Source organism: Oryctolagus cuniculus, chromosome 14 (assembly GCF_051225735.1).
Source record: "Oryctolagus cuniculus isolate XC-2025 breed Fujian yellow rabbit chromosome 14, ASM5122573v1, whole genome shotgun sequence".
Lineage (NCBI taxonomy): Eukaryota > Metazoa > Chordata > Mammalia > Lagomorpha > Leporidae > Oryctolagus > Oryctolagus cuniculus.
In genome coordinates this window covers 47,437,476-47,581,654 of record NC_142880.1, presented here as the reverse complement: position 1 = coordinate 47,581,654, position 144,179 = coordinate 47,437,476, and the positions used below count along the sequence as shown (strand labels likewise).

At 37.0% G+C, this 144,179-nt stretch overlaps 2 long non-coding RNA genes across 6 annotated transcripts; one reads left to right on the top strand and one right to left on the bottom strand.

Annotated features, from left to right (window-relative positions):
- The first annotated feature begins 47,127 nt into the window (after positions 1-47,127).
- LOC149122321 (uncharacterized) lies at positions 47,128-68,525 on the top strand. Of its 2 annotated transcripts, none has more exons than XR_016220260.1 (4): positions 47,128-47,218; positions 47,875-48,012; positions 48,266-48,336; positions 68,440-68,525. It is a non-coding gene; the product is annotated as an uncharacterized LOC149122321 (long non-coding RNA). The 2 variants fall into 2 exon arrangements; XR_016220259.1 differs by lacking the exon at positions 68,440-68,525 and adding an exon at positions 53,930-54,244.
- Positions 68,526-87,597: 19,072 nt separating this feature from the next.
- LOC149122320 (uncharacterized) lies at positions 87,598-127,999 on the bottom strand. 4 transcript variants are annotated; one of them, XR_016220258.1, is made up of 5 exons: positions 127,861-127,999; positions 123,620-123,670; positions 119,084-119,154; positions 118,438-118,481; positions 87,598-88,804 (listed from the first exon to the last, which is right to left on the bottom strand). It is a non-coding gene; the product is annotated as an uncharacterized LOC149122320 (long non-coding RNA). The 4 variants fall into 4 exon arrangements; XR_016220256.1 differs by lacking the exon at positions 87,598-88,804 and adding an exon at positions 112,154-112,513 and having other exon boundaries at positions 119,084-119,150; XR_016220255.1 differs by lacking the exon at positions 87,598-88,804 and adding an exon at positions 112,156-112,513 and having other exon boundaries at positions 127,861-127,996.
- Between the last annotated feature and the right edge of the window lie 16,180 nt (positions 128,000-144,179).

The window sequence follows — 144,179 nt, the reverse complement described above, 5'->3', positions numbered from 1 at the left end:
AATGAATAAAGAAAACTTTAAAAAGGGAAAATAATAGCATTGTAAGTGTTCTGCTAATAATTATTTTTTCCATTGTTGTTCCTCAAGGATTTTGACTCCTAGTTATCTATTCTTTCTTTTTTTTAGAGATTTATTTATATTTATTTATTTATTTATTTATTTGAAAGACAGAGTCATAGAGAGACAGAGACAGAGACAGAGACAGAGACAGAGAAAGAGAGATTTTCCATCCGCTGGTTCACTACCCATATGGCAGCAATGGCTGGAGCTGGGCCAATCCAAAGCCAGGAACCAGGGGCTTCCTCCAGATCTTACCATGCCAGTACAGGTGCCCAAGGACTTAGGACTCCTTCCACTCCTTTCCCAGACCAAAGCAGAGAGCAGGCTAGGAAGTGGATCAGCTGGGTCTCAAACTCGTGCCCATATAGGATTTAGGCACTGCAGACAGGCGGCCACAGCACCACCCCTGGTAGTTCTTGAAGTATCTTTGCTTGGTTTTGGTATCAAGATAATGCTGGCCTCATATAATGAATTCAGAACTTTTCTTGCCTCTTCAATCCTTTGAAAATTTTTAAAAATAAGTCACATTAATTCTTGCAGTGTTTGGTAGAACTTAACAGTAAAGCAATAAGGTTGTTTTCTTAACTGGAAGCTTTTACACTATTGACTTAATCTCCTTACTAGTTTTGAGTATTTCAGATTTTCTATTTTTAATGATTCAGTCTTGGTAGATGTTATAGTCTCAGGTGTTTTGTCTCCCACCAAGTTCATATGTTGAAGTTGAGCTCCCAATTTTATAGTAACAGATGTTGAGGGGTTTGGCAGGTGGTAAGGTCATGAATAGAAACAGTGTCTTTGTAAAAACAGGATAGATTTTTCTTATCTCCTCCAAATTTCGAAATCATTGAGGCATTGGTAATCTGAGAAAGGGGCCCTTACCAGATGCAAATCTCTTAGCTCCTGGATTCCAGACTTTCTAATCTAGAGAACTGTGAGAAATAATTTTATGTTGTTTATAATACACCCATTTTATAATATAACAGTAACCATCACAGACTAAGAGGATATAAACATCTAGGACTGTATCCATGTCTTCTACATTTTCTAGTTTGTTGGTGTACCATGTCCTTGGTGATCCCTTATCATCCTTTGTCTTTCCGTGGCATCTGTTACCATGTCTCAGTTCATTCTGGATTTATTTTTTTGTTTAATTCTATAGATACTTCTACTAACACACAAATTCACAGTACAAGAAAGAAAAGAGTAAATGATGCCGTTTTCCATGTGTTCCTCCAGTGAGAAGGTACAGTGAAGAGTCCTGCCTGGCCCAAGCAGCTGGAAAGGAACAGTGTTCAGTATCAATGTTTTGCAATCTGCTATCAGGAGAGATTGAGGCAGATGCTGTTTCTGCAAGAGACAGCATAATGCATCAGCCTAGTGCTGTGAGCAGTATAGCACTAGGGATCCTGCTATGGGGTCTTGGTACTTGTGACAGCAAAGAGAGAATACTTTTTCAACAGATTTTTTTATGAGGTAAATTTGGGATAGTTACAGATTGGCCCAAAGTAATCTTGGGTTCAGACTACCAGTGTATAAATAACACATCTATGCATGTGAAACTCTGCTGTTACAAGCAAATCGAGAGTTTGAATTTGCATTTCAAGCATGTGTGCTTGCATTACAATGATACATTATAATCAAGGATGTCTGTTTACAATTAAAGCCCTAAGAGATTCATTTTATGTGATTTGTTGACAGAGAAACAGTGTTTTATAATGAAAAGAAAGGGAATGGTAGCTCACACATCCTAAAGGGGTTTTCCTGGGAAAAGTTTCAGTGTAGGTACTTGAATTAAAGTAGTAACTATTTCAATCTTACTTGATAAATTCTCAACTTATAACTATAGAAAACCTTTAAATTATATTATTCAGTAATTATATTTCATTACTTTATTTATGACCTTGAATAATTACGGTTATGCTGCTTGAAAACTGCATATATAATAAGATGCTTTCAAAGGATATTGTGCAAGCTCTTGAAATTCTTTAATTCAAACTTGAAATTCTTTAATATCAAAATTGTTTTGCTAGTGCTTCACAAAATGCTAAATAATTGCCAATACAAGAAAATAAACATTAAGATGATTTATTTTTATAGATATTTATGAAATTATACTGAAATGTGAATAAATACATATTTAAATAAATTAGTTTTGTCACCACTTTTTTGCTATAATTTTTGCTTTTTTGCATGTATAATTTACATGTTTCATATTTTGAGAGTTTAAAGTATTAATATGACTTTAAAATTGAATCTGAACACTTTAGATAGATATTATATTTTTATTAAACACTCTCTCCCATAATAAAGCAATTACAAGTAAATGCATTAAACATGTTATTTGTTTATATGTTTACATATGCACATGCTGATGTGTATATGTGTAAACAACATATGTGAATGTCTATGACCAAGACATTTAATATTATAATATTTGAGATCCTATATATAAAATATTTCATTCCTCAAGCAACTTTATTAATTTTAGTATCATTTCAATAGAAGTACAATTATGCTTCATAATAATGTTCACAAATACTGGTAATTCAAGTTATCAGTACTATGTTCTGCATGTTTAATGTGTCCATAATGTACTTAAACTTTGTCATAGAAACAGAATGCCAACATTAACTAAATCAAAACCAAAGACATAAAATGTTTAGTGTATTTTAAAAATCAAACGATAATTCAATATATTGTTTACCAACAATTTTACTCTGTTGCCAAAAAATCTAAATGTAAGCATAATTTTCTATCTGTTTTACATAAAAGTATAATACAACATTGATCCTAATAATCAATTTTTACCTAGGCTACCTTTAAATTCATAGCATAATTGTCCAAAGAAGCCTTATCCTGTAGCATGGCACTGCTGAGATGAACAGATCAAAACCTGGTGGCCACAGATTTTTGGATCTGTATTACAAGGTACCCAGGGCTGATTCATACATTGTCCATAAATGATTTCATCCCATGTAAAGTGAAAAAAAAATCCACAGCCAGACAAATGTGATAGTAGTTTGATAATACTGAAAATGTTGTCTGGTACAAGAGTTTTGCCAACAGCTCATACTGATTTCCCTTAGTGTGTGATATTTTCTTAGAAGCTTTAGAGCAACTGTAATATAACTTTCCCTCCCTAATCTGGGAATCCAACTTGCCATGATGTCTCAGTATTTATGTTCTCTTCTCTACATTTAGAAGCACAATTTATCAATTTTAAGCTTGCAAGTGTTATTTTCTGCTTATTCTATGTAGAGCTATGAGTTACTTTCTTAGATGGAGTGAACAGTGCTGTTTTGAAAATGATAGAAAGTTTAGTGGCTTCATGCCACCAAGTATATGGCTGTCAAGAAAAGACACTTGGACCTAGATCAAATGTGTCTCTAACTAAACTATACTCTGTTTTCCATATAATCACACTTCAATTCAGTTTTAATTTTATGATGATTTGGCAAATCTTTCTAGTCATCCACTCTGTTATCCATGCAGACCCTTAATCTTAAATCTTAATTCTTAAATCTTAAATCTTAATCTTAAATCTATTTTAATGTTTGTTTTGTATTAAAAGGTTTGTTTTCATCCCATCACTACTTTTATGCAATAGTGATGCATCACTGACTTCTGATCAACATTCTAGAGTTGAAATTTTGACCAGCATAAGAACAATAAAAAGGAACTCTAGCAAATATAAACAATGTAGGTTGAAGTCTAAAACTATCTTAGTGAGTTTGGACTGCTAAAACACAATACTGTGGGTTAGGGAGCTGAAACAATATTTATTTATCACAGCTCAAGAGTCTAGAAGACCAAGGTCCAGGTGACAGTTGATCAAGATTCCTGGTTTTCAAATGGCCTTTTTCTTGTTGTGTATTCATATGGTGGAGAGAAATGAGTGAGCTACAGAGAAGCTTTCTCACTGCTTTTTAATAAAGATCCCATCACTTCCCAAAGGCCCCATTTCCAAATCCTGTCATACTGAGGTGTTTGCTTCAACATATGAATATGAAGAACACAAACTCTCAGTTCAAAGTGATGACCAACAGTGCAGATACTATGGCAAGTGTAACCTCTCAGGATGTGATCTGGTTGCTAAAGGATTCCCATGAAAAGATTTATTTGAATTTCAATTAAAATGATGATTAATGATTAAATAAGTAAAATAGTTAAAAACAGATATTTCATTTCTTCACATTGACTTTAAAAGTGGCAAACAACCTCCATACAATATTACAGAGTATTAGATGCTACCAACAGGCCAAATACAATATTTTAAGATCAGCCTAAATAGGCTATTAACTCTTTGCCCATTGCATTGTATTGTGGAAATACAAAATAGTTAAAAAATTTGCTGCATTAATGATATTAAAACTGTTAATAAACTGGATGTTTAAATATATAAAGGAATAATAATACATTAGAAGTCCTAACAAGAGATTTTTATTTTAACCACAACAGCGAGTGAGTTTGTGTACTTCAATAAATGAAAATAATATAGTAGCTTCTAAAATGGCACAAAGTAAACCAAGATATCTATTCACAAGTTAGAACCTGTAGACCACCCAAATAATCAATGTTTACATTGTTGTTGTATTAGACATGAAGAGTAAGATAATTAACCAAAATTTTTAAAAATACCACATAAATTTATTCTTCATAACCCTGCTTACCCACACTGCAAATTTATATCTGAATTGAATACACTAAGTTGTCAATTAGATATGAAAATTTTTGTTTGTCCCTAAAGTGAACAGTCATGGCATTTGAAAGGTAGCTATATGCTAAGAAAAATTAGCAGTTCTTCAAAGCATCTGTTCCATTTTAGCAATGGTCTGAATATCAAATTTGATATTGCTTGTAATTACAGTTGATCTTATGTAATATGCATATATGATGTACCCTAATGTATAGGTATTTAATAAATATGTATAAATTACTCTATATATACAAATGTAACAAATATGTATAAATTACCCTAATATATACATATGCATTTCTTTTTTAGTGATGTCTTTCATATAATGTTCAGTACTGCTAAGTAATTTGCAAATTCTCTACTTATATACAGGATTCAACTCCTCTAGTTTTCATGTTCACGTGTATTAAATAAGTCATTAGAAAAATGATAGGACTTTTTTCAATGTGAAATTGGTCAAATAATGGTTTTTGTGACAGCTTCACAATCTCTCTACATACACAATCAAAATCACACACAAAAATAAGTTCTCTATTCAATTACACGTTTATGCTTTGGTTTACTTTATGAAAATTAGGCAATTATAAACTAGAAGATGAGTTCAAATATTATCACCAATATACCTATTCTTCACCTCTTAATGATAATTGTTTTGGAGTCTCAAGACTGACACAAAAGTACTCTCTAACATTCAAAAATGTTAAACTGCTCACTTTCATAATTATAGTTATTCTATATAGCTATTTTTAATAATTTCTAGAGATCAGAATACACCTGTTTATTATTATTGAACTGATGCCAAATAAAGATATTGAGAAATCCCATAATAAATTATTTTTTTACTTTAACTGTATCACTTTGCACATTTGAATTTACCTCACAGACTGCATTTTTTGCCGAATTGCATTTGTATCTTGCAAACTACGTCCAAAAATTAGTGCACTGACTTTAGAAGATATCATCTAACTCCCATTCAGCTATCAATAATCATTTAAGAAGGAAGTAGTTTTACTATGAGGTTGGTTTTGCAAAATTGTAATACTCAATTGATTATATATTTTATAGTATTGTAAAATTTCCTGTTTAAGGTATATTTGATAAGATAGCCTATATTAAGTAGCAGGTAATGAAAAACATATTTGTGACATTTGAGATGATGTTTAGATTTGGAGTAGGACTTTTAACCCTATCCTGCATTTCTCTGTGCATTACCCTTTCTTGACCCTGACATCAGATTTGGCTCTTTGGCAAATAATTATTCTTTTGTTAAGATATAATTGATACATCGCTAAGATTGATGGAGAAAGATAATCTAAACCTTGGGAAATATATAGATATGTGAACTGTATTGTCTGTCATAACACAAACACTGATATATTCAGCATGAAAAGAGATTTGGGCATATTTTACAAATCATGAATAGGTGTAGAGTGGGTGAAGCTCTGGAGATGAGTTGCATTGATACTTTGTTTTCTCTCCTAGAACATTTACTCTGACAAAAATGTTACTTTCTGCCCAGTGAATATCTCCAAGCTCCATAATCTATTGACTGAACATTGAGGCTCATTTACAAGTGGATCTTTAACAAAAAGCTGTAAACAACAAAAACTGGCAGAGAACTACCACTTGTGTTTGACTTCACTTTGGAAAGGTATTGGATGACAGTGGAAAAGATAAGTTCCCCAGGTATAGGAACTATTTTCCATTGTTACTGAGAGTAAGTGATGATCTGAAAAAAAAATTAGGCTCATCTGTTGAAAATCACTGAGGCCATAAACAAGAGTGTCAATTTGTTAAGTCAACAACAGGAGTCACTGTGCACTTACTACTCATGTAGGATCTCTGTCCTTAATGTGCTGTACATTGTGATTTAATGCTATAACTAGTACTCACACAGTATTTTTCACTTTGTGTTTCTATGTGGGTGCAAACTGTTGAAATCTTTACTTAATATATTCTAAACTGATCTTCTGTATGTAAAGATAATTGAAAATGAATCTTGATGTGAATGGAAGGGGAGAGGGAGAGGGAAAGAGGAGGGTTGCGGGTGGGAGGGAAGTTATGAGGGCGTGAAGCCATTGTAATCCATAAGCTGTGCTTTGGAAATTTATATTCATTAAATAAAAGTTAAAAAAAAAGAAAATCACTAAATAAGACAAATAATATACAAATAAATAATACTAAATAAATAAAACTAAAAAAGACATAATAATATACAAAAATGGATACAATTTTTGTCTAACATCATTTTGAATATTACCAAGTGTGATTTCAGGTACATCGGTCCCATGTTTGCCAAAAATGTCTCATGGTAGAAGAAGATATCTGTAAATCATTTGTAGATCCTCCTTCTTTAGTCAGCATAATGCTTACTTAATAGATTCATGTAAGACTGGACATAATGGTGGTAACATAGGATATGCATTTGCTAGACAAGATGCAATTTGCTTCACCAATATAACCAGTGACAGGATACCAAAAATAAAGACAGAACAAAGTGGTGGCTTGAGGGATTGAATCAGGTATTGATGGAACATCCTACCTTTCTATCATGGAAGGATCAATAGTTTTTAAGGTGGAGAACACATTCATTATGAATTTAGACTTTCTTTTTCTTTTTGTTTATTTATTGGAGAGAGAGGGATAGAGGCAGAGCTCATATCTGCTGCTTCACTCCTTTAGTAATTTTTACTGCCAGAGCTGGGAACACATTCCAGGTCTCCCACAAGGGTGGCAGGAGCTCAGTTACTTGAACCTTTACCGTTTCCTCCCTGGGCCTTCATTGGCAGGAAGTTGGAGTTAGGAGCTGGAGCCAGCAATCAAACCCAGACACTTCAATGTGGGAGTTGGGCATCTTAATCAACAGGCTAAATGCCAGCTCCTATATTTGCTCTCACTGTCTGCCTTAGAAAACATCATTATCTGCAGACTAGGAAAGTGTATTATATGTTGCCATGGCAATCATCTCTATAATTCTTCTGGTCTACAAATTATTTTACACAAAAATGTTTTAAAAGTAATGATAGATTATTATAGATAGATATGTAGAATTCTCTACATTAGTACATATTCATTACTCTGAGGCAACTAGTTATTTATAATTCTAGAATGTTCTATGCAACACATAGACATGGAGTGAATTTGAAGCCAGTAATTTTCAGTTTACAATTCTTTCCTGAAAGGGTAGTATATTTTCTGCACCAAAAATTGAAACACACAGCTTTCATTTTACCTATAACCAAAAAAAAAAAAAAAAGATTAGGAAATAAAGAGCAAAATCAGTTTGTCTCTGTCATGATTACACTTGACCAATTTCCCATGAATACTGTTTTTTACCTGTAAAAATTCTAACTCTATCTTTTAACTCTATAAAGTAAAATGCTTTGTAAATGGAAACATGTGTAGATATAAATTGAAAACCAACATTCTAGTCACAATTTGGGATATTCTTACTACTTTGGAAAACTTAGATAACAAGACCTATGGTAGTAACTGAATTTTCATTCCTAAAAAAAAGATGAGCTTCTTTTACATAATATAACAGAAAATACTTGGTATTTGGGGGCTTCATAAACTATCCCAAAACATGTATCCTGAAACATGACTGCCACCCTGGACAAGAATTTGTGTTTAAAATTCTGTAGCTATAAATGTTTGAGTCATTACAGTGGGTTGATTTCTAGCTGCCAAAAGGTGATATCTAACTCCTAATTCCAAGTATCTGTGAATTTGATATTATCTGAATATAGAGTCTGTGCAAATGTAATTAATTAAGGGATCTCAACACAAGACTGTACTGGATTATTGAGGTGGGCACCAAATCCAGTAGAGGAGAGGCCTAGGGAGGGTGATAAGACCATGTGAAGAGGTTTGGAAAAATTCACAGCAATGTACCACACGCCAGTGGTAAGGATTATAAGTAGTCACCAGGAACTAGTATAGCCTGACAGAACAGATTCTCTCAGAGACTCCAGGAAAGAATTATTCTGCCAACAACTGATTTCTGATTCCAAAACTATGAAAGGATAAATTTGCATTGTTTTATCCATGTTGTATAGCACACCTCAGAAACCAGTAAAATCATGGACATATAATTGCAGCAACCCCAAATACTGTGTTCACTTGAATAGATCATCCATCATAATATTGAAGAATAAAACAAATTAGTGTTAAATACTTCACAGCAACTTAGAGGAATCGAGCATGCTGATTAACTTTCTTCATCAGCTCTGCAACAAATACAGCCATTGACACACATTGTTTGAACACCCTTTCGCCTCCCACCACACTTCTCAGTATTACATATAAATATGTTCTCATGTAGCTAACATTGCATTTGATGCCATATTCTTTAAATATTTGAGTTAAAAATAATTAGAGAAAATAGATATCACAGAGCTATTTAGGCTCAGATTTGGATGTACTGATTTGCATAATTATAAAAATCTCTGGTGGATATCTAGATAAAATGTTAAAAATCACAAATTAAAACATTAAACACAAAGATTAGATACAAAATGTCATTAGAAAGAAGAGATACATTGCATTTAGAAAAACACAACAAAAATGACAGAAAATCCAATATTTACCATTTCACCTGGTTCTCACGGTGGTGATTCAAGAAAATTCTCTTACGACTTTTGCAAGGGGAAAGGGAAGTGTAGTCCTTATGCAATGCACCAAGGTGGGAATGTGGTTTGTGATAACACCCAAGTAAGAATCCTGGCAAGTATTTCAGCAGACTTCTTATAAGCAAAGTAAGCTCTAAGCAAAATATTTAATGTATCAAAAAAGAACAATGCGGCAATCTAGAACCATACTATTCAGCAATGTCCTTCTCAAAACTGAGAGAAAAACAAAGGCATTTTTTAAAAAGCAAAAACTGAGGAATTTCATCACCAACAACATTCCATGCAAAACGTGTGAAAAGACGTTCAGGCATCAGGGAAATGACACAGATCATAAATACGGAACTATACAGGTCAAGAACAAGCATTGGAGAAAGTAAATGAAGGAACATGACATATTTTTCTAACATTTTAATTCATGTAAAAAGTACTTATATAAGTAATGGTAACAGAAATAAATTATATAATGTATCAGAAAATAATAAGCAAATAAAAATGTCATCTTAAGTTGTAGGTGATGGTCACGCACACACTGGCACGCCCTTGACAGTGAGCCCTGTGTGTTCCCCAGGTGGTCGTGGGGCCAGCCCTGTGGCATAGCACGTAAAGCTGCTACCTCCAGTGCCAGCATTCGACATACGTGCCAGTTCGAGTTCAGGCTGCTCCACTTCTGAATCAGCTCTCTGCTATGGCCTGGAAAAGTAGTAGAAGATGGCCTTGGGCCCTGCACCTGTGTGGGAGACCTGGAAGTAGCTCCTGGTTCCTGGCTTCGAATCGGTGCAGCTCTGGCCCTTGCAACCAATTGGGGAGTGAACCAATGGATAGAATACCTCTCTCTCTCTCTCTCTCTCTCTCTCTCTCTCTCTGCCTCTCCTTCTCTCTCTGTGTAACTCTGACTTTCAAATAAAAAAAAGAAAGTTGTAAATGAAAGAAATTAGCAATATTCTGCTGTAATAAATCTATGGTATGCCACATCCAAAATGATGTAATATTACTTCCAGGGAATTTAAATTAGTTAAAAATACATATTAGAAACTCTAGGGAAATCACTAAGATGATTTAAAAGAAGTATAGTTTTATACTCAGAGAAGAGATTTAATCATATAAAATTCTGAACTCAAATCAGAGAAAGCAAACAAAAAAGACAGGGGAGAAGCAGGAAAAAGATACCAAAACCCCAAGTACCCAGAATAAAACACAGTTATAACTATAGTCAATATCAAATCGACTGTGACTATTTCACTTACCATCTCAAATGTGAGTATTATAAATTAAAATATCAATTAAGAGAAGGATTGGGAGAGAGAAGAAAGAAATGAATAAAGAAAGCAAGAAGGAAGGATTAAAGGGAAAGGGCAGGAGGAAGTCTTGCCATGCATATATCAAAACAATTATGTTTTGAAACAAGGATTTTAAGTACTTCTCATTAATATTTATGCAAAAACATGAAACAAAATCTTAGAAAACACAATGTATAAAACAAGTTTGCCATGTCCAGTATTTGAAATTCAATCATTTTTTAACATGTAAATACCACATGATGCAGAAAAAACATTTGAATAATCAAATATCTATTAATGATTAAAGCTCAGAATCAAGGAGAATGTCCTCAGCTCAACAGAGAGTACGCAGGGAAACCCGTGCACAACAGGGAAGAATTGCAGGCTCTTCGTTTAAGGGAGGAACAAAGAAAGATGTTGTCTTCTACCACTTTCCATCAATGCTATCCTGGAAGCCCTAATAGGACAGTAAGAAAAGAAAAGAAAAATAGACTGAAAAGATTTCTTTTGACACAAAAACTGTTTTTGTATCCATGCATAATTTGTTCATCATATGTATTTTCCATGAACTTCTGAAGGCCTCTCATATATAAAGATTCAAATTAAAGAAATGAAATCCTCTTTACTTAATAACATTATTACAATGTAGTAAATTTCTAAGATCAGACAGAAATGTCCTCAAATAATAAGTATACCAAACATTAAGCATAAATAACTATAAAAAGCAGTAAGTATACCAAAAAGGTGCAATTGTAAAATAAATATTCCTTAAGTTTATAATATATAAATAAATGAGTAAATAAATAAACAGGGGCTAAAGACAAAATTCTTGTGCAGAAGCATTACAAACAATTTATGTTGATACTACAGCCATAAGGAGATGGTGGATGGTGTTCAACCACCATATTTTTATTCTTGGCTATTTATAGCAACCTCCTTCTGCAGAGTTAAGTATGAACAGAAGCACAACAGAGTAACATTAGGATGCAGAAATCTGCATTAGGATGCACTAAGTGTGGTGATGAAGTGACGATTTGAACCACTGATAATATGATAGGGGAACTTAACTCTGTGGTCTTTCTCTTCAAAATCTATAGCCCCAATCTGGTAAAAAGTGTTGGACACATCCCTATCAGCAAAATATCAAATGGAGTGAAAACACAGTGATCCAAGCAGTCAAGATCATTGAGAACAAGATAAATCTGGAGTCTGTTAGTCAAGGGCAGCCAAGGGAAATATGAGGACTAAATGCACCATGATATCTTGCATCTGATCCTGGAAAAGACCTAAGGGAAACTGAATTTTGCATGAAATTTAATATGCTATGATTCATCGAATTGGATTGTAAACAATAACAGATATATTAACGAATGTTAGATTTTAATAACAGGGAAAATAAGTAGAAGGTATATGGAATGTTCTGTTCTACCTTAGAAATTTTTCTGAAAAAGAATTAATTACTATGCTCAAAACTTATTTACTTTACTGTATATACCATTTAACAATTCTAATTTTTAAAAAGGCATGATATGAAAACAATTACATTATCATTGCTCAAGAAATTCATGTGCTTACTTATTTTTATTTAATTCAGCAATTATGTGACTACACTTATTAAATTTACTTTTTGCATAATTAAATTATATGTTCCTATTTAGTGAAAATAATAATCCAAAAACCTTGTATATCTCTATATCTGCAGGAGCTACACCATTCTGGTCCTGATTACTCTGTACAGGCATTAACAAGTTAATATCACCTGGTGTACTTTTAGTTTTTTCTTCTATTGCTGTAATCATTCCAAATTCTTTGCTTTTTCTTCACCTTTCTTTACATGGTATATAACATCACAGATGAGCTGTTATCATTTATATTAGTGAAATTCCTAAAAAATATTAATAAAATCAACCTGCAGGCACTTCAAAAATTCCTGAAAATTAATTAGAAGGTAAGTTTGGGACCAGTGTTATGGCATAGGATGTTAAGCTGCCACCTGAAATGCTGGTATCCCAAATCAATGCCAATTCTAGCTGCCCCACTTCCCATGCAGTTCTCCACAAATGTGCATGGGAAAGCAGTGGAAGATGGCCTGAATCCTTGAGTCCCTGTACCCACATAGGAGACAAGGAAGAAGCTCCTAGCTCCTGAATTTGGCATAGTACAGCCCTGGCCATTTCAACCATTTGGGGAGTGAACTATTTGATGGAAACTCTTTCCTCTTTCTGTCTCTCTGTTTCTGTCTCTCTCTCTCTCCCATTCTCTCTGTTATGCCGCCTTTTAAAAAATGTATAAATCTTAATAAAAAATAAAAGATACATTTATTTTGCTGTAATTTTTTTTTCAAAGTCCATGACAGTTCTTCAAAAAGTACCTGCAGAGGCCAGCGCTGTGGCCTGGTAGGCTAAGCTCCATCTGTAGTGCCCATATCCCAAAAGGGCCTGGTTCATATCCCAGCTTCTCTGATCCAGCTCTCTGCTGTGGCCTAGGAAAGCAGTGGAAGATGGCCCACATGCTTGGGCCCCTGCACCCACGTTGGAGACCTAGAAAAAGCTACTGGCTTCAGATCAGCCCAGCTCTAGTCATTGAAACCATTCATGGAGTGAACCAGCAGATAGAAGATCTTTCTGTCCCTCTGCTTCTCTGTATGTAACTCCACCATTCAAATAAATAAATAAATTCTTTAAAAAAAAGTTCATGGGGCCAGTGCCCCAGCTCACTAGGCTAATCCTCTGCCTGTGGCGCCGGCACCCTGGGTCCTAGTCCCGGTTGGGGAGCCGGTTTTGTTCTGGTTACTCCCCTTTCAGTCCAGCCCTCTGCTGTGGCCCGGGAAGGCAATGGAGGATGGCCCAAGTGCTTGGGCCCTGCACCTGCATGGGAGACCAGGAGGAAGCACCTGGCTCCTGGCTTCAAATCGGCGCAGTGCACCGGCCGTAGTGGCCATTTGGGAGATGAACCAGCAGAAGGAAGACCTTTCTGTCTGTCTCTTTCTCTCACTGTCTAACTCTGCCTGTCAAAAAAAAAAAAAAGTTCATGGAAAATACACATTATGAAAAATATTATATATATGGACTTCAAAATTTTTATGCCAAAAAACTGATTTTCTAATTCAATTTTTCCAAAAATGTATTACATCTTTTTATGTTTTATAAATCTTATGAAAGATAGAGAAGCTGCCATGCTTAGAGGTATTAGATGTGCTACATACTTCTACATTTCTAGGTCTCTCCATTAGATGTATTACATGTCTCTCTCTATTTTCTCTTTTTGCACAACAGGAGGGGATTTGCTTTATTTCTATCATGTTCTCATAAAAAACAAAATATATTTTGAATAATTTTTCTGAGAAACAAAATATACATTTTTAGAAGTTCATATGGTGTGTTGTGACTTCCCCTATGCTTTTTATGTGACGTAAGATTTAATAGAACATCGTAAGTGGGTTTTAACATGTACAGAAAAGATGGTGAACACAATAAGTTTCATGAAAGTAGTATCAGTTGTTTTTTTTTTAATTTTTTTAAGATTTGTTTAATTATTTGGAAGGCATAGTTACAGAGAGACAGAGGCAGATTGAGAGAGCATCCCACGTATCCCTATCAGCAAAATATTGGATGGAGTACCTGACAAAACACTGATCCAAACTGTGGAATGCACTGCTATTTTAAGAATATATTGGTATAATGTTACAGTGTAGTTATTTGAAGGAGTTATATAATGAGTGAAAAACTTTCCTTATTTTATTTCTTAAAAATAAGAAAGGAAGGGGGGGAGGGTTGGAGTGAGGGAGGACAGGAGGGCATGGTAAGAAGTATCACTATGCTCTAAAATATGTATATATGATATACATAAATTTTGCTCTCTTTTTATAAATAAAAAATTAAAATATATTAATTTACAGGATCTTTTCTGGAACTATTGTAGCCTGTGTTGGGGATTAAAAAATGAGCAACAATGAGGTAGATAATGGAGGGGAAAAATACTCTAAGAGAAGAGTGCTACGGTCTGGACACTAACTTTAATGTTAACTGTCAGCCAAAGGCTGTATGTTAACCTTTTGATCCAGGGTGGTGCTACTGTGAGTAGGTAGAAACTTTCAGAAGTAGGGCCTAGTTGAAGACCCCTAGGTCATTGTGAACATTCCTTAGAAGGTAATTCTCATGTTATAAAAGCTGGAGTTTGGGTCAGAGTTCTCATTCTGCTTCCTGGCTTGTCATGTGATCCTTCCTCTGCATCCATGTCACCAGGTACCACATGACCTTTGCCAGAGCCTACTTCAAGCCAGTTAGACTTTCAATACCTGAAACCATGAGCTGAACAAGCATCTTTTCTTTATAGAGTTAAGTTGTCTCAGGTACTCTGTAATAGTCATGAGAAGCTGACTGATACAATTAGATTCATATGTCTATAAATGGGAAATGAGTTTGTGCCTTAACCAGAAAATCAAAATAGATTAGTAGGTGGTAGAGTGACGTGTGGTTAGTGAGTTCAGCCCGAAAGACTAGCAGAGGCTAAATGATATTGGGTTTTGTAAAACCATGTGAAGCATATACAGTGAGATTTACAAAGGCAAAGATTTTAAGCTGAGAGGGCAAAGAGAGCTCTCAAAGAGAGTTTTACAGAAATTTTGGTTAATCAATATGTAGGAAATTGTACAGAGTTAATTATAAAGTCTAATTGAAAATACTTGATGATTGACTATATATGAGATTGAGGAAAAGAGACAAACTGAGTAGATCAATATAAACTCCCAGATGTTTGGTCTAAATCATGGATCAGCTTATAATGTCATTTACTGAGATGAAAAATACAGGAAGAGGTGAGAGTTTTGGATAGGAAACAGAATGTGTATCTATGGACATGTAGTTCTGGGGATATTAGAGTAATTGAATAATCAGGGAAAATTCTTAAAATGTCAAAGTTCAAGTTGAATTGGAGGATTACACCCTTCTGGTGAGGATATGTGAAATCACCAGAGTAAGTGATAGTACCCATGGCTATACACAGAATGACAAAAGTAGAGACACACATGTGGCTTCTTAATGTCAACATTTATTTCCTTAACACGAAAGAAGATGTGGAGAAGCAAGCTGAGCCTGGTTTTAAATGAAAATCGGAGGCCAGTTCCATTTAACAGCATTTACTTGAGCAAAACTAAACAAAAAAATAAATAAGTAAATGTGTAGAACTGGGCAGCATTCCAGATGAAGCGGGTCCCTCTTACCTGCTCCTTGTTCAATGCGAGCGACTTTCATAACAAAAAAGATAACAACTGTCTCAGGGAGACTGCACATTTGGCTTGGCTTGGCATTTGCCTTTGTGCATAATTTGCCAGCAGTCAGCCTGGAATTGTCTGAGGGGTCAGCTGCTATGCCTGGCTAAGGCTCAGTCACTTAGTTGTAGAATACATTTAGATTAGATTGCTCATCAAGCTGGATTGTAGTTGCTATTTATGGAGACTTCTTCAGACCAACTCATTATTCAAACCTGGAGGCATGTTTCAGCCAAATTATTACACATAAACAAGGATGCTATAAGTGAGTAGAAGAAAAACTAGGAAGGTGACGTAGCATATATTGCAAATAAATTACTTTGATATAAGCAGTGCAAGCATGATAAGAATTGCCAGTATGGTAGGTAAACAAATAAGGAAAAAATATTCAAAAACACCTCTTAGATTTTACAAAAGAGCTCCATTGATATTGGCAAGAGAAATTTCCTTGAAATACTAAATTTGAATTTAGAATTGCAGGGTTTAGAAGTGAATTCAAGGAAGTCGAATTAGTAAAGACAGTAGAATACAGTGCTGTTTAAAGAATATGATTGGTATAATAATACCATGTAGTAATTTGAAGGAGCAATATAATGGGTGAAAAACTTTCTTTATGAGAAATACACAACCATAGTCATATATTTACATGCTGATTTCACAGTAGACGGGAAATAATCTAAGTGGTATCAACAGTGGAAAACAAATTCCAGATTAGTGGTTCTGTATGAAGTTATATAGAAAGTTGTTCCTTCTGATTTCTTAACATTTTGCTGAATTAAATTACAGTTTCTGGTTAACCCTACAGTGCTTGTCTCAGAACTGTAGGCTTACAGGTCCAAACATTCTTTATAGTATGATGCTGTCTCCTGCACTGTGGAGTGTCGAGCAAGATCCAGAATTCTACCGCTAATGCCCAATCTCACCATCCTCATTCATAATCACGAAAGTAATCTGTAGACATTGGGAAATATTTCCTAACAGAGCTAAAGTCACCCTCACTTGAGAAACACTGGTCTTAATTAAAAATACATTTCAAAACAAGAATTCTAACAATGTTGTCTATTTTTAAAATGCAATTTTGAATATGCATAACTTTCATTTTAATCAGTCTCTAAGTCTCTAAGTGGGAAAGAAAGAGTTTCCCATGCATTTCATTTAGGCATGCTTTAACATTTGCATTCCAATGAAGGGAAATATTTTTGAAAGTTTACAGGGTGCTTTTAGTTTGCTATAGATTGCAATTCATTTTTACCATTTGCAGTCTAGCAATCATAGCTATACTCTGAAACAGAACTTGGAGGTAATGTTCCATTTATACAATACAACTTATATTTAAAAAATGGTGTAGGGGAGCAGGCATTTGGCACAGCAGTTAAGACACAAGTTGGGATGATTGGAGTCCTACCTCAAAAATGCTGTTTTAGGAGAAATATGCAGTTCAAATAGAGCACACACATTTATAGTAATTAAAAGTGATATTTTACACAAAATATTTACCATGGATATGCCAATTGCTTAACAGCTCTTTTAAGAAAAGGGAAAAAAACATTTTATTTTGTTGGGGTCTTCTATTTCATTAAGTGGTGTTTTGTAATGTTCATTGTAGAAAGCTTTCAGATCTTTGGTTAAATTTGTCCTAAGATATTTATTTTTTGTTGCTGTTGTGAATGGGATTGTTCTTACAGGTTCTTTCCCAAACAGATATGGTATATAAGAGTGCTACTGATTTCTGTGTGTTGATTTTATACCCTGCAACTTTGCTGAATCCTTTAAATCACTTCTGATAGTTTCTTGGTGGAGACATTTGGTTCCCCTATAAAAAGAATCAGGTCATCTGCAAATGGATAATATGATGTCCTCACTTCTAGGTTGTATACCTTTCATTTATTTATTTTGACTAATGGTACTTGTTAAAATTTTCAGAATATAAAGAATAAAGTAGTGAGACAGGACGTTCTTGTATTGCCGACTCAATATGATGTTTGCTGTGGGCTTGTCCTAAAACCACCTTTATTGTGTTAAGGTTTGTTTCGGCTACACTGAAATTTTTATCATGAAAGAATATTGTTGTCTATCAAATACCTTGTCTTAGTCTCCTAAGAGAGTCCTGTGATTTTACCTCTCCTGTTGCTGTGCTGCCCTTGCTATGCATTCAATCTCTGTGTGACCCTGGTTGGACTGGCAGCTTTCTCTCCTTACGTGCTTAGGGACTATAAATAAGAAAGAATTCTGCCTTTTAGCTACTTATAAATTATTATGGTATGTCTCACACTGCAGAATATTCTGTAAAAATCAAAGTGAAAAGAGGCAATTTTTCTCCAAATAATTCTTAGTATAAAATTTAATTTAATTTTTGTAATTCCCATGCATTTTGTTAATGATTAAAAATGCCATGATAATGTGTGCCAAAAACATTATAAGCATTATCAAGGAGCGTATTTGGGGAGAGGAAAGTTAACTGTTTCAAGTATTCAGTGTAGATGAAATTGATGTACATTCGGAAAACACCGATAACAGAATGAATATAGCCAGAAATAAATTAAGGAAACATGCTACATATATAAACAATGGACTGGTAAGAAGCGAAAAGAAGAAAACCCTGTGAACCTGAAGAATAGTTTGCAAGTGGAATAAGCCAGATACAGAAAGACAAGTTGTGTAGATATTACTTGCAGGTGGAATCTAATACAAACTTGTAGAAAACAGAATAGTGGTTTCCAGGGACTAAGAAATAAGGGCAGTGGAGGAGAAATGTTAATTTATGGGGTGAGACTTTCAGTTATAAAATGAACAAGGTCTACAGATCTAATGTATAACAAGGAGACTATAGTTAATAAAATTGCATTTTTTGAAATTTAAGAGAAGGCATATTTGAAGTGTCTTCAGCTTTTACTGCCTCCCTCACACAGATAGTAACTGGGATGGTGACAAAGGTATTAATTCAACTGTGGGAATTGGTATACAACTTGTACCTACATGAAATAATCATGTGTCACTTGAATATATAGTTTTTATTTGTGAAATATTTTAAAAAACTAAGGGAAGTATATAAAGCAAGTGATAGACTAGGTTTTGTTGTCAAAAATCCTTAAAGAACTAGTTACAGAGATTTAGGGTGCTCTATGCCATATATATTTCACCTGATAGATAGGGTAGAGCAAGGTTGTGTTTAGAATATTTTCGTAGACCAAGCCTAACATTGGGCAAATCTCTTGCATCCATATTTCAATGGTAAATATTCAGTTACAAGGGTACTTTCTGTTGCTGGGGAGGAAGGGAAATACAATCTAACTGAATGTTCCAGGAAAAACAAATCAAACATTAGTGAAACAAAACCGTCATCTCTAAACAGGCTCTAGCACTCAATTTTTATTTATATTTGTTGATCGGGTTACATAAGAGGATATTTCTAATTTTCAGTTCCATTTGGTTTGTTTCATCATTCATGATTACTACACAGTTGATCTTAAATCATAATAAAATGTCCTGTTTAATATTTCTAATTTCAGAAACTGTCAAAGGTTTTATTTATGCTCTTGTATTGAATGACACTGAGAACTGTTATTGTAATGTGGGAAAAGAGGATGTGTTCAGTTTCACAGTTGAAAGTTCAATTATACGATATTGTTTTGATTTCACATTGAGGTTCTTGGCTATTCTTCCACTTCATTTGTCAATGTTATTACTATCCTTTCATAATAAAATATTATAGCACTGTCTAATTATCTTAATAGAAGACATTATATAACATATTCTAATGCAATGTTACTGTATATAACTTTATTCATGGTGGATTGTTCAAATATTACTCATATAACAAAAATAATTCATTTAACCTCATATTTAATGGATATGAATATGGATATGAATATGGATATATTCATATTCATATGAATCTGTGCTGCCCAGATTTATTGCTGAATACATTTGATGTTTTATTTATCATTTTTATTCTATATTTCACTTTTCAACATCTTTGTCACTGAATTTCTATGTGTGCTTCACCTAAACAGCAGATTAAATTAAGCCCATTATTAATCTTTCTCTTTTTATTAGAGCTATGTTATTATCATTTATTAGTCTCCAGTTTATTTTAGCTCATTTTCATTTAATTTTATAATTTTCCATTTCTACATTTCATTTTCTTATTTTTAACCAAACAGTCCACATTTTGTTTGAACTTATGTGTATTTTTATCTGATTTATCTATTTGAGAGGCAGAGTTTCAGAGAGAGGGAGACACAGAAGGAGACGTATTCCATCTGCTGGTTTACTCCCCAAATGGATGCAATGGCTAGAGCTGAGATGATCAGAAGCCCGGTGCCAGGAGCTTCTTCCAGGTCTCCCACGTGAATGCAGGGGCACAAGCACTTGGGCATCTTCCACTGCTTTCCCAGGTGCACTTGCAGGGAGCTGGGTTTGTTGTGGAGCTGCCGAGCCCTGACCCAGCATCCACATGGGATGCAGGTGCCACAGGCGAAGCTTAGGGTACTAAGCCAGAGCCTGTCCCTGAACTTATCTATACTTTTAAAATGCTAATGTTTTCTTCATTGTTATAATTTCCTCATTTTCATAAACAAAAACAAAATACTCTTTCATATACTAGGAATCCTCTGTGTTCTATTAATTCACCAATTTCCTACTGCCTAACTTTCTATTCTTGGTCAATTTACTTGAGTGAATTGAGCAATGCTCTGTATTGAATTTAGCAAAATTTATCTCCATCAGATATGATGAGTACATATTTTTCCATTTTGCGCCATTCTTTTATACCTAACACGGTCAATAAACACACTGAAATTCATAGCACCAGTTTTTATCAGTTCCAAATTTTACATTTAAAGTTAATTGTTTTGATTTATTTCTGAGTCAATTGGCCTGATTTGTATGCTTTTTTAACTTGCTGACAGTCATTAATTTAATTCTTTTTAAAGCACTAGTAAATGGCTTACCAAATGTCTCCATACAGCTTGCAAATGGCAGAGCCAGGTTTTGAATTCTGGCCACTGCCAAGGCTCCAGAGCTGTTCTCAGCACAGCTGAGCTGACTACCATGTTAACTGGCAATGCGACTAGGTGATTTTGTGATCTTTACATATGAACAACAACTTGCAGCCATAATAAAAGTTTAGTTGAAAATGAATTCAATACCATTCATGTTATGGAGCTTGTGTCAAAAGGACACTTGATTTTTTTAAAATTTAATTTTAGGGAACCGAAAGAAAACAAATTTTCTCTAGATAGCTTTAGGAGAAAATGACTTCTCAGAGTAATTCTCACAACTTTTCCATTCACATAGATTAATTATTAATTGCTATGTATTAATGATTTTTAAAAAAATACTTTCTTTTTTATCACATTTTTAACTGTTAATGTTGGACGTGCATTTGCCAATTGGCAGTGAAAGTGACATACTCTTTGTCCACTTACTGTCTTAGAGGCAGTCCACTGTCCCCCTCAGAAGGCCATCCTTTGGAAATCTTATTCTAAGCAGGCAAGCGTATTCATGAATATGTTTGATGATAGAATATTCTGCATCATACTACCTGATCTTTTGGCTTATTTAGAGTTCAAGTGAGCTAAATAATTTAGGATCCGATATATAATATAGCATTCCTGTTGCTCTGAATGTTAGCATGAACTATTTTCAGTCTGGGATTGTTATTTTTGTTTTTTTCTTAAATAACAATGTTTCCAGATTCCAATAATATACTAATTTCTCCTATTGTTGAAGACTTGGGGCTATCTGAATAGATGATAATAGAATAGGGCAGAATTTTGACTTTGAATATGGTCTCACAAATTTGCCTTGCCTGCTTTATTTATTTATGTATACCCCAAATTGTTAAGATCCCTTAGCACTACAGTTAAGTAAGAAAATCCGAGAGGAAAGTTAACCAAAGACATATTGCAGCTCACTGCACTGCGTTATTTTGGAAGCAAAACCTATGATGCATGGTTCCACAATATGCCACCTAATTAATCTCCATGAACACGGCAGCCAGAAAAAAAGGGCTGCCACTTGCCGCCAGCCCCCTTCAGATGCCTGTCCTTTTCACAAACACATCAAACACACAACACTGAAAACCACCTGACTCCTTTCTGGATTCTTGTTTATCCCTTCATTTCTTTAGATTTTGGTACTCTTGAACTCTTTCTACTTCTTCCCTATCACCATGCGTATTTTAACAGGGGGTAAGGGATGTCTCATAGCTTAGGCTCTAGAAATATAATACATATAATATGTGGAAATATTTTAGAGCTGATCTCTCAAGACAATTTATTAAGAATTTGAGATTCTGGCACATTCCAGTCATGTGATAAAGGAAGCCAACTTTTTTCTATGGTTAGGACTTAGTTCATTCCAGCTTGACTATTATAATATGATGTCTCTTATAGTGGCTTCAGAAATGTATAGATTCTTTTAATCTGGGCATTAACAAGATAGCTTAAACTGGGGTGGGGAGAGATAGAGGGAGACAGAGAGTGAGAGAGAGAGAGAGAAAACCTCTTTTATGGGAGTTAAGAATGGCAAAATTTCCCTGAGGAATCCAGGGAAGTTTATTTTTTGAGAAGACCTCTGAGTTTACTTCTGACAAATGGATTAAATTTGAATATTTGTAAGTTTCAAAAAGGCATTCCAATCTGATGGAGGGTTCACAGACATGGGAATACATTATTTCTTATATCTCATATTTTATCATTTCTTTCTATATTTTGTATGTTGCTAGATATGTATATATAAATTAGACTCAAAATCAATCTACCTGAGATTTTTTTAAAATGTGCATTTTCTCTTTGGGTGGATTTAAAATCCCTTCCTTTCGTCATGTTCTATTCTGTGATATACATAGTAATCACCTTTCATAATCAACAACTGATTTATCCCAGATAATCAATTATTGCCACTCCACAGAGTAAAGAAGCCTGATGTGTGCTTTTTCTTTAGTATTATTTCTTCTCTGTTTCTTATGAAAATTTATGCATAGGGAAATAAGGGTATCTATTCCATCTGTTTTGTTGTTAGTGTGAGCCTGTATCATATTTACTATATATAAAAATGTATATGGCAGTCCATTGTGATAATTTGAGGATTAATGTCAGTTACAAATATAACAAATGTAATTGTTTCTCAGAGTAATATAAAAATCATTAAGCCACTGTTGAAAACAAATGCTTGTAAATTCCATTTGAATAAGAAAATGTAAATGATCAAACTTCAGGGAAAACTAGACTTTTTCCATTGTAAGCAGTTCTATGGAAACAAATGTGAAATATGTATTCTTTGTTCTATTGAGACTTTGAATACCTTAACTGATTATTTCAGAAGAAGCCACCAGTGTGTTAAAAAAGAAACAAATGCATGGTAGAAGTCAGACTAATCAAGGGAAACGATACTAAGACATATGTTGTTTTCACTGTAGGAAAATCCAAATGGGAGTTTCCAATGACTGAGACTGAAATTAATTTTATAGGCATTAACACTTGTGGGTGTTTTCACATGCAAGAACAGAACATTTCCCTTGATGGTAAAACAAAGTGCAAGTAACAAGAGAGACATAAGTTGAAACTCACAGCACCTTACAATCAACTGATTTGTATACCAGTCATGGTTTGATTATTCTCATATAGTTTATACATTTCTCTCCACAAAATATTTTGCTTAAAACACGAATAGATATTTTTAAAGGAAATGAGGCTAAATAAATACTCAATATTTAATCGGAAGCACAGTGCTATGTGCACTACACCAATTTGCTTTTTATTCTCCTCAATATGTCTGTGTTTCCTGGAAAAGTAAAATATAACTCTCAACTCAAAATCATTTCCTAAAGTTTTGATGGTCATGCATAGTATATATTTATTCAAATGTCACACTGTACCCTATAAATATGTACAGTTATTGCTAATCAACATTTTTAAAACATGTTTAAAGAAATGAAAATTTTAGCTAACCTGACTTAATCTCCAGACAGTGAATGCATTTGTTGAAGTATTAGTAACATATACAAGCAAGCAAATGCATAGTCTAGTGATTAAGTTGCTTACATCCCATGTCAGAATATCTAGGTTTGATTCTGAACTGTGGTTCCTGATTTCAGCTTCCTCCAGTGTAAACCTTGGGAGGCACCAGTGATAGCTCAAGTAATTGGGTTCCTGCCACTCAAATGGGAGACTTGGATTGAGTTCCCAGCTCCCAGCTTCAGACTGGCCCAGGGCCTCTCAGACAAATAAATCGAAGTAAAAATTATAAAAAAAAATCTGAAAAATCCACCTGTTGGAAGTCTAGTATTAGCTGAATGAATTCCAGATTGCCACTGATTTTAATTGCTACGTTAACCTTATTAGTATAAAATGGATGGATACTCTGCATTAAAAATTACTTTCAGGATATGACTAAAATAAAATGTAATTTTAAAAAGAGGTTAAATATTTAGCCTGGAAAAATATTAAAGCTTAATTGCACAATTTAACTGTTTTAAAACGTTTTCTGTTATAATCAGTTTAAAAAGTTACAAAAGAAAATCTGTGCACTCATCATCTTGAGTATCATAATCTGATGATTTTGAATCAATGATCAGTGATTTGCATCTGTATTCAGAATTTTTGACTATTAAAAATATCACATTTATTTGTCAAATATTTTATATAAGCAATAGTATTGGAAATTAAAAGACTGTTCTTGTTCTCAATGGTATTAGCAACTAAAATTTACATGGTATAGCAATTGAAAAAATTATTTCTGATTATATTTCACCAAGGGTAGTCTCAAAATGACAATGCTATTTACATGTTCTAGTACATTTTGTACACTTGCATATAGTAATAATGGTGATAATATCTCTAATAAATTAATTCTGCATATTGAAATTTTAAAAGTACAGAACAGAAAAAACTAAGATCCTTAACATAAGTCACTTGACTAAATAAGTATAAAATATTTGATTAGATAACATATCCAGTTTTTTATATCTGAAAAGTCTAACATAAATTTCAATATTGCTTTTTTACCACATAAACTTAGTTTTAATTTATTTTCCATAAGCTTTTTAAAATCTCCTTATATATCTCTATTTTATAGATAATACACAATTCCAACTGGATTTTTGGTTTCAGTTTTTTTTTCAAAACAAGGTACTGTTTCTCTGTATTAATCTTTATTTCCATTATGCTGTGTATTCATAGAATTATTTTCTCTTGTTAAGCTTCTTATCCCAAAAAGGTAACATATTCACAGATTCCAGAAATTCGGTTATAGACATCTTTGGGTATGCCTTCTTGTTCCCAGAGATTCATATGCTACAGCTGCACCAGAGTATTCACCTTCTCTCAACCCATTACAATTTCAACTCAAAGCTCAATGTTTCATTTAATTTCCCATCAGCTCAAAATCCTCAATCTCCTTATCTAAATCAATTATGGGTGGGAATCTGATATGACTGATACTGGCATCAAATTCTACTTTATCTGTAGCCTGTGAAATTAGAAAATAAGTCATCCATCCCCAAAACACAATGATAAGATAAACATGGGATGCGAGTTACAGACACTCTGCTTTCAAAAGGGGCCATATCAACAGAAAAATGGAATAGCTCCTCAAACAAGTTTTAAATCAAGTTAGTTCAATCACGCTGAGTTTCAAACTACAATAAAAATTTTCTGAGGCTCTTTGTTGTATCTCCTGACTAATTGTTAAACCCTAGGTGTCATTGTCTGTTTTCAGATTATCAGTTATTTCTTTCAGTACTTTTATTCATCCGACTCTTTCCTGCATAATTTTGGGAATCTTACAGCTTTCTAAAACTATGAGTTATTTATGTCCTTTTTATTCCAAGCTGCTAATTATTTTGCTGATGTAATACAAGTACTGCTTGGATCTTTTATATATACAAAGAATTAACTCCATTGGATGACACAGCTTTTCCGTACTTGATTTCCAGATAATCCCATTCCTGGCCTCTGTTTTGGGGTGTCTGAGGGGGTTCATCATTCACTTGTTTAATTGGTTCAGACACTTTGTGACAGAAATTCTAACCTTTTGATCTTTCCAAGACCTTAACAAAAGGGCAACCACCTTCATATGCAGCTTTCTCTTCACAGCTCTTTCCTAACAATCTTGGCAGCATCTTTTACAATTTAGATCATCTGAGAATTTCCCAAATCTGAAGAAGTAAGTTGCCAGGAAATGTATATCTCAGAATGTGAATATTTTAAAAAGCTATCAAAACATGCCCTTTATAATATCTTTATAACCTCTCTCTTATTTAAAATTACCCATGTTACACCTTCAAATAAATCAAATGTGGATGCAGAGTTATATTTTAGCTTTCTTTTTCATTGAGGATATATAATTTGGTAGCCATGTCTGTGGGAGGTAGTTTCTATTAATCTACAGAATTTCTATGGACCCTACAGTTTGTTTCATGCCCCCTGCTTTCTGCAAAGCCACCAAAAAACAATTGTCTTATGATGAAAAATGACTTAAGTGTTCATGTTTTCCTGTGTCCTTGATCTCCTGTAGATCTTGGCCTCTGAGAAAGTTTGATTCAACATTTTACCAATGCATTTTGAAAAAAAATTAAAGGGCACACCCAACTGTTTATGAACTAAATTGTTGCTTCAACAATCATATGTGGAAGGCTAACTTCCAGCACCTTAGAATGTGCTTGTATTTGGGGAGAGGGTGCTTGGAGATGTTCATTAAGGATAAATGAGGCCGGCACCGCGGCTCACTAGGCTAATCCTCCACCTTGCGGTGCCGACACACCGGGTTCTAGTCCCGGTCGGGGCGCCGGATTCTGTCCCGGTTGCCCCTCTTCCAGGCCAGCTCTCTGCTATGGCCAGGGAGTGCAGTGGAGGATGGCCCAAGTGCTTGGGCCCTGCACCCCATGGAGACCAGGATAAGTACCTGGCTCCTGCCATCGGATCAGTGTGGTACACCGGCCACAGCGGGCCGGCCGCGGCGGCCATTGGAGGGTGAACTAATGGCAAAAGGAAGACCTTTCTCTCTGTCTCTCTCTCTCACTGTCCACTCTGCCTGTCAAAAATAAAAAAATTAAAAAAAATTAAAAAATAAATTAAAAAATAAAAAAGGATAAATGAGAGCACATGGATGGATCCATATCCAATATGCCTGATGCCCTTCCAGGAAGAGAAAAAGACACCAGGAAGGAGTGGCACAGAGAAAAAGGTCATATGAAGACATAGAGAGAGGGAGTCCATGTGCTTGTCAAGGAGAGAGGCCTTAGGAAAAATCAATACTGTTAACATCTTGGTCTGGCCTTCCAGCCTCCAGAACTGCGAGCAAGTGGATTTCTGTTGTTTGATCCACCCAATCTCTGAAAGTTTGCTACAGAAGCTCTAGCAAACTAGTGCACCATCAGTTTGGGTTGTTTTGAAGGAAAGGAGTAATTTGGTCCTGGACTGATATGAATATGTGAGGCCACAGTTTTAAAAATAATGGTTTACTATTAAGTCTTACGTTTTAATTGTGATGAGAAAGACGTTGATGGACTCTATCCAGGGTAAATCAGGAAGGAAGGGAACAATTACTCAACATGAAAACATGTGATGATTTCACTGACACATCAATACGCTTTAAGGCTATACTCATAGTGGTATATGAATACTCGTTAACTTTTCCCACAAGAGTCAGTGAGACGGTAATGACAGGTCTACCAGTTACCTATCACTAACCTATCTCTCTATAGATATATACAATATTTTTCTAACAGAGTCACATTATAAGACTTGAAGAAAAAGATAAATTTATTTTTATTTAGTTTTTATGGGCCTCTATATGTTTCTTATGTCTGCCACTCTATACCAGCTAATAGCATGTCTGTGACAGTTATAAATGGAAAGGGTAAATTCCAAGTCTATCACTGACTTCATTTTCCCTGAGGTGATAGGAATGCCTTAACAGTAAGAATAAACACATTTAAAAAAATACACATGCCTTCAAGAAAAAAATACATACAAGCACAACTATTGATTGTCAATCAAATGGCAATCAGAGGGTTGCCCCAAGAAAATCAAATCACTTTTAAACATTAGTTTCAGTTATGTTAATGAAGAGTATACCACGCATACACAGAAGCCTTCTATTTATTTTCTTTAAAAATGTATATCTTGAAGGTCAAATTTCCCCCGTTTGAGAACATATAAAGTAAAATTTTATTTTTTACATTGCAAAAGGTAAAAAAAATCACTATTCTTCCTTTGCTATACACTTAGGCTGTCAGATTATTTTCTCTTACCAAGATGTTGCCAGAGTTCTCACTGAATTTAGGATAGATAATAATTTAGGCAATTAAAAATAATATCACAGATTTTACTAATAGAAATCTAACCAAATGCATTTTTTTCTTTGACAGGCAGAGTGAGACAATGAGAGAGAGGTAGAGAGAAAGGTCTTCCTTTTTTCATTGGTTCACCCCCAAAGTGGCCACTACGGCCGGTGTGTTGTGGCCGGCATGCTGCGCTGATCCAAAGCCAGGAGCCAGGTGCTTCCTCCTGGTCTCCCATGCGGGCGCAGGGCCCAAGGACTTGGGCCATCCTCCACTGCCCTCCCGGGACACAACAGAGAGCTGGACTGAAAGAGGAGCAACCCCGACAGAATCTGGCGCCCCAACCAGGACTAGAACCAGGGGTGCCGGCGCCACAGGCAGAGGAATAGCCTAGTGAGCCACAGTGCCAGCTAACCACATGCATTTTTAGACATTAGCAAAACTATATTATCAACCAGTGAGAGAGTGATATACGAGAAAACATTAAATTTAAGCAATACATTTCTGAAGCACTTATGTCAAACAGGAAGAATCAAGGGAAAGAAATTAATTTTACTTAGTCAAATAAATATAAAAATAGAGCATATCAAATTTGTACATGAAGTTTAGCATTTAGATGCTCATAATACAGAAGGAATATATCAGAAAAGAAAAATCTAAATTTAATAACATAATTTCCACCTTGCTAATTTTTATGATCAAAGTAAACTTAAATCAAGCAAATGGAATGAATTAATAGCAGAGCAGAAATCAATGAAGTTAAAAACAAGAAAATAAAATAAGTGAAACAAAAATATTTTCCTTAGAAGATTAGCAAAATGGATGAAACTCCCAAGATTACCAAAATTATAAAGAGACAAACCTAAAATAGTGATTGCAGAACTGCAACAGTGACTTGACTAGCTTTTTAAAAAAGATTTACTGTATTTATTTGAAAGGCAGAGTTAGAGAGAGAGAGAGAAAGAGATTGAGAGAGAGAGAGAGATCTTTTAGCTGTTGGCTCACTCCCCAAATGGTCATATCAGTCATGGCTAGGTCAGGTGGAAACCAGGAGATAGGATCTTCATCTGGATCTCCAACATGAGTGTCAAGGACAATCTTCCACTGATTTCTCAGGTGCATTGATAGGGAGCTGGATCAGAAATGGAGCAACCAGGACACAAACCAGAACCCATATTAATACCACAGAAATTAAATAGGATAACTGCCGAAAGCTGCGGACAACTCTGTGCCCATGAGTTCACCAGTTTGGCTCATTTCTTTCGATGACTCAAGCTAATAATTGATAGAAAAGTGGTTAGTGGTTTCTAAGGGTTGAGGATGGGAAATACTTGACTATAACAATTGGAAAGCGAATGTAAGAGAAAGCAATTGTTTTGTGAATCTGGGATGGCAAATAAATGTGTTTATTTGTAGAAACACAAACTTACACTTAACAGATAGGGGATCTTAATTATGCAAACTCAGAAACAAAAAACAAATCACAGCCATGTATATAAAAACTTAGCCAGGATATGATGAAACACTAATCAAAGTTAAATGACTGTTGATGTAGATGCCACATACTTCCTGAGATGATGTACTGGGAGAATAGATAGCTGAGATTAGATAATTTGTGATTACCAGGATTTTATTTCCTCATTGTTATTGGGAAGTCCAAGATTAGACACCAGTGTCTGGCAAGTGTCTGCTTGCTATGTTATCACATGGTATGTGGCATCAAAAGGCAGAACAATAAAAAAAGAGATGGAAGTCCCACTCATCCTTTTAGAATTGCATTAATTTTACCCATGAGGGCAAAGCTGAAGATCTATATAATCTTTGACACCAGTCATTATACTTAGTTAAAGGCTGTTTAATGATCAGGATTTGTGCTTGGGAATGCATTGTTAGACAATTCTGTCATTGTCATTGTGTATACATCAAAAAGTTCATTTGCACAATTCTAGAATATATAGCACACCACACAACCATGCCATGTGGTCTAATCTGTCATATTTGTGGTACACTGGTGATCAAAACACGATTACATGTTAAATGGCTGTGTATTTCATTTCAAGAAGAAATGGCTGTATGATATAAAGTTTGGGGAAACTTGGAGAATGATTTCAAAAATACCAACCTGGTTTATATTCAATTCCATATAAATGCAACGTGAATTAAATATCTAAATCTAGAGAACAAATCATGGACAAGCTAGCTGAAAGTACCTATTTAAAATAGCTACCTAATTTGAATAAAAGCACATCCTAAACATGACTCTTAAGGATAGGAATCATAAAATACATCTAACAGTTGACAGCATAAAATGTTACATTTGTTATGAAATAAACACACCATATACTTATGTATAAAATGTTAAATGAAAGAAATAGAAGCAACTCGATTTAGAGAAATATTTTCACTGCTTTATACATCTGCAAAAGAGTAACACTGTGTATGAGAAAAAAGCTGTGATATTACTTTTTTTTTTTTTTTTTTTTTTGCCAGGCAGAGTTAGACAGTGAGAGAGAGACAGAGAGAAAGGTCTTCCTTTTCCAAAAGTTAGTTCACCCCTCAAATGGCCGCTGCGGCCGGCACGCTGCGCCGCTATCTGATCCGATCCCATCCAAAGCCAGGAGCCATTTATTCATTTCTTCCATGTGTATTATTTTGCTTCATAATTTTTGCTAAATGTTTGCATCTGTTTTCATTGAAAGTTATAATATTCTCAGAACAATATTTTACAAGGTAGCAGTAAATATAGTGAACGTATCTATACCATTTGGATAATAGTGTGTATTAATTTCCTGTGACAATCTTCTACATCAGGGTTCTTTCAGCCTGTATCCATCCAGTACCAATTCTAAATCCACCTCCACATTTTTAAGTATGTGTTCTAGCAGCACTCTGTTGTGTGTTTCCAAAATCTGTATGAATTTCCAGTGGCTGCTGTAACAAATCATTACTAACTTCCTATCTTAAAAACAACAGTTTATTCTCTCACATTTCTGGAGGCCAGACTGAAATTCAAGTTGTTGCATGGTAGTGCTTTTTCTGAAGTACCTGGCAAAGTCCCCACCCTGTGCTGCTTCTAACTCCTGGAGGCTCCCAGCCTACCTGGGTTTAGGATCATATCATTCCCCTGTGTGCCTGCATCTTCAAGTCTCTTTCATCCATGTAGTAATTATATCGAAACTTCCTCCACATTTTTTGTATTAGAGTATATACAATTGAGTTTAGAATCCACACTTTAATCCAAGATAAATATCTCCTCTTAAAATCCTTAACTTAATCTCATCTTTTCCCACAGAAGATGATGTTCACTCTTTTCCTGTATATGATAATATTTAGAAGCTCTGGGTATCATTATGCTGTTTTTTGGGGGGCCTCTATGTAGTTCATCATAATATGCACATGTTTACACAAAAGTAAATGACAACTAACGAATTAATTTTGAAAAATGAATCTACAATCCCTTTTTCTTTTTTCTTTATCTCATTTAAAAAGATTAATTCAACATCAAAAGTATACCTTTTGGTTGGAATTTTGATTAGTTGACATTGTGCCAATGTTAATGTTTTATTATCAATCTGGACAACTATCATGTCATTATGAAATCAATAAAGTTTCTCTAATCTTCAAGGAACTGAACATACTTGTGGCCATCATTTCTGTCACGTCCAGCAGTAATTCTCTTCTTCTTGCTTTGGTATTGCTACTGCCTACATCAACGACCTCTATCTTCTCCCCACCTGAAGCTTCTCTATGCAACATTCTGTTACATTCCAGGGGCACAGTGTGCACAATTTATTTTCCTTTGAAATACTCAATCTAAAGGAATCCAAAACTTGTCGCAAGTAAGAAGGCAAAGGGCAGAAAGATGCTTTAAAAGTGGGAGGTGAGCCAGGGGGCAACGCAGTGGTGTGAAAGAGCACAAGCTTTGAAGTCAGGCAGACCATTAGCTGGGCACCCATGGGCATTGCACAGAGCTGGCAGGCATCTCCTTTTCCACAGCTGTAAGACTGTTATAATTACCCAGACCATGCTCGTAGCTGTTATAAAGGTGACTTCTTCCACATAAATGTTAGTGCTGGTTATTTAATATTACTCAGCTGAGGCATATTGATACCCTAACGTAGTAACTGGCTAGCATGAGAAAATTTTACTTTTTTTTTAAGTAGCAGCTTTTATTTTCTTAACTATGAGACAGAATATTCTATCTCCAGTTGACGGGCTGCAGTAAAACTCCCAAATCTCAGGGGCATTGAAAAGTGAAAGTAATCTCTTTCCGTTGCTACAAAATCCAGGGCAGAGCATCATGGGGTTACCACTCCCAAGATTGCTCCGGACCTTGAAGGCCTTAGTTGGAAGCGAAGACTCAGTTTTTCCCACAAGGCATTGCAGCATTATAAGAGCATGAGTACCTATTCCCTCACTTTAAAATTTCCATCTTAACACCACACAGAGGTCCGTATCCCCAACCCTTTTTATTAACCAATGCCTAATTTCAAACAGATTCAGAGAGGACAATTTTATGTTTCCAAGAGTAAAACAAGGGTATTTGAATTATGCAATCATGAGTATTATCAAGAATGTGAATATAGGACCTTCTCAATTAGAGTCTGATTTATCGCTAATCAAATTCTAAATGTTAAAATAGGAAAATGTTAAAGTGTAACCAACACACTGGGATCCATTAGAATCTAGTGATAGTAACTTCATGCCTTTGGGGAGCAACACTAGTATCTTTCCCAATTTCATCTAAACCAGTCGGGAAGTCTGACCAGGAATATACACATAGCGACAAGGTATCAGGTTATAGACGATGCACAAAAAGCAATCTGAGAAATGAGTACCCGACAGTGTAACTGAGACACATTATAAAATGTTTATGGAAAAATTAATATACGCCAGAAATTGTCCTAGTGTCATATGGAGAGTACAGTGAATAAAACAGACATAGAATCTTCATGATTCCCACATTTGATATCCATTTATTACTGTAGGTTATTTGATATTAAAAGGAAAAGTCTATCTTGCTGAGTTATGTGAAAAGCATCACAAACTACTCCCTAGAGTTTTTCTCTTGGGAGTGAAGGATGGCACTGTTGAAAACTTTCATGTTCCTTGATTTTTCCACAGCCCCATGCCAGGCAGGGAATATGTATAGTATAGACTTTGTGCTAATGATGGAGAAACGATGCAGTGTGAGCCTATCAGGGTCTGGCATTAAGTCTACCTGGGATCAAGTGCTGACACAGCTGCTGAAAGCTTTGTGAACTTTGCTGAGTCATTGTTCTGATGTCTGCTTCAGTTTCCTCCACTGGCCATGGAACCTGCTAGTGATAGTGGTTAACTATTTCAAAATCCATTGTGAAGAAAACAATTATCTAGTAGATGTGAATAAAATACATGAAATCTATCTGAGTGATTTGGGGATAACAGGTGGATATGTCAAGTAAGAGGCCTTGGACAATCTACTTGGGGTAATGGACTCGTGATGATTTGCTGTTAATAGTCAATGTAAATTCAAAAATTCAAAAAAAGTTTAATATCAGACTGAAAATTTATTTTGAGCAGGAACACCAGGTACTAGCTCAGCCTCAGTAGATGACTTGATGACTGATTTACATTTTTTCTGCCAGATTTTGCATTATGTATTGGTTTATTACTTTATCATATGTCTTGCTCCTGCAACGTAATCCCATGAAGACACTGTCTTTGTCTTCTTCTCTTCTGTGCTGACACTGAGACATTGTGGGGAGCAATCCGGACTAGACTGAGTTACTGGAATTAAGACTTATTCTATGCATCTGCTCTCCCACAATATGGCGCTGGGAGAGAAGTAAACAGCTTCCGCACAGCTGCCTCCAGTTCAACCAATAAACTGTAGGACTTGCTCCTGATTGGAGAGCAGCGTACTCGGCGTGTGGGCAGCCGAGTTAGGATTGGCGGAGGAGGACTATAAAGGAGGAGAGAGACGGCATGCACCAGGAACATCTAAGGGGAACATCTAGCTGAAGGAACACCTGTGCAGCCCCGGAGAAGAGCCGGCCGGCGGTGTGCCGCTCCCCTGCGGAAGTGGGGAATGTGGCCAGGGGGAACTGCCCTTCCACGGAGGTGGAAGGGATAGTAGCCAACCCGGGAAGAACCAGCAGAAAACCCGGGGAGGGCCGAGCAGACGAAAGAACAGCGCAGGGTCCCGTGTCGTTCCTCCACGAAGAGGGGGAGCGACATAATGGTGCCGTGACTCGGATATGAAGCCTAGGCAGGGCTTAGTGTCGTTCCTCCACGAAGAGGGGGAGCGACAAGACATGTACAATATCAACACAAAATATGCCATCCAGGCCTCTGCACTAAGAAATGACCACACTCTAGCTGGATTTCTTCAACACAAGTTTGTATTTACAGGGTGACCTCAGCACCTCACCCCCCACTAAAATACCTTCCTTAGGAATGTTTGGCCTAAAGATTAAGATACTGCTTAGAAAATACTTCCCACAGCAGAGTGCCTGGGTTCGATACTTAGCTCCAGCTCCTAAGTCCACTTCCTGGTAATGTACATGCTAGGAGGCATCAGGATGGCTCCAGTAGAGCTGCTGCCACTGCCCGAGTGGGAGAACTGTGCTGGGTGTTGAGGTCCCAGCTCCCAGCTTCAGCCCTGACCCAGCCTCCTAGCCTCTACCGCTGTAGGCCTTTGGGGGAGTGAAACAGATGATACAGATGATGGGAGCTTTCACTCTCCCCCTGCCCCCGTTTCTTTCTCTCTCTCTTAAATTGAAAAAAAAAAAAAAAAAAAAAAGCCTCCCTGAGAAACATCAATGCTGCTAGAATCTATTGTTCATTCTAGGAAAACTCTGAGTTAGGCCTAGGTCTGCCTTCTTTAGAAGAAAGCCTTAAACACTTCAATGGTGAATACTAAAAACTACAATTATGGGTATTTCCTCTGTGTCTTTGAGATTTTTTATATCTGGAGAGTCTTTCCCAGCAACTTGAAAGCCATTCTTTCGAAATGTAATTAATCATCAGGAAGGAAAGGGCTGTGGTCTCCCGTCTCCCTGGGAAGATAGAATCCTAACTTCCTTAATTGCAGCTAGCAGACACAGCTGGCCTAACTGCCTTTCCACTGACCAACCCCAGGTCATTTTTCACTTCCCTGACTGCTTCAGTACCCCGGCCCCTCTCATTCATTCTCACTCCAAAATACTCTGTGACCTCTGCTCAAATGAGAATGCATTGCAGTTCTTTTCCCTACTGTCAGTATTCAGTGAATAAAATATGTTTTTCATTGATTTAACTAGTATCTGTTGTGTTCATCTTTGACAGCAGCTCCTAGAATAATGCCTGGCATTCATTTGCTAGTCAATAGTTTCAGATTAATGAATCAATAAGTGAACTGATCTTGACACTGAAGTCAGCCTTTTACAAGGAGTTTCTCCCCATAAATGTCCTACCCAGAAGAATTTGCTTGCTGTGGTAATTTCTGACAATTTTTCAGGTTGTCTAACTCTTAGGGATTATAACTTTTTTTTCTTCTGAAATGATGGATAGTCACCAATGCCTATTGCATTTTCTGAGGTTAAAAATCCGATTTACAGGTAATGTTTTTGGTTGAATTTCTTTAAAAAAAGTTTATTTTTTACCTGACATTAATTATTTCTCCAAAGGAAGATATGAATAGGGGCACATATGTTTTTCATTTAAATTACACCCATGACTGATATAATAAACAACAATTGAATTATATTATTTTAAATGTATAGTTTTGACAAATATGCACAGCTGTGTAGCCATCACTACAATCAAGATATACAATATGTCTTTTACCCCAAAAAGCAACACAATCCCTTTTGCCCCTTTGTAAATTAATCTCCTCCTTTCCAGAAACTCCACTGGTATGCTGGTAATGACTCACGTGGTGACAGTTCTTACAGTTTTGCCTTTCGGTGTGTCATATAAACGTAATTAAGCAGAACATAATATGCCAGTTACATTTCATTTCAATTATTTTTAAATTCTGCATCCTAAATAAATTCAGAATTTTCTGATTGGCTTTATTGGGATTGTATGTCTGTGTATACTAATAGATGTCTGTATACAGAGAAAAAGATTGAGAAGGAAACATTTATAAGCTTATGAAAATGCCACTTGTCCAAAGTTGTTTTAAATTCTTGCTGTGAGAATTGGCTTTTTGCCAATGAATAGCTGATCGTTTTGCTTATGGTTCAGTTGTATATGGGTCCTCAGGTTTAATCTAGTAATGCAGAACCAAAATATTTGAGGTTAACACATAACTTTGATAAATTAATGTATTTATTTGTTTTGTTGTCAATTAAAAACAAAACAAAACGCCAAGCAAACAATAACTGCATGACCTCTGGTGCCTCTCCTGGTTGCAGCCTGCTGCTCACTGTGACTTCCTGTCACAGGACAAGCCTTCTCCTCCTTCAGATGCTTCCTTTTTGATTAACATTAACATTTATCTTCTTGATTACCAATCATTTGCAATTTATTAAATATTTGCTTACACATTGTTTCTTTTGAGAAAAACTTCTTTACATTATAAAAGAAAGGTCTGCACTTACCAATTCTTTGTGTACAAACAAATCATTTCTTCTCAGAGAGGATAGCAAAGTAATAAAATGTGCTGCTTGGAATCATCCCGTTCCTATTTAATGAGGTTTCTGTGCAAATCAAATGATATCGTGAAAAAGAAATCACATGAAGAAATGTTATGCAATGATCAGATGTCATTTTACCCAAGACCATTCTTGCTCCCGCTTGATCTTCTGAAAGTTTCCCAAGGAGTTAATTCTTCTAATCTTCTTGTGCTCCAAATTCATCCCCTACTCAGCTCTTAGTTTTATCTTTTAAAAACACAGTTCTAATCCTATTATTGGCCTGCTAATTTCTTTGATTTCTCACCACTAACCTAACTAAACTCAGATTTCTTATCCATCCATTTAAATCTTGGGCAGAATGGTTCTAAAAAGTGTCCTTTTATTTTCATTCCTTCTCTATCCTTATACTCTCATTAGATTGCTTTTTTTGTGCTATGACTGAAACAGTCTCTAACTGATTTTACCTGTAGTTGCAAGTCTAGTCACATTTGTACTGCAAAGTGGATACCAGTTCCCTTCAGCTAAACAGGAAGGGGAGAAGACAGTATCAAATCTATAATGTTGAGACACTTTAGAGTCACAAAGCAGATAAATAATAATTGTACTATTATTATTACTATATTTTTTTCAGCTAGTATCAAATTGAGTCAGACTAAATTTAACTTTATTAATTGTGTCTTTTATGTCAGGAAGTCAGATTGGAGAATGATTAGGTTAACACAAACAATACTAATGGTATTTCAAATAACATTATGTAGGTTGAATGTAGATAATAACTATTCTAATAATGAATTGAAATAAAGGTATCTGTGACCATCAATGTTTTGAAATTGATTTACAAATTAAATGAAATTACTTATTTTTACAGATTTTTATGACATTTAAAAGATGAGGCCAGCGCCACGGCTCACTAGGCTAATCCTCCGCCTAGCGGCGCCGGCACACCGGGTTCTAGTCCCAGTTGGGGCGCCGGATTCTGTCCCGGTTGCCCATCTTCCAGGCCAGCCCTCTGCTGTGGCCAGGGAGTGCAGTGGAGGATGGCCCAGGTGCTTGGGCCCTGCACCCCATGGGAGACCAGGAAAAGCACCTGGCTCCTGGCTCCTGCCATCGGATCAGCACGGTGCCCCGGCCGCAGCACGCCGGCCGCGGCAGCCATTGGAGGGTGAACCAACGGCAAAGGAAGACCTTTCTCTCTGTCTCTCTCTCTCACTGTCCACTCTGCCTGTAAAAAAAAAAAAAAAAAAAAAAAAAAAAAAAGATGAAGCCTAAAACCTAAAATCTAGTTAAAACTATAATGGCACAGAATTTGCTACCAAAATTACTCTGCAATTAATTAGTTGAAATCTAGTGCATTTTTATAAACAGACCAGCATAAATGCAAAACACACATGTAAACTGTGCTCCTTGTATAAACAGACCAGCATAAATGCAAAACATACATGTAAACTGTGCAAATAGAATCAGTAAGTGAAAAGGTACATATTTAACTCAACTAACTATGAATTCATGAATTCTGATATACCTGTGAAGTAGTTTGTGAGGGCCTCAAACCAAATCTCCTGATGTGAAGATGTGAAGAAGGCCTCTCCAATAATTTACCATAGAGTGATGCGATTATTTGTTATAGCAAAACAAGTCTAGGGACTGGCATTGTGATGCCACAGGTTAAGTGCTGAAACTCAAGGCCTGGTTGTTCCAGTTCCAATCCAGCTTCCTGCTAATGTGCCTGGGAGGACATCAGATGAAGCCGCCTGCTACCCATATGAGAACTGAATAGAGTGTTTGGCTCTTGGCTTTGGCCTGACCCAGCTGTAGCTGTTGCAGCCATTTGAAGACTGAACAAGTAGATGAAAGATATCTCTCTCTATCTCTCTTACCGTCTCTTTCTCTCTCTCTCTCTCTCTCTCTCTCCCCTCCCTCCTCCTACTCCTCTCCCTCTGTCACTGTCTTTCAAATAAATAATTCTTTAAAAAACAAGCCTAGATATTATTCTGAAACTAAAGAATATGTGGACTATGAGCTAATTGTTCACAGATTGAAAGAATAAAAGGTTCTTTCAAGTGATTGAAGATATGTAATTTATAAAGAATGATGTCTTCCATGATCATTTGCATAACCCTAGTCAAATTACATGAAGATAGTTTTAACATATAAAGGGGAAAAGTATCAACATGTGTATAAGGTTAGGCCTTTTTGATTATGATCGATGATAAATCCCTCCAGTTTGTATTAATATTTTTCTCTAAATTACTTATTAAACATTTTATTGTTACATCTCTTTAATAAATATTAATGATACTACTCAAATGTTTATATGTATGCATATATGTCTACGTATATGCAGTCATATATTTGCACATGCATCCATGATTTCATAGTGGTTGTTAGCAACGTTTTAATATCTTTGATGTGATTAGTCTACTAAACACCAAAGAGGAGTGCATCTAAAATAAGGTATAATTGTATTTCACTACTGTATTTTTCTCATGACATGGTTAATCTGATATATCACGCTAATTCACCAGTCAAAACAGAATGACCTCTATAATCTACCTTAGGCTTCAATGTTGCATTAACTCACACTATTTAGAGACATTGATATAACACAGCCAAACTTTGGGAGTTGCATAGTAAAAGATGGTAATTAAAAGTACTTGTAGGGTTTGGCATTGTGGCATAATGTGCTAACTTGATGCCTGGAATGCTGGGTACAGCCCTGGCTACTCTACTTCAGATCCAGATCCCTGCTAGTATTCCTGGGAAAGCAGCAGAAGATGGCCCAAACCCTGGGGCTCCTGAACCCCTTGAGAGACTTAAATGAAGCTCCTGGCTCCTGGCTTTGGCCTACCCCAGTCCCAGCCATAGAGACCACCTGGGGAATGAACCAGTGGATAGAAGATCTGTCTCTGTCTCTCTATCTCTTCCACCTCTCTCTCTCTCTGCCTCTCAAATAAATATTTTTTTTTTCAAAAAACTTATTTGTAATGTTAAGCTGTGACTATGACTTTTTGAATATCAGAAACTATTATTTGTAAACCTGCAAAATAACAACACAAAAACAAAGCTTTTTTTTTTTTTTTCTGAAAGGTAGAGAAACACACATACACACACACAGAAAGAGAGAAAGAGAGAGAGAGAGAGAGAGAGAGAGATCCTCCAATTACTGATTCACTCCTCAAATGCCCACAATAACTGGGGCTCAGCTAGGCCAAAACCTGAGTCCAGAACTCAGTTCTGACTTTTCCATGCAAGTGGCAAGGACCCAAGCATTTAAGTCATCACCATCTGGCTCCTGGGTTGTGCATTAGCATAAAGGTAGAACAGAAGCAGAGTGAAGATTCAACCCAGGCTTTCCAACATGGGATGTAAGTGGGTGCCCCAAGTGGCATTTCAACCAGCATAGTAAATACCTGCCCCCAAACAAACATTTCTAACATCAATGCTATAAAGAAAGTATGACAAACTGGGTATGTTCCAGGAATGCCTTTAGACAAAAGCCTTGAAGTGAATCATCTCAGTTCTTCATTAGTCATAAAATAGTCCAAGGTCAATAGCTTATCCAGAATGAAATGCAGTAATTTCATGGTTAATGGAATATTCAGATTCACATGTGTTCAAGTTTGAAAAGCTTATTGGGAAACAAGAATCCAGAGCTCTGTCCTCAAATATTTCTTGTTGTTTCAATACATGTTAATCATCCATCAAATCCACAGTCTAATGATACTGTTGCTAAGCAATGCTTGCTTGGATTTATTTCCATGTAATCATCTTACTTATTACAATATTCTAGTGCAAACAGACATTCCTTGGAAGAAAATTGTCTGTGTATGGCTACAGTTCTTAATAAGCACTTTTATTCTCCCTTTTAAAATTCAAAGTCTTTTTATTTTTTTTACCTATAACAGATGAAGAAAAGTCTAAACCTTCTGGTTGTTTTCATTGTAATTGAAGTGAAAACTACTCACTAGCTCTATTATAATAACTTCTCTCATCACCCTTTCTTTCATCACCATGTCTTGACTAGTAACTAATGGTAGATTGGGAGTTGAACAAAATAAAGGATTCAGAGTACAATGATCTCAGAATAAAAATAATGACAGTGAAATCATTTGGTTATTGTCACAGTTCAAAAACAGGTATTTGTTGATTTCTGGATTTGTTTTCTACTATTGATTAACTAATCTTTGCAAATGTAGCAAAATATACTGCACAAATTAGTTATCAAGAATGTCCAGGAGTTAGAAGTCAGGGCAGTGATTACTTGAGTCTCCTGTTCATGAGTCAGAACTCAATGTATTAGTGAGGTCTGTGGTTTCAACTGAGCCTTAAGGTCTTTTCTCCAGTTCGTTAGATTATTTTGCTGAGTTTCATTCCTCGACAGATGCAGCACTAATGCCCTGTGTGTTTTTTTGTTTTTTGTTTTTTTTTTTGTTTGTTTGTTTGTTTTGTTTTTGTTTTTGTTTTTACAGGCAGAGTGGATAGTGAGAGAGAGACAGACAGAGAGAAAGGTCTTCCTTTTGCCTTTGGTTCACCCTCCAATGGCCGCCACGGCTGTCATGCTGCGGCCGGCACACCACGCTGATCCGAAGGCAGGAGCCAGGTGCTTCTCCTGGTCTCCCATGGGGTGCAGGGCCCAAGCACTTGGGCCATCCTCCACTGCCTTCCCAGGCCACAGCAGAGAGCTGGCCTGGAAGTGGGGCAACCTGGACAGAATCCGGCGGGACTAGAACCTGGTGTGCCGGCGCCGTTAGGTGGAGGATTAACCTAGTGAGCCGCGGCGCCAGCCCACTAATGCCCTGTTTTCTTGTGATATGTCAACCAGGGTTTGCTCCTAGAAGTTAAATAATTAAATTCACATCCTAATGACAAATATCCCTCAAAATGTGGCTGCCTGCTTCTTCAAAACTTGCTCGAGAATCTCATTTTCTGCCAACATTTTCATCCAATATGTGAAACTGAGGCTCATATAATCAAGAGAGCAAAAATCTCATTATCCACAAGGATTTTACCAACTCTTAAGGGTCAAAGGATACTTAGTGTGTACCAAGTACAGGTTTTTGGCAGCCATCATGGAAATTTGCCTATCTCAATGCAACAAATATCCCTACATATAAAGAATATTTCAGCAGTAAAGAGCTAAGTTAGTACTCTATTAATTACCTCATAATTGTAATTGTTGAACCAAACTGTTGCCTATTTGAATCCAACTTTAAGTGTCAGAATATAGTAAACCTTAGGCTCCTTTTTAGTCAATTAAATTGAAATATCTGATACTGTGGCCAGACTTTCAAGGTTTCTCAGATGATTCTTACATGCAAGAAGGGTAAAATTATTTCTTTCAACAGAAAAAGCACATGAAGTTCTGATTTATCATAGCTTACATTTTCTCATGCATTTCAGTCTACGTGAAATTTGTGATCTTTATTTTGCAGTGTGAGTCATTTTAGTAGAAAATTGGCACAATACTTGGAATACTTTAAGAAGGAAATATGTGTTTTTAGAAAAACGGCAAATAAATATTCCATAATTTTCTGGCATGTATGAGCAAGTGATACTAGCCAATGAATGGAATAGAAGGAATAGAAGATGGAAGGAAAAACAAGAGAGGGGAGCAAAGTTGTTTAAATGTATGTGTTTGTAATGGTGTGCTTGCAATATTGAGCACATCCAAGGTAATAGAAAATTTAAAGAGTTAAATACTTAATTGCTAGCTTCAACAGATGAGGACAATAAAATTCTATGAGATTCAACATTTCTGATTTCACAAATATTGAAGTATAGAGGGATTTCAAACAGGACTATGTTGTTGCAAGCCTGTGCTAAAAAAAAAAAAAAATTTTCCTTAACCCTCTCTGTTGTGGGAAATTATTTTCTGAACTCCCATGACTCTTAATATTTGTAGTTTATTCATTTTATCTGGTACTAGTTGTAATTTTATAGGGAAAAACCACAAATTTTATTCCTCTGTTGCAGGTGTTAGAGTATTAATGAAATAATGTGTTATAATGTGGATTTTTTTTTCAGGCAGAGTTAGTGAGAGAGAGAGAAAGACAGAGAGAAAGGTCTTCCCTTCCGTTGGTTCACCCCCAAAATAGCCGCTACCGCCGGAGCGCTGCACTGATCCGAAGCCAGGAGCCAGGTGCTTCCTCCTGGTCTCCCATGCAGGTGCAGGGACCAAGCACTTGGGCCATCCTCCACTGCACTCCCTGGCCACAGCAGAGAGCTGGCCTGGAAGAGGAGCAACAGGGACAGAATCTGGAGCCCCAACCGGGACTAGAACCTGGGGTGCCGGCACCGCAGGTGGAGGATTAGCCAAGTGAGCCGCAGCCTATAGTGTGGATTTTAAACAGTCTGAGTTTGTGAATGGAAAGCAGAAGAGATAATTTTTTAATGTTTCAACTATGTGGCATTTTATTTTTCAAAAAAATTTACTTTTATGTTTCAGGAAATATATCATTTTATATTTCAAAACAAATAATGGAGAAATGAAACTAACTATAAAACCATGAATAAGCTGATATGTGTGTTCCAGGAGAAAATATTGCAGAATTGTTAAGCCCAAATGTTACACAGCAAAATAAAGTGAAATCTCACTATGTGTGTGGAGGGAAAAGTGGTAATTATTTTTATATGTAAGTATTTTTTCCTGCCTCTAGCTGATTGGTACTTAGAAATAAATGTATCTCTCTACTGTATCCAGATGATTACATCCTTAAGGGTTGCTCTCTCTGAATAACGACTGCATAGCACATTGCATACTGGAGTTACCTGAGTCTGGGCAAAAATTCAAAAGTGACTTCCCCAGCATCCCCTACCTTTTAGTTTTTGATGCTTCAGAACTGAATGCTGAGTAATTAGTAGGAGGAGAGGGCTTCAAGTCAGGGGACAGTGTCTATAGGCAAAAACATTAAATACATTCATGTGCCTGATTTATACATTCCAAATAATATACAAAAGGTATCTACCAAAATAGTTGGAATAGAATAGCATTCCATCCTGTTGGTTCACTCCTCAGGTGGCCACTATGGCAGGGGTTGGGCCAGGATGAAGTTTCAAGCCAGGAAATTCTTTCAGGTCTCCCAAGTGTGTGGCAGGGGCCGTAATACTTGGGCCATTATTGGCTGCTTTTCCCAGGCCCTTAGCAGAGAGCTAGATCAGAAGTGGAGTAGTTGGGACACAAACTGGAACCCTTATGGTACCAAATTCAGCACAACACTGGTCCTAAAGTAATTTTTAAAATTAAAATATTCATATGTCATGGAATATTTCAAGATTTTCTAGATATTCAATTCAATTGACACATAATTTATGTATTATTTTGTAATATCAAGGATTAGTTGACATTGTGTTAAACTTATCAAGAAGTGTGAATATCTCTGGGAAATATGAAGAAGATATTATAATGTGAAATTTTCAATAATCCACTTGCTATTTTTCCTGAATTCACTAATATTTTGCACCATTGAGTAGCACCAAAAGAGTGCAGAGTACATTAAGCAGCGTTAGAGTATGGTGCTGCATGCATCCAGTTGTCTGTGTTCCTTCCATCATGCCCACTTCATCCATGAGCTCTATAACAAAAGTGTTCATTGCATGAGTCTATGTAATTCTTGTGCATTTTGTGCTTTTATTACTCATAATTCAACAATCTGAGGGGTTTCACCTGTTCTATACAGGAAAATGTTTGTATATGTCATAGTGCTTATTTATCAGGGAATTAACATATACTCTAAAGCTATTTACTTATACTTTTATTAGAATTGTTTATGTTTGTCAGTGATTTAGCTATAAACTCACATTTTTTGTTAGTGATTCTTCAATAAACTGCATTTATAATATAAACCTCATTCTTTTTAGCATGAATTATGCTAAATGCAACATTTACAGAAGCATATAGAATGCTTTCTAGTGGAAGAATTTATATTTACATTCCTATTGAGCATTGAATAAGATTATTATCTATTATAAAATACTTTATAATAGAAGAAATGGAAATAAGTAAACTAAATCTTTAAAAAAGAAAGAAATTACCTATTTCCATAATTCTCTATCACAAAATAATTAATTTAGATACAGTCAATGGTTTGCATAAAATGTGTAGTGAATTAGACATTTTATTAAATTAATGAAGGCAATTATAGAGTTGTGTGGTCAGCAATGAAGACAAAATAAATTATAATACAATCCAATCACTGTCTGACCTACTATGAAGGACAAGATAAAATGAAATGAACCAGCCTCTGTTAGCTATTACTGGTACACTGATACATGATATTATACTACAGGTTAGGTTTCCTTGGCATTCAGTAATACTACATATTCATAAAAATAGCCAACTCCTGTTTACTGAATGAAAAGCCATACTGTTGAACTTGCCACACCAAGGCCACTCTGTTTCCACATCCATTTTCCAAAACATCAGAAATGGAGAAAAGACTGAGAACAATAGATTATCTTGACTGGATTTTGAATGTCTTGTGTGCAATGGAAAGATCTGGGGAAATTCAGTCTGAATTATTTTCAAATTTCATTTACTTTGCATTTAAAAAGTGCCCTTTTGACTAATCACCTATTACTATCTGTTAAAAATCTGTGAATATGGAACAAACCCCTTGCCTTCTGTTAACTATTGGATTTTTACTTCAGCTTCCTTTTTCTTCTATGTAAAGACAACTAAGTTTTATCATTAGAAAATGAAGTTTATCTCCCTCTCTGTCTTCATACTAAACTACAGAGTAATTCTGTCCAACAATCAACTTTTTATATGTCATTGAATAGTGTGCAGGTATTTTATACTTGTAACCTCACTTTTCACAAACTCTTCTTAGTTGAAAGGTCAGAGAAGAATGCCCAAGTAGCTAAAGGGATAAGCCTTTGGATTAGGGAGAATTTAGCAGGCATGATTATATGAGAAACATGAGACCTGTATTCATGTTACTTAATTGTATCTCAGGGTACTGGCACTGCCTCAAATATATCATTTTAATCAGTTACTAAATATAGCTACTGATGTATTCTTTTATGGCTGATGGATAAGAAAATGCAAGGTTCATGATAGACAACTCACTTCAAATCACTATCGATTATTCTATATTGGTACATTTGGCCTTTCTATGACTCTATAACAAGCTAAAAAAAAGCTATAAAAAAGCATAGCTACTGCCAGAGTGATCTATGACTTTTTGAAATTTTCTTGAGTGGATTTTTTTCCAATATCAAAACAGTTCATAAAAGTAATTGATACCAACTGCTTTATGTCAAACAATGATGCCAAACCACCAAGATAATTTTAAAGAAGCAAACAAGTACAAACTGATTCTTGACATCCTAGCTAATAATTATCAGACATATGTTACAGAGTGAATACAAATGGTGGTAAGAATTACTTTGAAAATATTTGTAGTGTTCTTAATCCCCTCTCTGTCCTTTGTTCAATGAGTAAAAGTGAGACTTCTAGTCAATGAATGTTGCAGTTCTTCAACTGGTAGTTGGAAAATGAGGAAATAGTCTTGAAAAAAATTTAGGTTTCTAGTGGACTCAAGTTGTCATATGCTCAAATCAAAGCTACTTTTGACTTGAACTCCATAAACATATTCTAATCTTTTTAACAACACTATTTATTAGTGTGTACTAAGGGATTGGTTTCACTCATGCTTTTTCAACATCCATCGCCATAATACCCTGGTGTTTTCTACTTCCCTCAGTGAATTTTTGCACACCACGAATATCTTGTATGCATATCATCTTCTAAGTGAAATGTAGATGGAGGGTAGTTCCTGAAAAATTCCTAGTTCTCACTTCATGTAAGCAACTCTGGGAGTTGAAATGAGAATAAGTCATTGACACTATCAGGGCAATTCAGTCTGTGGTACAATGTTTACTTGCTAAACAGACCATGTGTTGTTATTTTTGTTTTTTAATGATCACCATATCTAAACTAGAAATTTAATCATCTATTACACACAACTCATGCCAGTAGTGATCAAGGCAAGTATGGACATCATGTGCACCTGCTTTGGAAAGTTAGCTTCTGTCATTAGCCTCAACAGTTCTACAGTCTCAGTTCTCTACTGAAAGCAGAAAGTCTGTCTTAACTACAACATGTTTTACCTACAAGAACAAAGCAGCACATTTCAAAGATGTCATCACTCCTGTTATCAATAAACGTGTCAATCTTAACGTTGGATCCAGTTAGGATATATTTAGGGATTAGGTAGCATTACTATTTTTTTAAGTCTCTATATTCCTTCTTCTCCTTTCAGAAAGTAATTTCCGTCTTTTGGTTTCATTTACAGGAGGTCATAGTTGAGTAGAGATTTCAGTTAATCAGCCAAGCAAACAATTAGAACATCTGTCTGTGTATTGAACCAGCAGATTGTAATCATAATCCCTGGTAAGTACACTTGTTTTAGGTCAGGTGCCTTAGAAACAGAGCCTAGATGGAGACTTATGTTTATTTGATTTATTAAAGGCATGTTCTAGGAAAAATCAATCATGAAATGAGATAAGTAGAGTAAGAAAAGAGGAGCTATAAAATTGTTGTTTCAAATATAATTTAGAATTATTATGATGTAATAAATTTGTTAACAAGTGTCTGTCTTGTAGTTCTCTGCAGTGGGTAGGTAACTGTTTCTTTATTTTCTGCTGTTGGCTCTAGAATTGAGCAGTGACATTGGTGGGAAGACGTCCATGCTTATAGGCATCAGCATCTACTGATTTCTTCCACCTCACTACTCTAATGCTCAATCTGCTGTCCCATCTGAAAAGTGGTTGAGAATGGGATTCATGAATATTGAGGGCATAGACTTCCTTTTCAAATGGCAACAGAACCCTGTATATTTGTACTAAATTGTGTGCCTTGTACCTTGCTGGAGATGCCACATAAAATGTAATGCTTTCCTGCTGTGGCTACTTCTACTACTTGGGAGAAGATAGTTTATACTGCCAAACTGTTATTTCTCTTGTACCTGCATTGAATCCTCCTTAAAACTACCAGACATCCAGTTACTGGATAAAAGAATCTGAGACTATATTGTCTCCAAATTGCAGGCATATATCACATGTCATGCTTGTACTTCGGTGTTAAGAAGTTGAATAAGCAGTACTTCTTTAGAGGAGATATACTGGCATGCCCAAGAGTCCTGGAATCCTACAATGTTCACTGACATAGCAAGCTTGTAAATCATGGTAAGTGTTATTTCTAACTTTCTAGAATGCATGTCCCACAGATGTATCCAGGGCCTTAAATTCTGATTAGCACAATGAAATAAATATAGATACGGAATATGCAATCTGACATTTTTGCAGAATCTTAAGATTTTAGATTTTTGTATTGTGTCAGAGAGCTGGAGACATAGCACAAACTATTGATAATGTATAAACCTATAATGCCATACAAATCAAGTGATTGTAAAATGCTTTCTTTCATCTTTCTTTTCAGCAGTGGCAGGAGTGCGAAGGCCAGCTAAAAAACCACACACCATATACCATGTGCTGTGGTAATGTGTTTAAGTAAGTAAAATGCTATACCTAAAATTACAACAGACAGTGCAGCACCTACTTTCTTAAATATTCAATAACCTACTGTTAAACTCAATTAACAATCTGATTTTTGCCAGAACCAGAATGCTATTTAAGATGAATCTCTGCCTCTGAAATCTTTGACTTTGGCAATTTTTCCTGATATTCCATATAGGATTTTGCAAAGCTTCTTATTTATTCTATCATGGACCAGCTCCAGCCTTTGAAGCCATTTTGGGGGTGAATAGGTTGCCTCAGGTGAGATGGGTTCAGCATTCTAAAGCTATGCAGAAATGGTTCCATCAAATAATTCAAAGGATCAACACACAAAATTGCTTTGGTTGACAATATATGGTCAGTAGGTTTTCTGGGTTTGAGTCTTATAAATCTTTTTTCATAATCACTTTACAACTTTCAAGTTTCTTTATTGATAAATAACTTCACATTAATATAGGAAACACAATAGGCCATGAATGAAGCTGGGTTAATTTGACAGCCCATAGAAGTAAACCATTTGTGTTAATTGTGGCCGTGCTGTATTTGAAAGAGACAAGAGGCTTTTGATAGAGAAATAATTCCTTTGCCTTTGAATTCTAAGCTGAAATCTCAGGACCTATTTTATGACTCTCTTTACCTTCCCGTATGTAGCAAAACAACCCAACTCTTCTCTTTTTATATTCCTTATCTTCTTGGCAATATCCTTCAATAATTGACCTCTTACTCCTAAAGTCTTGTCCTTATTTTGCACCCCATTCTAATGGATGTGATAATTTAACTGCTTAATTTTGCATAATATGAATCCAAAATATATTTTTTCTATGATACAATCATGACTTTCAATGTGACCACACCCAAGTGAGTCTAAAATTCATTGTTTTCTGATTTCTTTTTTTTTGGGGGGGTGTAGGTAGGGGAGTCTTTTCCTTGAAATACTTTTGTGCTATTTTTTAAAATATGTTCTTTATTACCAACATGAGAAAGGATTCTAAAAACAAGCAGATATTTTAAAAAATGTTTGCATTTTGTAAATATCTGGGTAATCTTGAGAATAAAAATTGGAAACTAGAGAATTAAAAGAACACATTCATAAAAACATGAGCTATTCCTGATGACATATTTCTTCTGCCAGAGAGTATGGACATTAAAGCTCAATCATTGACTCTATACTGTTAATATTGACACTAATATTGCTGCCAATGCTTAATCTGAAAATTGACTGTGTTTTCTGCTGTCCCATAATGACAGAATCATTATAGAGTCGAATTTTTCTGGTTTACTAATTTTTGAATTTTGTACCTCTAACTGGAATAGTCATGATAGAGGCTGGAAAAATAATTTTTATTTTCTAGTCTTGTAAAACCATGCACTCATAATTTACAAAGTTCCCAAATATCAGGAAAATATCCCAAATTGTTCACTGTCCATGCAGCATGCTACATAATCAATAGTGTGAAAAATATAATAAGCATTTGTAAGAACTTAAAGATGAATCTTTCTTAGGATATTGCCAACCAAATATTAATAGAATTCAAGAAAAAGCATTTATGATAAAAATTGAATATAAGAAGATAAAATAGGAAAGTGGATGAGAATGACAGGAATATAGATGTATAAACCTCCTATTTTGGCTGGGGAATTTGGAAAACGTTTCCAAGGACAAAGGTTAAAACTGGATGAACAATCAGTGACAAACCATGCAAAACTGTGTGAGCACTGTATAAGCAATGGACCTGAGCAACAGGAAATATCAAGAACTATGAGCTGTCTCAGATTTTACTCTATTTGCAAACTGCCACATTTTATATCTGCTATGGTTTCGTGGACGCTGTTAGAAAACACATTTTTTTTTCAGACTACAGGACAGTTTAATAGTCACAGAAATGACAATAAATAGTGTAATCAATATTTCTGTGCTGGTTCCCTGAGCTCAGATTCCCACTGAGCTATATGAACAGAGACAACTGACACCTGCCCCTGTGGTGTGTTAAACTATGGAGAAGAAGCACTGAGCTTAGGGGAGGAAAATGTTCTATGTTCAATGGTAAATGTCTCTGCTTTTGCTCACTAGGAAGATATTTCATTATTTTTCTAGAAAAAAAATGCCTGTCATTGCTCCAAAAGGAGATACAATCTCTTCCTACCAAAGTTGTTCCTTATACAATGATTTGATTCTGCAGAGTGCAAAAGAGAAGACAGTAGGTGCATCTCGTTGCAAGGCATGTAGAAATGTGAGAGTACAAAGGAGAACAATTGAATATTTCAGTGAAAAGATATTGGGCTTATAACCTTTCTTCTCTTTTGTCAAACTTCTCTAAATTTTCTATGGAATATGAAGGTGAGTTTAGTATATGTTCATTCAATGAAGTCAAGGGGAGTTTAGAAGTTCTAGAGAACATATTGAGAGGAAAAGAATCAATTGAATATAGGACTAAAAAAACAAAAAGTAAAAAAACTACATAGAAATGAAAATATGAGGAAAATGTTATGCCTAATATATATTGGAATACACTATTGCAGGTATAGTTAAATAAAATACTACCCATTTCTACATAAGGGAATTTTTTTTTCAAAAATATCTTAAAAGGTTGTTTGAGATTTGCCTCTTGACCTATATGTTATGTAGATGTGTTTGTTACTTAGATATGGGTTTAATTTCTAAATATTTTGGGTTTTATTAGGATTTCTATTCTTGATCTCCAGCTTCATCCCATTGTGAGAACAGACATTGTATAATTTTTATTCTTTAAAATTTGTTAAGGTATGTTTGATATCCCACAATGTAGTCTGTTTAGAGAATATTTCATGTGAACTTGAGAAGAGTATGTAATCAGATGCTGGTTGATAAAGTAGCCTATGCCACTTATATCTAGTTGATTGATGGTGCTGTTGTGTTCAACTATGTAAATACTGGTTTTCTGCATAGTGGATTTATCTATTTTGACAGATGAATGTTAAATTCTCCAACTATAATAATGGGTTCATCTCTTTCTCCTTACAGTTGGTTCAGCTTTTTTTTTCTTCTTTTTTTTTTATTTAGTAAATATAAATTTCCAAAGTACAGTTTATGCATTACATTGGCTCCCCCCCCCCCCATAATTTCCCTCCCACTCTCACCCCTCCCATCTCCCCCTCCCTCTCCCATTCCATTCACATCAAGATTCATTTTCAATTATCTTTATCATAAGGGAATATTTCAAAAAGTTCATGAATTAATCAATCAGTTTATTTTGGTGCAAAAATATTTAAATCCATGCATAGCTTTTCCATAATATGAAATTGTATTAGGGAAGGCTTCTTCATATATTTTACATGCACTTAAGATTAGCAATACTGCAAATACAAACTCCTCATTTTTCAGGTTAAAAAATAAAGAGCAGGGCCGGCACCGTGGTGTAGTGAGTAAAGCTGCCGCCTGCAGTGTTGGCATCCCATATGGGCGCCGGTTCAAGCACCGGTTGCTCCACTTCCTATCCAGCTCTCTGGTATGGCCTGGGAAAGCAATAGAAAATGGCCCAGGTCCTTGGGCCCCAGCGTCCACATGAGAGACCTGGAAAAAGCTCCTGGCTCATGGTTTCAGATTGGCGCAGCTCTGGCCTTTGCTGCCAATTGGAGAGTGAACCAGCGGATGGAAGACATCTCTCTCTCTGTCTCTCTCTCTCTCTCTCTCTCTCTCTGCCTCTCCTCTCTGTGTAACTCTTTCAAATAAATAAATCTTTAAAAAAAAGTAATGAACACACACACAACATAGGCATCGTAAATGCTAAAACCATACAATCTCATATATAGTTCATGAACATATACTTTACAATTTAAGCTTACATACATATGTACATGTATGCATATACATATATATATAAATACATTTATGTATTTTATAGGTAATATTTTTAAAATGTTGTAAAGGAGGGTGTTTGGCACAGTTATGATACCACTTGGGATGCCTGAACACCACACTGGATTCTGAATGTTAAGTCTCACTTCCTCCTCTTCTGGTCCTGCTTTCTGCTAATGCACTCCTTGGGAGGAAGCAGTGATAGTTCAAGTACTCACCTGGGAGATTCAGATTGAGTTTTGCATTCTTGGTAATAGCATGCGCGACTCCTGGCTGTGAAAGGCATTTGGGAAGTAACCAGTAGATGAATATAAGACCTCTCTTTGTCTTTGTCTCTGCCTTTCAAATAAAATGGACTAAACAACTAATTTTTAAGAAATTTGTGGAAACATGGAATTAGAAGATAAGCTTACTTTGCTGCAAGACATTTTTAAATCATTTAAATGAAGGGTTTTCAGGAAGTTCGTAGGAAATGTGCTTTATGGAAAAAAACTGTGCATGGATTTCAAAATAAACTTATCTTTAACTTAATCAGCCATGAACTTTTCTCCTATTTGTAAAGATTTGTATGTATAATATACATGTGTACATATTTGCATTTCTGTCTACAAAGTGAAAGTTGGCTTCAGATGGAAAATCTTATTTCCCTGCTATTGGATTAAGCACTATAGAAAAATACTTTAATTCATATTTAAGTGGAATTTGCAAGTGAATCAAGTATATTTTATACATCAAATATTTACAGGAAAAAAAAAATCAAGAATCCCAGATTGTAAACTCAGTCCTGCCCTCACCTCCCCATACTGCAGTGGTAAATAACTCCCAAGACCATTTATTTTATGGACTTGGAACAAGAGATAAATGAGATATGTCTTACCTAAATTTTTGAATTTAGTCAAAGTTTTGTCTTTCTGTAAAGAAACCACTGCTTTCTACAAACTGAGATCTGTTTTTTGGTGGTTTCTGAAATCGCAGCCTGAAGCTATGACTGTTACTGCTTCTGTGATACTGATCTCTGCTGGTCTGCTCACTTTCTCTGTATTGATTTTATTATCCGTGCTCTCCTTCTTCATAGGAATTTTATCTTCTGCATTAAAGTGTAAAAATATAAGTCTTTTTTTTTCAGGCAGAGAGGACAGTGAGAGAGGGAGAGAGACAGAGAGAAAGATCTTCCTTTGCCATTGGTACACCCTCCAAGGCTGCCGCGGCTGGTGCGGTGGCTGCGGCCGGCGCACCACGCTGATCCGATGGCAGGAGCCAGGTGCTTCTCCTGGTCTCCTATGCGGGTGCAGGGCCCAAGCACTTGGGCCATCCTCCACTGCACTCCTGGGCCACAGCAGAGAGCTGGCCTGGAAGGGGGGCAACCGGGACAGAATCCGGCTCCCCGACCGGGACTAGAACCCGGTGTGCCGGCACCACAAGGCGGAGGATTAGCCTACTGAGCTGCGGCGCTGGCCTAAAATATAAGTCTTTTTAGAGTTTCCCCAGACAAGCTATAAATGCAATAGTCACACATACATGAACATAAATTTTAGTTTTTCCATCTTTCTTCAAAATTTAGAAGCTCAAGAAGTACATACTTTTTTCCAACAAGATGTTTCATTGTTGTTTGGCTTCTCCCTTGTTTAATTTGCTAACAACAGATGTCTTAAAGTAAAATCATAGAGTTCTTCAACAGTGACCATTGTGTGTGCAAAGCCAACATGCAAGAATTATGCTTAAGTGTTTTCTATCTTCCTAATGCCACATCAGAATATTTACAAGCAAGAAGAGTTGCGGCTGGCGCTGTGGCATAGCAAGTAAAGTCACCGTCTGCAGTGCCGACATCCCATATGGGCACCATCTCTAGTCCTGGCTGCTTCACTTCTGATCCAGCTCTCTGCTATGGCCTGGGAAAGCAGTGGAAGATGGCCCAAGTCCTTGGGTCCCGGCACCTAAGTGGGAGACCTGAAAGAAGCTCCTGGCTCCTTGCTTTATCAGTGCAGCTCCAGCCATTGCTGCCAATTGGAGAGTGAATCAGCAGATGGATGACCTCTCTCTCTGCCTCTCCTTCTCTTTCTGTGTAACTCTGACTTTCGAATAAATAAATAAAAATAAATACTATTTAAAAAATAAGAAAAGTTTACCACTTTAGATTCCTTTTCTCATTATGTGTGCAATAGTGGGTAGAGTTAGATTCATTTTTTTTTTTTTTTTTGACAGGCAGAGTGGACAGTGAGAGAGAGAGAGACAGAGAGAAAGGTCTTCCTTTGCTGTTGGTTCACCCTCCAATGGCCGCTGCTGTCGGCACGTTGCGGCCGGCGCACCGCACTGATCCCATGGCAGGAGCCAGGTGCTTCTCCTGGTCTCCCATGCGGGTGCAGGGCCCAAGCACTTGGGCCATTCTCCACTGCACTCCTGGGCCATAGCAGAGAGCTGGCCTGGAAGGGGGGCAACCGGGACAGAATCTGGTGCCCCAACCGGGACAGAATCTGGTGCCCCGACCGGGACTAGAACCCGGTGTGCTGGCGCCGCAGGCGGAGGATTAGCCTATTAAGCCGCGGCACCAGCCTAAATTCTTTTTAACAATGGCTGGGACTTGACCAGCTGGAAGCCAGGAGTCAGGAGTTTTATTTGGGTTTCCCACTTGGGTGACAGGGACCCTTGAGCTTGTGCCTTCTTCCACTGCTTTCCCAAGCACATTAGCGGAGAGCTGGATAAAAGTGGAGCAGCCAGGACACAAACTGTGACCATTTGAGATGCTAGCATGACAGGCAGAGACTCCACCTGCTATACCACAACTCAGACTCCAGAATTAAATTCTTAATAAATTCAAAATGGTTCTAAATGTTATTCTTTTCCACAAATAAATAGCACAATTATCCTTAGTATTTTGACAATACAAATTGACTACATTTATCATTTATATGATAATTTTATTTTCATAGTTTGGTTTACTTTTACAACAATATGTTTTTCAAATGATATATTTCCAAAAAATGTGTTATTTATTATATGCTTGGTTTGTTGGCATTGTGAATAAGACTCTTAAAAACTGATATCCTTAGTGGTAATATTCAAATGAGATGAAATGCAGATGATCCTATAATTAATTTCTTGGGGCAAAGATATGACAAATTTGTACACATAAATTAGACTTCAAGAAAGTTTTATTTTAGAGTTTTACAAACTCTAATATATAAGCCTGAAGTACATTATTTAATTTAGAAATTGCTTTTTGAGAAAAGCTGAGGAAATATTTTTTTCTGGTCAAAAATATTTTCAGACTGTAACTCACTGTTATTGCCAATCTTCATAGCCTAGGCAGGAGAGAATATCTGAGTATAGCTATTTGCTGCAATCCCTGGAGTTAGTGAGGGTTACAAAGACTCAGAAGAAGGAATCACTAAGGGTAAATAGCCAGAAAAAATAACTGGGGATGACTGTACATAATAGAGTCCTCTTATTTGGAGCCAGTAACAGGTAACTTAACTCAAAAAGACATGCCAGATGTTTGAAACATTTTAGTTAAGCTTTAAACATATTAGGCTATATTCATTCACCAATCCATTTGACATTGAGTCAAATCCTTCTCTCTGCATCATACCATAAAATAATTAAATTAAGTACCTTTATGGAAAGATGCAATTGAAGTGAATAAATGTGAGAACAAGTTGACACTTGGTTAATACACAAGGAAGAGTACACAGATAATGTCAGAATGTGGACATCAGCCTCAAGTGTCCCTTATGCCATGAGAATTTATGAGTATTTTTCAAAGAGATAATGAGATGCCTTAGCCAATACTATTGCTTAAGAAAAAAAAAGCTTTCACTAAATTCATTAAAATGCATTATTCCAGGCCAAAACACCCATTTCAGCACTTATTCTATTAAAAATCCTGCACCACAGTGTTTCTGTCCATGTTTCTTCTGGAACTTCAAAATAAATTGAGTAGATGGAAACGATCACAAAAGAAACTACACTTTTCAAAGTTAAAATACTTACTCAAAGTGAGTTATTCTTGTTTATTCATTGCTCAAAATACGTGACAAAAGTAAAACTATTTTATGAAAGTGATTTGGGTCTGTAGAACCCCATTTTATTGTTGCTGTATCCATCTCAAGGCCGTAATTTGTATCATCCTCTGCCATTCCTGTCCTTTGGGTACAGCAGTTTCCAAGCTATTCCTCCCTTTGCCTTACTACTGGAAGTTAAACTGTATGACCTCAAAGGAGCTGCTTAACTAGTGCTATGAACAACATTTGATATACAATGGAAGAATCACCAATATTTCCTGAATGAATGAATAAAGGGTTGGATAGTTGGATAGATGATTGACAATTTTGACTACTGTAGACATAATTATAAATATATTTTAATATGTCTATATGGTTTTCTCTAATGTCCTTTATAGTTAAATTGTGCATATATAAATTAGAGATAATTATCATACTATTTAAAATATATGTGAGCTAATCAGGAATATTTCCTGTATAAAATTTCCAATAACCTTTTTATTTCTTGAAATTTTTTAATATAATTTGCTTAGTTTATTTTTCTAACATTTTTTAATTGAATAAGTCATTCAGCTTCCCAAGGATAAAAAGAGGAGGTAAAAGCTTGTTGTGGTCCACTATCTCAATAAACTTCACAGTAAGGAAATAATGAAGAAGAGGCAACCATACAATCAAATTCCATTTCTTTAGTGGTGGCTTTAGAAAACTTTCATTTAAAATTTATTTTTACCCCAAGCAATCTCAACTCATTAAAGGTTAAAATGAGGTTGAATGAGGACAAGATTAAGATTTCTGGTATTTCAGCAGTTTTCTTGGTAGCTACAAGTTAGCAGTACCAAAGACATGTAAGAGATGAGTTAGATTCATCCTCGCTGTCTACCAAGAAGGGTTTTTTGGACATGGGAGGAGACATTTGAGTATATAAACACAATTACCACACATTTGAAAAGGTACATCAGATTGCAGCAAGGAAGTTTAAGCAGCCAGAAAACATTTCCTACATTTAGACTACTTTCTCCTTCAGATTCTGTGGAGTGGCCAGAGTCTCACTGACAGTTATGAATCCTTTGGCAATGAGATTCTGCTAGTAATTTCGTGTCTCATGATTTTGGACACTTTCTGCAGACACTAAATGGTGCATAGACTGCTATTTACCACTGGTGCAGATCAGTCATCACGTGGAAGGATAGGATTGTCTCTTCCATATGGAGTGTGTATGTTACATAGGCTGCCTTATCTGAATCAGTGTTTCCCAAGTTGTGCACTTTCACTTATCATTATTTCATTTTAAAAGAACTTTTGACAAAGGTGATACTACATTGATGTATACAACTTGACAAAGTTCATGGTAACATGAAACTTGTTCAAAAACCCATCAATTCCAAGCTATTCTTCCTCCTGATCTCTTATTAATGAGTGTGTGTGTGATAAAAACATTTACCCTAAGATCTATGCCAGCTCTCCCTTGATACCCTGCATCTCTGCCCTCAAGATGCTTCCTCCTGGGCCAGCGCTGAGGCTCACTAGGCTAATCCTCCGCCTTGCAGTGCCGGTACTCCGGGTTCTAGTCCAGGTCGCGGCACCGGATTCTGTCCTGCTTGCCTCTCTTCCAGGCCAGCTCTTTGCTGTGGCCTGGGAGTGCAGTGGAGGATGGCCCAAGTGCTTGGGCCCTGCACCCCATGGGAGACCAGGAGAAGTACCTGGCTCCTGCCATCTGATCAGCACGGTGCACCGGCCGCAGCGTGCTGGCCGCGGCAGCCATTGGAGGGTGAACTAATGGCAAAAAGAAGACCTTTCTCTCTGTCTCTCTCTCTCTCTCTCACTGTCCACTCTGCCTGTCAATAAATAAATAAATAAATAAAAAGATGCTTCCTCCTACTTCTTATCAGCTGTACCAGTTGGAAATCCCATATTTTATCCCTTTACTAATAAGAAGCAAATTTAACTTCTCTTAGTTTTTATGTCTCCCAATTATGCTTCACTCAGTGGATTCCTCATAAAGTGTTTTTCTGAAAAAAAAAGTTGTTTACTTTGGAGCATTACTTTAAATTTTACGGTATTTTCCTCTTGAAGTTTGTATCTCAGGACACCAATGAAATAGTACTGACTTGGAGAATCATAGTGATAAATTACTGACTCATCAAAAGTACAGCTAACCCTCATTTAGAGACTATAACCAATTTTGACTACAGTTCCAAATTAAATAAAATGGCAAGTTGTTTAAAGAGAATAGAAGTATTTCACATTCAATGTTAATAAATGTTTATTAGAGTGGTTTAATTTCAGCAAACTCCTTAAAATGTTATATGATCCCTGTCATTGGAGGCTCTTGAATATACTCCCTGTCTATTCAAAGAGAACAAATGGAATAGCCCCTCTATTCATCAGTGACCTGATTAAATTGGCTCTAAAGTGCTTGCAATGATATTTAGAAAACACAAGGACTTTATCGTTAATGACATATAAGCTTTTCTACATAGTTACAACATTGGCTGCTCAAATATATTAGCAGTTAGAAAGCTACTGTTTAATATCACTGTCTGAGAGACAGGATTGTAGAAAAGTGGCACAGACTTTGTAGATGAGTATCTTTTAATACTCTAGTAAAGTGACTTTCACTTATTTGCCATTTCTTTCTTTCTTTCTCCTCTTTCCCTACCTAATCATCCTTTTATATAAAGTAGCATTTAGCTAACACAAGGAGACTAAAGATACAGCTTTGTTGCTATGAAAGAAAAAGGAAGGTGTATATTCTACTATTCAAGTTCTGTTCCAAAGTATTCATATACTTTGAGATAACAAAGGTGTAAAAATGCATTTCCATTCTTTTAAAATTCTAGTTTATGTTCCTTTTCTCTAATTCTATAAATCCTTTTAAAATATACCTAATATACACTATTTCAATTTATGCAACCAACTAAGAATAATTTAATCCACCAATAACATTTAATCAAAAAGGTAGTTTTTTTCATCGTGTGAAAATATCAGAAATAAAACCATTCGCCCCAAATCTTATTTTTTAAAAAATGAAATCATCAATAAACCCAGACAAAGCCTGTTTCACTTTCTACAGATCTTGCGAAAATTGTTATTATACTGGCGAGATAAACTCATTTGAAGTAGTAAGCCTTCAGCAAATGAAATATTTTCACTTGAGAACTATAGTTAGCATTCTAACTGCCTGTTTGTTTTGCCACAGTAAAATATTTCTTGTTACCACTAAATATCGAGCAGAATAAAAACATCTGAGAGCAGAGTTACCTATGGAAATTTTTATTGACTGTGGTCAGGGAAATGCTTCTGCCTGATAACAGAAGCATTGTTGTTTCTTAGTCCCACACTAATAACCCAGCCTGCTCTTTGCAGTTATCAACAGCTGCAGGCCTGCAGGTCAAGCTGTTCAGGCCCCTCTCTGGGGTTTCAACAATGACTGGGACAACAAGCTGCCCAAGTTTCAGGGTTCACACTTTGCTGCTGGCAAAGTGCACTGCTTCCCAGACTTACTTTGGCCTTAATTCATCACTTTCTGCAGATCTTTTACTTTTTAACTCTATCTCAATTTTGGCGAAGCCACCATAGTCACTTTGTAATTCTCAATAATTTCCTAACCATGTGTTGTATTTCATAGACACTCCACTGTTTATTGTTTTATGTAACCATGATTTTTCCAATTCAAAGCCAAGACAACACATATCTGAGATGTTACTCCTTTGATTAAAATCCATTCTCTTGGAACAAGTGTTTAGCCTGGTGATTATTACGATAGTTAACATGCCCATATCCCATACTGGAGTAACTGAGTTAAATTCTTGTTTGTGACTCCTGACATCAGCTTTCTGCTAATGTGGACCCTGGGAAGTAGTGTTGATGACTAAAGTTATTGGATTCTTGACACTCATGTAGGAGACCTGGATTAAGTTCCCAGCCCTTGGTTTCAGCTTAACACAATCCTGGCTGTTAAAGACATTTGGAGAATGAAACAGCTGATAGGAATTCTTTCTCATTCTTCTGCCTGTAAATAAAAAATAAACAAAATAAAATAAAATAATAAATCCTCCTATCTTGGATGCCTTTTTGTCTTTGCCGTCTCCTTTGTGCTGAATTCATTAGCTGGAGATTTCTGTTATGTTCACATTTGTGGAGATTTGTTTCATTGCACCCTTAGAGAGATTATTTAGCTGGACTGTTTCAAAATATTTTGTTGTTAATCTGAGATAATGATGGCTCACTTGCATTTCTCCACACTAGACAATCCCAAATTTAGTCTACACTGCTTTCTAACACCCAATTAAAATTGGCTCCCCATACTATCGCTTGTCTTCAGGAATTTGAATGTGGTGTCGCATGACATTGCATGAACTAACAGGGCAGGTTCTCACCTTGGTTCCAGCCCACATTTAATGAACCAGGATGTATCGACAAGGCTTACCCTCCAACTGAGGTGCTGAGCTTGCTCTGGTCACCACTGGCAGGTTAATGCTGCCCTGTTTTATGCTTTTTAAATAATCCATTTACTGAGATATAATTTACATACTATGGGAGTGTCACCTTTGGCACACCAAACAGAGCTCTCAGGCCACACCCATCTCAAGCCCTAAGGCTCCATCAAAAACAGATAGTCCACTTAATCTAGAGTCATAGTATAACAAGAAAAAGCACCACAGTGAAGAAACCAAATATCTCCAATATGCCAAATAACAAACGCAAAAACCGAGGTAATAAAAACAAGGAAGTCACCATGACACCCTCAAATGAAAAAGACACCCCAATTCAAGATTATGAAGATGATGACATAGAAGAAATGCAAGAAGCAGATCTCAAAAAATTGATAAGAACATTAAGAAGTTCTCAAAAACAAATTCTGGAACTACACAAATCCTTAATGGACAAGATAGAAAATCTCTCTCGTGAAAATGAAATATTAAGGAGGAATCAAAATGAAACGAAACAACTAGTACAGCAGGAAACTGTGATAGTGACTGAAGTGAAGAATTCAATAGATCAAATGAAAAACACAATAGAGAGCCTTACAAACAGAATGGGTGAAGCAGAAGAGAGAATATCGGACTTAGAAGACAGAGAACAGGAAAGGATACAGTCAGACCAAAGAAAAGAAGAGGAAATTAGAAATCTGAAACATATTGTCGGGAATCTTCAGGATACTATTAAAAAACCCAACATTCGGGTTCTAGGAGTTCCTGAAGGCATGGAGAGGGAGAAAGGATTAGAAGGCCTTTTTAGTGAGATATTAGCAGAAAATTTCCCAGGTTTGGAGAAGGACAGAGAAATCCTAGTACAGGAAGCCCACAGAACCCCTAATAAACACGACCAAAAGAGATCCTCACCACGACACGTTGTAATTAAACTCTCCACAGTGAAACATAAAGAAAAGATCCTAAAATGTGCAAGAGAGAAACGTCAGATTACTCTCAGAGGATCTCCAATCAGACTCACAGCTGACTTCTCATCAGAAACTCTACAAGCTAGGAGGGAATGGCGAGATATAGCCCAGGTACTAAGAGAGAACAACTGCCAGCCCAGAATATTATATCCTGCAAAGCTATCATTTGTGAATGAAGGTGAAATAAAGACTTTTCATTGCAAACAGAAATTGAAAGAATTTGTTGCCACTCGTCCAGCCCTGCAAAAGATGCTTAAAGATGTGTTACACACAGAAACACAGAAACACGGTCATCAATATGAAAGAAGGTAAAGGAAGGAAACCAAGGAAGGAAACCTCACAGCAAAAGATCACAGGGAATTCAAAGCATATATTAGAACTTGTCTTTGGCAAATGGCAGGGCAAAGTTACCACTTATCATTAGTCACTTTGAACGTGAATGGCCTGAACTGTCCAGTTAAAAGACACCGATTGGCTGATTGGGTTAAGGAACAAAACCCATCTATTTGCTGCTTACAAGAAACACATCTTTCCAACAAAGATCCATACAGACTGAAAGTGAAAGGCTGGAAAAAGATATACCATGCCAACAGAAATGAAAAAAGAGCGGGCGTAGCCATCTTAATATCGGACAACATAAACTTTACCACAAAAACTGTTAAGAGAGACAAAGAGGGACACTATATCATGATTAAGGGATCAATTCAACAGGAAGATATAACAATTATCAATGTATATGCACCTAACTACAGGGCACCAGTTTATCTAAAAGATTTATTAACGGACTTAAAGGGAGACTTAGACCCCAATACAGTAGTACTGGGGGACTTCAATACTCCACTCTCAGAAATAGACAGATCATCCGGTCAGAAGATCAACAAGGATACAGTAGATTTAAACGACACTATGGCCCAAATGGATCTAACAGATATATACAGAACTTTCAATCCTACAGCTAAAGATTTTACATTCTTCTCAGCAGTACATGGAAGCTTCTCTAGGATTGACCACATACTAGGCCATAAAGCGAGTCTCAGCAAATTCAAAAGAATTAGAATCATACCATGCAGCTTCTCAGACCATAAAGGAATGAAGTTGGAAATTACCAACTCAGGAATCCCTAGAGCATACGCAAACACATGGAGATTGAACAACATGCTCCTGAATGAACAATGGGTCATAGAAGAAATCAAAAGAGAAATCAAAAACTTTCTGGAAGTAAATGAGGATAACAGCACAACATACCAAAACTTATGGGACACAGCAAAAGCAGTGTTAAGAGGAAAGTTTATATCAATAGGTGCCTACATCAAGAAATTGGAAAGACACCAAATAGATGAGCTTTCAATTCACCTCAAGGATCTAGAAAACCTACAGCAAATCAGACCCAAATCTAGTAGGAGAAGAGAAATAATTAAAATCAGAGAAGAAATCAACAGGATTGAATCAAGAAAAACATTACAAAAAATCAGCCAAACGAGGAGCTGGTTTTTTGAAAAAATAAACAAAATTGACACCCCATTGGCCCAACTAACTAAAAAAAGAAGAGAAAAGACCCAAATCAATAAAATCAGAGATGAAAAAGGAAATGTAACAACAGACACCACAGAAATAAAAAGAATCATCAGAAATTACTACAAGGACTTGTATGCCAGCAAACAGGGAAACCTATCAGAAATGGATAGATTCCTGGACACATGCAACCTACCTAAATTGAACCAGGAAGACATCGAAAACCTAAACAGACCCATAACTGAGACAGAAATTGAAACAGTAATAAAGGCCCTCCCAACAAAGAAAAGCCCAGGACCAGATGGATTCACTGCTGAATTCTACCAGACGTTTAAAGAAGAACTAACTCCAATTCTTCTCAAACTATTCAGAACAATCGAAGAAGAGGGAGTCCTCCCAAATTCTTTCTATGAAGCCAGCATCACCTTAATTCCTAAGCCGGAAAAAGATGCAGCACTGAAAGAGAATTACAGACCAATATCCCTGATGAACATAGATGCAAAAATCCTCAATAAAATTCTCGCCAATAGAATGCAACAACACATCAGAAAGATCATCCACCCAGACCAAGTGGGATTTATCCCTGGTATGCAGGGATGGTTTAATGTGCGCAAGACAATCAATGTGATACACCACATTAACAGACTGCAGAAGAAAAACCATACGATTATCTCAATAGATGCCGAGAAAGCATTTGATAAAATACAACACCCGTTCATGATGAAAACTCTAAGCAAACTGGGTTTGGAAGGAACATTCCTCAATACAATCAAAGCAATCTATGAAAAACCCACAGCCAACATCCTATTGAATGGGGAAAAGTTGGAAGCATTTCCACTGAGATCTGGGACCAGACAGGGATGTCCACTCTCACCACTGCTATTCAATATAGTTCTGGAGGTTCTAGCCAGAGCTATTAGGCAAGAAAAATAAATTAAAGGGATACAAATTGGGAAGGAAGAACTCAAACTATCCCTCTTTGCAGATGACATGATTCTTTATTTAGGGGACCCAAAGAACTCTACTAAGAGACTATTGGAACTCATAGAAGAGTTTGGCAAAGTAGCAGGGTATAAAATCAATGCACAAAAATCAACAGCCTTTGTATACACAGACAATGCCATGGCTGAGGAAGAACTTCTAAGATCAATCCCATGCACAATAGCTATAAAAACAATCAAATACCTTGGAATAAACTTAACCAAGGACGTTAAAGATCTCTACGATGAAAATTACAAAACCTTAAAGAAAGAAATAGAAGAGGATACCAAGAAATGGAAAAATCTTCCATGCTCATGGATTGGAAGAATCAATATCATCAAAATGTCCATTCTCCCAAAAGCAATTTACAGATTCAATGCAATACCAATCAAGATACCGAAGACCTTCTTCTCAGATCTGGAAAAAATGGTGCTGAAATTTATATGGAGGCACAAGAGACCTCGAATAGCTAAAGCAATCTTGTACAACAAAAACAAAGCCGGAGGCATCACAATACCAGATTTCAGGACATACTACAGGGCAGTTGTAATTAAAACAGCATGGTACTGGTACAGAAACAGATGGATAGACCAATGGAACAGAATTGAAACACCAGAAATCAACCCAAACATCTACAGCCAACTTATATTTGATCAAGGATCTAAAACTAATTCCTGGAGCAAGGACAGTCTATTCAATAAATGGTGCTGGGAAAATTGGATTTCCACGTGCAGAATCATGAAGCAAGACCCCTACCTTACACCTTACACAAAAATCCACTCCACATGGATTAAAGACCTAAATCTACGACCTGACACCATCAAGTTACTAGAGAGCATTGGAGAAACCCTTCAAGATATTGGCACAGGCAAAGAATTTCTGGAAAAGACCCGGGAGGCACAGACAGTCAAAGCCAAAATCAACTATTGGGATTGCATCAAATTGAGAAGTTTCTGTACTGCAAAAGAAACAGTGAGGAGAGTGAAAAGACAACCGACAGAATGGGAAAAAATATTTGCAAACTATGCAACAGACAAAGGGTTAATAACCAGAATCTACAAAGAGATCAAGAAACTCCACAAAAACAAAACCAACAACCCACTTAAGAGATGGGCCAAGGACCTCAATAGACATTTTTCAAAAGAGGAAATCCAAATGGCCAACAGGCACATGAAAAAATGTTCAAGGTCATTAGCAATCAGGGAAATGCAAATCAAAACCACAATGAGGTTTCACCTCACCCCGGTTAGAATGGCTCACATGCAGAAATCTACCAACAACAGATGCTGGCGAGGATGTGGGAAAAAGGGACACTAACCCACTGTTGGTGGGAATGCAAACTGGTCAAGCCACTATGGAAGTCAGTCTGGAGATTCCTCAGAAACCTGAAGATAACCCTACCGTTCGACCCAGCCATCCCACTCCTTGGAATTTACCCAAAGGAATTTAAATTGGCAAACAAAAAAGAGGTCTGCACCCTAATGTTTATTGCAGCTCAATTCACAATAGCTAAGACCTGGAACCAACCTAAATGCCCATCAACGATAGACTGGATAAAGAAATTATGGGATATGTACTCTTTAGAATACTATACCGCAGTAAGAAACAACGAAATCCAGTCATTTGCAACAAAATGGAGGATTCTGGAACACATCATGCTGAGTGAAATAAGCCAGTCCCAAAGGGACAAATACCATATGTTCTCCCTGATCGGTGACGACTGACTGAACACCAAGAGGGAAACCTGTTGGAGTGAGGTGGACACTATGGGAAATGGTAGCTTGATCAGCATAGCCCTGACTGTTAATGAACAACTAAATACATTATCCCTCTTAGTAGTTTTTTTTATCTGTTCTACTTAATATGACTGGTTTAGATCTGTAATTGATGCACAGTTATTCTTAAGTGTTGAAAATTAACTGAAATGTGATCTCTGTTGAACATGGTGGTGGGAATGGGAGAGGGAAGAGATGTATAATTTGGGACATGCTCAGGCTGACTTGCCCCAAGTGGTGGAGTTGGAAGCATACCAGGGGATTCCAATTCAATCCCATCGAGGTGGCATGTACCAATGCCATCTCACTGTTCCAGGTGATCAGTTTCAGTTCACAGTTGGTCATGGTGAAGGGACTGGGAGTCAAAGGGAGCACATAGACAAGTCTAGTACCTGCTAACGCTAACTGATGGAGTAAATAAAGGGGAGAGTGATCCAACATGGGAAGTGAGAATCTCAGCAGACTCATAGAATGGCAGATGTCCTAAATAGCACTCTGGCCTCAGAATCAGCCCTAAAGGCATTCGGAGCTGGCTGAAAAGCTCATGAGAGTATTTCAGGCATGGAAAGCCAAGACACTCTGGCAAAAGATCTCTGCGAGTGAGATCCCAGTGGAAAGAACAGGTCTTCAAAGAAGGAGGTACCTTTCTCTGAAGGGAGGAGAGAACCTCCACTTTGACTATGACCTTGTCTAAACGAGATAAGAATCGGAGAACTCAGAGGGCTTCCATAGCCTTGGAAACTCATGACTGGAGCATAGGGAGATTACTGATGCCATAGACAGGAGTGTCAATTGGTAAAGTCAACAACAGGAGTCACTGTGCACTTACTCCTCATGTAGGATCTCTATCCTTAATGTGCTGTACATTGAGATTTAATGCTATAACGAGTACTCAAACAATATATTTCACTTTGTGTTTCTATGGGGGTGCAAACTGTTGAAATCCTTACTTAATGCATACTAAACTGATCCTCTATTAAAAAAAAAAAAAGAAATTATCAATTCCCAACTTGACTCTCACTGGGATTAAACATGACAATAGGTCTGCTCTGATTTCATCATCATTTTAAAAAATCATCTATTATTTTTCACTTTATGTTTCTGTGTGGGAGCAAACTGTTGAAATCCATACTTGATGTATACTAAGCTGATCTTCTGTATATTAAGATAATCGAAAATGAATCTTGATGTGAATGGAAGGGGAGAGGGAGTGGGAAAGGGGAGGGTTGTGGGTGGGAGGGACGGTATGGGGGGAAAGCCATTGTAATCCATAAGTCGTACTTTGGAAATTTATATGCATTAAATAAAAGTTTAAAAAAAAAAAAAAAAAGAAAATCCAAAAAAAAAAAAAAATTTACATACTATGCTACTATGAGGTTTGCTCATTGACATTGAATATCTTAATTTCTTATTTTTCAAGAAAACAAAATAACTCTATTCCCTACCTTGCATGATATATCGAGAGTAGCTCCTCTCTTCCTCTATGACTGATTTTGCTGAGTTAGTTGACCTGTATTGGTTACTATAAAATGACATGAAGAATCCACTTCCCCCGGGTGTTCTGCACATCACCAACCAACAGAAATTTTGAGGCATGTGCATGAAATCATCAGAAGCTGAATTTTCCCTGCATTTTTAAAGTGACTATTTTTTCAAAGACATATTATACAGTCTGTTACATGACCATGCTTTACCAACACTCATGATGAACTCTAGCACATGGTTGTTTGAACAACTATTCTTTGGTCTTATAGGTTCTGTTTCTTTCTCAAATTGAAGTAATAATATACAAAGTTTTATGGAAAGTAGATGCCTCCTCACCCAAAGCTAGATGGATACATTATTGATTGCCATTGCTGGGATCAACACTACAGTGTATGGAGGGATTATCCCCAAAATGTGACTTCATGTATTACCTGCTTTAATGACATAAATATCTCTCTCTCTCTCTCTCTCTCTCTCTCTCTCTCTATATATATATATATATATATATATATATATAGGACAGGCAGAGTGGACAGAGAGAGAGGGAGAGAGAGAGAAAAAGGTCTTCCATTTCCTTTGGTTCACCCCCCAGTGGCTGCTGTGGCTGGTGCGCTGAGGCCGGCCCACCACACTGATCTGAAGGCAGGAACCAGGTGCTTCTCCTGGTCTCCCATGCGGGTGCAGGGCCCAAGAACCTGAGCCATCCTCCACTGCACTCCCAGGCCACAGCAGAGAGCTGGACTGGAAGAGGGGCAACCGGGACAGAATCCAGTGCTGCAGTCGGGACTAGAACCCGGTGTGCCGGCCCCACAGGCAGAGAATTAGCCTGTTGAGCCATGGTGCCTGCATAAATCTATATTTTTAAAAAGCACCTTGCTTGTGTCTTCAGTCATGTTCCATAACACGGAGTACCTTGTATAATGGAACATTTCCTACCTCCTTCTACAATGTGTACCTTGGATAAATATTTCAATTTATGTGGGATTTTCTGAAAAAAAAAATTGACTTCTGAGGGAACGCATTGCAGCACAGCAGGTTAAGCTGCCTCTGTGATATTGGCGTCCATATATGAGCGTTTGTTCCAGTTCTTTCTTTCTGATTCCTTTCCAGCTTCCTGTTAATACACATGGGGATATAGCAGAGGATGGACACAGGGCCTGTGTAACACAGGAACTCAGCCCCTGGAAGATGAGGTACGTATTTGGACAGAGAAAAGAACTGAGGAGTTGATTGCAGGTTTACACTTAGATGAGCGAACACAAAAATCTGCACTTTATTCTTGGGGTGCCAAGCACGCATACTCAGAGGATTCTCACTCGTTTATACCACCAGGATCATATATGCAGACAGACAATAGCGCAAAGCACAGGGACTGATGGGGACCGATGCTGGTATAGATTAAGTACTGGTCCACTGTGAAGTGGCCTTGGAGAGCACACTGTCAGTTCAAGAACTCACAGACCCTCAGTTCTCTTTTAACTTAGCCCTTGATATGCTCACATTTAGAACTCCTTGTTGTTTCAGGTAGATTCTCCACATTGCCAGAGTGGACATTGTTGCTGTTCCACTGTGTGATTCCACTACCCAATCTCTTATCCAGTCAACAATGGGGTAAGAAGGGTGCACAGTGATGGAGACGGTGCCCATTATGCTTTCGGTAGCCATCACCATGCTGTACATCACAGTGAGGTGTTTTTCAAGCAAGAGCACTGAATCACTGCTCCTGTCCACAAATGAAACAGAAACCAAATGGGTTGTCTTAGACTTTTGTGCTGTTGTCAAAGGCCCCAGACAATCCCTTTTGAAGGAACATGTATGTCAAGTTCACATTGGCAGTCTGGACCAAACACATTAAGTTCCTGAGTGGCCTGTACATTTCACTTACTGTTGTGAAGGCCAGGTGCTCTTTCTCACCCCATTCACACCTGATGCCCTTCTTTACCAAATAATAAAAGAGCCTCAGAATTTGTGCCTGATGAAGGATCAACAGTTCAACAATTCTATGAGCTCCTGTAAATGCTTTATAGTCATCAGAGCAGAATAGGCACGGATTTTGTCTATAACTGCCTAAGGAATGAACTTTGTCTTATCTGACCAGACAACTCACAGTAATATGACATAGTCTTGGTCCCTGAACTGTGAACTTGTTGACTGCTCAGCAATCTGACTTCAAATGGCTCAGTAAATTGGGTACAGTTGTTCCCAAATCTGCAACAGTCACAAGTTAACATCACATTGTCTACATGATGGAACATAGGCACTGTCAGAGGTATTGGCCATAGAAATAAATCTATTGATTCCTAACCATGATACAAGGTGGTGCTTTGTAGATAGCCTTGTGGAAGAACAGACAAGGTCCATTGCCAGCCATCCCAAATGAAAATGAACAACTCTTGACTCTTGCAAGATATATAAATGGAGAAGACATTGGCCAAATCTAAAACATTATGATAAATTTCAAGTTCATGGCTGAGGCAGTCCATTGGATCACTCACCAAATGAAGTACTGCATATAAGGAAGGGCAGCATTATTAAGATCTTGATAATCTACCTTTGTCCACCATGTCTGATCTGGTTTTCTTACATTTTTCTGGTCCCCACCTATCCACACCAGGTGGCACATTGCTCCCCTCCAATCAAATTTAAATACCCAATGTCCAGTGGCTGTTTCTGCAGCTTTTCCTGCAAAGCCTCACTGTCAGCAAGAGCAGGGTAACAGTGTCCTTCCCACAAGGAACACTGGAGACAAGTTTCCATGAATATGTTTGACTTTACTCATAGCCACGTCTATTTTTAAAAGACAGGGACAAGGGGCGTAACTAACTCAGGGGAATGCTAACTGTAGGACAGAACTGACACTGGCACCAGTATGCCTCTCCAATCAGCTTGAATGTAGCTTTCCAGGTGGGCCTGGGTCACACCCAGGAGCAGTTTACCTAAATGGCAGAAGGCAGGGTTGGGGGAAATGTGCCTGAGCATTTCGCCACCTGCCAGCAGCCAGGTTAGCTGCTTGGATTGTGCATATGTTTCAGATGGCTCAGGGTCTCAGAAAATCTTACAACTGTACTGCTTGGTCCTCTGCTGCCAGCTTGGGTGTTTCACTTGAATTTGTCACTCCCCCTCTTCGTGGAGGAACGACACAGGACCCTGCGTTGCTCTTTCGTCTGCTCGGCCCTCCCCGGGTTTGCTGCTGGTTCTTCCCGGCTTGGCTACCGACCCTTCCACCTCTGTGGAAGGGCGGTTCCCCCTAGCCACTCTCCCCACTGCCGCGGGGGAGCGGCACACCGCCCACCGGCTCTCTTGGGGGCTGCACAGGTGTTCCTTCAGATAGATGTTCCCGGTGCATGTCGTCTCTCTCCTCCTTTATAGTCCTCTTCCGCCAATCCCAACTCGGCTGCCCACACGCCGAGTACGCTGCTCTCCTCCAATCAGGAGCAGGATCAGCTCCTGGAGGTCATCACTCAAGTTGGCAAGAGGCAGCTGCGTAGAAGCTGTTTTCTCCTCTCCCAGCGCCAGATTGTGGGAGAGCAGATGCATAGAATAAGTCTTAATTCCAGTAACTTAGTCTAGTCCGAGTTGCTCCCAGTTGCTCCCCACAGAATTGGATGTTTTTAATGGCTAGAACTCTTATTCTGGTTTTAACTGTTGCCCTAATTCTAGCAATATCTTATCAGCTTGCTCATTTAAGTTTTTCCTATCAGCCCCCATTGTCAGAAGGTTGACCCATGTCTGGTCCCTTGCCTTTTTTCCTTTCCCAAATTGTAGCCCACAACCCCTTTTGAGTGTTTGCTATTTTAGCTTCTGTCAAATCTGCAAAGCCATGAGCTTTATTACTGAAAACATAATCTACTTTGAGTTTAATCTCATAAATGTATTATACATACTTTTCATAAAAAGCAAACTACAAAAAGTAATATTTAAACTGATCTGTTCATAATGACCTGAACATTTTGATTTATTGACTTCTCTCAGGTTATTCAGACTGTGAACATTTGAATACGTTTATAAAACAGAGGGAAGTATTTCTTTCACTGACTACATGAAGTCACACTTTGATGGAAACCTTTGCCTTTCTTGATAGCTTATTTGATCTGTTTACCATCACAATTCACAGTTCAAATTATTTGGTTGCAGTCACACTTTGGCTTAGTGGTTATGACATGGGAAAGATTTGCCTGGTCCCACATTGGAGCAACTGGGTTTGATTCCTCACCCCAGGTCCTGACTACAGCTTCCTGCAAACATTTGCAGAGTTGACAAGCCTCTTTGGTTCTGCATGAAAGGCGTTGCTTTTCCTCTTTCCTTCATTGTTGGTCACTGCTGGCAGGATCACTTGCTTAAGTGGTAGGTATCACAACTTGAAAAAGGACTCTAAACTAGGTTTCTCCTTTTGCAACACTCACAGAAGAGCTCTGAGTGTATGGGTAAGACTACAGGAATCTTTCCTAATTATACTGAACAGACACTGGTTTCTAAAATTCCAAAAATCAAATGAAGGAACAATCGGAAAGAACTCTCAAGACTGTGACACAAAACTTTAGGGAAAATTGCTACCTCTTTCAGTTCGTGGGAGGTATCCAGCAGCTCTCATTATATTCTCTAGGGTATTTTTTTCTTTCAGATTCCAGAGTTATTTGTTATGTGTATTTTATAGTTTCTTTGTCTTATTGAAAAGGAAAAAAATAAGTATTGTCTTTTCTGTTTTTAATCGTTTTTGTGTGAGTGGAAGGGAATAAATTATTCCGGGTAAACTCATTTAAATTTTGAGATAAGCTTAATCGGTTACCATGAGGTTTTTTTTTTTGTTGTTTTTTTTTGTTTTTTTTTTTTTTTCTTCTACCTTCAGTTAAGGAAAGTAACATATAATGAGCTGTGAAATGGACAACAGTAAAGTTAGCAACAAAGAAAGAAGAGAAGCTGGCACTGATAACTAGTAAGATGGATAAGCAGCCACTTCTTTGTCAGTTAGAACACTGCTGGCTGCCACCTAAATTTTAGCCTTTTATTTCATTCAACTGAAGTATAGAATCTCTGAGGACTTTATAACAGTCCATATAAAACCTAACTTTAGCTCATCTTGTCTAAAGATTGAGAACAAAATATTTCAAATGGCCCTGAAACCCTTATTTATGCTTTCATGCAGAAAAAAGAGGCTAACCATAGAAATGAAACCTAATTGAAAAAGGAAAGAATATGTTAACAATGTGCTATGCTCTCTATCCACAGTGCTTTTTCTATTAAGCTGAACATGAATAGCAAGACTTTTTTTCTTAGTGATAGAATATCTAAGTCCACTTGTCAATCAGCTTAGCTGCTGTCTTGTAAGCTATATTTTATATTATTATTCTCTCTTTTTAAATTTTGACAGGCAGAGTTAGAAAGTGAGTGAGAGAGACAGAGAGAAAGGTCTTCCTTCCATTGGTTCACCTCTCAAATGGCTGCTAAGACCAGCATGCTGCACTGATCCGAAGCCAGGAGCCAGGTGCTTCCTCCTGGTCTCCCATGCGGGTGCAGGGCCCAAGCACTAGGGCCACAGCAGAGAGCTGGACTGGAAGAGGAGCAACCAGAACAGAATCCGGTGCCCCAACCGGGATTAGAACCCACAGTACTGGCGCTGCAGGCAGAGGATTAGCCTAGTGAGCAGCGATGCCGGCCTTATATTATTATTCTTATTTTGGAGCTAAATTATTTTTTATTTGTACCATATTATATAGTCCATAATTATAAAAATAAAACAAAGGTAAATGTTCCTAATACAATGACAATGGATGTGCAAAGCCATATATATGCTTCAGACATTTTTATTTTTAAGTGCATTTATTTTTATTTATTTAATAGATGGATTCAAAACATGCACACAAACATACATGTGCACACAGAATCTTCTGTCCCTTGGCTCCTTCCCCAAATGCCTGTATCCTCCAGGAAGGAAGAATTTCATTGGGTCTCCAATGTAGGTACCAGTATTGAGCTCTTACGTGCTACCTTTTCAAGGAGCACATTTCCAAGAAGCTGGACTGAATCCCAGGCATGCCAACATGGGATATGGGTGGCCCAAGGACCTACTTAACTTGCTGTACCACAATTCCTGCCTCTTTGAACTATTTTTTAAATACAAGGATATGGGGAACCCTTTAAAGACCACTCCAAAGGGACTTTTCTGAATCCTTTATGCACATTTTATATGTTTGCTATGTATCATTGTACTTTCAAATTATTTGTAGAATTATGTTTTCAAAATGAATCATAATGAAACTTCTCAATTTTACTAAATATTATTTTTCAAAGACTTTGTGTTCTTACATATAAAGGTAGTATATCTGCTTTAACTATTGTATAGTTAAAATCTATTTGAGAATGTATTCCAGTCCCATTAATGGAAATTTATATGTTTTTTACTGTCTAATATTATAAACACTATGCTTATGGGCATAATGATTTATGACCCTTTAGATTACATAGAATAGTTTCTTTAAAATGTATATCTTGAATTAAACTTTCAGATTTAGTAGAATATTCTACTCTTTTATATTAAATCACTTCACTGTTTGATTTTTTCCATATGAAATTTAGTTTTGTTTATACTGCAAAGTAGACTCTGAGTTTGTTTCTTTGAAATAGTAAAGTTAAGAGAGCTGTGCAATATTCTATTCAGAAATTCATACCTGAATAGAATTACAGTTGGCTAAAGGAGCATCTTTTATATGTCAGAATAATGTAAATATTACTGGCAAGAGTGGGCTATTTTCTTCTTCCAGGTATGATTTCAAAAGACAAAGTTTATGACAGTGTATGCCATTAGAGAACAAAGTATCAGGTCTTCTTTTTTTTAACCAAGAAACCTGACATTTAAGGTACACAAACTTCATTAACTTCCTTATATATGAATTTAGGAACATACTGTTTCTTCCCACTCTACCCTCCTTCCATCTGCATTCCCACACTTCATCTTCCTCCCTCTACTATTCCCATTCTTAATTTTTATAAAGAGTTATTTTCAGTTAAATTTATACTCATACAATTAACCATACCCTAAGGAAAAAGTTCAAAAATTGTATGAATAAAAACAAAACACTGTCCTCAACCATTGAGACAAAGGCTGTTCAGAGTCATTGCATCTCATAGTATCAATTTCACTTCTATAGATTACCTTTAAGTACTCTATCAGTTACCACAAATAAAAGGGAAAATATATTTCTTTTTGGGGGACTAACTTATTTCACTAAGTATAATGGTTTCCAGTTTTATCCATTTGGTTGCAAATGATAGGATTTCATTACTGTTTTTTAGTGCTGTGTAGTATTCCATAGTGTACATATACTGGAGTTTCTTTATCCAGTCCATTTTCATTCAAAGTTATTTTTAATAAGTGACAACTTGATCCTGCCATTTTTTCATAAATATTCCTATTGTTACTTTGGAGATCCTTTGTACTTTTACTAGATTTTCTGCCTTCACATTATTTCATAATGACGACTATGTTTCTGTGTGTAGCTGATATTTAAGCTTATTTTGTAAGGCTGGACAAGTGGTGACAAATTATTTCAAATTTTGTTTGTTATGAAATGTCTTTATTTCACACTGATTTATAAATGAGATCTTTGCATGGTACAGTATTCTGCATTGATAGTTTTTTCTCTGAAAGCTTGGACCAGGGGCCAGCACTGTGGCACAGCAGGTTAACCCCCTGGCCTGAAGGGCTGGAGTCCCATATGGGCGCCAGTTTGAGATCCAGCTGTTCCACTTCCTATCCCACTCTCTGCGATGACCCGGGAAAGCAGTAGAAGATAGCCCAAGTCCTTGGGCCCCTGAATCCATTTGGGAGACCCAGAAGAAGCTCCTGGCTGCTGGCTCCTGGCTTTAGGTCAGCACAGCTCCAGCCATTGCAGCCAATTGGCAAGTGAACCATTGGATGGAAGACCTCTCTCTCTCTCTCTGCCTCTCTTCTCTCTGTGTAACTCTGACTTTCAAATAAATAAATAAATCTTAAAAAAAAGATTTGGACTATATCTTTCCATTCTCTACTAGCCTGTAGGGTTTCTGAACAGAAGTCAGCTATGAGTCTAATTGGAGATCCTCTGAAACTAATTGAGTGTTTCTCTCATGCATATTGTAGAACCTTTTCTTTATGTTTTACTGTAGAAAATTTGACTACAATGTGTAATGGTGAAGATCTTTTTTGGTCATGTCATTTAGGAGTTCTATGCACTTCCTGTACTTGGACATCCTTTTCTTTCTGCAAGTTGGAAAAGTTTTCTGTAATTATTTCACTAAATAGGCTTTCTAATCCATTCTCTCCTTCCACGCCTTCAGGAACTCCTAAGACACATGTTGGGTCATTGGATAGTATCCCATAAATCAACATGGTTTTTTAAGTTTTTCCAATTTCTTCTTTTTATTGGCCTGACTGTAAAACTTTCAAAACTTTGTCTTCAGTTTGGATAATTTTTCTCCTGCCTCACCAAGTCTGTTGTTAAGACTTTCCACCACAGGTTTTTGATGTACTGAATTCTTTCTATATTTCATTTTGATTTCTCTTTAAAATCTCAATTCCATGGGAAAAATTTTCACTCATATCATGCATCAATTTCTTTAATTTGTCAATTTGCTTCAGATTGCTTTTGAGTAATCTTATAATTAATCTTTTGAATTCTGTTTCTGGAATTTCATCAATCTGTTTATCTTCACATTCTAATATTAAAATGTTGTTTTGTTCTTTTGGGTACATTATGTTGTTTTGCTCATTCTTGTTTCTTTAATTTCTGTAGATTTTTTTTTTTTTTTTTTTTTGCCTCAGGTGACTTTTATCTTTAGACAATGTCTTTGTGGCTTAGCGCAGTGTCTGCTGTAGCCCTGTAGGGTGGGGTGGGTATCCAGTGTGACACCTAAGTTGGGTATGATAGATCTCCTTTTTTTTTTTATCAGAGGGTAGGGTTTGATCAGCTCTGTTGGCATAGTGCCACCCTCAGATCATCTCATCCAGGTTGATCAATGCCTGGGTGTTAGCCTACAGTGGGTGCAGTACTCACCCATGCCTCTATAATGATTACACAAAGGATCTGTGCAGTCCTTAGTGTGAGCATTGATCCCATTACAGTGACCTACCCCAGGCAGTGAGGGAGCCATGAGCGTGTGGGGCTGCTCACAGTGATTGCCCAGAGACCCTGTTCCTTGCAACCTCTCATGCAGTCACAGTGTCCCCACTTTCTCAGCCCAAAAGACTACCACAGTCATAAGGTGCTGGAGATCTACCCTGCCCCACTAATCTTTCCTGGCAGAGGTACTCCCAGAGCCAGCTGCCCGTGGCTCCTCTGCCTAGGCAATTTGAGCCCCAGAGCCTGTGATGTGTTGGGAAGCTGAGGGTATCTCACAGTCCTACATGGGTGCTCAGCCCCCTATCAGTCCTCCCAGCAAGGCTCAGGTACCTCCTCTCAGATGGTTGCTGGGTACATGGACATGAGCAAGCACAGCTGCTGTGTATGTACAAAATGGTGCCCAACCCCTCTCTCAGCCAGTTGCCAAACATCATTGTTGGGATGTCAGAAGGGAGGGAGAAACATGCCCCTTCTTTCCCTCTAGGTGGGCAGTTACCCTGTCTTCCACAGGGCCCCAGACTGGACTCATGCCAGGCTCTTGATGCATCTATATTGCCAGTGGCTTGGGCTGCTGCAGTCTGGTCTCACCTCACTCTCCAAAACTGACGCTCAGACTCTTAGCCACTGGGGTCTCGTGCTGTGTCCATGCTCTTACTGCATGTCCACACCCTCCACATAGTTCCACAACACCCCTCTTCCTGTAGCCATTTTCTCCTTAATTTGTGCTTGAGATTGTAATCGCTCCACTTTTGTAAAAATATCTTCACATTGTTAGAGCAGTAAGCTCCCATCTATCCTGCCATCTTGAACTTAAAAAAAGGGAGCATCAGATTTTCAATGAATAGAAAATTGTCACTCAAAAAAAAAAAAAAGTTGTTTTTAGCAGTATATTATGGTCACACATCTTAAAGGAAATTTCTTTCCTACTTAATTTCCGGCTGGATTTACCTGAATATTTTGTGGCTGATATATATCTGCAGTTGTGCCAATTTTTACTTACCAAAATAATAGATAGTTTATATGACTTTTTGGAAAGTGATGAATGTTTGGAAAAAATGAAAAAAAAATTGATTGGAGTGATTGAAAAATATGGAGTTCTGGGTCTGGGTGAAACGTGCAGCATTTTAGGGTTGTCAGTGTGAACCCTCAGGGACAAAAAGATGATGCCTGAGCAAAGGCTTGAAGAATGTGAGTTATCAAAGGCTACCTCAGGGAAACCACATTTCAGGTGGAGGAATCAGCTAGGCATGCACCTCGTGTGCAAGACGCAGTAAAGAAATCAGTGTGTATGCAGCCAAGATGACTAAGTAGGGAAGTTGTAGCAGCAAGTATCAGAGAAATAAAAGGGCTTGCATGTTGGGTGTGAGGAAGGAGATCATGCAAAGTCTTATAGTGCATTACTCTCTGTATGAAACAAAGAATTCTTGAGGGTTTTGAGCAGAAAGGTAACAGAATTTTGATTTCTATTTTAAAAGTTGCCTGTGGCTGCTCTATTGAGATTCAGCTTAGTAAAGCAAGAAGCAAGCAGACTGGAAATGAGGCAACAGCCGTGAGCTCTGGATCCAATACCTAAATGCATTCAGAATAACAGAAGCTCACTCAAAGGGCGTTTTACAAAGACCCGAGAAAAATGAATGCATCACATAAATGGACTTGTTAAGCATGTTGCTATGTTAATATTTATATTGGAGAATTTATAAATCTGTTGTTCATCATTATTAACATGGGTGGCTATGTGAATGATCTTGTAAAAATTTAATACTTTTTAATAGAATTTAATAATCCTATTTAATAAATAAGGCAAGTTTTACATTATTTTAAGTCTAATCTATCTCTGAAGTATGACTTTGTGAATCTCCACTCTTGCAGATTCAAATCCAATCTGAGGTTGAGTAGTGTGTGGATATGTGATTTCCGACCTTTAGTGCTATATGATATAATGGCTTCATGTTACATTCCTGCCTCTCTCATATGTCTGCAGTGTTCTGGGATTACCAGCTTTGAGTATTTTAATACTCTTGAGGTAGCCTCATTTTCATTAAAATAGTGGCATATTGAAGTTGATTGTGGTTCAGATCCTTATCACATGAAATATCAAATCCAAAGAAATAACAGAATAAGGATGGCTACATTCCTCCTGGTACCGAGTTGAAGTGCTCTGCATTCTAATAAAATAGGAAAGAATGACAAGGGACCTGTCAGAGAATAGAACTCATTTTACAGAGTTTGCAAATGAAGCAGAAGAGTGTGAGAATGTACCTCATCAGCAAGTTAGCAGCCACTTTACTATTATCACCACTCTTCACATTTTAGTTGGATTTTTAAACCACAAATAGCATTAAATTCAACTGACTAGAAGTAAAATATCCAAATGCACATTCCCTAGAACATATTCTATTTCAGTGTTTTATTTGTATCCAGGCAGATTAGAATGGAAATGATGTGAGGCAATGAATTCATCACTCATTTCAGCTTTGGGAACTTAGGCATTTGTCCTGATTTTCACAATGACCCCCGTCTCCTTTCTGTTTCCTCCTCTGTGGTAATGTGGAGACAAGGAAAGCACCAATCCAGCTACACTGCAGCAGAATGCTCTAGTTTTTAACAAAGATTTTGTAAACTAATTCAAAGGACAGCATGGTGGCATATGTAAAGAAAAAGAACTTTTTTTTCTTACAAACACTTATGAAAACAAAATAGCAGCCTTGAATTTGAGGAAATACATAAAATCCAAGATAATCTTATAGTATACTAATGATAAAAGGAGGTGTGTTGAGTCAGGGAAGATAGTGAGATTATATTTATTTTGAGCACATTTCGATGTTTACAGCATTGGACAAGAAGCTAAAATGTACATTAAACTGAACAATAAACAGGAATGAAATTTGGTAATCTACACACATTTTATGTAAAACAATTTAACAATTGGTAGCGTTGTTTTTTTAAGAATTATACACGATTAAATCATCTGCCCCCAACACTGAAGTAAGAGAAAACTAATTGGTTATTAAGAAATGACCATCAGATAAAATTACATTAATTATCTCAAAGTATATAGTTTCATAATATTCTACTTACTTTTTCCTGTATCATCGTACAACAGTTGAGTCTCCCTCCTGATATGAGCACTCTGGATTCATGTACAAACAGGCATTTAAAGAAAATATAATACTAAAATTATGTGCAGAAAGTTAGCATGCATCGTAAATATAAGACCTAGAAGTGATTGCCAGAAAGGCTTCTTAAAAATCAATTTCAAGTTTGCATGTTGGGTTGAGCTGCCTAAATGAAGTGGCACCACAGAATCCCTCACAGTATTTAAAATCATCAAAAGGAGACCAGGGAAGTTCATCTTGCACAAGTCACACTAAGTTAAATTAAATGCATTAATAGACAAAGAGAAGCATGAATAATAGATACAGAGACAATTAAATGTGCAGATGTTGATGGCCACTATTAATTATGGAAAGAAGAAAATTTGCAAAATGGATTTAAAAATGCTAAGCTATGCAGCATGAAGGAACTGGGACTACTTGCCATTGCTTAGTTTTCCTTCAGAAGCAAAATCCTCATGGGAGGAGTTATACAGCTGGCCATTAGCTCTAACCCAAAAGCCAGAGTGTGAAGAAGAGAGAAACCAATAATAAGCTTCATTTGCATATATTATGAATGTCAAATATTTCTGCAGCTGATGACTATTTCTTCCCATTAGTTATCTGTCCTTTGGCTTCCTATGACAACTCCTTACAGAGTTTGTTCAGACACATAACTGTTCTATTAAGATCTTCAGTTTGGAAAAAGCCTGGAAAGGGCATTTGCTTCAGTCTCCTAGGTAATGCTGTCCACCATCCTCATCTGCTAGACAGTATGTATCAGCTCTTCAGGAAGAGGGATGGAAAACCGTAGGCTTTGCTACTAGCTCAACGTAGACTTTGTGTATGTGCTTTACCACTTTAACATTTTAATAGTTTTGTAACTCTCGGAAAGTACGCATTTCTTGCTTCATTTCTTCATCTGTAAAGTGGGATATTAGCTATCCTTTGCTCTCATGGGGTTACATACAAAAATGACCTATCTCATTATTACTTCTGATCACTTTTTTTTTTTTTTTTTTTGAATGTCAGCAAGAGTCTACCTCCTGGGTAAGCACCTGTGCACCTGTGTGTGATCTTGCAGGTTGACCACAGATGACTTCAGGGTTTTAACTGACAGGCCTCAACTCAAATGAGTGCCCCCCCATGGGATGCTGGCATCACAGGCAGCAGCTTACTTAAACTTCTATGCCACAGAATTGGTTCCACTTCTTGGTTTGTGAGTATGGCAAAAATTGTCAATCTAGTGTTCTTGTGATAAATTTTGGAATCATTGCCTATATCGATGCCTATATTCTAGTGATGGTTTGAGTTAAGGTTTTTTGATTTAGGCCAGGCATTGTGGGTAAAGCTGCTTCCTGAGACATTGGTATCCCATATGGGATGGTTTGAAAAACAGGTTCTTTTACTTTTCTTGTTTGGGTTTACTCTCAGGATTTTAATTTTTAAATTCTTTCTATAAAGCTTTGTTTTATCTGTTTATTTCATTAAATGCTAGGAGGTAATTTATTATGTTGAATGTTCTTTTACAGTGAATTTTGTGGATAATGTTCGCCATGACACAGTAAAACTCATGCTGAAAATTTAGTCGCTTCCTAATTTAAAATTTTAAAACTTTGAGTCAGTGTCAATCCTGAAAAAAATAAAATATACTATAATGGAAAACCTGCACTCGTTTTCAAAATGTAGTTAGACACTCCAAATATGCATTATTCTCTTGAGGGTGCTTCATGTATTTGCATCTTTAGGAATGCTTGTCAGAAATGTAATTTATTTACATGTTCTACTCCAAAATGACAGGTTCCAATTTGCTGTTTTATTAGGACATAAAGCTAAATTCCAGGTGTCACTTATTCTGTTTGCCATCAAGTTGTCAATTCATATTTTATGAAATAAAGTGATGGTAAGAGGAATTATTATAAGCCTAATTTAAGAGAATTTATTAAACATTACATTTAATGTCTCCAAATTTTACCCTTACTAAATAAATGTGTTAACTTTTTAATTACTATAACCAGAAGAAAAAATTAAGAGTAAAAAAAAGATGTTAATGCAAGAATGATTACATACAAGTCGATGTATTGCTGTTGTTTCTGTTTATATCTGGCAGATAGTCATCCACTAGAGGGAATTTTATGAAAATGTCATCTAAATGAAGAATGACATTCTGCTTTGATTCGCTAGCACCTATTATCTGACTGAAATGTTACTTCATTAGTGAATACATAAAACAAATTACAAAAATATAGTTTTCATTATTTTCAGCTATTGATCTCCAGATATTTATATTTTATGCCAAGTTATAAATGTACATGAGAAATATCTCAATAAAGATTCTTTTTAATGTTATTCCTGTTCTTCAAAAACTCCCCCGTTCATGTTACTCATACCAGACAACACATCAGCTTTTCTTAGGATGTTATTTTGGGAAGGAATAACAATCAATGTCATTTTGGAAATGTTTAGTGTTACTGATTACTTTATGTGATCTGTGAATAAAATAGCCTTATTTTAGGTTGTCTGTGAAAATAAATTATGTCCTGGAAAATTAAATTATAATTCTAAACAGTGTACAAGCAAAAAAAACATTTTTTGAAAAAGACAATCTTAACATTACAGACCCATTAATTTTGCCGAATAAATATATATTGTCATCCTAATTGAATTTTAATACTTGTTCAGAAACTAACCCTCCAAGTTATTACTGCTTCTATAAGATGGCTGGTATAAATTTCCTTACTGCTGATTATTAAAGTAATACTGCTTATTTGTGTTTTCTGTAGAAAAGTTGCTCATTGAAGAGACATACAATAAAGTAAAAGTAGATAGAGTTTATGAATTTGGGGTGGGGCGACTTATATAGAAGTGATTAAGGGTAAGTAGGGGCTGCGAAATAAATAACTTTAAGTTCATTAATCCGAGATTCCTTTGCAAACATATGAGACTAAGGCCTAACATTACTAACATTACTGCAACCACTGGCAATGATGGCTTCCAACTAGTTCTCCAAGAAGACATTGGAGGAGAAGTGAAAGCTGAGGGAAGCTATACATTCCTCACTGCAATGAATAAATAACATGTTAAACTGATTCTCACGAAATATTGGAACATTAAATTGTCACTAATCTTGTAGTTTATTTTATATTTATAATTGTTTCCGCAACTTAGACCAGAAAGATGAACACAAATATTTAAAGTATAAGATAGGAGAAAAATAGACTGACAATATAATTGAAGAGATATAAAATATTGAAGAATAAAATAAAAAATAATTTTCAGTCATAGCACAAAGAATGAAAAGTACTGCAGTGATATAAGTAGGACTTTTTAACACATGGAACTGCATATTGTATTTTTCAGTATCTCTTCCTATTGTTATGACCCCTACTATTTCTCTCATTATTAGTTTTTGTAATTACAAAATAACTTCAGATCCAGGTGGTCATTTTCCCAATCACAAAAGTGTATCTATTAGGAACAAGTAATTCAGTTACCAAGAAACCTATCCAGTAAACTATCCAGTAAACTTTGTTTTGCATTCTCCTAATTCACTCATTATTTAGTCAAATATGTACACGTACCTTTATGCATGTACACACAGACACACTTAGTTTTAAAAATCCTTGAATTAGATGTAGAAGGTAATTTTCATTACAAAAATAACAATCCCAGAAAATACGGTGCCACCCCAATAAACCATACAATTTCCCATATTGGTTATTTGCCAATAGCAAATGAATCCTAACCAGTATATATTAACCATGCAACTAACTTTTACTACCAGTGGTGTGAAATACTCATTATTTCTTAGTGTATTAGAAAGAAAAATAGGCATGAAAGATAACATAGAATATGTTATGCAGCTATTATTCTTAGGACAATAATAAATTCTTAGCACAATAACCATTTTGTCCATGTGATTCTATTTATTGACTTGTCATATATTTGTTTTTTTGTTTTGTTTTGCTTTGTTTCTTGTTTGTTTTTATTTGACAGATAGAGTTAGACAGTGAGAGAGAGAGACAGAGAGAAAGGTCTTCCCTCCATTAGTTCACCCCCAAATGGCTGTCATGTCCAGCACTATGCCAATCCAAAGCCAGGAGCCAGGTGCTTCTTCCTGGTCTCCCATGCGAGTGCACTTGGGCCATCCTCCACTGCCCTCCCAGGCCACAGCAGAGAGCTGGAATGGAAGAGGAGCAACCAGGACAAGAACCCAGCACCATACGTGATGCTGGCGCCGCAGGCGGAGGATTAATCAAGTGAGCCACAGTGCCAATCCCCTTGCCATGTATTTGTTAACTCATGAACTCCTTGAGTATAATATCCAACACATTGTTATGTACCACATACTTATATTAGTAGACTGTATGCATAAGCATGCACATACCCATATATGGATATACATATAATTACTTAACAATGTACTTCACAATTTTTGATTGCTTAGAGTAATGCAAAAGGTAAATAACAAGCCATGTTCAAGTAAGTAAAAATGCTTTCTGCAGTGATTTTGTAGGAATTTATAAAAAGAATTATTGGTCATTGAACTTCATACTAGCAGGTTGATGTATATGTATATATATATATATATATACACATATTTTTCTCCAGAAAATATAATCATTCACACAGCACACATTTTAAAAAGTGAAGTTGTTAAAATAATAATTTTGAATAATTTAGAAATTTATTATATTATTGCAAATAAAATATAATTTTCATCGAACAGGTTTATCATTGCAAGATGATTAATACTGCATCATCGCAGGGGAAAATGTTATTCAGTCATTGACTCATTTCATAATATCCCCCAACTTACGTTGTTTTGGCCTCTACTATCTTATTTGATGTACTCAGTACGCTCTTTGACTTTAAATGGGACATAATAAAGAATGGTTCATTTGCCTGTCCCTGTGTAATGGTTAAAAGCATTTTTTTTTCAAAAAAGGGTTTTCAAAATTTCCCAGTGCTGAAATACTGTACAAGAAATATGATAAATGTAGCTGTGAGTTGAAATGCCCAGGATAGGAATTAAAATCAAAGTCACCTCTAGAGGTGTGATGTACAAACAGCTGACTAAGGATTTCTTGAGATTCTGCTGTCTTTTTATCCATATAATGATCTTGGCACAGACATAAATCTATCATTGACATACTTGACCTGTCCTAAAAGTGAAATATTGCTTTTTATGATATAAAATGTCAATGTCACAGTTGAATGCGGAAACAGAGCCAAAAAGGAATCATCAGGGACAAATTCTACAAAAATTGAAATTTTAGGGTGAATTTCTACTGTTTTTCTATCTGTTTCATTTTCTGAATTATAAGATCCTTACATGATATGGAACCTTGCACTGAATGGTAACAATGTGTCACATATTAAGATAATTCAGCAGATTGATAAAAATAATTCCAGTAAATTAATTGACTCTACTTCACCTAAATGTACAACATTTCTATTATCCTTGCTTTTGACATTTTCAAGTCAAAAAAATGTTAAATTTTCAGTTCTTAGGTCATAACTTTTTGTTTTCAAGTCAATAAGATAAATATTACTGGCTACAATAGACTATACTTTAGCTCTTATTTTTCTTTGTGGAAGTTTCATATTCGCTATTCTTTTTTTTTTTTTTTTTTTTTTGATAGGCAGAGTTAGACAGTGAGAGAGAGAGACAGAGAGAAAGGTCTTCCTTCCGTTGTTTCACCCCCTAAATCAGCCGTTGCCACTCTGATCCGAAGCCAGGAGCCAGGTGCCTCCTCCAGGTCTCCCATGCAGGTGCAGGACCCAAGCACTAGGGCCATCCTCTACTGCCTTCCCGGGCCACAGCAGAGAGCTGGACTGGAAGAGGAGCAACAGGGACAGAATCCAGCGCCTCAACTGGGACTAGAACCTGGGGTGCTGGAGCCGAAGGCAGAGGATTAGCCTAGTGAGCCGTGTCGCTGGCCTATTACTTCTTAAAAGCTTTTATGTTGTCACAGCATATTTTTCATTGCAGTGCTTCCATGCCAACAGAGAGGTCGAATGTAAGCTGCCATTAAATGTGTTGTGTATTAAAAATGACTTTCAGGCAAATAAAAAAAGCAGGAGACTTTGATGCTTTGTATGCAAATGCATTTTCTGTATGCAGTTAATCAAAATAGTGAATAACTTTTTTTTCAAGAAATTCGATTGTGCATTTTGACTTTGAACGTGCAAAGTTCTGTCTCCTTTCTCCTTTTACTTTTTATAACACATTTATTAGGATATATTCCTACAGTAACCACAGAATAAACTATCACTATAGTACAAAAGAAATTTATTTTCTCACACTTCTGGAGGCTGGAAGTCGAAATCAAGGCCACATTCTGCCTGGAGTTTCCTGTAGAATATGCTCTCATGCTTTGTCCAGTTTCTTATGATATGTACCAACAACCAATTCATTCCTGCCATGCCAGCAACATCCTGGAGCCCAGAAAGCAATCTGAATGTTGCACACTACGTGGGCAATGTGCAACCAATAACTTGAGTCATCATTTGCCGACTCCCATGGTGTGCATTAGAAGGAAGTTGGATGATGAGTTGAACTGGGACTGGAGCCCAGGTACACTAATATCGGATGCAGACATCTCACATGGCTTCTTAACTGCTGTGTCAAACACCTGTCTCTAATTATTGTTATGGTTATGTGTATAGTGTGGATGTATATGTGTGCACATGCACACAATTTCCCCCTATCCATCTGAAAGCCTACTATTTCAAGAATAAGAAACTAATAATGTATAATTGGTGATGTGTGAATAAAAGGCAATATCTATTTTCATAAGGATGTGAATGAAAATAACAAAATGAGTTTTATGATCAAGAATATCTTTCTGTAGATGGCTAAATGTTTCCTGGTAAATGTTGAAATGTATATGAGCCATAAATGGGTTCAGTTCAGCAGTTTGTGTCTTCTAATTCTTCTACACACAATACATGCTGACTAATGATCATCATCGCCTAGGATTCAGTAATATAGAAAACCAGGTGAGAAATAAGGCTGTCATCTTTGATATTGCTAACTAAAATTGGAATATATAAACAAGTACTCTTAATTTAATAAAGCATTTAAACTTTAGAAAGTATTTTTCTACTATCATTAAATGTGTAGGCCGGCGCCGCGGCTCACTAGGCTAATCCTCCGCCTAGCGGCGCCGGCACACCGGGTTCTAGTCCCGGTCGGGGCGCCGGATTCTGTCCCGGTTGCCCCTCTTCCAGGCCAGCCCTCTGCTGTGGCCAGGGAGTGCAGTGGAGGTTGGCCCAGGTGCTTGGGCCCTGCACCCCATGGGAGACCAGGAAAAAGCACCTGGCTCCTGGCTCCTGCCATCGGATCAGCGCGGTGCGCCGGCCGCAGCGCGCCGGCCGCGGCGGCCATTGGAGGGTGAACCAACGGCAAAGGAAGACCTTTCTCTCTGTCTCTCTCTCTCACTGTCCACTCTGCCTGTCAAAAAAAAAAAAAAAATGTGTAAAGGTAGGTATTTTCATCATAATATTTGAAATTTAATTTATTTGAAATGTAAAGCAATTTTGTAATACGTCTAAAGCTATGAGGACAAGGACCAACATTGTGCATTAACAAGTCCTCCTAGGATTCAGATTCATAAAAATCATAGACAATCACTTCTTTATGACACTATTGTTTTTATTGTAATTTAGGAAACTATAATTGTATATATTTCACAGAGCATAAAGTGTTGTGATAACATACAAATACATTGTATAATAATTATATCAACCTAATTAATTTATCCATTGCCTCACATTCTTATTTTTTGTGGTGAGGATATTTGCAATTACTCAGCATTTTTGAAATGTCTAATGTGCCGTTGTTAATAATGTTCTCCACACTGTGCAATAGATCTCAAACAACAACAAAAACAAAACCCTTGGGACTGGTGTCTTCAGGAGAGACTTCAAAAAAGGAGTTACACATCTAATTTATCATTAGTCTCTCTAGGTTTTCTTTTCTCTTTTTGTTCCTTTCTTTTCATTTTCTTTGTCTTTTCTTTCCTCTAAAAAAAGATTTATTATTTATTTGAAAGTCAGAGTTACAGAGAGAGGTAGGGACACAGAGAGATGGAGTTTCCATCATTGTGTTCACATCTGAGGTGGCCCCAATGGCTAGGAGACAGGAGCTTCTTCTGGGTCTACCATGTGAGTGGCAGGAGCCCAAACACTTGGGCCATCTTTCACTGCTTGTCGCAGGTCATTGACAGGGAGCTGGATGGGAAGTGCAGCAGTCTGGAAGGCCATATGGGATACCACCATTACAAGTGGCGGCTATTACCCACTGCTCCACAAAGTTGGACCCATTTTTGATCTCCTCTAATTCATTCCTCAAGTGCTTGTAATGACAGGAGGAGGGGAGAACAAAGCCAAGAGAGCAAGGTAATCCAGGTCTCCAACATTAGTGGTGGGAAGCAAACACTGGAGCCATCACTGTTGCCTCCCAAGGTCAGCATTAGCATGAAGCCGGAGTCAGAACACAGAGTCGGGTCTGAAACACAGGCACTCTGATTTGGGGTGTCAATGTGGTAACTGGTGGCTTAACCAATAGGCCAAATACTCACCCCTCTAAGTTTTCTGACAAGATGCTACCTTTGCACAAGCCTGCTCCATAAAATTTTGGTGAAGCAGTTCAGTAGCCCAGGAGCAGCCCTGGAAAAAAAGATGTAGGATTAAGTTGTTGGAAGTGAGATTCACAGAACTTAAGGGATGAGTGTGCAGAACATGCAAATGAAGTCAATCAAGTCATGAAATATGGAAATACAGAGCTTTGAAATTATCAGTACTTCTCTAGATTGCTCTTTTTTAAGGACGTATGTATTTATTTGAAAACACAATGACATAAAGAGTGAGAGGGAAGGAGAGAGAAAGGGAAAGGTAGGCAGAGAGAGAGAGAGAGAGAGAGAGAGATCCATCTTCCATCTGCTGCTTCACTCCCCAAATGGCCCCAAGGGCCATACTGGGCCAGGCTGAAGCCAGGATCCAGGACCTTCTTCTGGTCTTCCACAAGGGTGCAGGTGCCCAACCATGAGGGTCATCTTTGGTGCACTCTCAGGTACCTTAACAGGAAGCTGGATCGGAAGTGGAGCAGGCAGGACTCGAATGGGATACCAGTACTGCAGGCAGGGGCTTAAGTCTTAGGTTTCATCATTTAAATGTTGAGAGCAGGACACAGTTCCATCCATATCATTGATTATATTGTCGATCAACAGAAGGAGCTCTAAGAAGTTTCATGGAGATACTTGAGTTCCCAAATCAGTTGACCTAAAAAAGTGAAGATTATATTTGATGGAAATGAACTCATCAGGAACTCTTAAAAGAGACAAGGTTTCTCTTGGAAAAAGAGCTTTAAAGTATGAGAGAGATTTGGATGCAAAATAAAATAATTCATAAAAGAAATAACTTTTTATATAAATATTTCCACCTAGAATATTCTAAAATGCATATTAAAGTATTTGAGTCAAATTTTTGGTAGAAATTTGTCATAAAATATAAAAAAATGCAAAATAGGAGAGAGGTAGGCATTTTGCACAGTGCCTATACTCTGCTTTGGATGTGTGTAGCCCTTATCAGAGGGCCTGGGTTAAAGTATCCGTTCTGTTCCCATTTTCAGTCTTTTGCAACTGAGCACTCTGGGAGGCAGCTTTTGACTGCTCAAGCTCTTGGGACCCTGCCACTCATATGAGAGAACAAACCAGGTTAAATTCTGAGCTCCTAGATTCAGACGGACCAAGTCCCAGCAGGTGCAGATATTTGGGAAGTAAACCAGAAGATAGAAGGCATGCCACTCCATCTCTCTTCCACCCATACCAAAAATTGAATTTTAATATAATAGCCAATAGAAAATTCATTTTTGTTATACTCAGATCATTATTCCCTAATTTATGGGGTTTTTATTTGCTATTTATTCCATTTTCCTCTTTTATTATTTTTCATTTCATGCTTCTTCTTGTGAATCACCTCTTTATAGATTTTGCATACATATATGTGATTTTTTTCCATTTTTCACATTGAGTCTGATATGTATATACATATTAAACCTATTTATTCCATTTTATGGATTATAAAATCTTATTTCCCAGATAGCAACTTATTTTGTTTTCTTTATTGTATATTTGTATAGTAAATATTTGAATTTTGATATCTTTAACCATCAGTTTTCCTGAAGTTTTGCCCTTTTTTCTTTCATTAAGAAAGTCTCTCCTACTGTGAAACCATATGGCATATTTGGGGTTAAAATTTCATGAATTATAATACATTCTGAAAATGAGCAAATTACAGTAAAGATAACAGCTTTTCAGGATGTGTAACACACCCACATGATTACAGCCTGAATAATTATGAGTAAGATTAACAGCAGTCAAGTGTATCTCCAATTCTTCTTTCTAGCTGTTATATATCCTAGTGAATGTTGTCCATTCTCTAACATAATAGATTTGTCCTTCCAGTTGCTGAATTTTACAAATTGAATCCTTTGTTGTTTCAAATTGTAAATCTGTGTTTTTCTACACTCTGATTTGCATCCTTAATGCTGCATAATTCCATTTCTTTTCTTAAGGGGTTTTATGGACCTAGAATGAGGCTGTATCATTAGACATCTTTCCAAATACAATTGTTTCTTTATTTTTATATTTTCATGATTCTAGTTCCAAGATTATGCACTGAAGTGTGTTGTAATTGTGACTTTCACATCTTTTGGCTCACAGACAGGATTCTTTTTTTTTTTTTTTATCTTTTATTTAATGAATATAAATTTCCAAAGTACGACTCATGTGTTACAATGGCTTCCCCCCCCATACCGTCCCTCCCACCCACAACCCTCCCCTTTCCCACTCCCTCTCCCCTTCCATTCACATCAAGATTCATTTTCGATTATCTTAATATACAGAAGATCAGCTTAGTATACCTTAAGTAAGGATTTCAACAGTTTGCTCCCACACAGAAACATAAAGTGAAAAATAATAGATGATTTTTTTTAAATGATGATGAAAACAGATCAGACCTATTGTCATGTTTAATCCCAGTGAGAGTCAAGTTGGGAATTGATAATTTCTTTTCTTTTTTTTTTTTTTTTTACAGAAGATCAGTTTAGTGTATATTAAGTAAAGATTTCAATCGCTTGCACCCCCATAGAAACACAAAGTGAAATATACTGTTTGAGTACTCGTTATAGCATTAAGCCTCAGTGTACAGCACGTTAAGGACAGAGATCCTACATGAGGAGTAAGTGCACAGTGACTCCTGTTGTTGACTTTACAAATTGACACTCTTGTTTATGGCATCAGTAATCTCCCTATGCACCAGTTATGAGTTTCCAAGGCTATGGAAGCCCCTTGAGTTCTCCGACTCTTATCTTATTTAGACAAGGTTGTAGTAAAGTGGAGGTTCTCTCCTCCCTTCAGAGAAAGGCACCTCCTTCTTTGAAGACCTGTTCTTTCCACTGGGATCTCACTCACAGAGATCTTTTTGCCAGAGTGTCTTGGCTTTCCATGCCTGAAATACTCTCATGGGCTTTTCAGCCAGATCCGAGTGCCTTTAGGGCTGATTCTGAGGCCAGAGTGCTATTTAGGACATCTGCCATTCTATGAGTCTGCTGAGGATCTCACTTCCCATGTTGGATCACTCTCCCCTTTATTTATTCTATCGGTTAGTGTTAGCAGGTACTAGACTTGTTTATGTGCTCCCTTTGACTCTTAGTCCTTTCATTATGATCAATTGTGAACTGAAATTGATCACTTGGAATAGCGAGATGGCATTGGCACATGCCACCTTGATGGGATTGAATTGGAATCCCCTGGTATGTTTCCAACTCTACCAATTGGGGCAAGTCAGCCCGAGCATGCCCCAAATTATACATCTCTTCCCTCTCTTATTCCCACTCTTATGTTTAACAGGGATCACATTTCAGTTAATTTTCAACACTTAAGAATAACTGTGTGATAATTACAGAATTAAACCAGTCATATTAAGTAGAACAGAAAAAAAATACTATGAGGGATAATGTATTAAGTTGTCCATTAGCAGTCAGGTCTATGCTGATCAAGTCACCATTTCTCATAGTGTCCATTTCACTTCAGGAGGTTTCTTTTTTGGTGTTCAGTCAGTTGTCACCGATCAGGGAGAACAGACAGGATTCTTAAAGATGCCCAAACAATAGATTGTGAAAGACAAATCCACAGATAATCTGATGCCTGCATGTTACACAATGAGTGTCCACCGATTGCACTTTTAAAACTGCATTCCATTTTGAGAATACTGAGGTAGTTTGACACATTCACATAAAACCTGGACAAAAATCATTTTAGGAACTTGATACTGGAGTTTCATGCAAGATTGTGTAACCAGGATTTAGTGAAGTGGGGGAAAGTAAAACAAAAATATATAGTTTTAAAGAGTATTTTAATTAATGTGCACATTCTTAACAATTGATATTCTTCAGAGTATTCCCTCCTTTCATTGGCATTACTACCATCAATGATGAGCACATAAATAAAAGTCAGTCACTAGTATCATCAGTTGCTTAAATTTCCAGAATTGAATGCTGGTCATGTCAGAATTTCTACTAAAAATTTCCAGCTCTCTGTTCATTATTTTTTAATTTTCCTTGTTAAAAAAATGCCAATCAATTTAGTGCTGAAATTATTTTGATGTGATTTTGTCCTACCACAAAGGAAAGTAATGAAGGAGACTGAAGGAAAATAAAATAAATAATAGGGAACTGAATGCTAAAACTTAGAATTATTCTAATTACATGTTTAAAAAAAACACAAAAACATAGGGGCCAGTGTTATGGCGTAGCAGGTAAAGCCACCACCTGTGATGCTGACATCCTATAGGGGCCCTGGTTGAGTCCTAGCTGCTCCACTATGTATACAGCTCCCTGTTGATGCTCCTGGAGAAGCAGTGGAGGATGGCCCCATTGCTTAGGCCCCTGCACTGCTGTGGGAGACTTAGAGGAAGCTCCTGGCTGCTAGCTTCAGAGCAGTCCAACTCTGGCTGTTGAGACCATGTAGGAAGTAGACCAGGGGATGGAAGGTCTCTGTCTCTAAATCTCTCTCTGTAACTCTGCCTTTTAAGTATAAATGAATCTTCAAATAATAACAGAAAATGGTAATGATGATAACATAATTTAGAAAGGCAATCCAATTGGTAAGCCTTATGAAGTATATGGCATCATCTGAACAACTTTAAATTTTATGTGGGAGATTATTAAAGGTAATCTAGGAATCAAGTTTTTTTTTTTTCTAAATTGAATTAAGTATACAAAGAAGAAGAAATACAAAATGTAGTGCATATCATTAAAATTTTGGAGAAATGTTTTGAGCTTTTTATGATTCTCATTTAGCCATTTAATATTCTCTCTCTCTCTCTCTCTCTCTCTCTCTATATATATATATATCCTTCTCTTTTTCTCTCGCCCTCTCTTTACCAAAATAAACTTTAAACATAACACATACTAGGGAACTGTACCTAAAGTAAGCAGAGTAGTCATCATGCTTACATATTCTTTATGTCACATTTAAGTCAATATGTTTTACTGATTATTTAATGTGGGTAGCACTTTGCTTAGGTTCACAATATTGAAAACCAAATATAAACATTAAAGGATCTTTAGAAACTAAAAACTTTATGAAGATATGAAACAACATATGTTGTTTTGAATGATTATATATTTATATGTATTTAATTTTATAGGTAAAAGATCAGAATATTGAGTGACTTGCGTCACAATTTGAAAATGAAAGAATATTCTGATAAGAACATTGAACTGTACATAATAATATGGTCACAGGAAAGAATATGTGTTCTATTTGCAGTTCATATGTCGTAATTATAATGAAGACTACAGTAATATGGCTTTATATTTTGTGTTTTCTTGTTTCATGAAATTTAATTTTCATTTTTCCCTATCAATATCTAAATCTTACTTAAGAGAAAGAAGCATTTTGGGAAGTAATAACAAGTTTATTAGACACAAAATCAAAGATCTCTATCTTCTCATATTGAAGAAAAAGGCAATTTTATATATCTCACCATCATTTTTGAGTTTCAGCATCTCCTGCCTTCAACTTTTAAAGGTATTATAAGATATATTTTACAAAAGTTTTTGGACAAAAGTGGTTGATTACAGAGGATAAAAAAAGAGATTCTGATATGTAATATTTCCCCCCACAATCAGTCAGGTGGAATGTTTTATAAATTAAGATAGTTTAAAGGAAAAATTGTACCACAGAAATCAAAGGACACGTGTGTGTGTGTGTGTGTGTGTGTGTGAACTTTGAATTTTCTTGCGGAAAAATATCAGAACTCTCAAAAAAAGGAAATTCAAACCAACAGATAACACCAGCACAATGGATAAAATATACTTATTAGCAAACTGATACAAATGAGCTAGGAGAATACATCTCTCACAATATTACTTGGGCCTTGCACTGTGGTAAAGTCGCTGTCTGTGGTGCCGACATCCCATATGGGCACCACTTCGAGCCCAGGCTGCACCACTTCTGTTTCAGCTCCCTGCTGATGCATCTGGGAAAGCAGTGGAAGGTGGTCCAAATGCTTGATCCCCTGCACCCACATAGGATACTGTGACAGGTAACTCAATAGTTTAAACTGTCTACATGGTATAACACACCCAGGTGGTTATAGACTATAGGTTATTTTGCTTGGTTGTTTTAAAAACAGGGCATGTTCTTCATAAAAATAAATGTTGGTTTGTAGCTGGCCTATTTATGGCTTCTAAACCTCTGTTTGTCACCAGAAGACACCTGTCTTCTCTAGGCTGCAGCCACAGGATAACACAGGTGGCGCCAAGGTCAGTTATGTCTTGCCTGATCCTGACCAGAACCAGGAACAATTGAATCAAATGTTTCAAAGAAAAAACGTTAAAAAGAAACTGGCTGATTGGCTATCATTTCTTGCTTTTCTACTTCAACAAGCCCACATGCATTATTAAATGACTGATAAGAAAAGAAGTTTTGCCTTTAAGCCCCCCCCCCACACCACCACCACCACTGCAACTTCTCCAGACTTGCTCTGTGAGAAGGCAGTGGCCAGCTAGCTAATAAAGACGCCTAAGTTGACCTCAAAAGTCTCACTGTGTTTTTAATCTGTGCACCCCACAACATTTGGAGGCCCCAGCGAGATCTCCCCCTGTCCCTCTTGGGATGGGCAGGCTAGCTCCAACATTGTGGCGTAGCCCAAGGAGGAAGATCAGGGGAGCCACTGAGAGACGTTCCTCAGCCCCAGGCTGACTTCTGGCACTTCGGCACAATTTCTCAGAGTCCTCGCTAAATTTAAATCACAAGAGTCTTCTGGCACCTCACGGGTGAGTAGAAATCAGTTTTCAATTTCTTCTGGTTTCTGGTCTGTGGGTAGACTCGTCTGGGGTTGTTGAAAGGCTGGACACAGCATGACTTCCACAACCAGGTCTGAGTTTGAGACGTCGTCTCAGACTTCTGGTCTTCTGGTCTTGGTTGAGTCTAATCTGTGTAAGGGTCTCTCTGTTCCTTCTGTTTGGTTGTGTTGATGTTATCATAGTCATAGAGATGGGGCAAGGATCACCCTTCCCTACTGATCCACTATTGAGCTATTTCTTGCAAAATTTTAGTGATTTCAAAAATTGCACTGCTAAGTCTTGGTTTTACTTTGAATGCTTTTTATATCCAGCTCTTCTGTGCATGAGAGTGACCGGATTCCATATATTGAAATCTGCTGGTAAAAAAAAAAAAAAAAAAAAAAAAAAAAAAAAAAAAAAAAAAAAAGTTGAGGGACAGTGTGTCCTCCTGGCCAAGTAGAAGGGGAAGGAGCCACCATCTCCTATTATTATTCGGGGCACCTCAGGAGGATCCAGTCCTACTCATCTTCTTCCTTATGGAGCCAGTCCATAGACCTCACAACAAGAGGCCAAAGACTTGAGACATCTTCTGCTGCTTTCCCAGGATATTATCAGGGAGCTGGATTGGAATTGGAGCATCCCTAACATGATGCCAGCATTGTGGGGCAGCAGCTTAACCGCGACCCCACAATGCCAGCCCCTCAAAATGACTCTTGACCTTGTGAGAAAGCACTATAGAACCCACTGCTTATGCGCATTCTGTTTCTCTTTCAGTCTATAGATTCCACTCACCTGTAGTGAATGTTTCCACACATGTGGGAAACAGATTCTGTGTGTGGAAAAATAGACTTGCATTCTGCATTCCATACTTGCATGCTACCACATTCTAATTAATATAATTTAAATATATATGTGATCTGCTCTTTGGACTGTACAGTAGGTCATATCAAGTGCTTAGTGTCAGGGACCCACCCCAGGAACCTCCAGTGGCCCCTGACTCTTCCCAGAGGAGGACCATCACCAGGGGAAGCCCAGTCCTTTCAGCCCTCCACATATGCGGAGACAGGGAAACATATCACCCACAGCCCCAGGGAACATCAGCTTCTACACAGCCACCTGTCCCGGTCCTTCATTGCAGCAAAATGCCTCTCCCTTGGGGGGATACAAGCCCCCTTTTATGGTCTGTGTCCCCTTTTCTACTAGTGATCCATGTAACTAAAAACAACAAAATCTCTCTCTTTTGCTGAGAGGCCGCAGGGATTGATCTCTCTCCTTGAGTCAACTTTCCTTATTCAACAACCGACCTTGGAACAACTGTTTCAAATCCTTTTCACCTCAGAGGAGAGAGATCGCAACTGGTGAGAAGGCCAAAACTGGCTTTGGGCAGCCTTTCTCTGAACCCATCATACTGGAGAGAGTATTTCCCTGAGCTGTCCTGATTGGGATCCAAATGATGATAGAGCTATTGAGGCTCTCAATAGGTATCGCCAGATTCTCATAAGAGGGCTATGTGCAGCAGCAAAGAAGCCAACTAATTTATCTAAGGTAAGTGAGGCCGTCCAAAAGATGGATGAGTCCCAGCAGCTTTTTTTGAACACCTTTTAAAAGCATTCCATGTACCAATGCCATCTCACTATTCCAAGTGATCAATTTCAGTTCACAATTGATCATAATGAAAGGACTAAGAGTCAAAGGGAGCACATAAACAAGTCTAGTACCTGCTAACACTAACCGATAGAATAAATAAAGGGGAGAGTGATCCAACATGGGAAGTGAGATACTCAGCAGACTCATAGAATGGCAGATGTCCTAAATAGCACTCTGGCCTCAGAATCAGCCCGAAAGGCATTCGAATCTGGCTGAAAAGCCCATGAGAGTATTTCAGGCATGGAAAGCCAAGACACTCTGGCAAAAGATCTCTGTGAGTGAGATCCCAGTGGAAAGAACAGGTCTTCAAAGAAGGAGGTACCTTTCTCTGAAGGGAGGAGAGAACCTCCACTTTGACTATGACCTTGTCTAAACGAGATAAGAATCGGAGAACTCAGAGGGCTTCCATAGCCTTGGAAACTCATGACTGGAGCATAGGGAGATTACTGATGCCATAGACAGGAGTGTCAATTGGTAAAGTCAACAACAGGAGTCACTGTGCACTTACTCCTCATGTAGGATCTCTGTCCTTAATGTGCTGCGTATTGAGATTTAATGCTATAACGAGTACTCAAACAATATATTTCACTTTGTGTTTCTATGGGGGTGCAAACTGTTGAAATCTTTACTTAATGTATACTAAACTGATCCTCTGTAAAAAAAAAAAAAAAAGAAATTATCAATTCCCAACTTGACTCTCACTGGGATTAAACATGACAATAGGTCTGATCTGATTTCATCATCATTTAAAAAAATCATCTATTATTTTTCACTTTATGTTTCTGTGTGGGAGCAAACTGTTGAAATCCTTACTTAATGTATACTAAGCTGATCTTCTGTATATAAAGAGAATCGAAAATGAATCTTGATGTGAATGGAAGGGGAGAGGGAGTGGGAAAGGGGAGGGTTGTGGGTGGGAGGGACGGTATGGGGGGGAAGCCATTGTAATCCATAAATTGTACTTTGGAAATTTATATTCATTAAATAAAAGTTAAAAAAAAAAAGCATTCCATGTGTATACTCCCATAGATACAGAAGCCCCTGAGAATAGCCATGCCATTAATGTGGCATTTGTATCCCAGTCAGCCCCAGATATTAGATGTAAGTTGCAAAAATTGGAAGGGTTCAAGGAAAAGTTTCTTTCTGAATTGGTAGAGCTGGCTCAATAACAGAGATGATCATGTTACTACCCAGACAAAAACGATGGCCAGGATTATGGCGGTAACCTTTAAAAACTGGAAAGAAACCCCAGAGATTGGGCCAGACAAGTGCCTGCTAAGACAAGATTGTCCTTAAGAAAAGATCAGTGTGCGTCCTGCAAGGAAGTCTCAAAGCTAACTCTGGGTCTGGACTTAATAAATAGTGGCATCCCTCATCAGTACGTGAATGAACTTCCTTGTTCCTCACTTTGGGTTGGCATAAAAAGAAGTCCAATCCTTGAGAAAAAATGAATACAAGATTGGTATCAGAAAAGTCCAAGTAGATAGACTGCAGGGAACTCAATTAAAACTAAAACACAATTAACAAAATAAGAGAAATCACTTTAGAAAATAATAGATATAGGGGGCTGGCGCTGTGGCATAACAGGTAAAGCTGCTGCCTTCAGTGCTGGCATCCCTTCTGATGCCTTCTGATGACAGCTGTTCCACTTCTGATCCAGCTCTCTGCTATGTCCTGGGAAAGCAGTAGAAGATGGCCCAAGTCCTTGAGCCCCTGCACATGGGTGGGAGACCTGGTAGAAGCTCCTGGCTCTTGGCTTCAGATTAGCACAGCTCCAATCCTTGCGACCAACTGGGGAGTGAACCAGCGGATGGAAGACCTCTCATTCTCTCTGCCTCTCCATCTCTCTCTGTGTAACTCTGACTTTAAAGTAAATAAATAATTAGATATAGGACAAAACTTTGCCTGTTACATCCCTAGGAAGCCTGAGCTTTGCTCCTAGTATTCTTAAGCATTCTGAATTGAAAGCAATCTCATCCCAGCAGGGTTTCTCTTTGTCCTGAACCATTTTTCCTCATGATTATCTAAAGAGATTTTATTAAACATCAGCAGCACATGCACTTTGTGTAAAGTATTCACAACATTAATGATACTTTTTAGAGATTTCTCTCACAGATGCTTATTCATAAAACAAGAACTCATGATGTTGTTTCTCCCATATGTAGGCTTCTAAAGTGTGTTCTACATTTCTTAGCACCGAATGTTTATAAATTGTTGGACATGTAACTACTTAATGTGTGAAATATAACTCAAAGTTGAATATGGTTAACATTGATCTACATTTATATGTGTAAATCAACATTGGATATAATGTATTTTTATATGAAAGACATGAAAATAGGTGAATATACACCATACATAAATTATATTAATGTAACTACATCAATATGATCATTATTCACATTTTATAGAAATGGAAGCAGAGTTAATTATAAATACAAAATGGTCATGGAAAAGTCACTCTACCTTTTAATTCTGTTTCCCACCAACTTTACGAAGATACCTCATATATATGTATCTGTGTGTGTTAAAGTTAAAACTGACATAACAATTAAAACCATTTGTAAATAAGTGTATGTGGGCAAAAATATAATGTATTTTAGTTTCATCAGAAATCTTTGGTAGCATAATAAAGGAAAATTAAGATTACAAAGAAGATTACATAATCTCAATATAAAATGTGTTGCATAATATAGTGTTTTTGTGTTTATTCTAGGAACGGATAATCAATTGCCATGATTCTACAAACATGTTAAGCATCTCAAAATTTTATACTACAAACTTTAAAGTTGAGAACCAAATGTAATACTGGCTTTGCTTACAGGAAATTTGTTTTATTCCAGTACTGCATGGGAGACTAAGATAGCAGACCCAGAGCTAACTCTCAGATTCAAGTGAAAGTGCTGGCAATCTTCAAGGCCTTAGTGAACAATCAGTGCTGGAAGCAGGCATCCCTTCCCCACAGTGACACAGCTACAAAGTTTGGAAGCACCAGGCTACAAATCAGGGCTAGAAACTTTAAAGTGCCAAACAAATTGTTAGTGTTTTCAAGGCTAAAACTTAGAAATGTAACAATCTTACTCCTAGAACATTGTAAGAGATAACTTTAGAACAGGTTCAAGGGCAACTGTTAAGGCTCAATTTCTGCTTGAAATGAAATAAGCAGGCACTCACCCAGCCCCTCCTTACTAAAGAAAGTGGAAAATGCTTCTAGTAGAACTTGAATCACGCAGAAGCATCTATCTGTGTTTTATGCACAGTATCTGGCACATGTAAGTATTTTATGTGCAAAGAGAAACAAAATATGGCCAATATAAGGAGAAAAAGCAAAAATATGACTCACAGATAATAATGAAGTTTTAAGACAATGAATGTGAGGTTACTTAATTTTTTTTTCAGAAAATAAAGATGACAGCTTTAAAGAAAATAAAGATTACAGCTTTAAAGAAAAAGTGGTAGAGGCCGGCACCATGGCTCACTTGGCTAATCTTCAGCCTGGGGTGCCGGCACCTCGGGTTCTAGTCCCGGTTGGAGCGCCAGGTACTAGTTCCGGTTGCTCCTCTTCCAGTCCAGCTTTCTGCTGTGGCCAGGGAAGGCAGTGGATGATGGCCCAAGTGCTTGGGCCCTGCACCCGAATGGGAGACCAGGAGGAAGCACCTGGCTCCAGGCTTTGGATCGGTGCTGCATGCCAGCTGTAGTGGCCATTTGGGGGGTGAACCAATGGAAAAGGAAGACCTTTCTCTCTGTCTCTCTCCCTCTCTCTCTCACTGTCTAACTCTGCCTGTCAAAAAAAAAAGTGGTAGAGAATTCCAACACAGAATTACAATATCTTAAAAATGTACTGAGCACCGAAATATGTAAAAATCTGAAATTAGGATAACAGCAGGTTGGAACCCTAGAACAGAGAGAATGATGGAATTTTAAGAGGCTAGTAGAAAATAAACAAAATTAAGCATAGAGAGAGAATAAGGAAAATAAAATTTTAAAAAATCGTAATCAAAAATTAAGAACATGTGAGCTATGTTAAGAAGTTCTGAAATATATATAGATGAAATCTCAGAAATGACTAAAGAGTGGATCTTTGAAGCAAGAATGATGTTTAAAAGGAAAATGCTTTAGAGTTGTTCAAAAGTGAAGACAACAGCAATCCACAAGTGTAAGCCTATAAAAACAACAGAGAAACTTCAAGCAAGGAAGGCGCAGTGAGAGCCATATTTATTCACAGGAAACCAAACCAAGTCAAGCAAAAATGCTGACTGCCCAAGGCAAAGAGTCAAAGTAAAGTTAACAAGTATACGGAGAACTTTATGTAGGATGCTCTAAATAATGGGCATAATTTGAGTAGCTTATAAAATAAACCATCTTAAAACTAACAACGGGCTTGACAAATGAGAGGATCCTAAATAAATTAAAAGGAAAGTGAGGAACTAGAGAGGGTACATGTCTGTTTTCACGTGCGACTGAACAGCTCATGGCTAACTGGCAATGTGTGCTTTGTGTGTATCCCTACATTTACATCTTCGCCGTCCAAAACAAAATGGTTTTTATTCTTTAGTAAATAAACTACGATTTTGTACTCATCCCTGCCCAGCAGTCTCTTACGTGCTCACTTGTTTCTGTATTTCCCAAGTCTCTAGATGCAACACTTTCTTCATGAACAAGGAGATCACATTAGTGGAAAAACATAATCATGCCATTTGTTTCAAAATCGTTGTTTATCTGATACTTTCGGAAAAAAATGAAAGCAAAGGAAAAACTTTTTTAGAAAAAATAGTCCAATAATATAAGTCACTGTGTCTGTCACTGTGTAACCCAGAGATGCTTCGTGTAGGCAGCACAGGACCTAAGCCACACAGAGAAGCAAGCCTGGGTCATCTGCACTTCTCAGTGACCAGGGTCCTCAGGTGGCCTATCGGTACACACTGCTCTCCCTTTCTCCCTCCTTCACTCACTGGCTCCCCCCTCTAAATTTCTCTTCTCTTTTCCTCAACCACAACTAGGAATCCTCCCTTCTTCATTTTTAAGAAGGCAATTCCTAATTACCTTACACTCACAAAATATGCTATACCTACCCCTGAAAATCTTTGCAGCTGAGTAGTGTTAACGCTTTCCAGCTCTTTTGTCTTTTTTTTTTTTTTTTTTTTTTTTTTTGGACAGGCAGAGTGGACAGTGAAAGAGAGAGACAGAGAGAAAGGTCTTCCTTTGCCATTGGTTCACCCTCCAATGGCCACTGCGGCCAGCGTGCTGTGGACACATCGCGCTGATCTGAAGCCAGGAGCCAAGTGCTTCTCCTGGTCTCCCATGCGGGTACAGGGCCCAAGCACTTGGGCCATCCTCCACTGCACGTCCCTTCATGGTTTAACCTTTGGAGACTTACTCAAATCTGGTAACGTTCAGTTGATGGTGATAAAGAATGAAATGTGTACATTCAATTACAAAAGGTCACACGAAAGGCTGTCTCTTCACCTCATTGCTGTCCTGCCAGGGTTCAGAACAGCATCAGGATCTGTATGTGAGCAGATGTCACTAAGACCTTACAAGCATCCTATGGCTAATTGATGGCATCAGCCCGTCCAGGGTTTGGTAGGTACCTGCATGACTGCAGGGTGGCCACAGTCCATTGCTCAGGGTCATTTGTTTTATTGAGTGAAAATTCTGTCATCAATTTTAATTTACACATCTTGCACTTGGTATCAAAACAAGATGATAGAATATTTGAATTAAATAAAAGAAATTATATGTCTAGGGATACTGAATTATTAAATCCCCCCAATGATGGCATAGAGCCATGCTTGTCACAGAGAAAACAGTAAATATTAGTAGTGATAATATTTAACCTATATACAAACATAAGTACAATGTTTAAAGAGAAAAATGTATTTAACCTGATTGCACAATACATTATGTACACATGTGCCAAGTCATCACAGTGCCCAAATGCAATTCTTATGTCTCTCACAATTCTTTTTAAAGATTTGTTTATTTATTTGAAAGGCTGAGTTACAGAGATGTAGAAGCAGAGCGGAGGGGGGTCTTACATCTGCTGGTTCACTCCCCAGATGGCTGCAGTGGCCAGAGCTGGGTCTATCCAAAGCCAGGAGCCAGTAGCTTCTTTCAGATCTCCCATGTGGATGCAAGGACCCAAGGATTTGGGCCTTCTTCTACTGCTTTCCCAGACCATAGCACAGAACTGTATAGGAAAAGGAGCAGCTAGGACTTGAACCAGAACCCATATGGGATGCCTGCACTGAGGGCAGTGGCTTTACCCACTACACCACAGAGCTGGACCCATCTCTACAATTTTTAATAGATTGATTTATTTGAAATGCAGAGTTACAGAGAGGGAAGGAGAGACAATCAGTGAAGGAGAGAGAGAGATCTTGCATCCACAGGTTCACATCTTACGTGGCTATAAACTGTGGTTGGGCCAAGCCAAAGCCTGGAGTTCCTTCCGGGCTTCCCATGTGGGTGTAGGGGCTGAAGGACTTGAGCCATCCTCTGCTGCCTTCACAGGCTCATTAGCAGAGAACTAGATAAAGAGTGGAGCAGTCAGGACACAAGCTGGTGTCCACATGCAATGTTAGTATCCCAGTTGGTGGCTCTACCAGCCAAACCACAAGGTTGGCCCCTATTACAATTTTTTAATTGAAATATTTTAAAAATGTGACATATAGGGGCCAGTGCTGTGGCATACTGGGTTGACACCCTGGCCTGAAGTGTTGGCATCCCATATAGGCGTTGATTCTAGTCTCTGCTGCTCCACTTCCGATCCAGCTCTCTGCTATGGCCTGGGAAAGCAGTAGAAGATGGCCCAAGTCTTTGGGGCCCTGCACCCACATGGGAGACCTGGAAGAAGCTCCTGGCTCCTGGCTGCAGATGGCGCAGTGCCAGCCGTTGCGGCCAATTGGGGAATGAACCAATAGATGGAAGACCTCTCTCCCTCTCTCTGCCTCTCCTCTGTGTAACTCTGACTTTCAAATAAATAAACAAATCTTTAAAAAAATGTGATCTATAAATTGGCAAGTAGTTATGGATTTCAGAATATCTCATTTCTCCCTACAACTCCATCATTTACTGGATTTCCCTTGCTGCTGGGGTGTCTCGTGTATCTTCACAATGCCACATGTCTGCTTTGCCACTCTTCCTCATCACTCCCCCATTGGTTTGCAAAACATCATGCTGAATGAAATAAGCCATTCCCAAAGGGCCAAATATCATATGTTCTCCCTAATCCTGATCCTGATCGGTGACAACTAACTGAGCACCTAAAAGGAAACCTGTTGAAGTGAAATGGACACTAATGAGAAACAATGTTTTGATCAGCCCTTGTCCTGTCAAGCAACAACTTACTATTTTATTCCTTTTAGTGTTTTTTTTTTGTTCTACTTAATACCATTTGTTGAACTCTTTAATTAACACACAATTATTCTTAGTCGTTTAAATTTAACTGAAAAGTGATCCCTGTTAAATATGAGTGGGAATAAGAGAGAGAAGATGTACAATTCGGCACATGCTCAATCGGACATATCCCTAATGGTAGAATTAGAAACGTGCTGGGGGATTCTAATTCAATCCCATAAAAGTAGCATGCACCAATGCCATCAAACTTGCTAAAGTGATCAGTTTAAGTTCATAATTGATCAACAAGATAGTATTAAGTGTCATAAATGTCATAAATTAAGTGTAAGAAATAAGACTAGTGTCTGCAAATAATAACTTATAGAATTAAAAAGGAGAGAATGATCCAACATGGGAAGCGGGATACACAGCAGACTCAAAGAATGGCAAGTGCCCTAATAGCACTCTGGCCTCAGAATCAGCCTTTAAGGCATTCAGATCTGGCTAAAAAGCCCATGAGAGTTTCACAGGCATGGAAAGCCAAAACACTGTGGCAAAAAAAGAATGACCTAAATGAAAGATCTCTGTGAGTGAGATCCCAGCGGGAAGAATGGGCCATCAAAGAAGGTAGCACCTTTCTCTGAAGGGTGGATAGAACTTCCACTTTGAATATGGCCTTGTCTAAATAAGAACAGAGTTGGTGAACTCAAGAGGCTTCCATAGCCTTGGCAGCTTATGACAAGAGCCTTGGGTGATTACTGACGTCATAAATAAGAGTGTCAACTGTTAAATCAACAATGGGAGTCATTGTGCACCTGTTCCCCATGTAGGACCCTCTGTCCTTAATGTGTTGTTAATGGTAAAACTACTACCCAAACAGTACTCTATACTTTGTGTGTCTTTGTGGGTGCAGTCTGTTGAAATCTTTACTTAGTATACACTAAGTTGATCTTCTGTATATAAAGATAATTGGAAATTAATTGTGATGAAGAATGGGATGGGAGAAGGAGTGGGATATGGAATGGTTGTGGGTGGGAGGTAGGTTATGGGAGAAAAAGCCACTATAATTCAAAAGTTGTACTTTGGAAATTTATATTTATTAAATAAAAGTTAAAAAAAAGAAAAAAAAAAAAAACTTTACAATCAGGGTTTGGGTTCCTGTCTCAGCCTCTAGGTTTCTGTTTCAGGCTCCAGTCCATGTCTTCTGAAAACATCTGGGTACTAAATGGAATTTCAATTTTGAGACATTCCTATTCCACCTCCCAACCTGTATAGAATACACCACATATTTTAGGATTGATAGATTCTTTTCAATTTAGTGATCACCATGGCCTAATCTGCTTTAGCATCCTGACAAACACATTCTCACCCTCGTTATTGCTCAGCACAAGTGAAGTCAAAGCAAACAATACACACCATCTTGTATATATCAAATTGGTAAATATCTGAGAATCTAACTGTAGCTCCTATTTGGAAGGACGTGGATGAAAGGAGGGATCTTCATGAACCGAAAGATTTAATCTCTGTAGGGGGCCGGCACAATGGCGCAGTAGGTTAATCCTCCATCTGTGGCACCGGCATCCCATATGGACACTGGTTCTAGTCCGGCTGCCCCTCTTCCAATCAAGTTCTCTGCTATGGCCTGGGAAAGCAGTAGGAGACGGCCCAAGTGCTTGGGCCCCTGCACCCACAAGGGAGACCAGGAAGAAATACGTGGCTCCTAGCTTCGGATCAGTGCAGCTCCAGTCATTGTGGCCATATGGGGAGTGAACCAAGGGAAGGAAGATTTTTCTCTCTGTCTCTCCCTCTCACTGTTTGTAACTCTACCTGTTAAATAAATAAATAAATAAAATATGTAAAATTAAAAAAAACAGATTTAATCTCTGTAGCCATGTTGTAAAGTAATTAGACAACACTATATGAATTGCAACAAGCATATAAGCTATGACTCTGTAATCTCAGCCCATAAAGAAACAGAGGGATAGTAATTATTACAGCACTGCTGTTCTCAGTGAGCTAGAATTTTTCAGTTTCTTACTCCAGGATGACTAAGAAATTATAGTGAGCACATCCTAGAGAATTTTTAATTTCTAAGGAGAGAAACAAGTCGATTAAATTCTCTACTTATGAGGAGGAACACCAGGAAAGAACAGGTGATAAGAAACATATAATTTAAGGAAATAATCACAAGTATTTCTTAAACAGCCTAATGACTGAGGTTATTATTAACTAATTTTCTATATTTTTTTAAAGAAGGGGCCTACACTGTGGCATAGGAAGTTAAGGCGCCTCCTGCAGTGCCGGCATCCCATATGGGGGCCAGTTCAAGACCCGGCTGCTCCACTTCTAACCCAGCTCTCTGTTATGGCCTAGGAAAGCAATAGGAGATGGCCCAAGTCCTTGGGCCCCTGAACCCTCATGGGAGACCCGGAAGAAGGTCCTGGCTTCTGGTTTTGGATCAGTGCAGTTCCGGCCATTTGCGGCCAACTGGGGAGTGAACCAGCAGATGGAAGACCTCTCTCTCTGCCTCTCCTTCTCTATGTAACTGACTTTCAAATAAAATAAATAAATCTTTAAAAAAAAAAAAATCTTGCCCCAAAGGGGAAACCTGATGAAGTGAAATGGACACTATGAGAAACAGTGACTTGATCAGCCCTTGTCCTGACTGTTGATGTACAATGTAATATTTTATCACTTTTAGTATTTTTTTTGTTCTAATACTATTGGTTGAACTCTGTAATTAACACACAGTTATTCTTAGGTGTTTAAACTTTAACTGAAAAGTGATCCCTGTTAAATATAAGAGTGGGAATAAGAGAGGGATGCGATGTACAATTTGGGACATCTCAAACGGACTTGCCCCAAATGGTGGAGTTAGAAACGTGCCAGGGGATTCCAATAGAATCCCATCAAGGTGGCATGTACCAATGCCATCTCATTAGTCCAAGTGATCAACTTCAGTTCATAATTGATCACACTGATAGGTCTAAGAGTCAAAGGGATCACATAAACAAGACTAGTGTCTGCTAATACTAACTGATAGAATCAAAAAGGGAGAGAACGATCCATCATGGGAAGCAGGATACACAGCAGACTCATAGAATGGCAGATGTCCTAAACAGCACTCTAGCTTCAGAATCAGCCCTTAAGGCCTTCAGATCTGGCTGAATAGCCCATGAGAGTATTTTAGGCATGGAAAGCCAGGACACTCTGGCAGAAAAAAAAAAAAAAAAAAAAAAAAAAAAAAAAAAAAAAAAAAAAAACCCTAAATGAAAGATCTCTGTGAGTGAGATCCCAGTGGAAAGAACGGGGCCATCAGAGAAGGAGGTACCTTTCTCTGAAGGGAGGAGAGAACTTCCACTTTGACTATGACCCTGTCAGAATAAGATCGAAGTCAGCAAACTCAAAAGGCTTCCATAGCCTTGGCAACTCATGACTAGAGCCTAGGGAGATTACCGACACCATAAACAAGAGTGTCAAATTGTTAAGTCAACAACAGGAGTCACTGTGTACTTACTTCTCATGTGGGATCTGTCCTTAGTGTGTTGTCCAATGTGAAGTAATGCTATAACTAGTACTCAAACAGTATTTTACAGTTTGTGTTTCTGTGTGGGTGCAAACTGATGAAATCTTTACTTTATATATACTAAATCGATCTTCTGTATATAAAGATAATTGAAAATGAATCTTGATGTGAATGGAATGGGAGAGGCAGCGGGAGATGGGAGGGGTGTGAGTGGGAGGGAAATTATTGGGGGGAAGCCTTTGTAATCCATAAACTGTACTTTGGAAATTTATATTTACTAAATAAAAAAAAAAACTTCACTTATAGCAAAATTTAGTATTCTCAGAGCAGATATCACACATTAAAGAAAAGTGGAAGGGAAAAAACAGCAAACAACTATGTAACAATAATGAATAAACAGCATAGAATAAAATAAAGAAGCAGAAACTCCAGCCTGAAATGAAACATATCTGCAGGACATGCGAGAAATCTTCATACAATATGAAAATCACATTCCTAAAGCTGCTTATATGAAATACATGAAATTTATTCTCTTTCTATAAAGCTAAAAATTAAAAAAGGAATAAAAGTGGGAAATGTAGAGTTGTAAAAAAGAGATATTAAAATATCATAAACGTAAAATTAGAACCAGAAAGAAATTAAAGTTTAAAATGTATTAATTCGTTAAATGCTTATAATAAGGTAAAGATGAAAGAAAGGAAGATACAACTAGTTACACAATACTACTCTTTACAAAGAAACCCAAAACCATGCAGCAAAGTGCTGATTAGTTTTCTGCAGAAAAGTGATTTAAAAAATCAACAATTGCTCAAGAAATATCACAAGATGATTTCAAAATGTTCTTGGGAAATGGGATTAAAATGTTTCTTTTGGTGTAGAAATATTTGAATTTCATGCATAGCTTTTTTCATAATTCACATTTTCCATGAAATTTGTGAAAACCACTTATATGCATGAATTTAAATTTAACAACCAAATAAGCTTATCTCTTATTTTTTTCTTTCTTAACTTGTTGCATGTGAGGTACTATGGGGTGTTTCAATGCATGTATCCACTCTGTAATGTCCAGTCAGTATAAATACATCTGCCTCTTCAAATATTGAATATTTCTGAACGTTGAAAATATTCAAAATCCTCTTACTATTTGTAATAAAATACAGTACATTAAAATTATCTATGTTTACCTTAATGCATTTTCCATGAACTTGTGCCCTAATATCCATAGAATGAGTGAAGAAAGGAAGTTTGAAATGAAAGTAGTTCAGTTATTCAGAAAATGATAGAAAACAGTGACAAAAATTCATAACCTCCAGCGATATTTTTATATTAGATAAAGCAAAATTCTTTACGTACTCAGGAGAAGCAACCAATGATTTATGTAAACTAAACAAGATAGGCCTTATGTCTCTTTACAACACTATCCATTGGTTGAAAATAATAAAATGGTATTAACTGGTATTGAAAGAAAAATATGTGATTCTGGAATGTTATTTGCAGTCAATCTCTATTTCAAGTGAAAAAGCAACTGACAGACATTGTTAAATGTGTTTAAAATTTTACAGAGAATATGTGTATTAATAAGAGTGCCTCTCAAAAACATCACTTAACTCTGTGGTACAAAAGAGCTACAGAGATGGACACACACACACACACACAGAGAGAGAGAGAGAGAGAGAGAGAGAGAGAGAGAGAATATTATTTTCCATCAGCCATTTCATTCTCTAAAAGTCCCAACAAGCAGACAGAAGCCAGGAGCCAGGAATTCCACTGAAGTCCCCCAATGTGGGATGCAGGGGCCCAAGTACTTGGGTCACCACCTGCCACATTCCCAGGGGTATTAACAGTAGGCTGGATCAAAATTTGAGCAACTGGGATTCCAACTAGCATATTCAGTGCCAGTGTTATAAGTGGCAACTTAGCCCATTATATCACAATGCTAGTCTAGTGTATTAGACACTTATACTTGAGAAATGAAATGTATAGTTACACAAAAAAGCACAATAACATAAAATCTTTTAAAATGATCAATAACTTTTAGAACTACCCAAAATGATTCATATTCTCCAAAATGTGCAACATTTTAAACTGTACTACAGCATGTAATGGAAATCAGCTCAACAACAAAATAAAGTATAGATATATGCAGTGCCTTGGATGTATCTTCAGAGATTTATGCTTAGTTGAAAAAAACATATCAAAAGTTTATAAAGTATATGATTCTCATTTATGTAACATTCTTGAAACAAAAATTACAGAGGTGAAAAATAGTGGTTACCAGGGACTATGGAAGAGGAGGAGCAATAGAACTATAAAGGAAACTTAGGCAATTCCTTGGTAGTAACAGACCATTTCTGTTACACACAATGGTGGGTATACAAGTCTAAACATGTGAAAAAATGTCATATTCTTGGGGCTGGCACTGTGGCATCATAGGTTAAGCATCCACCTGGGTGCTATCATCCCATATGGGCACCAGTGCTAGTTCTGGATGTCCCACTTCTGATCCAGCTCCCTGCTTACGGCCTGAGAAAGCAGAGAAGATGGCCCAAGTGCTTGGGCTCTTGCACCTGCATGGGAGACCTGGAAGAAGCTCCTGGATCCTGGCTTTGGATCCACTAAGCTCTGGCTGTTGCAGCCATTTTGGAAGTGAACCAAAGGAGGGAAGACCTCTCTGTCTCTCCCTCTCTCTCTCTGTAACACTGCCACTCAATCAATAAATGAATGTTTAAAAAATGTTATCATCTTAAATATAAAGACACAAATATGAATACTGGCAAAATACAATGAAATGCAAGTAAGGTCTGGCATATGTTTAATGAGTAAATAGAAGGAATTCCAAGCTTTCAATCATAAAGTAAATTTAGAGAATGGGAAATGTTGCCTTCTTTTGACCCATGCATGTTGTATACATGCATTGAAACATCACACTGCAGCCCACAAATACTAACAATATATATTTTTAAAAATGAAAACGAAATCCAGTCATTTGCAACAAAATGGAGGAATCTGGAACACATCATGCTGAGTGAAATAAGCCAGTCCCAAAGGGACAAATACCATATGTTCTCCCTGATCGGTGACAACTGACTGAACACCATAAAGGAAACCTGTTGAAGTGAAATGGACACTATGGGAAACGGTGACTTGATCAGCATAGCCCTGACTGTTAATGAACAACTTAATACATTATCCCTCTTAGTAGTTTTTTTTGTCTGTTCTACTTAATATGACTGGTTTAATTCTGTAATTAATACACAGTTATTCTTAAGTGTTGAAAATTAACTGAAATGTGATCCCTGTTAAACATAAGAGAGGGAATAAGAGAGGGAAGAGATGTATAATTTGGGACATGCTCAAGCTGACTTGCCCCAAATGGTAGAGTTGGAAACATACCAGGGGATTCCAATTCAATCCCATCAAGGTGGCATGCACCAATGCCATCTCACTATTCCAAGTGATCAATTTCAGTTCACAATTGATCATAATGAAAGGACTAAGAGTCAAAGGGAGCACATAAACAAGTCTAGTACCTGCTAACACTAACCGATAGAATAAATAAAGGGGAGAGTGATCCAACATGGGAAGTGAGATACTCAGCAGACTCATAGAATGGCAGATGTCCTAAATAGCACTCTGGCCTCAGAATCGGCCCTAAAGGCATTCTGAGCTGGCTGAAAAGCCCATGAGAGTATTTCAGGCATGGAAAGCCAAGACACTCTGGCAAAAGATCTCTGTGAGAGAGATCTCAGTGGAAAGAACAGGTCTTCAAAGAAGGAGGTACCTTTCTCTGAAGGGAGGAGAGAACCTCCACTTTGACTATGACCTTGTCTAAACGAGATAAGAATTGGAGAACTCAGAGGGCTTCCATAGCCTTGGAAACTCATGACTGGAGCATAGGGAGATTACTGATGCCATAGACAGGAGTGTCAATTGGTAAAGTCAACAACAGGAGTCACTGTGCACTTACTCCTCATGTAGGATCTCTGTCCTTAATGTGCTGCGTATTGAGATTTAATGCTATAACGAGTACTCAAACAATATATTTCACTTTGTGTTTCTATGGGGGTGCAAACTGTTGAAATCTTTACTTAATGTATACTAAACTGATCCTCTGTAAAAAAAAGAAATTATCAATTCCCAACTTGACTCTCACTGGGATTAAACATGACAATAGGTCTGCTCTGATTTCATCATCATTTTAAAAAATCATCTATTATTTTTCACTTTATGTTTCTGTGTGGGAGCAAACTGTTGAAATCCTTACTTAATGTATACTAAGCTGATCTTCTGTATATAAAGAGAATCGAAAATGAATCTTGATGTGAATGGAAGGGGAGAGGGAGCGGGAAAGGGGAGGGTTGTGGGTGGGAGGGATGGTATGGGGGGGAAGCCATTGTAATCCATAAGCTGTACTTTGGAAATTTATATTCATTAAATAAAAGTTAAAAAAAAATAAAACATGTATTTCTGAAGCAAAAAAAAAATGAAAAATGTAACTAAATGTGTTAAACTTTATACAAATAATTTAAAACTTTGAATAAATTTTTGAATTAAAAATAATCTACCCAATTTATAAAAGAACATTAATGAGTAGTTCAATGTTTGTTGAACAAATTAAACTCAATGCCTCTAACAAAGAGATATCAGGAACAATGGTATTTTTATTCAAGAAAGAAAGAACTGCTGATTTTTAATGTGATAATAATAACCTTTATAAGTGAATTCAAAAATATAAAATTTCAAACCAATCTTTTTTATGAATATTCAAATGTGAATAAGATCGTTATATAGTTGCCAATATTACATGGTCATAGTCATGTGATATCTATTCAGTTTTCTTCCATTAAAATTTTAATCTAGGTCATATATATGGGCCAATGGTTAATACGCCCTTGTCCCACATCATAGTGTTTGAGTTTGATTTTGGCACTTGGCTCCAGTTTCCTACCATCACAGCAGTGGAAGGGAGACGCAATGACTCATATAATGAATATGATGTGGATAACTGCACTGTGTTCCCAGCTCCACTTTTCGGGCACAGCCCAGTCCCAGGCATTATTGGCATTTCAGGAGTGGAGCAGCATATGAGAGTTCTCTCAGTCTGCCTCTCTTCTTCTCTCTCTGCCTTTAAGGAAAAGAGGATTTTATTTCGTAAGTGCTAAGGAAACCATCAAAGTAATTCACCATATTTACAAATACAGTGAGACCATACTAAATGAGACCACATGGCTGTAGAAGATGTGCATAATAGAAATATCTCAAAGAACATTTATGCTGAGGGCCTCTTGATCTAGATGAATACATAAAACAACCATATGTTTACTTTGTTAGATGTACAAAACGCTTATCACATAAAAGAAAACACCAATATCTGAAAAAAATTAGCAAGTACACCCCCTTCATACATTAAATGAATGAAAAAGCAAATAAATCAATTCCAATATAATCAACATCATTCTCTAATGAAAGCTTGGGATAGGACACAAATCAAGGCAAGTATAAAAATAAAATAATTTAAGATCTTGAAAATGTATAGAATATAATGAGCACTTGCTGGTAAAATAATATATCTAGAATTCTTTTGATTACTTTGCTTTGGCAAGGTTCTTGCGTTTAAGATCAGCATACTCAATCAGAGGTGTAGGCTGTGGACAGCTACTTAAGCTGCTGCATCAAATGTTCATATCCTATGGCAAAATGCTTTGTTCAAGTCCTGACTTTTTATCCAGCTTCCTACTAATGTGCCTGGCGACAACAGATGACGACATATGTGTTTGGATTCTTGTTACCCACATGGAAGTCTCAGATGGAGTGCTGAATTGGGCCTGGCCCAGCCCTGACAGTTGTGGGCATTTGGAGAGCAAACCAAAAAATGGAGGATCTCTCTCTCTCTCTCTCTCTCTCTCTCTCTCTTTTTCTGTGTGTGTGTGTCCCTTTCTCTCTTTCTCTTTTTGTCTTTTAAATAATGAGCTAATTAAACAAATCATGTGTGTGTGCATGTGTGTGTATATAAAATACAAGAATTGGTTTTATTATTTTTTGGCTGCAGCTAACAAATAGAAACAAAAATGTTAAAACCTGCATTATTTACAACGCCATTAAGAGCACAACAAATTGATGTGAATTATTAGAATTCTGCATTTAAATTACATGTCATGGGGGCAGGCAAAGACTAAAATAGATGAGTTGAGAGTAGGCATCCGGCATTGTTGTTAGGGATGTCCACATCCCGTATTGGAGTGCCTGGCCTCAAATTCAAACTCCACTTCTGACTAAAGCTTCTTGATAATGCACCAGTGGGTGGCATGCCACCATTAATTAAGTGAAAGGCTATACCAGAGACTGGGAAATATATGTGTATGTATAATGCATGCTTCTAAATATTTACATAAAATATGAATAATTTCTAAAAATCAGCAAGACATGTAAGATGCTCTCAGTATTAATATTAAAACTTCTTTATTACCCAAAGTAATTAACAGATTCAATGTGATCCCAATCAAAATACCAATGACATTCTTATATCTAGAAAAAATTATCCTAAAATTCACATGGAACTGCAAGAGATTATTAATAGCTTGTCCAATCTTAAACAGCAAAAACAAAACCAGAGTCATCACAATATCAGATTGAAAGATATACTATAGGGAAGTTATAATTGAAATAGCCTAGTACTGGCCCCAAAAAATAGAAATGTTGACCAATGGAACCTAGTAGAAATCCCAGAAACTAATCCATGCATTAAAACAAACTAATTTTTGACAAAGAAGCTAAAAATTGCTCCTTAGAAAAAGGAGAATCTTTTTAATAAATGGTGTTGGGAACATTGGTTCTCTGCAGGCAAATGTATGAAATAAGACCTCTACCTTGCAGCTTACTCAAAAATAAACTCACAATGAATCAAAGTTTCTTCATCCACAATCTGATACCATCAAATTACTAGGGAAAAACATTGGTGAAACTGCAAGACATCGGCATAGGCAGACTTCTTGAAGCAGAGGAAACCAAAGCAAAAATAGGCAAATGGGATTACATCAAGCTAGGAAGCTTCTGCAAAGCAAAGGAAACATTAAACAAAGTGAAGAGGCAAATGACAGAATGGGAGAAAATATATGCAGTCTGTACATCTGAAAAAGAATTAATATCCAGGATATATAAGGAGCTCAAGAAGCTCAAAAGCAACAAAACAAACAATCCAGTTAACAAGTGGGCAATATATTGATTGCATTTTTGGACTTTGTATAAGATACCACAAATCATAGAAAAGATGATTTTTTTTTTTATTTTGGGGGTTGGTTTATTTCACTGAGCATAATAGTCTCCAAGTGTATCCATTTTGTTGCAAAAGGCATTATTTCATTCTTTTCTATGATTGAGTAGTACTCCATCATGTATTGAAATTGATTTTTTTTTTTTTTTTTGGACAGGCAGAGTTAAACAGTGAGAGAGACAGAGAGAAAGGTCTTCCTTCCGTTGGTTCACCCCTCAAATGGCTGCTTCAGCTGGCTCTGTGCTGATCCAAAGCCAGGAGCCAGGTGCTTCCTCCTGGTCTCCCATGCAGGTGCAGGACCCAAGCACTTTGGGCCATCCTCCACTGCACTCACGGGCCACAGCAGAGAGCTAGACTGGAAGAGGAGCAACCAGGAAAGAATCTGGCACCCTGACCGGGACTAGAACCTGGAGTGCTGGTGGAGGATTAGCTTAGTGAGCTGCGGCACCGGCTGAAATTGATATTTTGAGATTTTTTTTTTTTTTAATTTCACAGGCAGAGTTAGACATTGAGAGAGAGAGAGACAGAGAGAAAGGTCTTCTTTCCATTGGCTACTGTGCCGATCTGAAGCCAGTATCCAGGTGCCTCCTCCTGGTCTCACATGCCAGTGCAGGGGCCATCCTCCACTTCCTTCCCAGGCCACAGTAGAGAGCTGACTGGAAGAGAAGTAACTGGGACTAGAACCTGGTGCCTATATGGGTTGCCGGCATCGCAGGCGGAGTATTAACCAAGTGAGCCACAGCACTGGCCCCGGTATTTTGAGATTTGAATATTGTTTAATAGCCTTTGTCTATTCTCCTGAGGAGCAGTATTCTTTTTCTTACTATTTTTTGAATTATTTATTTAGTTGATAGTTAAGCTTGTGATTATAAAGTAAACTGTAACTATATGTCATTGCAACAATTAAAAATAAATTAAGAAATGAAATAGAGTGAAGGTAGGAGAGAAGGAGGGATGGAAAGTAGTATGGAAAGTATCATTGTGTGTTTTTAAAACTGTATATATGAGATGCATGACATGTATTCCATTTATATAAATTTAAAAATATAATAAAAAAGAAATGGGAAAGGACATGAACAGGCATTTATCAAAGATGAAACAGAAATGGCCAATAGACACATGAAAAATATGCTCAGGATCACTAGTCATCAGAGAAATAAAATCAAAATAAAAATAAGGTTTCACCTCTCCCTACTTAGAATGACTATCATCAAAAATCAATAAATAATCAATGCTGATAAGAATGTGGGAGAAAAGCCACTTTAACATGCTGTTGGGAATATAAACTAGGGCAGTCATATTAAGACAGCATGGAGATTCCTCCAAAATCTGCAAATTGATTTACCATATTATGCAGCCATCGTACTCATGGGAATTTACCCAAAGGAAATGAGATCCACATATGGAAGAGTTATATGTATCCTCATATTTAATCCATCGATTTATTACTGGATTTAAAAAGCATGGTATATATATGATATGCACTACTACTTCGTCATTTTAAAAATGAAATTGTGTTTTGCAACAACATGCATGCAACTAGAGACCATTGCACTTAGTGAAATAAGCAAGTCCCCAAAGACAAATATGATATATTTGATTTGATTTGTACATAAAATATACACTACAAAAATGTAATGCAGATGAGTGAAATTGTCTACTTGAGGTTTGATTATTATTTATAACCCTTGTCTATACTCATGCATAACAAAGGTCTTTCTACTTGTTGAATAATTTATTTAATAGAGGATTAAACCTGTGACTATGAAGTCATGTGAAAGTATGTTATCGTAAAAATTAAAAGAAGAAGAGAAAGGAATGAAGAGGAAGGGAGGGATCAATGAAGAGAGGGAGGGAGTATCCATTATTTATACATAACAACCTGTTCATCTATAGTTATTTATTTTTTACTACATATTCATTTGTAAACTGAAAAAAGTTACTATTTCATCTTGGAGATACATTTCTTAAAGTCCAGAAAGACGGAAGATCACTCTTTAGAGAATTCTGCAGGGTCTTTCTGTGGAAATCCACCCCAAAGATACATTGCTGTTTCCGTTAAATTGAAATTGACTATTGAGTTTATAAATACTTTCAGCCAGAATGAAAGAAAAAGATTATGCAGAATTGTTAGATGAAGATCGATTGTAGACAAGGTTCCTCAGACAAAATCGTTCTTTTTCCTTCTTGTCATTTTATAGAGTCACTTTATCCTCAGAATCTTTCAACTTTAGAGTTGAATAGTTACAAGATCATAGGTTTAGAGGTGAGTAAATCAGTACATGTTGTGCTACATTTGAAAGCCTTAAAAATAAGCTATTCTGTAAAAATTAATGCTTTGATTTTATCAGAAATTGGAAAATTTGAGGCAGGTATAAGGTACTTGATAAATATTTATAGAAAAATTATTAATGAGTAAATGAATACATGAGCAAATAAAATATTGAATAAAAGCATATAAGCTGAGATCAAGTTTGAAATTTCAGCAAGCAGTAGTTCCCATGCAGCACCTCATGGACACATTATGAAAGCAAAACATTTAAAAATGTACTTGAATATGAGAATCACAAATATTTACAGTGTTTTCAATAGCTACTTTATTGAATTAAACTTTACTTTGCAGAAACATTTTCTTTCTAGGTCAATTCATTGCATGTTTTAGAAGCATTTCATTATTGTTTATTTCTTTACGGTTTATATTGCTAGGGAAAATTGGTTCTATCTTGTTTTAAAAATAACTTTTTAATTGTGGTGTCCACTTGCAGTCTTTAATATGATGACCAATAAACACTCAGGATAAAATATCTAATTACAATGTTTCTATAAAGAAACATTGAAAGAAGAAAGATGATTTAATAAAATAAAATCTCATGCCAACATAGTGATAAACTAAAGAAAGTATTATATCTAGTGTACAAGTAGACAAGACTATAAAGAATCTATTATAAATATGTTAAATAAACAAAAGAAACCATGTTTAAGTAAATAAACTGTGATTACATAAATAGATTCTCATCAGGAATACAGATTAGGGAAATATCTAAATGGAAAATATGTAGTTCGAAAATTTTAAAAATTAAAGGTTTACTAGACAGATGAATCAGGGGATTCAAGGTAATGAGATAAATATCTTTTAATTTGAGTATACATAAAATATCTAATTTGAAGAATCAACAAAAAATCACAGACAAATAAATAACAAAGTCTCATAGACCTATGAGCACCTATCCATCATGGCTACAAATACACAAAGACAGGGATAGGTGAAAGAGAGGAGAAGGGGTAAGAAAACTTACAAGATGTATTCATCAAAAACCCTCTAACGTTGATGTAAAACATTAATTTGTATATCCAGGAAAATCAGAAACATCAAGCAAAAAATATACAAGGAAATTGATAACTATAGCCATCGGAGTCAAATGGTTGAGTTCCAAAGACAAAGTGTTGAAAGCAGCAATAGAAGAACAACTGTACATACTTGGAAGGTTGAGGGCAGGGACTGTCAATGTTACAGCTGACATTTCATTGAAAACAGCAACAAATAGAGTCAGAGTAATACAATGTATGGCATATTCAAAAAAAACTTCCAATCAAGAATAATAATTTTTCCTCAAATGGGAAGATAAAATAAACTCCTTTTTTTTGCATACGCAGTAGCAAAATTTGAGCATGTTCTTTATATCTTTATATCTTCATGAAATATTGTTGGAGAGTAGGAAGAATGATACATCCAGCTGGAAATATCCTAGTGTTTCTTGAAAATTTCAACATAAACTTACCATATAATCAAGAATTTCACTCTTAGAGATTGATCCGAGAGAAACTAAAACACATTTGAAAGCAAAAATCATGTAAGCAAATATTTATAACAGTATTATTCATAATATCCCAAACTAGAAACAATCCATATTTCATTCAACTTGTGAATTAAGAAACAAAACACAGTAATATCCCTAGAGTAACATCACTCAGAATTAGAAGAAAAAATGCATCTTTGCTAAAATATTGAAAAACATCAAAAACGCTATGCTAAATGAAAATAATGCAAAATACCCATATTACATGATTTGATCCATATTAAATTCAAGAAATACCACATTTTTAGAGTCAGAACAGATCAGTAGTTTCCTAGAACAGGGAGCGACTGCAAACATTGATGATAGGACTTTTGGCTCTTACGGAAAGATTCTGAACTAGGATTGCTGTAATGATGGGAATGATTCTATAAATTCACAACATAACCTATAGATTTTTATTAATTTGAAGATGTGGGTTGATTCCTTGGTTAAAAACCACCACTTGGAACATTCACAGGTCATACTGGAGTGCATGAGTTTGCGTTCTGCCTGAATTCCCAATTCTAGTTTCCTGCTAATGCACACCACAAGAGGCACTGGCTGACGTCTCAAGCAGGTGGATACTCACCAGCAACGTGGGAGACTGGATGAAGTTCTTGGATCCTGGCTGTGGACTGACTCAGCTCTGGCTGTATCTGACTTTCAAAGAAAATGAAAATAAAGTTATAAAAATAAATTGTATTCATCTACAAAAAACAAATCAGACATTAAAATGATTTAAATTTATGATTTCAATAAAATTTAAAATATTATGGATTCAAATTATTAGTAAAATACTACTTAAATAATCATTTCAACTGAAGTGTTAGTGAGATAATTATATTTATTTTTATTTAAAAATATTTAGGGGCCGGCGTTGTGGCTCAGCGGGTTAAAACCCTGACTGAAGTGCTGGCATCCCATATGGGTGCCGGTTCTAGTCCCAGCTGCTCCACTTCCAATCCAGCTCTCTGCTGTGGCCTGGGAAAGCAGTGGAGGATGGCCCCAGGTCCTTTCACCCCCGTGCCCACATGGGAGACCTGGAGGAATCTCCTGGCTCCTGGGTTCACATTGGTGCAGCTCCGGCCCTTGCAATCATCTGGGGAGTGAACCAGCGGATGGAGGACCTCTCTCTGTAACTCTGCCTTTCAAATAAATAAATAAATCTTTAAAAAAAGAGTCAGAGTTACAGATTGAGAATGAGAGGGAGAGAAAGAGGGAGAGGGAGAGAGGGGGGAGAGAGAGAGAGGGAAAGAAAGAGAGAAAGAGAAAGAGAAAGAGAGAGAGAGAGAGAGAGAGAGAGAGAGAGAGAGAGAGAGAGAAAGAGAAAGAGAAAGAGAAAGAGAAAGAGAAAGAGAAAGAGAAAGAGAAAGAGAAAGAGAAAGAGAAAGAGAAAGAGAAAGAGAAAGAGAAGGAGAAGGAGCTCTTCCATCCACTGGTCATTATCAGATGGCTGTAATGGTCAGCGCTGGGCCATGCAGAAACCAGGAGCTTCATCTGGGTCTCCCACATGGGTGGCAGGGGCCCAAACAATTGGGACATCTTCTGTTTTTTTTTTTTTTTTTTTTTTTTTCCCAAGCCATTAGCGTGGAGCTCGAACAGAAGTGGAACATACAGAAAACAAATTGGTGTTCCATGTGGGATGCTGGCAACTCAGGTGGCAGCTTTACCAGCTACTCCTCAATGCTGGCCCAAAAATATTCTTATGTTTTAATAAGCTCAAGTGATTTCTTTAAAGCTGTCTTTATTTTACAAATGTCTTTATTTTATTTTATTTTATTTTATTTTTTTATTTTTTTTTCCTTGCAACAAGTAAGGAACTTTTATTAGCAGTAATATCTTAAGGTCTCATTCCAAAACCTTCTGCAATAGAAATTTTCCAAATTATTTAAAGTGGATACACTTTCTTTGCTCTTAATAGCTGATCTATTACTACAAAAATGCTCTGTAGTTTCAAATGCAATTTTCACCTGTTAATTCTATATAAAACTATTGGACTAATTTAGACTAGAGAATACATTGGAATACCTTTGTAAATTCATCATGCTTATAAATGAGGATTAGAGTCATCACGAGTATCACCAATCTAATTAAGCAAAGGCTATTTGTCTCAAAGAAAAAAAATCACATCTTGTTGGAAGGATATGTAGTACCATCCAAAAGCACCAGGAAAGCTGCAGAGCTTGGCTGAAATAAAATAAAATAAAAATAAAATAAAATAAAATAAAATAGTAGGATGTCAGGGAAGCCAGGCAGCCAAGCCCACAGCCAACAACACATCATGTGCTCAGGCTGGTCAGAAAGTCGGTCCTCTTGCCAGGCCCCTGGACACGGCCTGCTGAGTTGTTGGAATTCAATGCCGCTGCCACTGTGCTCCCTGAGCTCGGGCTATTTTTGTTGTCACCACAATGTTCTGAAGGATTTGTAAACTGTCAGTCAGGGCAGTCCCGGGCAGAGGAATCAGACTGGCACTGACGAGGTCCCAAGTTCAGGCAGAGTCACATGCCTGTGTGTGAGCCGTGCAGGGCTTGTGAGAGCAGGCATCTGACCCCTTTCATTTCTCAGGAGAAACTCTTCAGTAGGCGTCACAAAGTGTCCAACTGGCCCATCAGAGGAACCTCATCTCAGTGCTAATCAGCTCAAAGAAGGGGGCTTCCGCGCCACTGGCCACTGCTTCTCTCTTGTTGCTTTTCATTCCTTCCTGGATTGTAACTATGGTCCTTAGCCACACAGGAGCCTAAAACAGTTATATTTTTCCCAAATTTGTCTGCACTGCTGTCTACATCGCTCCTGAGTTTCTTTTTTTTTCATTTTTTTAACTTTTATTTAATGAATATAAATTTCCAAAGTACAGCTTTTGAATTACAATGGCTTCCCCCCCCACCATAACTTCCCTCCTACCCGCAACCCTCCCTTTTCCCTCTCCCTCCCCCCTTCCATTCACATCAAGATTCATTTTCAATTCTCTTTATATATAGAAGACCAGTTTAGCATATATTAAGTAAAGATTTCAACAGTTTGCACCCACATAGAAACACAAAGTGAAAAATACTGTTTGAGTACTAGTTATAGCATTAAATCACAAGTCACTGTGCACTTACTCCTCATGTAGGATCTCTGTCCTTAATGTGCTGTACATTGTGATTTAATACAAATGTCTTTATTTTAAACTCAAGGATATGTATAAAAAATAGTGTAACTTTATATGTACATTTAAAACATTTTTCAAGATACTTAATAGATTATGAAATGAGCTAGAATTGAAACTCTAATAAAAATAAGCATGTAATTCCATACTACCCATTCACTCAATTTATATATGGAAAATTCAAGTATGTTTTGTTCTTCCTAACAACCATACAAATGTTGAAATGGAATGATGAGAGCACATAACAGTTTTGTTTTTGTTTTTGTTTTTATTTTAAAGACAGAATTTAAGAATATATTTGAGAGGCCAGAGCCATGGCGCAACAGATTAAACTTCCATCGCAATGCCAGAATCCCATATCAGAATGCCAACTAGAGTCCTAGCTGCTCTGCTTCTGTTCCAGTTCCCTGCTAATGTGCCTCGAATCCACATAGGAGAACAAGATGCAGTTCCAGGCTTCTGGCTTCAGCCTGGCCCAGCCCAGCCATTGGCATTACAACCATTTGGTGGTAAACCAACAGATGGTATCTCTCTCTGTCTCTGTCTCTCTCTAGCACTTTCTGTCACTCTGCCAAATAAATACATACAAATAATCCATTTTTAAAACAGTATATTTAGTACTATATCTTTAGTTTAAACAATAATAATTTATAGTATTTATATCTCTATTTGCCATTCCCAAATTTTTCATTACCTGTAAAACACTGGAACACAACTAATGGTTTAAAAAGCAATACTGTAAATTCTACTTTTAAAGTAAGTCTCATTCAATCAGAACTGCATCTATGCACACACAGACAGAGCAAATAATACAGAATTTTCAAATGCAATTTCCTTTCTAAAATGGCTTCTGGCTTGGTTTGAATTACTGAATGAAGAATGATAGATACCAAGTTTCTCAATATATATAGAATTTACTTTTTGGTGCACATTTAAATTTGCAAGCTTTCAAGCTTGAGGTCATAACTAAGAAAAACTATGGTTAAAATGAGGAACAAGGTATAGCTTTATTTTTCTTGTTTTTCCTTTTGTTCTCACCTCAGGACAATTTAAGGAATAGTTTTTAGGCCTCATTGTATTCTACACAGCAAAAATGGAAGATCTGGTGAGACTAAGCTATTCTTCAAATTATCTTCAAATAAGGCTTACTTCTTAAAGGGGAAGAAAATAAAACAAATGAACAACAGCAACATGGTGAAATATCTGTGAGGATTCTTGAAATGGCCCAAATAATCTCCAGTAAACGCCTTAACCATAGTTTAGCACGTCAATATGCTTTCTGGTGTGATATATCTAAGGAGAAACATATATAGATTATCTACTCCCACTCTGAATTATTTTCAGAAATACAAGATGGAATAGGGAAAAATTATTAAATCATCTTGTATTTTGTTGGTTCTTTTTAATCAATCCCTATGTTCAGCATTTATGTTGCATGATAATGCTGTGGCTTTTATTACTCTGAGTCAAGAACTTTAATGTAGAATATCTAATGGTATTATTTGGGCAACATTTATGTAAGACTGATTAGTAAAAACATATTCATTTAGAGCATAAATTATATATGACATATCTGAGAAAGGGAATGTTTTAAAGTGATATTAACACATAACAGTCACCTGCAGTAACTGGAGAGCAAAATAAACCTGGAATAAAAGGAACAGGGCAATAAAGCCTGTAAAAATTAAATGATTCCTGTCTTGATTAATTGTGGATATTAAAAATACATAAAAGCATGTAATATATTAATAAAATAGTGTATTATGTGTGCCCTGCATGTGTTGAAACACTAAGCCCCAATGTGATTGTCTTAGAAAGTAGGGCTTTTTAGGGAGATGATTACCTCATGAGAAAAAAGCCCTCACCAACGGAAGTAGTGCCTTAATCAGAGACATGAGAAAGATAACATTTTTTTCTGGGCCATGCGAACACAGAATGAGAAGAAAGCTATCTTCAGACCACAAAAAGAGTTCTCACCAGACACTGGATCTGTTGGCTCCATAATCTTGGACTTCACAGCTTCCAAAACTGGAAGACATAAAGGTTTAAACCACTTAGTTTATAGCATTCTGTTAGGGCAACTCAAACTGTGACAAATAGTGATTTCCTAATTTTGTACAGAATTCACATCCAATTAAATGAATAATCTATGGTGAAAAAACCAATGGAGGTATATAGTTATTTGCTCAACTAATACTTTACAAGTATTTATAAGTACCGGCACTATTCAAAGTCCAAGGTATAGAATTCTGGTGAGCATGAATGTGACAAATATCAGTCACTAAAGCAGTGGCAACAAAACAGAAACAAAGACTAATTTGTGTTAAGAAGCATAATGAAGGGTACAAACCACAGAGAAAAATGAAATCTTTTGTTAAAGGATTGAGGAAAGGAAATTTGGAGTGAAGATACATTGGATATATGATTGGAATCAAAATCCAGAGAATAAAACAGTATGCAGAGAGAGTAGCATGAATGAGACAGAGGAATTCAAATAGTGTAAACAATTGAGAATGAGATGTGCAGCACATGGTGATTATCAAATAGAGCACCAGAAGATGGAAAATCAGAAACAGCTTTCGGATTGCAGATGTCTCATTTAGAGTGCTTTTCAGGGAGCTAGAACAGAGAAAAAATGGAGCTTTCAAGAAAATCACAAAAATTTCTGTCTAATTAATCAAAATTTCCTGTAAATACTGATGTGTAAAGTTCTAGGTTATGGATATAATTAGAGATACATAGTCAATATCATTATAGATGATAATATAGGTACAGGGTTTGATTAAATCAGCCGGGGACAGGTTGTTAATACAAATGGGATTTCAGACAGTGTCATTGAAAAATGCATGCACTTTAGAGACTTGTGGAAGAAAAACCTTTTAAAAAGGGATGTAAGAATAAATGGGAAAATTAGAAAAACGTGAAGTGGACCCCTTCTGGGTAAAAATGAAAAACCCAAGAATAAAAGAAAAGTCTGGAAAATATTTAATCATATCAAATATGTATATATTCTAGGAGCTTATAAACACACTCAAACTAAAACTAAAAACTAACTAACAACAGCAAAATCTCTTGGTTTACTTCAGGAGGTTTCTAGTACCAGCCTAATTTTCTGAGAGACTATAAAGAAAGCTGCTTACTCTTATTTTAAGATGTGTATTTCAGGGTAACCAAATAGGTAAAGAGGAAAAGTTTCTGTCTCTACAATTCCATCTAGTAAATACAACATGATAAAAATAGTATTGTCAGCATTTTACACACTCAAATGAAATACTACATTTAGTAATGATCATGAATATCTCTAAAATGAAGAGATGAAAACTTAGAGAGGAATTGATAAATATAGATCAGACTAATAATTGAGCCCAGTGATAAACTATAACTTCAAATAAATAAGATGATCAGACTTTACATGTCTCTTAGTGCAATGTTAAATGAAATATACAATATCACCTATAGAACATTATTGGAAAATAGTTTAAAATATTAGACACAATATTAAAATGCGAAAATATTGATTCATTTTAACATTAAATGTAAAAAAAATGGATAAGGAATTCTTCCAGATTACCACATTAAAGGAAGGTAAAAATAAAAATAAATGCATACCCTGTTATGATCCAAACATAAGCCAATTATCCTTCTACAGGATTTTCATAGAACAAATGAAGAAATTTTAAAGCCAACTTAATATTAAACAAGGATAACTGGTTGTTAAATTTCAAGCACGTCTCTATTATCCCTCCAATCTCACAAAAGAATTGATTTGTGCCTGAAACAATGTAGAAAATGTAATTCTAATGATCAACAAAATATTTTATCTGACTTAATGAACAAATGTGGAAAAGAATTGATGAAGATGTAAAATGTAACATTCAACTATATGCTAATAGTTTTGAAAGGTACTAAAGTATTTATGTGATGAGATTTGACCAGTAAAATTAAGGCACAATGATTTACTACTCAAGGTTTCTCCATGATGAAATACAAAAGTCATTTAGCAGATTAAAAAGTGTATTGCAGTAAAGAACATTGATGAAAAGACACCTCAAAAGAGCATGGTCTTGCAAAATGCAAAGATAGAGGAATAAAAATAAGGACAGTAGGCAAACCAAAAATCACAAATAAATAAACAGATGCACTTGAATGGTAGTAATTGTTAAGAGATATACTTATTTGAAAGGCTAAGTAACGAGAGAGAGAGCAAGCGAGAGAGAGATTCTTCCTTCTGCTGGTTCACACCCTAAACAGCCATAGCAGGTAGGACTTGGCCAGGCCAAAACCAGGAGCCAGAAACTCCATCAAAATTTTCACATGGGTGAAGGGGACCCATGTACTTTGGTTATCATATGTTGCCTTAGCAGGCAAAGTAGTACAGAGCTGGTTTGGAAACCTGGTAGTAGGGACTCCAATCAGCATTCCCATATGAAATGCAGGCATTCTAAGTGGTAGATTAACCTGCTGTGTTCCAGTACCCACCCTTAGGAAGGGGTAATTTTAAAGTTTATGTATATATGAAAGAGTCATGATAATATTTGCTGAAAAAGAAGAAACAAATTATAATATCTACCTTATAACACAGAATTTGTTGACTTTTTTGTGGGAGATTTATTTACATGTATGTATACATACATGTATCATTAATGAATGAGAGTCTTGGTTCAATAATTAGATATCACATACATAATAGTTTCTTGAGTTATTATATATATATATATATTTATTTATTTGACAGATAGAGTTAGACAATGAGAAAGGTCTTCCTTTCATTGGTTCAATCCCCAAATGGCCGCTACAGCTGGCACTGCACCGATCCGAAGCCAGGAGCCAAGTACTTCCTCCTGGTCTCCCACGCAGGTGCAGGCTCCCAAGCACTTGGGCCATCCTCCACTGCCTTCCCGGGCCACAGCTGAGAGCTGGACTGGAAGAGGAGCAACTAGGACTAGAACCCGGCACCCATATGGGATGCCAGCACCACAGGCAGAGATTAACCAAGTGAGCCACAGTGCCAGCCGAGTTATTATATTTTATATGTAGAGTTTTTTTTTTTAATTTTACAAGTTGTTTCACAATATTTGAACAGGACATCTAATGTCCAATACATATGTTGTAATTGAGTCTTCATTTTCAAGAACATATAGTCACAGATTTTAAAAAATAATTTTAAGTTTATATTATAATTTTTCACAGCAGCATTTTTATCATTAATAATGGAATATCAATTATGAACCTATGACACTCATCTTTCCTTTTTATCTTATAAATATCTAGGCTCAATTACTGAACATTTTTACCAAGGGCAGTTACAGAACTTCAGCTCCAAATATTGCAATATATCCTAACAACTTGAAATCTTTTTTCTCATAGTTTCTTAACTACCACTATGCCACCTTTCAAATTTATACATTGTACATGTTATCAAGGCTTTGATTCAACCATCAATTTTTAGTCTACTTCATAAAGAACCCTGCTTTCATCTTTTTAAAGTGCATTCCTATATGAAGGATAAAATACATTTAAACTTAGTAAAATCAATGTGAGATAATGTGAACACAGAATAGCTATTATGAGAGACTGGGAAGGGTAGAGGATGTAAAGATAGCGACAGACAGAAGGAGCAGTTTCCTAGTGTTCAACAGCAGGAGGGGTTACTGTAGTTCATAATAACCTATTTCATGTATTCTAAGCAAATAGAGAAAGAGGAGCTTAAAAAGCAAGTCAAGTTATAACAGAAATAGTCTAGTCAGGAAGATAGAAAGAATAGGTATCTGGACTTATTTTCAAAAGGAAATTATATAAAGAAACATTGAGGAGCCAAGATGGCGGAATAGTGAGGGCGCGCACCGATAGTCCGGGAAAAGATAGTTTATAAAAGTGGAGTTACTGTAGCCTCAGGAAAAGGATCAGGAAAAAATTGCAGAGGAAACTCTTCCAGATCTAGTGGATGTGACACAGAGGACCTATGGGGAGAGCAAGGTCGCCCACTGCATGGAAGCCGGCCACAGAAGCTGAGCTGCAGAGTCTGTGTGCCAGCACTGGAAGGGGAGGTGAGACAAAAACCTTGGTAACCTGAGACATTGGTGGGGAACGGCAGAAAGAGCCTACAGGGAACTAGGCCTGAAGCCCAACTGGGGAAAGTTCACCAGGCTGACTGGAGGAGAGAAAAAATGAATAAATAAGGGGTACCGGCACGGACATTAGCCTCTCCCTCCACTCACCTTACAAAGCCGAGCAAGACAAAGAGCAGGCACCATTTTACGTATGTAAAGTGGTGCCGCCATTAGCCAAGCAGAAAAACCTGACTGGTGGGGAGAAATAACAGGAGGTTAACACCTAAGGAAACTGGAGCTAATCAACTGAGACTGTGAAAATCTGAGGGGGGGGGGGGGCGAGAGAACTCACCGAGTACACAAACTCGGTAACCTGGGCAACCTGGTGAGAGACTGCAGAGAAATTTGAGACCACACTGAGGGCTGCATAAACTCTTTGTGTGGTCCCAGGGGTAAGCAGACAAATACCCACAGGGGCCAGATTTCATACATCAGCTACCCTCAATTCCACTCAGCTGTGTGGAATTACTTCCCAACTGAGTCAAAAAAAAAAAAAGAGAGAGAGAGAGAGAGAGCAAGCGAGAGAACAATCTGGGTGAGTCACCTTTGGCACACCCTAACCCTGAAGAACCAAACAGAGCTCTCTGGCCACACCCAACTCAAGCCTCTAAGGATCCATTAAAAGCAGACAGTCCACTTAATCTAGAGTCACAGTATAACGAGAAAAAAACCACAACGAAGAAACCAAAGAATATCTCCAATATGCCAAACAACAAACACAAAAACTGAGGTAACAAGAACAAGGAAGACACTATGATGCCCACAAATGAAATAGACACCCCAATTCAAGATTATGAAGATGATGAGATAGCAGAAATGCAAGAAGCGGATCTCAAAAAATTGATAAGAACATTAAGAAGTTCTCAAAAACAAATTCTCGAACTACAGAAATCCTTAATGGACAAGATAGAAAATCTCTCTCGCGAAAATGAAATATTAAGGAGGAATCAAAATGAAATGAAACAACTAGTAGAACATGAAACTGTGATAGTGACAAGAAATCATAATGAAATGAAGAATTCAATAGATCAAATGACAAACACATTAGAGAGCCTTAAAAACAGAATGGGTGAAGCAGAAGAGAGAATATCAGACTTCAAAGACAGAGAACAGGAAAATATACAGTCAAACCAAAGAAAAGAAGAGGAAATTAGAAATCTAAAATATATTGTCGGGAATCTTCAGGATACTATTAAAAAACCCAACATTCAGGTTCTAGGAGTTCCTGAAGGCATGGAGAGGGAGAAAGGATTAGAAGGCCTTTTTAGTGAGATATTAGCAGAAAATTTCCCAGGTTTGGAGAAGGACAGAGACATCCTAGTACAGGAAGCTCATAGAACCCCTAATAAACATGACCAAAAGAGATCCTCAAATGTCACGTTGTAAATAAACTCACCGCAGTGAAACATAAAGAAAAGATCCTAAAATGTACAAGAGAGAAATGTCAGATTACTCCCAGAGGATCTCCAATCAGACTCACAGCTGACTTCTCATCAGAAACCCTACAAGCTAGGAGGGAATGGCAAGATATAGCCCAGGTACTAAGAGAGAAAAACTGCCAGCCCAGAATATTATATCCTGCAAAGCTATCATTTGTGAATGAAGGTGAAATAAAGACCTTTGACAGCAAACAGAAATTGAAAGAATTTGTCGCCACTTGTCCAGTCCTGCAAAAGATGCTTAAAGATGTGTTACACACAGAAACACAGAAACACGGTCATCAATATGAAAGAAGGTAAAGGAAGGAAACCTCACAGCAAAAGATCACAGGAAGTTCAAAACATATATTAGAAAATATCTTTGGCAAATGGCAGGGCAAAGTTACCACTTATCATTAGTCACATTGAACGTGAATGGCCTGAACTGTCCAGTTAAAAGACACACATTGGCTGATTGGGTTAAGGAACAAAACCCATCTATTTGCTGCTTACAAGAAACACATCTTTCCAACAAAGATGCATACAGACTGAAAGTGAAAGGCTGGAAAAAGGTATACCATGTCAACAGAAGTGAAAAAAGAGCGGGCGTAGCCATCTTAACATCGGACAACATAAACTTTACCACAAAAACTGTTAGGAGAGACAAAGTGGGACACTATATAATGATTAAGGGATCAATTCAACAGGAAGATATAACAATTATCAATGTATATGCACCTAATTACAGGGCACCGGTTTATTTAAAAGATTTGTTAATGGACTTAAAGGGAGACTTAGACCCCAATACAATAGTACTGGTGGACTTCAATACTCCATTCTCAGAAATAGACAGATCAACAGGACAGAAGATCAACAAGGAGACAGTAGATTCAAATGACACTATAGCTCAAATGCATCTAACAGATATCTACAGAACTTTTCATCCTGCACATAAAGCATTTACATTCTTCTCAGCAGTACATGGAACCTTCTCTAGGATTGACCACATACTAGGCCATAAAGCAAGTCTCAGCAAATTCAAAAGAATTAGAATCATACCATGCAGCTTCTTAGACCATAATGGAATGAAGTTGGAAATTAGCAACTCAGGAATCCCTAGAGCATATGCAAACACATGGAGATTGAACAACATGCTCTTGAATGAACAACAGGTCACAGAAGAAATTAAAAGAGAAATCAAAAATTTTCTGGAAGTAAATGAGTATAACAGCACAACATACCAAAATTTATGGGATACAGCAAAAGCAGTGTTAAGAGGAAAGTTATATCAATAGGTGCCTACATCAAGAAATTGGAAAGGCACCAAATAGATGCTAAAGCAATCTTGTACAACAAAAACAAACCAGAGGCATCACAATACCAGATTTCAGGACATACTATAGGGCAGTTGTTATCAAAACAGCATGGTACTGGTACAGAAATAGATGGATAGACCAATGGAACAGAATAGAAACACCAGAAATCAATCCAAACATCTACAGCCAACTTATATTTGATCAAGGATCCAAAACCAATCCCTGGAGTAAGGACAGTCCATTCAATAAATGGTGCTGGGAAAATTGGATTTCCATGTGCAGAATCATGAAGCAAGACCCCTACCTTTCACCTTACACAAAAATTCACTCAACATGGATTAAAGACTTAAATCTACGACCTGACACCATCAAATTATTAGAGAGCATTGGAAAAACCCTGCAAGATATAGGTTTTGGCAAAGACTTCATGGAAAACACCCAGAAGCACAGGCAGTCAAAGCCAAAATCAACTATTGGGATTGCATCAAATTAAGAAGTTTCTGTACTTCAAAAGAACAGTCAGGAAAGTGAAGAGGCAACCGACAGAATGGGAAAAATATTTTCAAACTATGCAACAGATAAAGGGTTGATAACCAGAATCTACAAAGAAATCAAGAAACTCCACAAGATCAAAACAAACAACCCACTTAAGAGATGGGCCAAGGACCTCAATAGACATTTTTCAAAAGAGGAAATCCAAATGGCTAACAGACACATGAAAAAATGTTGAAGATCACTAGCAATCAGGGAAATGCAAATCAAAACCACAATGAGGTTCCACCTCACCCCAGTTAGAATGGCTCACATTCAGAATTCTACCAACAATAGATGCTGGAGAGGATGTGGGGAAAAAGGGACACTAACCCACTGTTGGTGGGAATGTAAACTGGTTAAGCCACTATGGAAGTCAGTCTGGAGATTCCTCAGAAACCTGAAGATAACCCTACCATTCAACCCAGCCATCCCACTCCTTGGAATTTACCCAAAGGAAATGAAATTGACAAACAAAAAAGCTGTCTTCACCTTAATGTTTATTGCAGCTCAATTCACAATAGCTAAGACCTGGAACCAACCCAAATGCCCATCAACAGTAGACAGGATAAAGAAATTATGGGACATGTACTCTATAGAATACTATACAGCAGTCAAAAACAACGAAACCCAGTCATTTGCAACAAGATGAAGGAATCTGGAAAACATCATGCTGAGTGAATTAAGCCAGTCCCAAAGGGACAAATATCATATGTTCTCCCTGATCAGCGACAACTAACCTGTTGAAGTGAAATGGACACTATATGAAACAGTGACTCGATCAGGTCTTGTGCAGACTGTTGATGTACAATGTAATACTTTATCCATTTTAGTATTTTTTTTTTGTTCTTGTACTATTGGTTGAACTCTGTAATTAACACACAATTATTCTTAGGTGTTTACATTTTAACTGAAAATTGATCCCTGTTAGGAATCTGGAAAGCATTATGCTGAGTGAAATAAGCCAATACCAAAGGGACAAATATCATATGTTCTCCCTGATCGGTGACAACTAACTGAGCACCAAAAAGGAAACCTGTTAAAGTGAAATGAACACTATGAGAAACAGTGACTTGATCAGCCCTTGCCCTCACTGTTGATGAACAACTTAATACGTTATCCCTCTTAGTATTTTTTTTGGTTTGTTCTACTTAATACTTTGGTTGAATTCTGCAATCAATACACAGTTATTCTTAAGTATTGAAACTTAACTAAAAAGTGATCGCTGTTAAAAATAAGAGTGGGAATAAGAGAGGGAAGATATGTGCAATTTAGGACATGCTCAAGCTGACTTGCCCCAAACGGTAGAGTTAGAAACATACCAGGTGATTCCAATTCAATCCCATCAAGGTGGCATGTACCAATGCCATCTCACTAGTTCCAGTGATCAATTTCTGTTCACAATTGATCATAATGATAGGACTAAGAGCCAAAGGGATCACATAAACAAGATTAGTGTCTGCAATTACTAACCGATAGAATCAAAAAGGTAGCGAATGATCCAACATGGGAAGCAGGATACACAACAGACTCATAGAATGGCAGATGTCCTAAACAGCACTCTGGCCTCAGAATCAGCCCTTAAGGCATGCGGATCTGGCTGAAAAGCCCATGAGAAACTTCAGGCATGGAAAGCCAAGACACTCTGGAAAAAAAAAAAAAAATGACCTAAATGAAAGATCTCCACGAGTGAGATCCCAGTGGAAAGAACAGGTCATCAAAGAAGGAGGTACCTTTCTCTGAAGGGAGGAGAGAACTTCCACTTTGACTACAACCTTGTCTAAATATGATCAGAGTCGGTGAACTCAAAAGGCTTCCATAGCTTTGGCAGCAAATGACAAGTGCCTAGGGTGATTACTGATGCCATAAACAAGAGTGTCAATTTGTTAAGTCAACAACAGGAGTCACTGTGCACTTACTCCTCATGTAGGATCTCTGTCCTTAATGTGCTGTACATTGTGATTTAATGCTATAACTTCTACTCAAACAGTATTTTTCACTTTGTGTTTCTATGTGGGTGCAAACTGTTGAAATCTTTACTTAATATATGCTAAACTGATCTTCTTTATATAAAGAGAATTAAAAATTGTGGGGAGCAAACCGGACTAGACTGAGTTACTGGAATTAAGACTTATTCTATGCATCTGCTCTCCCACAATATGGCGCTGGGAGAGAAGTAAACAGCTTCCGCACAGCTGCCTCCAGTTCAACCAATAAACTGTAGGACTTGCTACTGATTGGAGGAGAGCAGCGTACTCGGCGTGTGGGCAGCCGAGTTGGGATTGGCGGAGGAGAACTATAAAGGAGGAGAGAGACGGCATGCACCGGGAACATCTAAGGGGAACATCTAGCTGAAGGAACACCTGTGCAGCCCCCGAGAAAGCCGGCTGGCGGTGTGCCGCTCCCCTGCGGAAGTGGGGAATGTGGCCAGGGGGAACTGCCCTTCCACGGAGGTGGAGGGGATAGTAGCCAACCCGGGAAGAACCAGCAGCAAACCCGGGGAGGGCCGAGCAGACGAAAGAACAGCGCAGGGTCCTGTGTCGTTCCTCCACGAAGAGGGGGAGCGACAAAAATGAATCTTGTTGTTCATGGAAGGGGAGAGGGAGCGGGAAAAGGGAGGGTTGCAGGTGGGAGGGAAGTTATGGTAGGGGGGAAGCCATTGTAATCCATAAGCTGTACTTTGGAAATTTATATTCATTAAATAAAAGTTAAAAAAAAAAGAAACATTGATGTGACTTAGAGGTTTTAATTTCAGAAACAGCTCCACTACTGGTGCTAGGTAATCAAATGGTTAAAGTATCCTAGAATTTGGATGAAGGTACTCTAAAAATATGGCCTTCTGAGCACAGGGTTCAGCCAGCCTGGTATATAATCCCATGGCAAGAGGGAAGATGTGTCTGTCCATTTCTCCTTTAAAGCCAACATGATTCCATTATGGTAGCTCCACTGTAACAATGGATTCCAACTTAATTACATCCTAAAAGCACCACCCCTACACATCATGCAAGGATTAAGTTTCTACCCACTCAGTACTAACTTAGAACTTTGTAGATCAAGCCTTTAACCGTGTGGTCTTTAGTGGACAAGGAAACAAATATTCAAACCATAGCACTCTCTTGAGTCATGCTAATTGCCTTACAATTTACAGAACACATCACACAAGTCTGATATCAACAGCTTTGCACTTTCTCTCCTTACCATTCTCTGCCTCTCTTTTGAACATGTAATGCCACTTTCATCTTTCTCTGTTCAGGGTCACCTTGTAGAAGCCTTTCTGGAATACCACTTATGAAATATTATTCTAACTACCCATTATTTCCTGCACCGTTTTACTTTTAGACCATTTATTACAGGCTAAAATAATAGGCCTGTACATTCATCAGAATGTGAGTTCTGTTAGAAGACAAGTTTATGTTTGCATCGTTATAGCAATGTTATCTATATGTATTTCTGGCACATATTAGGAGGTTAATTATTAGTTATTGATCATAATAATGTTGAATATAGTCACAAACTAAATTATTTTCACTTTCATCTTTTTAACTTTATTAATTAAAGCAACACAAATAATCTATCACACTCTCCACAGATTTCAAAACTGAGCTCCTCTGTAAGAACAATTTCCCAACAGGGTTACTTAATCCTTCTATAATTACATGCAGCTAAACAGAAATGTGCCTTCCTGATATTAACACTATCATTTTAACTCAATTATGTACAAAATTATGTGTACTGCCTCCACACTCCAAGTTCTATATTTCAGCTGTTGGCCTAACCTACTTTCTCCACTCCCTCACAACAGCTACTCTTTCTCAGATATTTATCAATGCATTTAAATGCTTCCTATTAAAATACACACAAGAATACCAGAAACACCTTAACTCTACTATTCATATAACACTAGCTAAAATATTAAACTCTCTCCTTCTCATCTCAATCCATTTCAAAATCTTTCCCATTGGGATTGGCATTGTGGTGCAGTGGGTAAAGGCAACATCTGTGACCCCAACATCCCATATGAGTATGGGTTTGAGTCCCAGCTGCTTCACTTCTGATCCAGCTCCCTGCTAGTGTCTGAGAAATCAGCAGAAGATAACTCAAGTCTTTGGGCAGCTGCACCCATGTGTGAGACCCAGAAGAATCTCCTGGCTCCTGACTTCAGTCTGGCCCATCCCTGGCCACTGCCACCATTTGGAGAGTGAACCAGAAAATGGAAGCTCTCAATCTCTTTGTCTCTCCCTATCTCTCTGTCTGTAAACCTGCCTTTGAAATAAATAAAATAAATCAAAACTTAAAACAAAAAGTTTCCCTTCACGTGTCTATTTTTTTTTCAATCCTTTCATTTCGACTTCTAGCCTCACTGTTTTAACAAAAAAAAATTCAAGAGAGAAATGATAATTATATATCTACATTCATTTTTGATGTTGTCTTTTAACACTATAAATTATCCTAATCAAGAGTTGCGATTGGACAATTAGCCTAATGGTTAAGAATCACAAGTTCCACAACAGCAGCAAACAGGTGGAGCTCTGGCTCTCCTTCCTGGTGATCCCACATTCCTGCTCAGGTACCCTCAGGGAGGCAGTGGTGATGCTCAAGTACTGCGGTCCTCACCATTCACGTGGGAAACATGGATTACCCTCACAGCTCCGGGGTCGGCCCAGTCCCAGCCGAGGTGATTGAAGGTATTTGGGGAGTGAACCAGCAGACAGGACAGTTCTCCATCTCTCTGCATCATAAATGAATAAATAAATAAATAAATAAATTGCAAAGAAATTAAGAATTCCATTGGCTCCCTGGCAGATCCTTTCTCTCTGAATTTCTCTCATCCATCTGTTCCTTCTTAGCCTGCCTCTGAGTACCGTTTCCCTCATCTCCTTCAGCAGCTCTCCTGAGTAACAAGTTTGATCTTCTGTTTACTTTAGGACCTTTCTGTATTCTACATTTACTTTCTGTTTACCTCTGCTTATCTTATGATTATTCCAGATTCTTTCTTTAAAGCTCTCCACATAGTATTAAAATCATGTTAAAATTTGAACTTGGAATTCAAGACAGAACATCAAGTGCAAAGCTCCTCTAAAGTCTGCACTCTTCGCTTTTCTATCCACTGTCCCTGTTTCTTTTCCTTTCAGTGATTCAGAAAAGAATTGAATATAAACATTCATCAATTATGGGATGAAAAATGTAGAAAAATATACTTCCTATAAAAATAGGGAGTTAGTTTTCCTAACATCTAAATCACATATTAATTGAGAAAAAAGCATTAAAACGTTATGTTTTGAGAAAAATCATTAAAACCAGTAGGTCATTCTTTTAAAAATATTAGGCAAACTTAAATGTATAGAAATAAGAAAAACAAATAACTTTGGAAAGGTAGATACTACAAAGATTATCAAAACAATAACAATCATAACTATAATAGGATATAACAATGATGTTCTTTAATCAAATGAAACAAAGTCGATTGCTATTTCTTTGAAAATAGTAAAGTAAAGCTATTTTAAGTAGGTTCACAAAAATCTTAAAATGCCTCTCTTAACTTCTGGAGCTCTAATTAAACAATGGAATTATTTTTTATATTGTCCTTCTGTTCACTGACACTATGCTTTCTGATTTCTTTCTCCCTCAGTGCCAGCTATATTGTATCATTTCTTTATGATATTGACAGATACAGGAGACAGCTGAGGCCAGAGTTAAATAGTCAGAGAAACAAAGGGCCCAAAACATTATCAACTCAAGCTTAATGTATAGAAATAGACTCAAGTCTCATAAGTAAAACCCAATGTGCAGCAGTGTATGTCCAGAAAAAAAATACCCACACTGCTCAAAATAAATTAGGGAAACTGAAAACCAAATGGGACACAACTACAGCTGGACCTGTCCAGTTCCAGATACCAATTCCCCATCAAGGCACTTAGTGCCTAAGTGACATGGTTGTAAAACCCTGTACAAAATTCTGCATAGCCTAAAAGATATAAATCTCTACACAACTTCCCATCAATGAGTCACATCTTCTGGGACATCTGTTGAAGCTGCTGGGAGCTTTATCTTTTGCATTCTCATTTTGGTTAAAATTTTTTTTCTTTCCTTCCTGCTTACACCCAATTATCTGTATGTTTCATTTTCCATGTTTCCAAAACAAAGAACCTACAAAGAAAGGATTGTAATTCAAAAGTGCTGTAACATTGCTATGCATTTGGCAAAAAGAAAAACCTACAACATTTCTTGTGGTCACATGGGATCATAGGAAGTGTAATCAAAGACGGACGTTTTCTGTTTCTCTTTTTTGGAGATCCTTTCTCTCCATCATAGTCTTGTATCAGCAAAAACACCTGGCCTCTATAAACCAGTTAAATGTGCTCAGTGCAACTGCCATTCTTAATGACGCTTAAGTTAGGCTTGTGTGTTGCAGGTGTGGGGGCTTGAGAAATCCATTTTGCCTTCCAGGTACTCAGAATACTGGGTTTGTCCTGCCTCAGATTCCTTTCACAGAGATCTGTCTGATGCATGAGACTGGTGTAAAATTTTGGAGAAACTGAAGGTCTCTTTATGAGGTGATCACCCAAAGGCATCACCTAAAGGCTCATTGAACAAATTCCAGACTCTGACCTCTCATCAGGGTGTCAGACAGAGATCTGCACTCTACTCCTTTGCACATGTCTTCTTATCTGTCCAACACGCTGATCTGAGAACCTTACTCTGATCTCCACACCTCATCCTGCTCAGCGGGAGAGAAAGGATAAGAAAATGGCCATGTTTCTGGTAGCAGGCTTCTGACACCAACCTAAGAGTCCCTAGAGGGACCTCTATGTGCTATGGTTATGGTCAGATGGGAAACTGTTCATTCACATTTCCATTGCCAGGATAAATAAGCAAAAAAAAAATATATTAAAAAATGGCCCTATCCTGTTTTCAGTGGGGATCATTAGAGGGCTGACTGCCCCTGGTTTTGAAGGTCTCTGTGGCTGGGCTTCTTTCCTTGGATGACCTAACAGGACTGAAGGGACCTAGGGTTTCTCTTACCAGCTCCTATGATCAGATTCTTAGCACTCTGCAGTCCCAGGCGGTCCTAGCTGTCTAAGGGAAGGAAGTTGATTTCCTCCTGGATAAAGAGCTACCTTTTCTGTTCTTCATTCGAATTCAGTCTTCCCCTCTACCCTTAGCATAACTGTGAGGAGAATCTCAGGAAAGTCCTTGGATATTTCACCCAGGCCTTAAGCTGTAACTGGGGCATCAAAAACAATCACTCTACTGTAACTGAGAGTTAAAAAGCTATAAAAGATGTTTTTCTTTTAATCCAGAGGTGTTAGTGGACTGTTTCAAGAAATGAATTAAAAGAATCAGTAGGTAAAAACAATAACAACAAAAGTGAGGACAAATCTGTAAACATGAAAATTTGTGATGAAAAAGCTTAAGAAAGAAAATTCATGAAATGAGGGAAAAGTATGTTGTGGAGGATTTGAGGAAATGCTGGGGAAGATTAGGATGGATGGGAGCAAAACAAAATTATTTGAAAGTTAGCTCCAGTTTCTGAAAAGTCCAGAATACAAAATGGCATGATTCTCTACCTCTTTGTTATATTATATATTTTATTGTGCTAAGTAGTAGGAGCATATGCCGATGTCACATGCTGAGACTGAGTCAGTATTATTATCAGCTTAATTTAAAATGCTTGAATTATCACTTGGACTTAAATTAGATCTGGCTCCCAACTTTGTTTAAAGCTCTTAGAAAAAATAAATTATTATTTTGTTTTGACCAAGTAGTTTAAGCTTTTGAAAATAAAATGTTGCCAAATGTATGTTAAATTTCCTGAAACTTGCTGATTTCCCTTTTGAGAGAAGGGACTAGCCTACACACTGCATCCAGGTCAGCTGTCCTCCCTAAACATAATACTTCCAAGATTGCAACTTTGTTTTACACAAGCTCTCCACTCTGAACAGAATCTGAAAATCTCCTAAACATTTGTGAGCTCTGTTTTTCAGTTAGCAGATCCCAATTGTCATTGAGTGATGCTTTACCCTTTTCATATTAATTATTCACTCAGTAGAAGACTCTCCTTTGCTCTATGAGGATGGTGTCCTATGCTTTGTCCATCCCTCACCTGTGGTCTACAAAGCATCTTCAAGCCAAAAACTATAATAATACAAGGTGGTGCACTGTATACTATTCCCAAGCTTTCTCCAGATGTGACTGTATGTATGCCATTCTGTTCAAGAAACTCAACTGAAAGGTCATATTAAACCCTGAATTGTAAAAGACCCTAATTGTAAAAAGAGAAAAAGGCAAATATTGAAGGCTAGAGTGCATTTCTTGTTTTTTGGTTTTGACTTTGGGGTGTATTGAGGGGTGTGTGCATGTGTGTGTATGTGTGTGTGTTTGTAAGCCATTATTTCACCAGAAAATCACAGATCTAATTTTGTTTCTGTCGCTCCCCCTCTTCGTGGAGGAACGACACTAAACCCTGCCTAGGTTTCCTATCCGAGTCACGGCACCATTATGTCGCTCCCCCTCTTTGTGGAGGAACGACACAGGACCCTGCGTTGTTCTTTTGTCTGCTCAGCTCTTCCTGGGTTTGCTGCTGGTTCTTCCCGGGTTGGCTACCGACCTTCCACCTCCGTGGAAGGGCGGTTCCCCCTGCCACTTTCCCCACTTCCGCGGGGAAGCGGCACACCGCCGGCCGGCTCTCTCGGGGGCTGCTCAGGTGTTCCCCTAAGATGTTCCTGGTGCATGTTGTCTCTCTCCTCCTTTATAGTCCTCTTCCACCAATCCCAACTCTGCTACCCACACACCGAGTACACTGCTCTCCTCCAATCAGGAGCAGGATCAGCTCCTGCAGGTCATCACTCAAGTTGGGGAGAGGCAGCTGCGTAGAAGCTGTTTCCTCCTCTCCCAGCACCATATTGTGGGAGAGCAGATGCATAGAATAAGTCTTAATTCCAGTAACTTAGTCTAATCCGAGTTGCTCCCCACAGTTTCTGTTGTCTCAGAAAAGAGTATTATCGTTTACCTGATTTCTAGTATATAAACATTTCTATTTTTCTAATTATTTATGCCAGGCTGGCAAATCTACAGCATTTTCTTTAATATGGCTAAGCAGAATTAAAGAGATAAGTGCATTCCTCTTGATCTTAAATCAATCACATTCAGTAATGTAGAAATAAATATTAAATCTCTCCTATATTATGTACACATAGTTACCTTCAAAGAAATTTTTTTTTATTTTAATGCCGATAGATTGGCACCATCTGGAACAAATTAAATACTAAATGAAATAAGGAATTATTTTATTACTGTTCAAACTGACAAACAAATCTTAATTGCATTCTTATTTGATGCTGACCATATGGTTTTTAATTATTTCCCCTCTAGAAAGCAACACAGTTGTGTACATAATTATACTTATAAGAATAACTTTCATAGAAATGCAAATCTCTCCTTCTGACTTTGACCTGTTAATACACAATTATGACCAAGTTATCATTATTGACTTCAAACACAACCTAAAATTTATTATTCAACCCACTGACTATATTACTTCATATTGAGATTGTGATTTATTATGAAATATCATTTTGCAAGAATTATTTAATTAATGAAATGCTTGTATCATATTTTTAAAAATACTCATTGATTTCCCAGTAGAGAAAAGGCAGGCAGATAGAAGAAAGATTTACTTTTATAAAGGAAGATATAATGGCAAAGAAAATATGGAAATGTGAAATACAAAACAAATTGGAAGGAAAAATCCAAATCAAATCAAGATAAATAAATGGACATTTCAGAAGGGAAGTGCGTATTAGGATACAAGTTTCAAATCAGTGTGTGTAGTTTCATTTTGCCCATATTCTGATGGATGAAAAGATAAGTTTTCCTCTTGTAAGTCTATCAAGAACACTTATAATTGATCCCATGTTCCAAAGTATACCTCATTGTGAGGAGCATGCTTAGAATAACAGTACAGTTCTTACACAGATGACTCAAAACTTGATATTAAGATCAGTGAGGGTTATAGACAGTAATGCATTGAAATATGGCTGGTGCTGCCAGTTTCCCTCAAAATATATGAAACATGGAATGTTCAACTCATTATTTCACAACATAACCAAATCATGTATCATACATAAGAATCAATGGGGTAATTTTTGAGGGAATTGTATATAGAATTCTATCATATGCTAGGAATTAAGGTTTTTATATCATTTGAAGTTTTTTTTTAGTATAATACATGGTAATCTTTTATACTGACTTATGAAGTCCATTCAGTTGTATATTTTTTACTATTTTATTTTACTTTGAGCAATTTACCTTGTATTTTACAGCATGTAAATTTTCCTTTTTCAATTTATACTTTAATTAAATTATTTATTGTGAGATAATTGCTGATTCACATGCAGTAGTGAGAAATATTACAAAGGAATCCCATATCTGCTTTATAAATTCTTCCTGGACAACAACAACTTGCAAAACTGTAGTAGAACATCAGAATAAAACACCAACATTGAGACAGATTTAGATTGTTATATTTATTTTTGTGCATGTATTTAAAATTATTTCCTTATCATTTTGTCCTTGCAATAAAGTTATATAAGTGGAATCACATAGTATGGAGAATTTTAGAAATTGTCTTTTCCAATCAGAAAAATTCTTTGGAGAGTAACCCATATTGTTTAACTGCTGTTTGCTTCTTGTAGCTAAACATTATCCCATCAGATTTTCATTTCCACATGTTAATTTGTTAGTATTTAGAAAGCTGATGATTTTGTTGATTGTATCCTATGGCTTATGTCCTTGTGTCCTTTATCCTTGACGAAAGCACTATTTATAGCTAGTTGTATTTACTTATTTACTTGGAAGGCAGACACACACACACACACACACACATACACCTACAGAAAAAGAGAGAGAGAGAGAGTTCCCACCTGCTGGTTCACTCCCTAAATCTTACAGCAACCAGAGTCTGGGCCAGGCTGAAGCCAATAGGAGGGAACTCAATTTGGATCTCCCTTGTGGATGACAGGGACCCACGTACTTGAGCTGACTACTATGCATGCACATTAGCAGGAAGCTGGACTGTAAGTGTAGAAGCAAGAACTTGAATCAGGCACTACAACATGGGAAGCAGGTGTCTTAACTGCTGCAACCAACACCTATCATGATATATTGCTAATTTTTGGTCTAGTACTTGATACAGTTGTATGTCTAATATAAATGTGTTGAAGTCTAAAACTCTTTTTGTGAAATTATCTTTTGCTTTGCAAAACTTTCCACCTTCTTGATACTGGTTATTTTTTTTTTCTATTTCAACTGTGTTTTACTTTTTTAACAGAGTTCAATTTCTTTTCTTTTTTATTTTGACTCTTTGGCCACTGAATATTTTCAATCAGGTTTATATTCTGCTCATATGCTTTTTCTTTAATAGCCATGAGAAAGAAAAGGATTACTCCCTGTATAATTCATTCTGAACTCTCATTTTGGAATTAGGATAAAATTACATAAATTTCCAAAATACTATAATACTAATACTGTATAATACTAATACCGTATTAAGTAAAATATCATATAAATATGCATATATCACAAGCATGTTTTCCTACATTACACAAGTTCTCCAATTTCTGATTACATCAATGTTTATTAAAACAATAGATTACTTTTTATTTTAAATAATGTTTACCTGACGCCACCCACTATAAATATAAAATTGTCAGATATTTGCAACACATATCTGATTAATTTTTAACATTTTGGATTTTTCAGTTTATATAATGATGATAGGATTAAATCAGACAAACAAAACTTTTGCCATATACCATGAGATTGAAATATATGTAAGTATGTTTAATTTAATTCTATACTATTCAGTCTCATGACAACCAGTGCTAACTTTGAACATACTATACAAATCACTTATATCATTTAGCATGCATGCATCTCAAAGTAATGTCATAGTCACTCCTAATGAAGCAGTTATGTCACTTTGACATGGTTAATATTGTACAAAGTTCACTCTTCAGATTTTCCCTTATTATTAGTTTTTCTTGGTGTTATTCTTCCCTCTATTAATCATATTGGTGATAGTGAAAGTGACAATGATTCTTACTGTAATACTCTAGTCTCTGCAGAGTGCCAGAAGTATGATAGAAAAATCTGCATGAGCATTGACAATTCACAAAAACAGTCAGGCTAGAGATTCTTTGAGCACCATGCAAAGAAGAAAAGAGGAGGAACGACTGCATAGGAAAAAACTGTTTTCATCCAGATATAGACTCAAGGGGCACGTGTATTGAATTCTATTACCCTATTTCATTTTAATGCATTTTACAGATATGAGTCAATATAAAATGTTCCCATATGGATGCTGGTTCATGACCCAGGTGCTTCACTTCCGATCCAGCTCTCTGATATGGCCTAGGAAAGCAGTAGAAGATGGCCCAAGTCCTTGGGCCCCTGCACCCACATGGGAGCCCGTAAGAAGCTCCTGGCTCCTGGCTTCAGATTGGCACAGCCAATTGGCCGTTGTGGCCAATTGGGGAGTGGACCAGCGGATGGAAGACCTCTCTCTCTCTCTCTCTCTCTCTCTCTCTCTGCTTCTCCTCTCTCCGTGTAACTCTAACTTTCAAATAAATAAATAAATTTTTAAAAACAAATGTGCAGGTTCATTATATTAAAGAATTACGAACTATATAAATGTGTTTTAATATTAGAAGAAACAAAATCTAAAAAAAAATCATGTATTATGTCATTTAAATATGATGTTTATTTTATTATGTATTTTCATGTGAGTCAGAATATTTTCTTGTTATATTGACACATGTCTGTCTGAGTCTCAGGAGAGACAGTGAGTTGCTATAAATTCAAAGCAGGGGCAAAAATAATTTTAGAGTTTCATTGCTTGTTTAGAGCTCTTGTCTCTTCTGTTGAGGGACAGTGTTTTTATTTTTCTTACTAATTGTTGAACTCTTATTGCAATTTTATGAGTATAAAGTAAGCTGAAAGTAGATTATTATAAAAATTAAGAGAGTGAATAGGAGAGGAAGAAGAAGCAACAGTGGTAGATTTGGCAGGAGGGAGGGTAGGGTAGGAATTATCACTATGTTCCTAAACCTGTATATATGAAATACACAAAATTTGTATACTTGAATAAATTTTTAAAGAGATA